We start from the raw sequence: 118,052 nt of genomic DNA, 5'->3' as shown, positions 1-118,052 counted from the left end.
TACTGGAAAAACAGAATATACAACAATGAATGATTTAGTTTTCCCCTAGAAACGCAGCATGAATGATGCAGAATATAAATTGTACTTTTCTTTCATGTGAAAAGGTCTAAAAAACAACAAATAAAGATGTAGTAAGTATGAAGGACTAGGTTCTAAATAATATTGATGGGACTATGGGATAAGTTTAAAGTGCAGGTTGTTTTCCTAAACAAAGATGGTTTGATTTGAGTTATGCATGTAGTATTGAAGCACTGTTAACTGATGAAAATGTCCAATCAGGCTTCAGCAGCGTCAGACCACATCAGTATAATTGTTCATAGTACATCTGTATATCTGCCCGTCTGTACAGCAAACTGTATTTCATTACCCATATTTATACATGTGTAATGACAATAAAGGTGAATCCTAATCCTAACACATCTGATGTGTTTTGTAAAGTTGTTAAATGTGATTTCATGATTGGGGACGATCCCCTGATTAGTTGTTTTCTCCAACAAAAGCTTAGAAACAGTGAAGGTGGTTAAAGTCACTGATGTTTATTACCAATAAAATTTGTGAAAACTAGTACTTATCTAGTTATACCAGAAAATATTGTCAAATTGAGTCATTGCCTTTTTGGAAAAGATGTCATTCCAGAAGTATTAGTGATCCCAACTATCAAAGCATTTTCATGGTCACGTAAAAGTGTCTTCTAGGACTACAATAGGACAGTGGCTGTCGGCGTTTACTACCAACTAAAGCCAAACAGCCAGCGAAAGCAGTCTGATAGTTTCTAGTCTGAGAAGTTCCACATTAAGATAATGAAGGATGGAAATGGCATCTATATGTTTTTTTCTTTAAAACGACTGACAGTATTAGTGCCTCCCTAGATACTGTGTGATACTTGGGAAAAAATAAAACAAAAAAATATTAGCAACTGCTGTACGTGATGACACCAAAAATAATGCGTCATTTTCAGGTGTAACAGAAAGCAAAAGTGTATTTTTCCCGAAAGTCCCTTTGACATACTTGAATCGAGTTGTCATGGCGACCGTGCCCTGCTGAACTGCTTGGCCTCCTCATTGCGGCTCCCAGTTATATTTCTATATAATTCTATAATTTGATCAGGGCGCATACTGAACAATATAGCAGGTAGATGTTGTACAGAACTGTACTATGTGAGCTTCTCTTGTTTTACTTCCTGTTGAACCAGTGTGGGGGTTTTGCATTTCAAACATCTAGTCATTCTCCTGATTGGTTTCAGACTGCATTTATGTAAATGTTACAAGTATAACTATAAGTTATAACTATAATGGTCATGAACATGAAGGTGTAATGATGAAAGAATGGTTTGTAATGCTGGTGTTGTCTGAGAGAAAAGAGCCAATAACTTGTGACACATGTACAAATAAGGATTTTCACTCCAGTTTGCAGCACTTTATTCAAAGAAAACGTAACAGAGCCTTTCAATAACAAAAACCTGCTCCATGTTGTTTTATAGTCTCACAGTCTATTTTTCTTTCCTCTTCAGAACACTAATAAAAGCATCTTTGGGAACTTCCACATTGCCGATACGCCTCATCTTCTTTTTACCTTCTGCCTGTTTCTTCAGTAGCTTCATTTTCCGTGTAATGTCACCTCCATACTATCGAGACCAAAAAAAGTGATTTCAAAGCATCAGTGGTATATTTGGACTTTTCTAAGAAGAAAGAAAAACAAACTTTACTTACACATTTTGCGAGAACGTTTTTTCTATACGCCTTTATTCTGGAAGAGACACGTGTGGTCATACCACATATTAAATACAGTACTTCACATCTGATTTCTACACATCATTTTAACAAAATCTTAGCTCTTGTACTTACGTTTCTCTTGCAATGACCTTACTTCCAATAGCTGCCTGTATGGCAATCTCAAACATCTGCCTTGGGATGGAGTCCTTTAGTCGCTCACACATGGCTTTCCCTGTACTGTACGCACGCTCCCTGTAATGAAAACACACTTATCAGAACAAATCATAAAACTGTTAAAGTACTGACGGGTGCCCATATATCAGCTTCACCCTGACAGGTAAAGCTGATGAAAAAGCAAATGAGAGTGGAGCAGAAAGTCCACTACCCTCACCACGTCACCTTAAAATACAGTATTGAATACTGACATGCCCGTGTGTCATTTACAATTAATCAATAAGCGTTCTGTTTGGGAGGTCAGCACAAAATCAAACCGTGGTTGAAGCCACAGGACTCACGGTACTTTGAAATTTAAACATTTGTCCTTAATCTAGAGTACTAGCTTAACAACAGACTGAAAAAAAGCAGCATTATTGGTGGTACTGTCTCCTAAACACTGAAGAATGCAAAGCCGGATTTTCACCAAAGTCAGTTTGACACTTGAAGTTTCACCAAACACTATCCACACCAATATATTTGGTGATTTAAAAATCCAGTATATGAAGCTGATATTTTTTTCTGTCACAAAACGAACTGATTTCCTGAACATTTGATATGTGTAGGTATTTATGAGTCCCTAATAAGATAATATGACAACGCAAGTTTGGTTGTTTTTATGGCTTTAGAAACATGTTGCCCACAGGGAAGTTGCAGAGTGCCCTCTGGTGTACAAACTACGCAACACCAACAGTCCTAACATGAATGAAGGGTGTTTCTCCCATCCCCTCTTCACTTTTTAACTTTGCTTTTATTGGTTGTTATAAATGCAGATACCAATTTATCAGCAAACAGCTGATATCGTCTGGGCTCTAAGCTGTTTGAAGTAGGTCTAAGTGAAGTTTTCGGTTTCAGACACACCAGTGCTGGTGCAAGGAGAGACTTCTGAATGCTTTAGCTCACATTACAGAGACAGACATCAGCTGAGCGATTGAAAGGAAACAGTTAAAAGTCATAACATTTGTCTGATTTATTTTCTCACGCAATTATCTTATTTAGAATAAGTATGTTGTGCAAACTTGTGCACAACATACTCCATATAGCTTGTGTAGCTCTGTCCAAAGTTTTAAAATTATGCTTTATATTAGTATTATATAAAAATATAATGTCTTTGAAGGTTCTCAGTCATCCAGGTCATGGTAATCTAAGCAGCTTTAAAAGAAAGGCGACTGGAGTTTCTTGAAGACATTTCATCTATCAGCCAAAGTTTCAGGTGAACCCACTGTGACACCTTCCCACCCAAACCCTTTTGAGATCCCTTCCTAGACGCCTTAACGCCCACTCGCATAAGTCACATGATAGGGTGGGGCAAGGTCTCACAATGGGTTCACCCGTATAGTGATCCACATCAGTTTTCACACCCTGGCTCAGGTGATTAGGCAGATGATCAATGGATCAACGACCCTCTTAAGGACACTCCCAGTAGGGTTTAAAAATCTGGGACTCTCCACCAATTACCCTTAGAACTGAAGAAGGTTCTCGGATGAGAGGTGAAACGTCTTCAAGAAACTTCAAGAAGTTCAGAAGCTCCTTAGATAGTAATAGTTATTGATAATATATATTTACTTGTTTATTTGTAAGATATGTTAAGCCCGTGTAAAAATGAAAAAGCTTTCAGTTTTCTCGCGATTGGATAAAAGGAACTAGCTGTAATGGGTCAGCTAGCACCATCCTCTCAAATGAAGCATGAACTTCATCACCCATCTCTTTGGGAGAAACTGGATCATACATTTTCTATACATCTGTTTTCAAACTGTAAGGTATGTTAATGACTTCTCTACTTGAAAAGGCGTAGTGAACACGCCTCCAATAAAAGACATTCTGCTCTGTGATTGGTGCGTTGGCCTTAAGGAACAGACCGAAGCTTCGCTCGAGTCGGCTCAACTCCAAGGCTTACTGTATAAATCGTCTGAGAGTAGCCATCATTGGCGAAGCGTAGCGCCCTTCAATTACCTACGTCTGTGCTGGCTCCTGTACCAGCTTTGCTAGTGAGTACATTACACACAGATCTTGCTGAGCGTCATCACTTTTCTTCTGTAAAGTTACTCCTTTGTCCTTGTCCAGTGTGTAAAGTCATGTTAACAGCAGCTGCCAAAAGGCCTTTTTTTCTTAAATGTTAACCATAGTGCTGAATACATTTCATGCTTCACAGGCAAAGAGTAATTACTATAGCAATGAAGGACTATATACTGTAACCTTGCCAGTAACAATAACAATGAAGGTAAGAATATGACCAAAAAAAATTCACAACAAGGTGCTCTTAAGTAACATCAGAGTCACATGTCCTGGCCAAACAAAGTAAATCATTCAGTGAAAATTAACACAAAAGTCTCAATTTTTTACCTCAGAGCATTATCTGAAATGTACCTGTGTACAACTGTGGTCAGCTCTTCTACTGGGCGTCCATTCAGCAGAATATCCATCTTTATCAAATCAGCAGCCTGGTAACCTGCATTCTCATAATCAAAGCTGCGCAACATAAAAATACATAAGGTGCACAGGAGAGGCTACACCATTAGAGTGCATGGAAAAAGATTTTACACCAAAATTAAAATGAACTAATAACTTAATGTGTGAAACCTATTTTTAAACTTGTAACATTGGATACTTTCCATAATCTACACTTTCCTAAAAATTATACCTTCTATAAATCTTAATACCTAAATACTGCAGATGAAACCTACAAAATCTATAAAAATCCTTTACACAGTGTATTTACATAACACTTTGATGGCTTTACCTGGCGTATCCAGATGAGAGTGATTTGAGGAGGTCATAGAAATCCACCACGATTTCATTTAAAGGGAAGAGATATTTCATCATGACACGCTGGTCATCTATGTACACCATGTTCTTCTGGACCGCCCTGCGATTCTATAAGAACACAAACCGTTAGTCTGACATGTTATTGATACACCAGCTATAACTTTATTGGTTATTTCTGAAACAGAGGAAGGCTGCATGGAGACAAAAACACCTGAAAATGTCAGTCTCATCGGAAAATACGTTCTTCATAAACACAGATGGAAATTCGTTCTCCAGGTTACAGTATTATTGGTCCTCTTTGTCATCAGACCAGTTTTTAAAGAGTTAAAAGAATTTGTTCTCCCACAATTTAGATAAGATGTTTACAAAGTAGAGCGATAATGTTAAAATAGAAAAGTAAAATAACTTGTACAGGTTAAACTGCAGACGGAGGTTTTCTTCTATATTCCATCTGCATTTTTCCCATTTCCTTCTTACCAAACACAGAGTCATAATCTTTCCAATGTAAACGTCTGGAGCGAGAATGGTCCCCAGGACCATGGGCTCCAAATACTCTGACACGACCGACCTGTCGGGGAACTGAGCAGGATTCACAATGGTTATCTCCTCACTGCCATGTTCCTGTAAGCAGAAGAAGGTTTGAACATTGTAAACCATATTTATTTCTATTTTCTGAGATTTTTTAATAATTTGTCACAAAATAATAGAAAATCATTACAATATTTACTGACAGTGGGATAAGAACGTTTCCCAGCATTACACGTTGTTTTATCTTTGAACCAACGATCTGACACATTCTTAAAGTGAATGAGTGCACTGGGCAGCTAAACAACATCAAACGCCTTGAAAGACCACAGAAGACAACTCAAGCCAATGATCACAGAATTATTTTCTTAGTAAGAAACAACTTAACAGCATCTAACAAATTCAAGAACACTGAAGCAGATAGACATAACATTATCAGGTGACGCCTTCATGAATGGACATACAGAGGATTTACAACAAGGTTTAAACGTCTGGTTTCATTCAAAAACAAGAAGGCCAGATTAGACTTTGGCAGAAAACATCTACAAGAGCAAAACAAACAAAAATAAGTGTGGAGATATAAAACCAAGACTAAATTGTAGCACTTTGTATAGAAAAGGAAAGAATATCTCATGATCTGAAACAATCAGCAGAGGCATATATGACTGCCAGTGGATCCATGTCACTAGTGTTTACTGATGATGTGACCTGATATGAAGTATCAGGATGAATTGTGAAGTGTACATGGCTGTACTCTCTGCTCAGGTTCAGCTAAATGCTGCAAAAACCAATTGTCCAGCCCTTCACAGAGCAAATGAATAACAACATATAGCAAAGAAATGGGATATTCTTCAATGGCCAAGTCAGTCACCTGATTTTAACCCAGTAGAGCTGCTCTTTAGTTAGTGAAGACTAAAATGAATGCAGAGAGACAAGCAAGCAGTAACTGAAGGTTGCTGCATTAAAGGTCTAACACAGGATCTCAAGGCGGGAAAGGATTTTCATCTGAGAAAAAAAATCATTATATTTAAAATTCTGTTAGTTTTTCCAGTTACTTTTGGGGCTCTGGAAATCAGAGACTATGCATGAATATGGCTGTGAATCCTAAAATGTTAATAAAATATCTTTGCTAAACCCCTTAAATAAAAAGCTGAAAGTCTAAACTTTAATCACACTGTGAATGTTTGATTTAAAATGATGCGGAGAGGCAATATTACAAAAAAAATAATAAAACGTTTAATGGTCCAACTATTTATAGAGCTGAGTGCACGATAAGTAACAGAGGGACTTCAGCATGCTTTGTGTTTTCCCATTAGCGTTAGAACATTCTGCACCATTTCCCATCAGGTAGCTCCTACACTATATCATTTTACAGGAAGCAAGCCAGTGACACCAGACAGCCTTCATCCATAATCAATTTCCAAGTCAGCTGAAACTTGCTTTTTGATGAAATCAGCGTGAGCCAAGCTCTGCAGCAAGGCTAGAAGATATACGAGCGTGGAATGGCTCTTACCTTGATGAGTTTGGCTGAGGAGAGCACAGCCTTGTAGGGCACGGTGGGCGCAGTCACGATAACAGAAGCATTGTATTCCTGCTCCAGCCTCTGATTGAACACCTCCATGTGGAGGAGACCCAGGAAGCCAAGTCTGCAAGGGGACAGGAAGGTCCACAGGTGCACTCGAGCTTCATAATTGATATTCAGGCTTTTAATTAGAAAGAGGCCGTTTGGAAACAGTTCAACAGTAAGTAAGACTCATTGCTATCCCAGCACAGTGTTGTACATTTAGATTGTCTAAATCACGCCCATGAACAGAATCGAATGTACATCATCTGGACTGATAATGTGACCTGAGATAATAAACAGACTCGTACTTGGCTGAGTAATCTGGCAACACCCAGTATGTCCTAAGGAAAGTTATGTTTCCCCTATTAATCATTTGTTGTTAAAGTTTGTGAACAAAATCATGACAGAATATTAAACTGGATTCAGCTCATTAATTTTCTCATCAATAAACACACAAACGTCCAAAGTGACAAAGCAGAAAACAGCTTTTGTAAACTTTTGCGATTTTTTTTTTTCAGACTTCATTTAAAAACTTTGTCAACCAGAAAGCTGGGCATTAATGGGAAATGAGGATTTTACTGTTTGGGACGGTCATGCTAACTGCCACATTCTGCCACGGCAGATGGCCCCGCCCCTCCCTAAGCCTGGTTCTGCTGGAGGTTTCTTCCTGTTAAAAGGGAGTTTTTCCTTCCCATTGTCGCCAAGTGCTTGCTCATAGGGGGTCTTCTCGTGTTGGGAGTTCTCTGCATTATTTTAGGGTCTTTACCTTACTTTTGACTTTGACTGTGATTTGATGTTATATAAATAAGATTGAATTAAACTGAACTGAACATGTTGTGTTGCTGAGCACACGTAATTCCAGATTCTTGTGCATTACAGATGATCATTTAATACACAAAAACACCAAAAAACACAACTAAATAACGCCAATCCAGAAAAAAAAAGTAAGCTGTCAAGCTATTAGCATCACAGTCTGTTTCATTGATGTATCCTGTGTCCCTCTTTTTCTCCTCATGTAGGCAAGATAGAGACCACTGAGGGAAAACAGTGCACAGAATTCTAGAGACAACTTTTTGACTAAGTACACAAACACAGTCTGTGTTTGTCCTCCATATCTAACTATGGAGGAGTGTGGTATCTTTGAGTTGATAGTGCGTGGCAGACTGACAGACAGAACTCTGTCAAGACTCAGATCAGAGGAAGATAAACAAAAATGAGATGAAGCTGCCCAAAGAGTGTGGCAGCCTCTGACCTTCTCAAAGAAAAATCTTGACACACCAACAGTCCTCGAATATCTGGCTTCCCGGCTAGTCTAAGTAATCTGAGACAAATCTTGGTTGTTGCTGTTGGTCAGTTGCTACTAGCAGATATTCCAGTCTCTGGTTACCAAGGTAACCCTATAATGCATTTACCACCCTATCGTAAGTGAATCAGTAACAGTATCTTTCACTGTAACTGGCAGACACTTCAGTCGTTCGCCCTGAGAAAAGTTTAACTTTATCAAAGTCTTCTGGTTTAAAATTGATTACTCTGCCACACTCTCACACATCTCGGTGGCATGTGTTGAGGAGACCAGCCTCTGATTGTCACCTTGTGTGCTCAGGAGGATCTCAGGCTGGGGCAAAGGTTTACATTTCAAGAAGATGATGACCCAACACAGACTGCCAAGAAAACATGAAAAACAGTCCTGGTGTGGCCCAGCTAGAGTCCAGAGTCTGGACTTAAAGTTGATAGAGAACCTCTCAAGAGACCAAAGGCTGTGCACTGACCTAACTAACCAATCTCGTTAAGCTTAAATGACTCTGCCAAGAAAAATAGAAGATATTTCCAAAACTGTAGTGTGCCAAGCTTGTAGGGGTCATTCCAAAAAAGCCGTGACGCTGTCAGTGGTGCCTGCTGCCAAAGGTGCTTTCACCCTGTACCAAGTGCCTGAACACTAACATAAATGGGAAATTTGAATTTTTTCAATACTTTTACAGTAACCTCCTTAAAATCTCATAAGTGGGAACTAAACATTTGTGTGTCCACACCTCAGTGTCTTAATTACCCAAACACTTTGTTTCCATTCACCCCTACATGACACCCAACAGCCCAATCCTTGGCTGGGTATCATTTTTAGTCTAATTCAAAAAACATTCATGCCAACCTCCATCCTGCCCCCAGGGCCAGACTGCTGTCTCTTTGCACTGCGACACTTGAGTCATTCAGGGTCAGTCTTTCAATGGCGCTGCGGAGGCCAGTGTATTCTGACTGGTCCATTGGATACATGCCTGAGGGACGGGAAAAATAGAGAGTGTACATCAGCAGGAAACAAGACTCCTGCATCACAGTGGAAACACAAAGGACTTTCATCTTTATCCAGTTCTTTCGAAGTACTCAGGACTAAGCTTCACATTATTACCATCTCACAGTGTTTATGTAGAAATGGTTACATTAGCTCAAGTTCTTAATCTTTTTTATTTTTCTCATTGAAACAGAAAGGACACTTCTTACCAGCAAAGACCATGGCTTTGGCAGGTTTGAATCCTGGGAGAGCTTCGACTGGCTGTTCCTGCAGGTAGAGTGTGTCACCGATCTGGGCCTCTTTCACATCCTTCATCCCTGCTATGATGTAACCCACCTGACCTGCAAATCTACAAAAAAACCAACCTCAGAAAGCAACACTAATTTATAACCTTCAGTCTTTATTTTGCAAAAACCTCTGCACACCTGTAAATGAAACTGATTTTTTTAACCTGTGGTTATTTTGGAAATGTTGGTCTGTATATTCAACAGTTCAAGTAACTGATAAAATAAAATAACAGTAATTATTGTCAAAGGTAGACTCTGAGAAATCAGAGAAAGCATACAAAAAATAATGATAAGGTGTGATCAAAATGTTTGCCGACTCCCACCATAAAATAATAAATAATAATTTACCCAGTTTAACCTTTTAAATTTGGTTGATATCCCATATAAGGTCATCTCATTGTAAAGTGCTGTGAGCATAACCTGTAGATAAAAGATGGACACGGCCTATATGTCATAACAGTAAAGCCAACAAGTGAGTTTTGTGTAGTGTGGTGAATTTTGTGGTTTTAAAAAGAAGTCTACTTCCAAGCTCCAAGACTTTCAGTAAACACATTCATGATGGGTTTAGAGCAGCGGTCCCCAACCCCTGGGCCATGGACCGGTACTGGTCCGTGAGTCATTTGGTACCGGGCCACGAGAGTTGAGGCTCAGGTGTGAAATTTATGGTTTTCGGGATTTTTATCGTTAACTCTGTTTCCCTGGGTCTCTTCCCGTGTTGTAGTTGTGTGTCTTATTTTGAAAGAAATATTTACGCGTTACCATAACTTTCAGTGTTGTTGGCGCATTTCAGGAGGACGATGCTAATAAAGTTACACAATTACACAGTGGATTCACATTTATTATTATGTTTACAAAATACCACAGGTTTTGTCTTAGTCGGGTCATTTTATTTTGTTGTATTTATCCGCGACACCTTAAAGGCCGGTCCATGAAAATATTCTCTGACATTAAACCGGTCTGTGGCGCAAAAAAGGTTGGGGCCCGCTGGGTTAAAGTATCAAATGTTACTGCCAAGTCATACTGAATACAACAAAATTGTCATTAATGTCCAGTAGGAGCATAAAGCAGAGTGTGCTTTACCATGCTGTTGACATGTCGTTGCCATACTGCTGTGCAGTGTCCCTCAGTTTCTGTCAGACCTGCCCATTGCTCAAAACATCAAGATGGCAACAGTGGAAATGCTCGGCTGTAGGTTTTACTAACCAATTAATGAGTAGGTCCATCTTTTATATATATTCTATGGCATAAACATTCCAGGGCTCCTGCTGTATTTTGATTGTTCTTTGGAGGTTCTGTTCTGACCATGTCCATATGCACATCTGCTGTTTCCCCATGGGCTGCAAACTCACAGAGAGGGTAAACATCAACGTCAGTGTCAAACTGACTCCATCTTCCTGCTGACAATTATCACTTTCAAAAGTGTGCACGTGAAAAATACTGAAGGCGGCACATCGAGTCAGGAATCAACCTAAAATGTTCTTTAAAGCTCACGCTCTCAAGTATAACGTCTTCACTTCCTTCCTCACCATCTTTCCTCACCTCCAGCACTAGATTGGGCTCCTTAGAGCTTCGTCGTTCTGAACCTGAGGATGACGGGTCACTGTTTTCTCACAGTGTAGGAGTTGATTCAGCACACGTCAACTGATCAAGTGAAAGCCGTCAGAACAGGATCAATCAGGAACTCTTAAAACAATCGTGAGCTACGTGATAAAAGACCACCTTTAAGGGGACAGCAGCCAAACTTAAATCAGGTAATCAGGTAAGTTTTCATCCCTTACAGTGGAAACTCTTTTTCATATAAATTTGCTGAAAGTAGTTTAGTTTTTATTTATGTAAAACGTTACGATCACTGACTGTAGCAGAGATCATGAGATGAATCCTAAAGTCAGTTTTAGTGGAAATGAAAAGAAATGGGAAAAATGAGTGGAGGATTAACAGAGCGTACAGCTTCTGCGTTGGGTGCTCATCTGGCCGGAGAAGGCCTAGCTCGTTGACCTCGTAGGCTTTTCCGAGATGTGCCGACACGATCTTGTCCCCTTTTTTGACCCGACCTCCAAACACGGCAATGTTGGCCACGACTCCTCTGTAGTGGTCAAAATTGGAGTCAAACACTAAGGCTTTAAATGGGTCTTCAGTGCTCGCTATGGGCCTGTGAAAAAGTAGTAACATTTTACGTTTGTGTTTTTGTTTTATATCAAATATTTTTCAGACAAGGAGTAAAACCAGCAGAGCCTTCTTACGGTGGAATCCTGTTTACAACAGCTTGGAGCACCTTGTCAACATTTGTTCCAAGTTTAGCTGAAATCTGAAGAACACACGGAGACATTTCTCAGAAAAGTGACTCAAAGCAAAGTGAAGAGCAGCTTTTGCAGCAAGTGCTCACCCTGATGCATTCTTCGCGTGGAATATCAAACACCTTTTCAATCTGTGACTCCACCCGCTCTGGATCAGCATTTTTCAAATCAATCTGAAGGAGACGCACCAGAATCAAACATGTGTTCGACTATAACGATAGCGTGTAACAAACCCAAACAGTGGAAGGTCAGATCGTACCTTATTGATGACGGGAATGATTGTCAGCTGAGCTTCAAATGCCAGGTAGAAGTTAGCAACAGTTTGTGCCTGAATGCCCTTCACACGACAGCAAAAAATTAAAATCGTCACACTTATGCAGCAAGCACATGACAAAGAAAGCATATTTTAGTACCTGATTGGCATCAACGATCAACAGGACACCCTGGCAAGCAGAAATCGAGCGAGACACTTCGTAGCTGAAGTCGACGTGACCCTGAGGAGAAGATTCACATGCACAGCTTGAGCAAAAACAACTTTACGGGAAAATGGCATGTTAGCCCGGGGATCACAAACTCATCTTTGGGCCACATACAGCTCATTTTGATTTTAATAAGTGCAGTTTCAACAGTATGTCTGTAACTATGTGGAAGTGCTCTTAAAGAGTTCAACATATCCTCTGCAGAAAGAATATATTTCATACATGCAAACTTTTGAGCTAACAAAGATGGAGGAAGCCATGCTCTAAAATTACAGCAGCGCAAACTGTGTGATCACATTGTTATGCGAATTTGCATGTATTCAGTTGGTGATGCAGAAAATCTATAACTGTTTTTATTCTTGGTCCCAATGCTGCAGAGGCTCTTTTACACAGATAAATTTGCAACGAATGAGCTCAGACTTGAACATTGATCAGTCTGTAAGCTATTTATCACCAAGAATACCTTTTCAAACAATAAGATAAATTTCACTTTGACCTGATGGCAAATGTCACATCGACTGTCAGGAAGCGCTAAAGTAAATATATTATACTAAATATTCTTTTTTTCCTCCACTAAGTGAAGTGGTGATTGGTTAATGACTTTTCTCAGCTTTACTCTCATCATACTTGCAGCAACAGTGTTTTATTTGAATGCTCATTATAGATCTGCTGCACCTGTTCCTCTGATAATGTCTCTGAGTGGAGAAGGGTGTAACTCTTTTGATTGTGTGGAAAAAGAGAGTGAAACGATGCATGCAACAGCTGATAACTGCCATTGTGACACCTGTCAGCTGTGAGGGGGGTTTTAGGTTCGTCGGGCTAGTTAACGCAACAAAGCCCGGTTCTATTGAATTTGCTACTTAGTATACCAACGTACACCTCTCCTTACCGGGGTGTCAATGAGGTTCAGGAGGTACCGCTGCCCCTCGTGGTTGTAAAACAAAGACGCTGTCTGGGCCTTTACGGTTATCCCCCTCTCTCGCTCCACCTGCAGCTTGTCCAGCACCTGTTTGTTCTTCTCTGTCTTCGCTATCGCACCTGTTTGTTAGTGACACCATCAGTGAAAATGACATGAATTAGTTTCAACATATGCAACACCAAAAAATGTGAACTGCTGACGGGTGTTCCCTGACGTGTGTGAGAGGTGCTATCGGGCCTCCAGCAGCAGGAGTAGGGTGACCAGGAGTCGTACTTTAGATTGCTCATACCACATCGCTCATATACTGACATAATGTCCCAGGGAAGAATATGAACTTAAGTCACAGAGTACATGTGAGTCTCAAATGAAGTGTGTGGCTGAAAAAGGGTAGCAGTGATGTATGGGCTCATCCCCAGTGAACTCCAGACTAGGCAGCAGCTGAAAACAGCTACAACACGTTGACAGTTATAGAAAGCCATCAAGTCACGCTCCCCTCAATCCTTGATCTAGTTATGCTGAAATGAAACCAAAGTCAAATACAACTGATTTGTCCTCACACATTAAATTCCAAGTTTCTCCTGTTTTTGGATGCGTTTATTTCTCAAATTTCAGACCACCTCTTAGCATCAGAAACACGTGTCACACTGCATCACACAACCCTGCTCTTTGCCTCACATTTGTTTCTTTGTTACTTTTACCCTTAAGTAGAGGACACTGTGGAGTTTCACTCGTGGAGCACTCTCGACAGGAGCAATATTACAAGTTTGTGTCATTAACTTCTACCTCCTGGACGTTTAAAAAAATAAAAATAAATTATGATTAATTTGGATTTGCTAAAAAATGAAAAGGTGAAAAGCTGACAGTGTAGAGTGTGGAGAGCAAACATACCAGTCATTTCCAGCAGTCTGTCAGCCAAGGTGCTTTTCCCGTGATCAATATGGGCGATGATGCAGAAGTTCCTGATTCTGTCCACAGGGAATTTGGACAGGTCCACAGCATCCTTAAAAGCAAAACAGCAGAAGCGTGCACTGAACAGCTGTATTATAGTACTCCACCTAAAGCCATGCTGCACACTTGGTTCAGTAACTGCAGCTTATGGTTCTCTGGGGGCGACAAACAGAGAGCTACTGGCTAATGGAGGCAACAACTTTATGACTGTGCAGCTCCTTGGCTGTACTCTCAGAGTCCTTTCCGGACTGTAACACCAGGGTACCTGGTTATAATTATTAATATTATCGTTATCAATGTTTATTGTATCTAGTTCACGCTGACAGTACCAGGTCCCAGCAGTTTATTACCTTGTCGGACTGGGTGCTTAGCCTCCTGGAGCTGCTGCATAGCACAGGCAGTGCTTTCATCCAGCGGTGTCTAAACACTGTGTAGGTCACATTAGAGTCTTGATTCTTCCTTCTGCACATTTTAAACTGCAGCACACGTCTAAACAGGGGCGTCCCACAGCACCGTTTCACCATAGAAAACGACATGTTTCGGTTCCGCTTGTAGCCTCACGCCATGAAGAAGACAGGGAGGAGAAATAATGATGATGTAATGTTCACGCGATACAATTAAATATACTAATTATATATATAAACGAAACTTTAAAAGAAAGAGCACTGTAATCATAATAACCCCGGCGCATTTGCTTTCAGAGGGCTGACATTTTGGGTGACAGGTCAGCGGCAAGGACTTCTGGGAAATGTTGTTCGTTTATCAAGAGAGGCGCAACACAACAAGAGGAAGCCTTACAATAACTTCCGTTTTCGTTTAGTCCAGCACAGAAAGCAAAAACATCTCTTTAATTCAAATGTACACTCAGCAAAGGTTAGCGCACCTCCCTTCTAATCTGCCGAGATGACACTAATGTCGATAAAGCTAGCTCGACTGCTGCTGTTCATGTGAAAGGATGTAAAAAAAAAAAGAAAAAAAAGGCTAATACGACCCCAGGTCAGGCTAGTGCTTTTCTAAATATTATACAGCAATGTCCATAGTGATTATTGCCGCAATAATATTTTTACACTCACGTTTGAAACCATCGAAAGCGTCCAGGGGTCAACTGTCACCGCATAAAAATACCTTTGGAAATAACTGACAGGTGGAAGTCCCGCCCACTCAGGCTGTCAGATGAAGGATAAAAATGGATATCAGTTGCTATGACAACGAAACTGCCTCTCGCACAAGAATAGATTATGCCTCTCTTCTTTGTGCCAGCACAGATAATAAGCCTCTGCTAGTCCCCGCTTCTGCCTGTCATGCAATCATCTTTCCCCTTTTCAAAACGTGAGACTTTTAAACTGGGCGACGCGTTTGATTGAAAGCTGTTTTGCTTTCGATAATAAATGGCAGGCTTTTAAATGTAACGTGTTGCATTCATCCGTTTCAAAGACATCGCCTCATTCATCAAAGGCGCTTCTGCCTCGTTTCTCCCGCATAATAAAAAATGATGCCGGTCATAAATCTCTCAGAAACAGGACTGTCTGTTGGTATGCAAGACATCGTGCACGTGTAATTCTTTGCAGTGTTAAAACTTTAATATACTTTAATATAGTATAAAACTAGTGTAAAACCAGGGGTGCAGTCATGGGGGAGAAACATGGGGGTCAAAGGCACCACTCCTCTGGTCACCCAACACAAACAATGTTAATGGCTATTATACACTTGTTGCATCAAATAACCTATTTTATCCCACTTTTAGAACTTTTTTTGCAGAAGCATTTGAGCAGTGCTTAACTGCAGAAATACAACTGCAGCTACTATGTTTGCTCAGTTAAACAACAGAATTGGAACATGCTAAGAGATTAAAAAGAAACTTGACATGTTTATGACCTGTAATAATGTTTTTCGTGTGTTCTTAAGGTTACATTTGAAAAAGTAGAAAACCTCTCTGGGTACTGAACCCTTAGGATTCATCAGACAAGGATTTAGGAGCCTAATTTTATAAATAAAACTGAACTTAATTGAATTATGTTATCTGGCTGGATTTTTTTCACCAGAAAAATTCCAGTGAGCTTCCTGTATTCCAAGAAGACAAAAAGGAGGACCTTCATATGCACTGATTACTTTCCACTCATATGAATCTTTCAGCCTTGTTACACCATTTTTAGTTTTTTTGTGTAAAATGGATGTCGTGAAATAAAACGTCCGTCAGCACTGATTTCTGTCAGACCACCGCTCACCCACAGTGTGGATGGAAAAATGAAACTTCAGCGAGCTTTGCATTAACAGCTCAGCGCCACAGGGCTTTTTGTGGGTTTTGCCAACACGCTCATAATGATAGTTCCTGTCAGCCGAGGAGCACTGGTTGACAACAAATCCTCTTCTACTGAGGAAGGGCCGAGTTGCATCAATTGTGGTCCCAGGAGCCTACAGAGCTGTTGTGAACTGAGCTACAGTTGAGAGCTGTTCTCAAAATACTAATATAACACATTTCAGATTCATTTCAAATACCATCGAACTTGAATGGATTCAAGAAACTGTGCTTTAAAGGATACACCTAAATGATATCTTACAACCCCTGTTATTTGTTCATATAGCAATTCCCAATGCTGACATGTTAACTAGCTTCACTGAAAAGATATAGAAAGACAGAATCCGACTTTCTACTAGGTCTGAAATATGAAATAAACACTTTGTAAAATACATTGTTTCCCTATGAAAGCATGAAAAACGGTGACCTCGGAGATGGAGCCAATGTGGCAAGAAAACTGGTTCTTTGAATGAGAACCTGAGGCTGAGTCAGTCCCATTAGACTAGATGTTAGGAAGCCCTGTAACAGCAGAAATAAACATGTTTATAACCTGCTACAGAAAACCTGGTGAGTTTTAGTCTCTGGTCTATAATTTAATTTCCTGCTTCCCTTCACTTGTTTAAATTATATTAAGCATTGAAGTGGATTATAATGCGCAGGAATGCTCTGGCTGCCAGGTGGGTTACAGGCAGCTGTCTCTTAGGTGTAACCTCAGCAAATTCACTCTGAACTGATTCAGTGAACTGGATCTTTGAACCATATTTATGGTGTCTGCCATTTAGAGCACTTTAATGCAATTATCTGACATAATTTGTTTGATTGTTGTACGGCTCATTGTACTAATAGAACATCAAGAGGTCTGTCTTCCAGTTTTGATGAGGGAAATTCTAGTGGGTTGAGTTTTTTTGGGTGATATACCACCAATAGCAGGTTTTTGTGTCTGTGTGATCCACCCATACATTCTTTGGATGCACCATGCTAACCAAGCCAGTTAATGTTAGCTAATAACTCCACCCTCATCTCCCAATCCAGTCTTTAAGTCTGACGTCATTAGCTGTTTCTGGGTCCAAACTCTGCTTCAGGTCCCAAAGTCAAACGAACACTGGCGCAACACACAGTTACAAACTGTCTAAATTCTTTCATCTTTAATAAAATGATCAGTGTGGCTGCTCTGCCTGGCGTAACAGTTAAATTTAAAATCTGGGAATCCATGAAAACAGAGTTTATTAAATTTAACAGAGTTAGAAGTTAGCAGGAAGTTAGCTCGCTAGTTTCCAACTAAACATAATATAGCATGTTCTGACTGAGAGATTTCTGAAAAGATTAAAATGTACAGCTCTGCTATCACTTCAGACATAAATGAAGACAGAAAACTAAACAGTAGTCACATTTGAAGTTTTACTTTAGTTGGGCTAGCTGGTATATAATGATGTGCTACTTTGCGGCTAGCTATGCGGCTATGGTTAACATAATATAAACATTGAAGCTGGAGGATGAACGCTAACTTAAGGGTTCCCAGTGGTTAGGGACAACCATGCTGTAAACGGACCAAACTTCAGTCAGGAGAACACCTGAGATAATCCATCCACAATACGAGGTTAGTCATTAATATACTGCTGCATGGGCTGGGCTGTAGTTACATTGTAAGGTTTTAAAAACTGAGCTTTAAAATGAACAGCAGCAATAAAAACCAACAGAGGCTGACAGTGATCACTGACTGTTTTTAGGGGCTTGTTGAGATTAAATAGAACAAGATACAAAACATTAAAACATGTTAAAAACACAACAGCCATATTAAACGCAGAGTAGTTTGGACCCGGAAGCAGGGCTCTTACGTCATCACTTAAAGACTGGATAAACATCATTACTGATCCCGAAAGATCACAACTTTAATGGCCACAATGTAAAAATAGTCTTTAAAAAGTAGCGCTTTCTATGCAGAATTTTGGCCCATTCTTTTTCTCAATGCTGCTTTAGTTCATTGAGTTTCTCTAAAGGTCCCATCACTGGGTTTCACTCAGATGATGTTGCTTGGGATCATTTGCATGTTGTATGACCTTATTTGGGCAAAGCCCCTGCTGTGAGCCAGATGGCCTCATAGTCAACTCAATATACATCAACATTTTTGCTAATTGTGGTGCTGTGCATTACAGCCAAGCATCTCCACTTTTGTCTTTCCAAAGAAGATTGTTCATTGTGCATTCAATTAGCAGCACCTGGCTGCTACTTACCATCTTAAATCCTATAGAAGGAGTATACTTAGCTTTTTGCAGTACTGAATAGAGTCCTGTGAAAACTTTAACATGACTGTGCAGGCTCAGGAATTAACTATATATGGTGGTTCGAAACTTGTGAAGGCGTTTTACAATCCACTGTTAATTTTAGCTCTTTAAATAGCAAGTTTAAAACACACCAACACAGTGATTAAAAGTACCCAGAACTTATATAACAACACAAAAATAAATTGAACATTTGTACATCAGTAGACTTAAAGGTTGGAACTTAAAGGACTAACAAAAGTAGCCATCTTCAGTGTCTTTCTTCACTAAGCTCTTTACAGTTAAAAAGAAAAATAAGCAGCTACGCAGTTCATTCTCTTCATTTATGTTCTTGTCTCCAAAGTCAGGACAAAAACCAGATATAAAGAACTGAAATAATGTTTTATTAAAAAGTGCACTGAATCAAGCATCCGCCTGGTGAACAATCCCTTTATCTGGAATGTTTAAGACTCTGTCAGGATGTTGGAGAAATATGAATTATAGCCAAGGACATAATGAAAATAAATTATAAAAATCATAGATTTTGTCTCCATGCAAAGTTTGTTTCAACAAACAAATCAAGAGAAATTAAGTTAAAATACCCATGTGAAGAAAAAGTATATCACGTCATGAAAAAACTTACACAGAGTATCATGTATGACTGCTGATATGGGGCTGAACATGACTTTTCTCACACAATATACAGTAATCATGAGCAAAACAGGTTTAACAATACATTTTTCTCATTCTTGGAGTCCAGCATCCTCTTACTGTTTACAGATCAAAGGACATTTTTGCAGGATTTTAACCACCACCAAGATACTTCCCTAACTTTAAAGACTGAGTTACATGAACATTTGTATTATACAAGAGCAATAAACCCATGAAATTATTTAGATTTTACCCCTGATTATAAATAGATGTACTAAACTAAAAGTAAAGTAATAAAGGCGTGAATAAATACTCTGGTATTAGCTGGTTGGTGTTTCTGTGAAACAGTCTCCTGCCTATAACTGACATCTCATATATATATATTTAATGGAAGGACTCAGAAGAGACTAAAATAGAACAAAAAGGTGAGTAAACATCCAACTTACATTTTAAAAAATGAATGTTCATGTTGTTTAGTTTCTGCTGGTGTGTAAATACGCAAAGTGTTTGCTAGCATTATAGATTTATACTTCTGTGTTGAATCTCTGCAGAGCCTACAACTAAAGCATGATTTAGACTTCCGCGGGAAATCGACGTCCTAACTTCCGTAGTAACCGGAAACTCCTTTTATCCCTATTCCATATACCTTCCATGCCAGTCAAGTCATTGCGTCATGCAGCAACTTGATGTGTAGTTACGTACATGGGTTGCCGTGTAGGGTTAAAACGGGGTTCCAAATATGGCGTAACTTACAATGTTACGGAGCCTCACAAGGGACATTGGGGGGGGGGGGGCAGGTGCAAATGAAGATGTACTTTTGCGACATCCCACAAAAGCTTTGCGAAATCCAGAAGAAGTTTTTGATTTACATCCATGCACTTCCAGACCAGTATGGAGTTCTTGAAAAGAACCATAGCGACGGAAGACACACGCCCACGGGAGAGATTTATAGAGTTTTATTTTGAGTTTGGGCTAAACTGTGATGTCATTAAATCAGAGCTTTATTTAAGAGAGAGACATCTGAAGAGAGTCCTTACTGTAAGGGAAAACACTCGTGGCAAGGCGTGCCCTGACCTGGTGGCCTGGGTTACATTCATTAGCAACCACCTGCAGTGTTCTGGACAGCTTCACGGGTACTAATGGAAGTACGATAAATGCAGGGAAAAGTGTTTCTCAGGATCTTGCAAAACTTTTGTGGAAACTCTGGATTTCTCCAATGTTCCTTGCGGATCTGACGCAGAAGTACAATTCACATGTTTGTCATTGCCAGCATTTGCACTTGTGGCAAGGTGCCTGCGTTACTCTGCAGTTTTGCTGCCAGAACACTAGTTGGACGTTCTTGAGCCGATTAGAGTCAAAAAGAAGGCCAAGAATAGTTGTAGCAGGCTGCATTAACACAAGGAGCAGGCTGCAGGCTTAATGCAGGCTGCATTAACGTAATAGCAGTTCTAGGTAGGTCCACATCAGGCGCAAGTTCATAAAGAGTTTGCTGTTACAACATAACAACAGCATATATTTAACACAGAAGCATAAATACCACTTAAAGCAACACTTCTGTCCGCTCTGTTTTATTTTTGTGGGGTCATCTGCGCACCCTGATGGCCAGAGAAAATAATTTTTATGGGTAATCTTGAATTCTTCTGTTCCCCTTTGGAGATCTAAAACTAATCCGTTTATCTGCTGTTGTTGTACATAAATTATTTTTTCTGGGGTATAGCTAGTTCTGAAGTTTTCCCATTTTTTGCACAAATATTACACATGCACAACCTTTGGGAAATATGTCTTTTTTTTATAGTGTATCGTTTGTTTCTTTGGCGATATTGTCCTGTAATCCCAAATGGTACATCGAGCTGGCAGAACCACACATTCTCATTTCATATCTTTTTCTTTTCACAGCCTTTCAGGATCTGGGAGTGTTTCGATAATTTTGGAGATTTTTTCTTTCTTTCTTTTTTTATTGAAGCCCCATACCTGTAGTCAAAGATAATAAAACAAGCTTTAAACTGTAACAGTACTATACAAGTGTGTTTTTGCACTGGCTTGGAAATAAAGAAAAAGAGTTGAAAGACTCTTATATGAAGAAAGAAATCAAACGATAGTCAGTCCCTTTCACTCGAGACAAAAATATATACTGTTATATCAAGAAAGTGGGCATTACAGCAGAATTCAACACACTGAGAAGTGATCCGAAATCAAACGTGATTCTTAGTGATTATGTGTTTACTCTTCATTGGATCTGTATGTACAGCAGCCACGTACTGAAACTGGAAACATACTTTGAAAGAAATATGCACTCTAATTAGAGTCATCGTACAATATATGTCACCATGAAACCATAAATATAAATATACATACACATTTACAAAAAGCCGGGCTCTTAAAAGTGCTGCAGACAGTGTAGAAAACAGGCGAAGATAGAGGGTCACACTGCAGTCCAGGGCTTCACTCTGCAAAGGTTTGTGTACATAGTTGCTGGAGGTATTTGATTCATTACTTAGACCCCAGACAAGAAGCTATCAAAACTGGTCTCTTAAACAGAGGGGACCATATTTGGTATAACGGGTTCTTTGTTTAAGTAGGTTGCCCAATAGACGAGGTTGAAGATGCCAAAGAGAACAGGAAACAAAATCCGTGACAACCTGTCAATTTTGCTGACACTGTTGAAGGTCTTCTTGCTTTCTTGGGCCTTGCCATCCGCTTTGGGCTTGTTTGGGTCCGTCGCTCCGCCTTTGGCGATGGTGGGAAGAGTACTGGAATCCTTGGTCACGTTAGGCGCGTAGTTGGCTACTGCTACAGCGTAGGCGTTATTCTTCTTGACGATGGAGGCTCTCTCTTTCTTCTGTTGAGAGACCAAAAGGATTACCTGGAAAGGCAGCTTTACTTGTCACCATCTGCCCCTGAATTTCAAAATGCATTTACATGAAGAGAGCGGAAAGACCCCGGTAATGGATCGAGCACATTTTGCAAAGTCAGAATGAAGACCACTTTTATTTTATCCAGGGATGTGCAGTTTGTGGCAGACTTATCCATGAACAGGAGGTCTAAATACTGTCTTCCATCACCCATCTTATATCCCACCTCGTGGTGAAAATTAAAACTTTATGAGGAGACAGGAAAATTACATTACAGTTGCAATTTCAAATGAATGATGAAAGATTTCTTTCACTTTTCTTCAAACCTAGCCCTCTGATAATCTGCATTCTCCCTTTCAGGTTAAAGGAAATGATGGTTCATTGCTTCATTGAGCAGCTCCAGAAAAAATTCCTTTTGTTGTCTTTTTATGCTACCCGTCATGCTATATAAGATGAGCCTGCACTTATATGAGCCAGCAACTTTAATTACCACTCCTGTGGTAATTAATTGTTTAACTAAGACAATCAAGTGCTTTTTATCTTTCTCGCTGTTTGCATGAAGGTATCATTTCTGTTGAGATTTTGTGCTTTCTCACTGACCAGAACACGTCCTCTCTGTTTTTGTTTTCTCATTACGTTGAACTGATTTTATGCAAGATTTGCTTTCATTTCCTAAAAAAAAATAAATGTCTGGATGTTTATCCAGGCATTTATTTTTAAATTTATGTTTATACCTAAATTTTATTTCTTGATTTTCCTTCTACCCCTGATATAATGTAATGTCGTACAACATGTTTGTACTCTTAGACAGATCAAGACTTTTCTGTGGTAGTTTGAGGGTTAAGCGCTCTGCTGAAGGGCAAGTCACTATGTAGTTAAATGAGACGAGTGGATTAATGGTACTTTATGTCACTGTCACCCTAGGCAGGGGTCGGCACCTCACTGTGGCTGCTGCAAAAAATAAATGAAACTTTATGAAAAAAAACCCTAATATTACATCTGGCATCTGTCTGTCCGTCCACGTGTGTGTGGCTCTTTTTCTCCTGTTTGGTAGGAGGGGCTAAAATGGCTCTTTAGATGTTGAAGATTGCCGACCCCTGCCCTAGGGAAAACAATGGTTGGAGTCAGCAGCACAAGCAAAATTACTGTGGCCATGTGCTATGATTTTGTGATCCTCTTAGCTTTGAAATAGCTATTTCAAAGATGGGGACCAGGCCCGCAACCACTCACACTCAGTTCCCATCTTAAAAGACACTTTGGCACATCAAGACAGCAATAAGATGGAGTCAGTCTGCAATTAGTTTGCGACTTTCGGGGTTCAAGTTGACAGTTACATGCAATCTGTGATAAAAAATTAACATTAACTACTTACATTCATTAGTTACTTGGACTCTTGGACTCTAAAAGCAAGTAGCTGATGTGAATTTCAGTTTAATGTGAATTTCTATATATGTAGATGGTAACAGATACAAAGAAAGGCATTGCAGATGAGTTTTGCTAATTGGTGCAGACCAACTCAGATTGATTGCAACATTTTGTCAATCTGTCTGCAATTATAAATTAGACAGCAATTACTTACAAACCTGCACCAATCTGTCTGAGAGTGACTGCAGTCAGTCTGAATCAGATGGTGATTGGCTGGAGACACATTGCCTCTCACCAGATGACCCACACAATCAAAAATGGTTGCCCAAAGGTCGAAGGTGTTGCACATTCAACCTCTGGGGAATTGTAGTGAGGACTGCCCTAATGTATGGTTTGAAGACAGTGGCACTGACAAAAAGATGGGGGCCAAAATGCAGGTGACAGAGTTGAAGATATTGAAGATCCTGGGAGCGACCAGCATGGACACGATGAGAAATGAGCACAACAGCTCAGGCTGCAAGGAAGAAGTTCATGGAGAGCAAGCAGAGGGTTGGTGTGACAGTGGCTGGACAGAGGATGTGAGGGATAGAGTGAGATGGAAGCAGATGATCCGCTGAACCCTGAAGGAAGCAGCCGAAAGAAAAAGAAAACACACAGACCCATCTTCTCATGACTAATGGAGCCTGTACTCGACAGACTGAATTTTAAAGAATCAGACACACTGCTCAGAATACTAACCAGCTATTTTTGCCTATTCCTATTATTTCTGTGGAGGTAAGCCACATTTGTCACATCCCAACATTTACAAATTTAAATCCCTTATCACTTTATGTTCTTAAAACTTTTCTGCCCCCTGTTGATATAGGGATTGTAATTTGAATGTATGGTTTTGCTCGACTAAATGCTATAAAGGGTAAAAAAAGGATTTTGTGGAATGACTGGGGGCTTCATGTTGGACCAAAGTGTACGTGAAAGGGCTCTCTGTGATTAAAGCGTGTCAAAAGAATTACACATTATCTGACCATTGATGGGATTCACCTTTCCTAGGCTGAGTTTGGCACCTATTAGCACCAGGGGGGATGAACACCTGATTGCACTTATGTTCTTTATCGATATGCTGAGCCTCAGAGTGAGTGATTTTATTATTAGTTCTCAGTAGCTGCAGCATTCTGGCTCCACTCTTGGAAGGTTAAAGAGGCCATTACTGCTGTTTCCCTTTGCTTCCAACAAATGCCTTCAAAGCTCTCTGAGCTCTCTGAGCACTGCCTCCTTCAGCATACAGTACAATGCTAATGAATTCTCTTTGAAGGCGGAGCCTGTCAGAGGATGCGCTTTCTTCTTCATTACCTTGTCAGTCACCACGCTTTTTCCATCCCAAGCCCAGCCGCGCTTTGTGAAGTAATTGACAGTAGCAAATTCAATCAAAGCGGAGAAGACGAAGGCGTAGCACACGGCGATGAACCAGTCCATGGCAGTGGCGTAGGCGACCTTAGGCAGGGAGTTCCTTGCGCTGATACTCAAAGTTGTCATTGTGAGAACAGTAGTTACACCTGGAAACACACACAAGCAGATAGCCAATAATATGAGCTCTGGCAATGTTTATTAAGGTTTTTTCTACTGTAATACACATTCTGCTACACAATACTTTAATGAAGCAGGGGAACAAAGTGAGGCATATGAAAAGAAAATCATTTTATTTTTTCTTATTTCGTATAACTTTTAATATTTCTTCTGGAGCTCAGGAGATTTGGTGTTTTTATTTCTTTCTGTGAGCTAACCAGTGATGAGTCACTAATATTACTTTCACTTGGCTTACAGTCAGGTCAAGCAGTAGCGTAGCCAACTGGATTTAAAAGCAGTGGGGCCTGTAAGAACTGCCCCCACCCCCTTCTCATTATTCCATTTTCTTTTGCACAGAATTTCCCATTAACTTCCAACAATTCCCTATATTCAGTGTTAATTTTTGACAAAACTAGGGGGAGGTCTTACTGCCATTGCAGCACATGCATAAAACCCAGCATCTACAACAGTCAGCTCAAATTACACTGGTGCTAACAATCATCATGTATGTCATATATGCTTACCAAACACAGTCCTAGCTGGCACTGATTCTCTATTCAGCCAGAAAGACACTTGGGAAAGGATGACTGTCATGATGCATGGGAGGTAAGTCTGGATAACAAAGTAGCCAATCTTCCTCTTCAGATGAAATTCAGCCGTCATCACTGTATATTCACCTGGAGACGAGAATCAGGTTTAATTACATGATGCAAAGAATTCAGCTTCTTGATTCACTCTGATTTCTTGTCATCAAACATATACTCTTACTGGCCACTTTCTAAGTACATCGTTTCAACTCCTCATTCAACTTGGTGCATTTAGGTATCTAGACTTAGTCAAGATGACTTGCTGATCATCAGAATGGGGAAGAAAGGTAAGTTAAGTGACTTTCATCTATTACTTTGGTAACTGGGTTATTATTTATAATGAAAACACTTTTCTTTCATCTATATATCTATCAGTGTAAAAATAGTAAAACTGGAGTGAGGGCCATGATGAATGAGTGTGTCAAGTGTTTTAACCCACACAAGTAGAAACAATATCTTCTTACTCCAATTTAGCTATGCAAGTGCAAACCCACGCCTTCCTGTGCCTGTATATTTATGCAATTCACATTGTTAAAATATTATATTTATATCTCAAGCTTTAAGACAACAAAGCAGTATTAAACATAGATTAACTGTCAGCAGTGCACAGTGGATATACAGTAATAATCCATCAACACATGCAAAAGTAGGCAGTAAGAGTTACCGGCCACCAAGCAAAGCCTAATAGCTGACAAGGCGGTGAAACCGTGCCAGTGCTGCAGTATCAGGCAGTCTTTTCAAACAGAAGATATCTCAAAGAGAAGCCAAGATTAGACATGGAAAGAAAAAGATGTGTTACCAATGGCAACAGAACAGAGAAACATAGCTCATTTGCTATGATTTTGAAATGAAGGCCTTGATATACGCTGCCACTTGGCAAGAGGAAAGTCTTTTTCAGCAGTGGGAAGGAGGGGGTAGAAGGGATATCAATTCCACAGAATAATCCCCAAAGATTTTTTTTTGTAATATTCCCTCTCTTTCTTTAATAGCACTGTAGATGTGCTGCTTGTATTTCTAGCAGTTACGTGAAGACTTATTCTGTCTTTGACACAGGCATACGTGCTAGCACAGGAATTTGGAGGAATCGAGTGCACTGTCAGTACTCTCTATGGAGCACTGTATCTTCTGTAATTTAATTTGCATGCCGGTCCGGTGCTTGTGTTGTGGAATGGGGGAAGGGGATGTACAAGCAAGGATATGGATGCTGATAAGTCTTCTCTGGAAAAGCTTGGGATCACTTCACTTAGAGGGAAGACAATTATAGCATGAAGATAGTAATCCTGTCATGTTCAATTCAATTTAATTTTATTTATATAGTGCCAAATCACAACAAAAGTCGCCTCAAGGTGCTTTATATTGTACAGTAGATCGCACAATAATAAATACAGAGAAAAACCCAACAATCATATGACCCCCTATGAGCAAGCACTTTGGCGACAGTGGGAAGGAAAAACTCCCTTTTAACAGGAAGAAACCTCCGGCAGAACCAGGCTCAGGGAGGGGCGGGGCCATCTGCTGCGACCAGTTGGGGTGAAAGAAGGAAAACAGGATAAAAGACATGCTGTGGAAGAGAGACAGAGATTAATAACAGATATGATTCAATGCAGAGATGTCTATTAACACATAGTGAGTGAGAAAGGTGACTGGAAAGGAAAAACTCAATGCATCATGGGAATCCCCGGCAGCCTATGTCTATTGCAGCATAACTAAGGGAGGATTCAGGGTCACCTGGTCCAGCCCTAACTATATGCTTTAGCAAAAAGGAAAGTTTTAAGCCTAATCTTGAAAGTAGAGATAGTGTCTGTCTCCCGAATCCAAACTGGAAGCTGGTTCCACAGAAGAGGGGCCTGAAAACTGAAGGCTCTCCCTCCCATTCTACTTTTAAATACTCTAGGAACAACAAGTAGGCCTGTAGAGCGAGAGTGAAGTGCTCTAATAGGGTGATATGGTACTACAAGGTCATTAAGATAAGATGGGGCCTGATTATTTAAGACCTTGTATGTGAGGAGCTGGACTTTGAATTCAATTCTGGATTTAACAGGAAGCCAATGAAGGGAAGCCAAAACAGGAGAAATATGCTCTCTCTTTCTAGTCCCAGCAGCATTTTGGATTAACTGAAGGCTTTTCAGCGAGTTTCAGCGAGTTTTTAGGACATCCTGATAATAATGAATTGCAGTCGTCCAGCCTGGAAGTAATAAATGCATGAACTAGTTTTTCAGCGTCACTCTGAGACAGGATATTTCTAATTTTAGAGATGTTGCGCAAATGGAAGAACGCAGTCTTACATATTTGTTTAATATGTGCGTTGAAGGACATGTCCTGGTCAAAAATGACTCCAAGGTTACTCACAGCGTTACTGGAGGCCAAGGTAATGCCATCCAGAGTAAGAATCTGGTTAGATACCATATTTCTAAGATTTTCAGGGCCGAGTACAATAACCTCAGTTTTATCTGAATTAAGAAGCAGAAAGTTAGCGGCCATCCAGGTCTTTATGTCCTTAAGACATTCCTGCAGTTTAACTAATTGGTGTGTGTTACCTGGCTTCATGGATAGATAGAGCTGCGTGTCATCTGCATAACAGTGAAAATTTATGCTGTCTTCTAATGATGCTGCCTAAGGGAAGCATGTATAATGTAAACAGAATTGGTCCTAGCACTGAACCCTGTGGAACACCATAATTGACCTTAGTGTGTGAAGAGGACCCTCCATTTACATGTACAAATTGGAGTCTATTAGATAGATATGATACAAACCACTGCAGCGCAGTACCTGTAATACCTACAGCATGTTCTAATCGCTCTAATAGGACATTATGGTCAACAGTATCGAATGCTGCACTAAGGTCTAGCAGGACAAGCACAGAGATGAGTCCACTGTCAGAGGCCATAAGAAGATCATTTGTAACCTTCACTAAAGCTGTTTCTGTGCTGTGATGAGCTCTGAAACCTGACTGAAACTCTTCAAATAAGCCATCCCTCTGCAGATGATCTGTTAGCTGTTTGACAACTACTCTTTCAAGGATTTTTGATATGAAAGGAAGGTTGGAGATTGGCCTATAATTAGCTAAGACTGCTGGGTCTAGAGCTGGCTTTTTGAGTAAAGGTTTAACTACAGCCACCTTGAAGGCCTGTGGTACATAGCCGATTATTAGAGATAGGTTGATCATATTTAAGATTAAAGAATTAATTAATGGCAGGACTTCTTTGAGCAGTTTTGTAGGAATGGGGTCTAAAAGACACGTTGATGGTTTGGAGGAATTAATTATTGAAGTTAACTCAGAAAGATCAATTGGAGAAAAAGAGTCTAACTTAACATCAATGGTACTAAGAGTAGCTGTAGATAATATTACATCTGTGGGATGATTATTGGTAATTTTTTCTCTAATGATAAAATTTTTATTTGTGAAGAAGTTCATGAAGTCATTACTAGTTAACGTTAAAGGGATTGTTGGCTCAAAAGAGCTCTGACTTTTTGTCAGCCTGGCTACAGTGCTGAAGAGAAACCTGGGGTTGTTCTTATTTTCTTCAATCAGTGACGAATAGTAAGATGTTCTGGCTTTACGGAGGGCTTTCTTATAAGGCAGCAAACTATTTCTCCAGGCTAAATGATGATCCTCTAAATTTGTGACACGCCATTTCCTCTCCAGCTTACGAGTTTTCTGCTTTAGGGTACATGTTTGAGAATTATACCACGGAGTCAGGTACTTCTGATTAGAGACCTTAGTTTTCACAGGAGCTACAGTATCCAGAGTTGTACATAGTGAGGAGGTAAAATTATTAACAAGATAATCGACCTCTGTTGGGGTAGCGTTCAGATAGCTGCTCCCTTCTATGTTGGTACAGGGCATTGAAGATGATAACAGTGGGTGGATTATATTCTTAAACTTAGTTACAGCGCTTTCAGAAAGACATCTACTGTAATAAAGTCTACTCTCCACTGCTGTGTAATCAATTATTGTAAATGTAAATGTTATCAGGAAATGATCAGACAGCAGAGGGTTTTCAGGAAACACTGTGAAATGTTCAGTTTCTACGCCATATGTTAAAACAAGATCTAGAGTGTGATTAAAGTGGTGGGTGGGTTCTTTTACATTTTGAGAGAAGCCAATTGAGTCTAATAACAGATTAAATGCCATGTTGAGGCTGTCATTTTTAGCATCTACATGAATGTTAAAATCATCCACAATAATTATTTTATCTGAGCTGAGCACTAAATCAGATAAAAACTGAGAAATCAGACAGAAACTCTGTGTAAGGCCAGGTAGACGATAGATGATAACAAGCAAGACTGGTTTCTGAGTTTTACAGCTGGGTTGGACAAGGCTAAGCATCAGGCTTTCAAATGAATTAAAAGTCTGTCTTGGTCTTTCGTTAATTAATAGACTGGTGTGAAAAATTGCTGCCACACCGCCCCCTCGGCCTGTGCTTCGAGGTTTCTGGTAGTTAGAATGACTCGGGGGTGTTGATTCATTTAAACTAACATACTCATCCTGCTGCAACCAGGTTTCTGTACGGCAGAGTAAATCGATTTGTTGATCAATTATTAAGTCATGTACTAACAGAGACTTGGAGGAGAGAGACCTAATATTTAATAATCCACATTTCACTGTTTTACTCTTTGGTTCAGATGTGGATACTGTATTGTTCTTTCTTTGTAATTTTTTATGTTTAAGTTGTTTATTGCTGGTTTTTAGTTTGTTTTTTGTCTTTTTGGGAGCTGACACGGTCTCAAGGGAGGTGGGTTTTTGGGGGGGTAGCAGACGTGAATTATGATCTTACTGTATTTACGTTTACCCTTAGCCAGCAGTTTTAAATTTCCTTCAATGTCGCCTGCTCTGGCCCCTGGAAGACAATTGATTATGGTTGCCGGTGTCTCTAGCTTCACATGTCTGAGAACAGAATCACCAATTACCAGAGTTTGACCCCCGGCGGGTGTGTCGCCGAGTGGGGAAAAACGGTTAGACACATGAACAGGTTGGTGGTGTACCTGGGGCTTCTGTTTAAGACTATGCTTCCTCCTCACCGTCACCCAGCCGCCCTCTTTCCCCAGCTGCTTGGGGTCTGCCGGGGAACAGCTAGCGGGGCCTACGCTATCTTCGGCTGCACCAGCTGCAGGGGCCTGGCTAGCTACGGGTGAATGAAGGGTGCGAAGCCGAGTCTCCAATTCAGTAATCCTGGCCTCCAGAGCTACAAATATGCTACATTTGTTACAGATATCATTACTGCTAAAGGAGGCCGAGGAGTAACTAAACATCTGACACAATGAGCAGGAAAGTGCAGGAGGGACAGGTGAAGTAGCCATGGTGCTAACGAGTCGGCTATGAGCTAAGCTAAGCTAGCAAAACAGTACAGAGACAGTGAGTGAATACTTTGGCTATAAATTAGGTAGTGAGTACACAGAAAGGGTGCTTCAGATGAAGCACATGAAGATTATACTATGAAAAGGAATGTATCAAAAGATTTTAATTAAATTGCTAAGCAGAAAAGCTACTCAGAAACACCACTGTGTTTGAGCAGGAACAGGAAGTGATACTCTACCACAAAGCGAGCGAACACCAAGTGACAGCGCCACTCTGGCGCTGTCACTGTTGCCCACTGAAGCACAAAACAAGTGTAGGAAACAATGTTCCCTTCTAAATGGATGAGAACACCTCAGTCTCTGGGAACGTGCTATACAAAGGAAACTGAAGGAATATGTGTTATTTGGAAATGCTATAGAAATACTATTCGAACAACTGATGCTATACATTCATCATGTTGGTCAGACTGAATGGTTTTCCAGGCAAGGATAACATTTTGATAACATTTTATAATTTGGCCCACGACTAAGGCTGTAATTCCCCTGTAACTGAATGGAATTTCAGTATTTTTTTTATTACAATATGCAATTATAGTTATCTATAATTAGATAAGTACATTAGAATAAAGGGATAGCAAATGATGTTATTACAGGAAATAAAGAAATAATTAAACTGTAGGTGCAGTGTAAATAAAAAAAAATTCAGTGTAAGAAATGAGTAATGGGAAATATTGTTTGTTTTTCTGCAAAATTACCATGAAATGACACAATGGACAGAAACCGTACATTATTGGCCAAATACTTCTGACTTGTAAGAAACTCCATTCCGGGTTTCTCTGAGGCGTGGGCTTTCATCATCAGAGTTCATCCTTTAACCTATAACAATTAAAATATTCTCACGTATGATCAACGGTTGATTACGGCACCGGCCGGGGTACCGGGAGCAGTTTGGAAGAACAAAAAGACGCGGAGACTGTTCTAAATTGTCATCCCAAACTAACTCAAAGTTTATTCTTTGTGCAGCAGATTTTATAGGCAGACAACAAGTTTCAGTTCAGACCCTGCCCACTGGGTGGGGTGGTGTCCTTCGACAGTTGGAATCCTTTGTTCAGCAAGGGCAATAAAGATGCACTCACAAGGCCTATAAATCTTATACAGAAGTCTCCTACATCCGTGAGTTCTGACACAACCCAGAAACATCTGCTGCAAGGGAGTGATAAGTAAAAGAGTGATTTGTTGGTGTTTTCCCTCCAACCTTAGTATCTACTTTCACACCATAAAATCTTCAGTTGACACAGCAAGAGGAGATGAGGTTCAAACAAAGGGCATTGCAGAAACAGGGTCCTTTGTATAATATCATCAAAAACAATACTCAGCAAATGCTACCATGGTATCAAAATATCACAACACGACTGACATACTTTTACCCAGTGAGCGTATCCTGGATATTCTCCCTTTTTTGACTCTAATAATAACCTTAAAATTAGCCTACTGTATTTGTTGGACCATAAGGCGCATTAAGCGAAACAACTTTACTCAACTCATTCTTCTTGCTTCCTCCACTTCTGTAACATTGATTCATTAATGTTGAATTCTCTGGCAGCTGCTCTATTCCCATGTAGTTGCAGTACACTAACGACTAACCTCGTATTGTGGCTGGATTATCTCAGCTGTTTTCCTGACTGAAGTTTGGTCCGTTTACAACATCCTGCCATGTGATTGCATTTGTCCCTAACCATCATGAACCCTCACGTTAACTTTTATCAAGTGGAAAAAAGTTAGCGTTCATCCTCCAGCTTCACTGTGTTTATGTTATGCTAACATAGCTGTGACGCTAGCGATCACGTAGCACATCCAGTGTTTTTACCGAGTTTTCAGACCCCCTTAGCGACTTTGTTTTTCTAAAAAGCGACTAGCGACAAATCTGGCAACTTTTTCTGGTGTTATTGGAGACTTATATATGACGACTTTTTGACGTGAACGCAAGTATCACTCCTACTGTCAACAAGCAGCGGTTGCTGCCGTGGGCACCTCGAGTGCCAAAGTGCTCACAGGCGGAGGATAGTCCTCCCCACGCTGCTATCACTGCAGAAGATGTTCACACCTGTGCGTCCAAACTGCAAATGAATCGCACATGAGCAAAGCCACTGCTCCCGCACTGACTGTAACGCAGTCAGTTCTTCTTTTACTCTTATGCTGTTTTGTGGATCACAAGGTTTAAAACTACTTAAAAACACACACAAAGTAACTCCACCAGAGTGCCTATTTCGTCCAAGCCCGGATAAAGGAGCAGGGTTGGAATTGTGACATTAAAAAAAACCAATAACTGCTAAAAGAAATTTAATTTGTAGTTCTAAATAAACTCTAAATGCATTTAGGACTCACTTCATCTCTCTTCCACGACGTTATTTCTCTCTCCAACAACGTAGGTTGCAATTACATTAGCATGACCAATTATGCAAATTAGGCGATGACATCATTTAGCGACTTCTAGCGACTTTTAGGACAGCCAATAGCGATTTTCCTTACTGAGGAGTTGGCAACACTGAGCACATCATTATATACCAGCTAGCCCAACTTCAGCAACGCTACAAACGTCACTGCTGTTTAGTTTTCTGTCTTTATTTATGTCGGAAGTGATAGCAGAGCTGTACATTTTAATTTGTTTCAGAAATCTCTCAGTCAGAATATGCTATATCATGTTTAACTCCGTTAAATTTAATAAATTCTGTTTTCACAGATACCTGGATGTTAAACTTAATTGTTACACCTGATAAAGCAGCAGTTTTTACCTCTCAGTGATGTCGCAGTGTTCGTTTGACTTTGGGACCTGACCTGAAGCTGACGGAGTTTTGGACCCAGATTACTCAGCGAGGCTCCTGACTAGGTAATATTTCCAACAATCCATCAAGCAGTGCGGCTTCGTAGCTTACCAAAGTCGTACTAAAGCATTTTTTGACAGATTTTTGAGCACCGTGTATCACATAAAATCAGTTCGAGGTCAGTGAGCACAACTAGAATTCATACATAAAGCGCACTGGATTATAAGGCACGTTGATGATTTTTGAGAAAATTAAAGGATTTTAAGTGTGCCTTATATTACAAAAAATTCCTATCAGTATGACCTGAATACAGAGACTGAACTCATGAAGTCAACGGAAAATTGATTAAAGGGGTCACCAACAAGGCCATACACTTTCATACAACTTGGAAGCTTTTTACAACAAGAGGCCTTCAGGAGGATCCCTAGCATTATTAGTGTCCCTTTGACTACCTAGCTAAGCTAGATAGCCAGCATTAGCTACTAATATGTCTGCTCTATTTTGTTCTCCAAATATGGTCACTCGCCAAAATAAAATATGCTGAGCCTCAAAACTAACACTTTTTAAAAGCCACAATTTTACTCTTATTTTTTCTTTATTCGACAGCAGCAGTTACAGATAACACAGGAGGCGTGATGAGGGAGTGGGGTAGTACAGTAAATCAAAACCCAAGCATGCCACATTAAGGTATGAGCTCCTGTACGTGGGATGCATGCTCTAACTAGTGAGTTACAAGGCGTCTCACAATGCTACTGATTTAGTAGTGTTTTTGACAGCTGTATGCCTGCAGCTGGTATCAGCAGAGAAGCCACCATAAACTACAAGTTGCCCAGCAACAAACCAACAAAATGATGAAGTTAGCAGCTTGCTAATGAATATGGTGGGGTATTTAGCAGCTAAAGAGCCAGAAGTACCCCCCAGGAGTCCCTTAAGAGCTAAGAGTATGTGATTTGCTAAATGTACAGAAACAACTCTAAATGAATGCTATTTTTAATCAGTACTGGCTGGATGTGTGGGGGAAGGGGAAAGCATTTTAGGCATTTTAACAAACAAGAAAAAACACTTTAGTTAAGCTGTCCTTTAGTAGTACAATACTTTCCACACTGTGTGTGAAGTAAAGCATCACTACATTCAGCTCTGCTCAGGCTTGGATTTTTATGAATAATGCATTCAACAAAAAGATGTTCCTGAGACAACAAACATATATTTTGAATTGTGAGATTCTTGTAACAGTGTCTTGGTATATTCTCAGGCTTATGCAAGATGTCCGTCTCTGTAAAGCCAGAGAGTGCATTAGTTCGTGCCAAATGACCTAGTTTGCAAGTACGCTACACCACACACTGACACACTAGTAATGAATGATTAATTTAAAGTCAGCCAATCAGATAATGTGGAGTGACTAGCTAAACAAGAGAAACAGCCACTGGCAGGCATTCTGCCTTCCACCAAGGCATCAAACACCATTTAACCTATATAGGAAAATTTAGTCCATGTAAGGGTATTCTTACATAATAAAACTGCAGAAGGGATTCCCTTGATGGGGGATTTCAGTCACTGGGGAAATACTGTGTACTGGTAATTGATACCTAAAGGGAACATTGGTGGAACACTCAGGGATGCAGTAGCATGCACATATTCATTCTCCGGTGTAACTTCAAACTAAAACCCAACATTGCAGCTATAATTTCAGCCTGTATTTAAATTCACTGCTGACTAATTAAAAAAAGAAAGAAAGAAAGGAAGACCTAGTCCTTTTTTATTTCTATTAAAAGCAGAACGATCACACATATTTCAGTAAATATGGTCTTAGACTTTGATACAAGAACACAGGTTTAGATCTTGTGTTTTTCCTTCAATACTTTCACCTACTCTATCCTGAAATACATCGAAGCTCCAGCATGAAAAAGTTCCAGAAATGAAAAAAGTAGAACATCTTGTGAGAAAAGGGGGACTCACTCTCCACGCTCAGGCTCATACAAAAGACATCCAACTCCACAGCAAAGCTTTGTAAACCACCCACTCTTTCCTTAAGTGTACCTTTAAAGTCTGCAGGTGATAACCCTCAGGTCAGTATCCTCCACAGGAGCAAATTTCTCAAACTCTTGCATGATCATCAAATGTAACTCATTCTTTACATTTGTGATAATCCATCCCAGGCATTATTCACATTTCCACTCTGATCTCACCTTCTTCCCTGAGAAGTTCAAAACAGTGCTTTTCCCCCTTTTTAGCTAATTTAGCCCCTGCTAGGGCTGATACATTTTCAAAGGAAGTTTCAGCGTTCTTTAAACTGATTAATCCAAACTGACAATACTTTATCTTTAAATAGCCAGAATCAATCAGTCCATGTACAAACAATACAGAATTAAAAGGTGGTGGTGGTGGTGGGACGATGTCAGCCTTCCAGCAATTACAGCCTACTTTCCCATTCTCAGCACTATAATCACCGTGACTTCTATCATCATCTTGCAAAAGCTGCAAATCCAGAAAGGTTTCTTCTGTCAGGTTTTCCTCAGAAGTAGTATTACTAAAATTAGATCAGTGCTGTCACTCAGCGACAGTGAGTATATTGGATGCTTTCAGATCTCTTATCCTCTGCAATTTACTTGACCTACACCACAGATGCTGCTCTGCTAAATGCTGTAGAAAGTACATTCAGTAATTCTAATTGGTTGGGTAAACGTATTATTTTAAAGTAGCTTTTAAGGCTAATCAATACTTTTCTATCATGCCAGTGCCATAAAGGACATGCCTCTGTAACTATGAAACATTAAATTTGACGGCAAACTTGTGGTTCCCAATGTTTCTTATAATAACCCAGTATGTTATTTCACTTCTTACATTTATGCCACTATTTTTTTTTTGTGGGGGGGGGGGGGGGGGGGGGGGGGGGGGCAACGCTGCACTTGTATTTCACTAGATTTATTATAAAGGACTACTTATTAATTATTTTGTAAATTTACATAATTCTATTAAAAATTGTAGCCACCATTATATAAATAAAATTATTACCAGATAGGACTAACTTTAAAAGTAAAATTATGTATGATTTATACAACAGTGAAAAGAAATCGGTCAGTAAGACGAGAAGTTGCTATGATAAAGCCAGTCCATCACTTCTTAAACATCTATTTTTTTTACTTTTATTATACTTTTCTCACTTTTCTTTAAACGTTGCTTGTTAAGCCCTTTGTGACTTGTGTTTGGAATAGTGCTATATAGGTACTTTTTGATAAGTTGATGCTTATGCGACCATGGCAACATCCATTGTCACCATGACAACATGCACCATAATAAACTGTGCGTCCGCTGAAGTTGGTTCATCTGTCAGGTCTGTTTTGTCATCCTCCAGGCTCTGCTTCACTCATTCTTACCCCTGACATCGTCATTATTTTTTATCATTATTGTTGTTATTATTATTACATGACTGTTGCTGTTTATTCGGTGATAAACAGCACTGCATTAACTTCTCATACCACAGTGCTCCCACTCTGCTACAACAACTAACCAACCACATCCACCCCATCACATCTCACTGCACCGATCAGGCGGCCTATTTATGCTTGTCGATGTTACTCCTGCTCCACTCCACCCAGCCTCCACCTGCTTTGGTTCTGCTCTGTTTGTACGCACCCTGGGGGGTATTTATTTCTAAATTAATAACTCTTGGGGGATTACTTGCAATGGTTCCTGCATGTTATTTATCACTATGCTGTGAATTTCATTCTGCTACACGGTATTGCTACAGCAGGCAGCTTTACCAACAGGGGGCCATTTTCCCCAAATAATTCAGATTTCCACTTTTCATTATAGTTTATGACAGAATCAAATGTAATGTTAAAAAAATAATATAATAAGGATATAAAAAGAAATATAAGGTACATTTTTCTTGTCTTTATGTGAACACAATCCTCACAAAACCAAGACAAGAACATATCATTCGTCTCACTAACTTACAGTGCATTAAATACCCTTTATGGCTGATTTGCTTATCACCAATATCACATCATCTGCCATCGCAAAGTCAGATTTCCGTCGCTTCCAGCGTTTGAAGGAAAACAGCTGCCATCATCCTCTCATCCTTTTAGAAGAAGCCTGGTAGCCTCACACTGCCTCGGTATTTAAATTCAGACTTGCGGCATGTTTAGTTACCCCATCTTACAACCAGCTTTGTGTTTCCTACATCTTGGACAGTGATGGTGTCGCTTTCATCTTCACACACACACAAGTTCAATCTTGTTTCTTGGCATCTGTGTTGGTGTATGTAGAAGTGTATTGCTTCTATTTTTAATCCTCATTATCTCTTACTTTTTTTTGTATGGATTTGTTTTTTTTTTTCTGAACTTTGTCAACGATATGCTTGTTAGAACACTTTTTTGAAATAACTTAACTTGACAACCGATTACCTTGGATAGAGCATATTTCTATTTCTGTGTGTAGCCAGCAAAGCTTCAAGACAACATGTTCGTTGCTGCCATGTTTCCTTGTGCTTTAAAAACCCAGCTCAAACTTGAAGACCTGAATGAAAACATGTATTTACTCCTTGTATTCTACATATAATCAAAGAAAAATAGAGTGTAACAAGAGAACTGTTTTCAGAATTTACAAAAACACACTTCAAGCATGTTACGTGTGTGGATGATGCATAGTTGTGTGTCCGAAAGAAGAAAAAATTGGCCAATATATCAGTTTTTTTAAATCACCAATATCAGTCTCAGTCGTGAAATTTGAATATAAGGGCTCTTTGCTCCATTTATGTTTTGATGAGCATTTTGGGGGGCAGTCAGTTGATTTGTACAGATGGGGAAGGTTTATTTCTGATTGGTCAGTGTCCACCCTAACTCACCTGAACACACACCTCTCAGACCAACTAAAAATTATTTTTTTTTACAACCTAAAACCATACAGAATGATGTAGTGTGAAATACTTCTTGTCCTTGGAAGTTTATATATAAATAGATGTTAAACAGAAGTTTACCATCTATTTAGTGATAAATGGGACCATAACCACAAAATCAGCAACATGCTTCTAAAAATAAGACCTGATATCAGCAAGTGAGTTTTTACAAGCACAGCTCTTACCCCTTTCTTGTTTTCGGAAAACTCCAGGCCTGTCTTTTAAATACAGTAGTAATGTTAAGCTAGTTAGCCGTATACCCTGTATAAATGATATAGTATGCAAGCATCATGGTAAAGCCAATAACATTAGAGCAGACAAGCATACATTAGTGAATGTATTTATAAAATAAGCAAGAACTTCATCCAAGTAGGTTCATAACTAAAACACAGAATTAGAATATATTTTATATTTTGCTTATTTTTAGTTTTAGTTTTCAAATTCAAATTCAAATTTTATTTGTCACGTACACAGTCATACACAGTACGATATGTAGTGAAATGCTTGGACAACTGCTCGTGACCTAAAGAAAACAAAAAAGGAAAAGGCTATGAATAAGATAGGAAATAAATATGAAAAATTAAAAAGGGTAAATTTAACTAGGAAGGAATAAAATATAAATTAAGGTTAAAAATGAAATAACTGTACAACACAAATTAGAATGAAGGGTAAATTTAACTGGGAGAATAAGATAAAATATATAAATTAAAGTTGAAAATAAAATAACTGTACAACAAATACACAATATAGAACTATATAAGAATGTATGAAGAAATATAAATAAATATATACACAATAACAGCAGCGTGATTTAAGTAATGAAGTGAAAACAATGTCCAGAATGTCCAGTGTGTGTAAGAACTGTATGTGTGGGTCAGTACTGTGTGGTGGTGTGATTGAGAGACCGTATCGCCTGCGGGAAGAAGCTCCTCCTCAGTCTCTCTGTGTTGGTCTTCAGGGAGCGGAATCGCTTTCCTGACCTCAACAGAGAGAACAGTCTGTTGTTGGGATGGCTGAGGTCCTTCACGATCTTCCTGGCCTTGGTCCAGCACCGCCTGCTGTAGATTGAGTGCAGGTCAGGGAGCTCGGAGCGGATGGTGCGCTCAGCTGACCGCACAACCCTCTGTAGAGCTCGTCTGTCCTGCATGGTGCTGTTCCCGAACCAGGTTAAGATGTTTCCCGCCAGGATGCTCTCTATGATGCACGAGTAAAAGTTCCTGAGCACCTTGGAGGGCAGTTGGAAGTCTCTCAAGCGTCTGAGGTGGTAGAGACGCTGTCGGGCCTTTTTCACCACGGTGTTGATGTGACAGGACCATGACAGGTCCTGCGTGATGTGAACTCCGAGGTATTTGAAGCTGTCCACTCTCTCCACTGGGCACTCGTTGATGACGGGGGTCTGGTAGTTCCTCTCCTGCTTAGTGCTGAAGTCCACTATCAGCTCCTTTGTCTTACTGACGTTTAGAAGGAGGTTGTTCCTCTGGCACCAGTTCTCCAGATTCCTAATCTCCTTCAGGTAGGCCGTCTCGTTGTTATCAGAGATCAGGCCCACCACGACGGTGTCGTCAGCAAACTTGATGATGGTGGTGGAGCTGGTAGTGGCCACACAGTCATATGTGTACAAAGAGTACAGCAGGGGGCTCAGAACACACCCCTGGGGGGCTCCAGTGCTGAGAGTGGTGGAGGCTGAGACATGTCCGCCCATCCTTACTGCCTGTGGTCTGCCAGTTAGGAAGTTGGAGATCCACTGACACATAGATGAGCTGAGTCCCAGATGCTCCAGCTTGGTGGTGAGTGTGGAGGGAATTATGGTGTTAAATGCAGAGCTGTAGTCTATGAAGAGCATTTTAACATAATTCCCCCTTCTAGTGTCCAAGTGAGTGAGTGATGTGTGGAGGAGATGAGAGATGGCATCGTCTGTGGAACGATTTGGACGGTAAGCGAACTGTAGTGGGTCCAGTGTGTCTGGTAGTGAAGAAATGATGAAGTCTCTGACCAGGCGTTCAAAGCACTTCATCACTACTGAGGTGAGGGCTACAGGGCGATAGTCATTGAGAGAAGCAGGGTGGGGTTTCTTCGGGACAGGAACAATGATGGACTCTTTGAAGCATGTGGGGATCACCGACTGAGATAAAGAGATGTTGAATATCTCAGTGAACACAGGAGCTAGCTGGTATGCGCAGTCTCTTAGGATACGACCTGGGATGCCGTCTGGTCCTGCTGCTTTCCTGGTGTTCACTCTCTTGAAGGCTCTCCTTACTTCATGCTCGGAGATGACGAGCACGTTTCCGGTGCTGGCAGTATCTTCCTGTCTGCAGCCGTTAGCGCCGCTAACACTAGCATTGTTGGAGACCTTAGCTGCAGCCTCGAAGCGAGCATAGAAAGTGTTCAGCTCGTCTGCCAGAGTCACGGCCGCGTTCGTCATACTGGTTGTTGGTGCTTTATAGTCCGTTATTGTCCTTAGTCCCCGCCACAGGCTCCTAGAGTCACTCTGTTGGAGTTGTGACTCTAGTTTCCTCCCGTAGCGCTGCTTCGCCTCTTTCACCGCCCTCCGCACGTTATATGACGCGGCTTTGTACGGGTCCATGTCCCCCGTCATGAGTCCCGTGTTGTAGGCAGCGGTGCGGGATCTCAGAGCGTCGCGGATGGTTTTATCCACCCACGGCTTCTGGTTGGGAAACGTTGTGATAGTCTTTGTCGCCACGGTATCATCCGCTAGTTTCCCGATGAATCCCACAACCGCTTCCGTAAACACGTTGACGTCATCGTCGGAGCTGTTTCTGAACATGCCCCAGTCTGCGTCATCGAGTGCGTCCTGTAACGCGGCCACCGATTGATCCGTCCAGCGCGCGACCTTCCTCTGAACCGGAACTTCCTGTTTCAGCCTTTGTTTGTATTTTGGCATGAGGAAGATGGCGGCGTGATCAGATTTGCCAAACGGGGGGCGGGATTGTGCCTTGTAGCCGTCCTTGACCGTAGTGTAGCAGTGGTCCAGTGTCCTTTCACCCCTGGTGGGGCAGGTGATGTGTTGATAAAAGTTCGGCGCTGCGCGTTTGAGGTTGGCGCTATTAAAGTCCCCCGTCACAATAAGCGCAGCGTCCCGGTGTTGTGTCTGGTGCTGTGTAAGTGCCTCATGCAGCTCGCATAAGGCGGTGACCGTGTCCGCTTGTGGTGGAATATAAACGGCACTTACAATGACCGATGTAAATTCCCGAGGTAGATAAAAAGGACGACACATGATGGACAGTAGTTTTAGATTTGGTGTGCAGGAGCGTGTGAGAGGAACAACGTTCGCACTGTTGCACCAGTTGTTGTTCACCATTAAACACACGCCGCCTCCCCTTGACTTCCCCGAGTCCCGTGTCCTGTCCATGCGGTGAACCGAGAAGAACTCGGCCGGCTGGATGGCGTGGTCCGGCACCGCTGGGTTCAGCCATGTCTCGGTGAAGCAGAGGAGATTGCAGTCCCGAATGTCTCTCTGGAACTTTATCCTGGCCCTGAGGTCATCAAGCTTGTTCTCCAGTGACTGGACGTTGGCGAGCAGGATGCTAGGCAGAGGTGTGCGGTGTGCACGAGCTCTCAGCCTGTTCCTGACGCCGGCTCGCTTCCCTCTAGGCCGCCGCCGCTTCCCTTTGTTCTCCCTCGAGATCTCACTCGGCCAGCTCGGATCCGGAGTTAAAAACTTCGAATTGTGAGTACATTGTATACCAATAGAAACAAGAGTGTCACTGTCATACCTAATGTACCCAATGGTGATGATTTTGCCGATTTAGAAACGCTGAAAACTAACTTAAAAAACAAAGACAAAGAAAAAGTGGTCGTAGCAGTCGTGACGGCAGCCGACCTCACCGGCGCCATCTTAGAATTCCTGTTGTGGACATAAGGGATGCAATCAAACCTAACAATGCAAGACATGAACTTTTATTTTAATGCAGGATCTAAATCCCCTTTTTAGAAAGAATCATTCAGTCAGGTGTGGCGACTTAAAAATTTCATCGGAAACCATCTCAAAGTACAACACAACTAAATAGATTAAAAATTAAATAGTCCACTACAGTCTACTTTGATGATGAAATTGAGCCTTCTTCTTCCATTTCCTGTGGAGGAGCCATATGTGGCGTATTCCATCTCTGCAAATCTTCAGATAGGAGATGGGAGGAAATATTGATGTTGATGAACAGCCATGTGTTTGCTACTCAGCGCTGATGTTTCAAGGATTTGTGCGAGGGATTTGTAAAATGTGACAATCTGTTGCTCTAGATCAGGGGTCCCCAATCCCAGTCCATGAGGGCCGGTGTCCCTGCAGGTTTTAGATGTGTCCTTGATCCATCACAGCTGATTTAAATGGATAAATTACTTTCTCAACATGTCTTGGAGTTCTCCAGAAGCCTGGTAATGAACTAATCATGTGATTCAGGTGTGTTGACATCTAAAACCTGCAAGGATGAGTCGTGATGAGTCAAAAGCCTCCTTATAAAACCTAGTAAGCAAGCTACTCATTTTAATGTAGATTATAGATTTTTTTTAGACTTTAATGCATCTCTCCACTCTAGTCAGACACTTCAGTTTCTGTGTGTTTTTATGCTAACATACCAAAGGACATCTGAAAGACATAAGTTGTTCTTCTCTCCAAGAGAATCTCTGTTATGTCTCTGACTGCTAAAGCAGATGCGTGTTAGTTGTTGCTTCTAGTAATGCATCAGCATGTGTTATTTTTTACTGGTAAATGCAAAAAATCCACCCAAATAAACGGCCAGTCTTTGTTCTCCAAACAAGTAAAAAGGCTCGTCACTGCAACAGCTCACCTGCCATGCAGCTTTTGGGTCTTCAAACCAGGATAAACACACAATAACAAAATATAGACCAGTGCAGTAGAAAATGCCAAACTCCCGTTTTGTCAAATGATTTCCATGCAAAAGCCAGAGCAAAGATGTCTCTGCATTTTCCAAGCCAAATAAAGTGAGTAATATAAAGACAAAACTTAGCAAAGCGTGTCACAGCGGGCTTACGGCTGCCTCCTGCAACATGTAGGAGGTGGACAATCTCAACATCCTCCCAAACAAGCACAAAATCACAGTTCAGTTTGATTTTCACACTAAAACGCACTGGAAGTGAGAAAGATATTCAGGTTGCTGACTCCACAAAGTGGATGCAGTGGAAGGCATACAACAGATTCTTACGGCTTCAGATTATTGCCATGTTTAGTCACCAAAGGGTGTAATAGAAATACTCACTGGAACCAATCTGGCAAATGTTCATTATTCTCTAGTATTTGAAAATGTCTGTGGATGAAGTCAGCGAGGAGAAGAAAAAAGGATCAAGAGGTGGATTTGATTCCCAACAGGCTTCGACAGACTCTTACCTGTACTTGATTTGATGGTTTCTTGTCCGACCGTTTGCCCAAGCAGGTCGTACTGGTTCAGCCGAGAGCTTTCCCCTTCCACTACAACAGACTCGGAAGCATTGCGAGTCCAAGCATAAGTCACCTCTGAGATTGTGTAGGCATCTAAAAAGAGGAAGAGGGTAGACTCATTGGAGGTAAACTGATACATTTTTCTAAAATCCAAATGAAAAGCCACCTTTTACAGTGTTTAAATGATACTGCTGAGAGAAACAAAGCCCCTCACTGCTTTATGATGTCACTTGTGAAACACCAACAAGATATCAATACATAGTGACATTTGCCCTTTTCAGTCAGCCACAGAATTTACTGAATATGGGATATGAGAGTGTGTCTGCTGACCTGAGAATGTCTAATGAAACGGGAACATTTTTACTTCAGTACATTCAGTAACTGAAATATTCTGTCAGTCATGCTGCACAGTAACGTGAAATGTGAAATACTGTAGATCACCACATAAAGAAGACAGGACATCAAGGCATTTCAGACATGACCCACTGAGTTAGGATAATTATTGCTTTTAAAGCAACATCTTGAAACAGCTTAAAGCAAAAAATTCCATCCAAATGTGAAGAAGCATTAGCAGAATTAAATACCCAACAAAAATATTTGGATGAGCTTAGCATTGGTTTCCCCATTTTTCCCAGGGACGTTTCCAATTAGTCCTCTATCCGTAGTGTTGTTTGTGCCACTGCCAAAAAACTGAGCCATGCATTCTAGCTTCACTTGTTCCTGAGGCTCCTCTCTCGCCAAAGGACCAGTGAGAAGAAGGAAGGAAAGAAAAAACAAAAAAAGAAACAAAGCAGCATTTTACTTTTGAGTTCCCTCAGGCACTATCATCATCAGAGTTACTCACAGCTGCCAAATTTTAGTGGACAGGAATGAGAGTCCATGGGGAAATCCTCCAGATGCATTGGGCACTCTGCATGCACAGTTAACCTGCATCCAATTCACAGAAAATGGAGGAGACTTTGCAAATGCATGAAAAGTATACAGCAGAGATAGAAAGAAAAATAAACTCACAAGCCTCATGCACTATTCAAGACACTTCCCATCTGTAATGCCTTGAAACAAAAATAATCATCTTAAATGTAATCAGCGGAGCAAAACAAACGAGGTGCTGCAGAGACCAGCAGAGATGGTGACACTGTAGGTTAGCTCTGTGCTAAGAAACCGCATACCTGTGTGCTGTTTAAGACAATATCCAACCACTGCAAAAATACTCAGTGCTTACAAATGTATCAGACCAGCAGCCAATGTAAGGTTCATGCCACAGCTGACGAAATTAACAATACTGGTAATTACAAAAAATCATTTTTTTAATGTATAACGGTTAATCCACCAGGACAGGCTGTTTAAACAAAATAATGTTTTCAGTGCTGAGCTGTAATTCTTATTGTTATCCATGAATCTTCAACTTGGCTATTTTTCAAAAAAGCAGAAAAAATAGTAAAGCACATTTTTAGTTTTTACTGAGATGCCAAATTACACATGTTTGTGTTTCTAAATAGAAAAATTACTTTTACCGTTTGAATGTCACTCCTCAGAGTCCAGTGTGCCGGCACAAATTTAGGTATAAAAACATGAATCTCCTGCAATGAACTCAGTCATTTTTGTTTTTCTGACAAGTGGTCTGAATTTGTTAAGCAATTTATTATAATTAATATTATTACAAAAATGTATGTTTCCATTGACTTTTTTGAAATAGCATTCAAGCACAGCAATGAATGCGAGAAACAGGAGGCATAAAAAATACATTTGAACAAATGGGATTCTGTGTTGCTGCTGTATTCACGCTTGCTTTAGCAAGAAAAGCGTTCCATCCACGTCATTTCTCTTTTTCTTTCTCTCTATTTTAGGAACGTTTGTGGACTCTCATGTCTCTTAGGCAAATATGAAGCTGTATCCAGCAGCCTGGCTTTGAGAGTTCCTGGGTTCATGTCTCAAACATGTAGTTATCTGTGTTTTTGTGCGGGGAGAGGAGGCGCTAACATTACCTAACCATTTAACAATGGCTCAGTTGTTGTTAGTTTCACGGTGACTGGAGTCGAGTTTCTATGGCTATGGTGAAAAATATCAACAATCCACATCTAAGTCTATTTCCATCATCATTTTTTTGACTTACTTTTCCAAATCCAACCTGAGCCAGTCTGAACTGACTCTGGAGAAGGATGGATCGACTGGAAGCAGCTCTGGCTGTTGAGCTTGTATGGCAGGGTTAAAGACGTGTATTTAAATGCAGTGCTGGGCAGCAGAGAAATGCCTCGTTTAGTCTTTCAGGTTCCAGTGATGATGTGACATTACGTGTAAACATAAGCTAACACATTGCTAGCAAGAGCTTCATGTTTGCCTTATAGATGTAATCAGTGCTGTCTAACTGAGGGTTTGCTGTCTAACCCTCAGTTAGACAGCAAACGTATATTATCCACGCGATTCTCACTGTTTCTGTCTTTTTGCTTCTGTGCCTTGAGTTACCTCATGGTGTACAGCAGAGTCCCGTCATCTTTGATCCTCAACAGTTTATTAGGCATGGTCATGTTATGTGCCACAGACTTTTTCCCGTTGTGAAAGAAGGTGTCCGGTGTCCAAATCTTACTCGCCATAAGGTTGTTCAGGGGCAAAATATTCATTGGTCCATGGAATTTCAACCTCTCGTCCTTCCAGCTTTGCCGGAAGAAAACATCTATGGTGTACTCCTGAGAAAAGATGAGATACGTTCATGAATTAATCTCACTATATTATTACTTCTCTTATGACTTAGGTTCCCCATGTATTAAAACAAGGCTCATTCCCACTCAAAAAATGCTAAACTGCACACTGATGGGCAGTTCATCACAACTAACTTCACCTGCCAGCTCTGCCTACAGAGCTGGCAGGTGAAGTTAACCTTAACCTATCCCCGTTTCCAAATAGCGAGTCTCCATGAAGGTGAGACCCACACTCGCCCTGTTCCTTCACAGCTTACTCAGTTGCTGTTTTCCTAAGCTGACTCTGAGGCCAACATGACCCCCTTAACCTGCAATACTGTGTTGTCAAAAGACACCACACAGCAAGGATTAAGGGCAGAAATCAGTGCACCGTGAAATGTGTATACGTGTGAATGTTCGTGTCCGTGTGATTCACACACAGCAAGTGAGGGTGAGAAGCAGAAAGAGATACTTTTTTTTCTTTTTACTCGTCATAGTTGCAAAGCCTGTGACATTTAGATGTCGGGACACTGAAACTGTGGATTATACGGTATAGCAGCTCGGACTCTGAGAGGGCCTGCTTTAGTATTTCAGTTCAGGTCTCATTTAGTAAAGTTTAGCAAAAAGTCATTAAAAAAAATGTCTGAACGTGAACAGTGTGGTTGTTGAAAGACGGAGCATAAATGAGGTCAGTAAGCTGTGGTTCTTACGACACATAGGTTTAGGCTAACTGTAAATGTTTTCTTTGAGCTCTCTTCTAAAACATTCTGCATCCTTCTAAATTATTAAAAACACATTCATCCACCTCAACATCAGACTGGGAAGCCTGGTCCTTCACTTTGATGTTTGTGCACACTGGTTTATTTTGGGTAACTCCTACATATACCACTGTGATGTCCTAAAGTAAGCACTATGCATTAATCCATGACAAGAATACAATGTTACTCCTTTTTGCTGGGAGCTAAAATGGAGCTGGTTTACAAAATAAGAGCTTTTTTTTGGTTGTTTTCCTTTTTAAAAACCTTTTTTGTTCATAAGATACGAAGATAATTCTTGTACCAAACATGGCTGAAGTTTAAAAACGATGAGGTCATTGTTTGTAATGCCAGCAAGGAAAAAAGCTCAGACTGATCAAAAATACTCAGTTTCATACATTTCCCCCCCTGGCTCTCAGTGACATCAGCTGAATTTCCATTTCTGGATGATGTCTCAATGGCACCCAGTATGATTTTTTTTCTTCATGTCAATTTTATTTCTACATTTCGACATGATAAAAGCCTTTAATGGTCACAGTAGGCAAGTGAACTAGGTAGTCTTACTTAGTGATCGTGGCTCAATCACACTAGAGCAAAAATAGGACAACTACCTTGCAACTATGAAACATTTGTGGTTGCCTGGTGAATTCTTTTGTTGTCAAAGCCTGATTTCAAGTAGTTGAGGCAACAGACTGGTCACTCAGAGGTTATTTGTGCAACACGTGCCTGTCTGTGACCACTTTTAATTGCAAAGTAATTGCACAGGTCTCCTGGGGAGAGACAACCTGTCTCCAAACAGTTGGAGTCCAACTCTTAGACAGTTATATATATTTATTATTCCACCTGTGATAAATAAAAAACACAATAAAATATAAATATTTTAGAAACTGTTATTTATTAGGAAAATAACAAAGTGAATTTTCAGGTTTATCACGTATCAGAAAAACCCAGTAACTAACTATTATGTGACGTCTCTGTGTTTACAATTTTTTCTGCTTTTTGACTATGAAAATGAGAATAATAGGTACACTTCAAATGCTGGGCTGGCAGCCTTATGCTATCTGACTCTATCTGTATTTCATTTTTATAATAAATATAGATTGCTCATTTTGTGACTAAGTCCCCTAAAGTAAATACTGTTCATTTTTTTCTATTTTTCATCTTATTGTTTTTCTTCCTTTCGGTGGACCTTATATAAATCTTATATGTGGCCACCTCAGCAATCGCCTGAATTTCTCTAGAGTATCTGAATAAAGCAGACAGATCAGATGAGAATATTTCATCCTGTTTCTCATTTTTTATGAGGCATATATCTCACAGCAGAGCCTGAGATAAATAATATACTTTAAACTATGTGTTTCCAAACCTGAATATAAGGGATGGTTTTAGCAGTGACTTCCTCCTTGGGTTATAAGCGAGGTCATCAGTGACGGCCTCTGCCAGTGAAACTGAAGCAAAGGAAATTTTCCTTTGAGCTGTTTGTCTGTCTGTCCATCTGTTTATGTTCAAGATGTTTTTAAAAGGAGACATCAGAAATCATTTGGCCGACAGATCACCCTCTGGGCCAATTAGCTGATGAGATGTGGGTGGTGATTTGGATCTGGGATTTTTGCCATATGATTTAAAAAATAAATAAATACATTTAAATAAATTTTAGCCTCAAAGATTTATTATTTGGTGTCTTTGTCCCACTCTCTATAAGTGCTGATTTATGTTTGGCCGAGAGGCGTGTTGTTCATATATTTTTCAGAGAACATTGCATTGAACTTAACTGCTGAATCGATGAATTAATCACTTGGAAAAATGAGCCTTTAGCAATTGAAGGGAGGCTGATGATATGATGCGAAGGTGGGTGCGTGTTTCAGAATGATAAACAGGAAAGCCCAGGATAAACAAAGCAGTGACTTGAATAACAAGAAGACTTTCAATAATTTATGAGATGAAAATTGTCAGATGAATAGACATCGTGACACAGTGAGGATTACTCGTCCTACTACAGTACTGTAGTGTTTGCATGTGTTTTTATGAGGGGAAGACATAATGAAGGTGAAAATAAAAGAATTATTGTTTCTTCTTGAAGCACGAGCAGGCTGTGAGAGAAATGACAGTAAGCAGAGTGAATAAACGTCCGTTTGCTGCACTCACCATGTCCGTGTCTGAAACTGGTCCAAAGCTGGTAACATAGATGTTTGTTTTCACCTCAGTTACTCTGTCTGGATCAGAGAAAAACTGTTAACGACATCAAGACACAAAAGAAGCGAGTTTACGCTGAACTTTCTTTCATTTTTAGTACTGTTCAAAAGTTTGCCACATATCCTCGAAGCTTGAGGTGATTTACAGAGTATTAAACAAAAGTTTTGATTTTTTTTCTTCCATTTTCAGGAATAGCTACTCAGTTTATCAGTGTATCTATAATCAGTAATTACCTCTCTATATGCAAGCGCTGGGATACGTGGAGTCATTTCTGGGCTGGAGTCATAATGCCATATGCACAAAGATCTTATACTTTATCGGAGCTTCATCAAGTAAGTGCTTTTTCAGAGCTACATGGATATTGCTGCTGCTGTAATCACATATTAAAAGCAATTACTAAGCTAAACTCGGGGTGGCTTTTAGTCGTTATTATTTCCATTTGTGTGATGTTGTTTCAGGAAGTTATTTGTCATCATTACCATACAGAAAGAACTATATTATGTGCAAGATCACCTCACCTACTGTCAAAGATTTATCTATCAGGACATAAGATCTTAAAATTCAGCAAACTCTAATGAGTATCAATCATGACATATTAAACCTTGCAACTGTTTATTTGTTCATATTAAATGTTAACATTCATGATCAGAAAATATTAAACAAGTGTGGCTTGTTTGGAAGAGCCGCTGGTAGAAAGCCTCCTCTCTCCAAAAACAAACATGGGAGCATGGATCTGAACAAACCACACGACCTCTGGAACAATCTCCTTTGAACAGATTAGACCAAAGTGGAGCTGTTTGTCCATAATGCACAGCACCATACACTGTGTTTATAAGTCGACCATAAGGAAAAATAGTCTACTGTCAAATACGGGGCCAAACTGGGTCATGCAACATGACAATCATCCCAGCACACAGCAAAGCTATAGCAGAATGGCTGAAGAAGGAAATAATCCAGATGCTGCAATGCTTTGAAATGATAAAACCTTAAAGGAGCTGTGGATGGACAAAAGTCTGCAGCCTGCAGAGCTAAAGTGAAGCAGCATTGTAAAGATCCAGGTCCAAATTCCTCCACAATGATGTGAGAGACCCATACGGTCACGTGGAAAATGATTATTTGAATCAGGTGTTCTTAGTTTTTCAGACATTGCTTCTGCATGTTGGCTTAGTTCATGTTAAATAGACAATAACATGGTTTTATTTTTGATTCAGATTGTTTTTGTTATGTCCTGATATGTAAAACCTTTAACTGTAAGAAGGTGTGCCTTCTTTATCACACAACTGTACACGTGACCTTTGAAATGCTCGCTCAACCTCTGTTAGATTACATGTATTGAATCAAAGCAACATGTAAGTTCAAATTTGACCTAAATGTTCACAGCTATGGAAAAGCAAGGCCTCGCATGTTTCCCGTTCCAGTGACAATGTGCAACTGCATCAGCGCTGCTGCATCAGCTCCATTCGCTCTCTCTACACTCCGGCTCTTTGAAATATTTACTGAAGATAAATCTCTTGTGCTTGGTCGATTCAAAAAGCTTCCATGTTTCATACTACGCTCTCTTCTACACAGCGAAAAACATCTTACATACCACCTAAAAAATACTTCACTTTAAGAAAAGTTCTCTCATGCATGGCAAGGTGAGCTGCCATCCACAATCCCTCTGAGACATATCACAGAAATGGTTGATAACAGTGTCAGTAGTTTGCAGTTTGACTGTTGACAGTCACTAAATTACATATTACCAATCAGGGTGTCACCCACATTTCATTCCCTGCAGGTATGTGTTGTCTCCAGTAGTAATACGTGTTTAAAAAGGCCAAATGTTTCTCCCTGGCTTCTAATAAACATGTTTTCTTCCACCTAAATTTGAGCATCGGTGGAAACCAGTCAGCGTTTTGATAACATTCATGCAGCTAAACTACTCTATAAATCACAGGCTTAATATAAAATATTACCACCGTTCACCTGCTTATAAGATAACGTAAATCAGAGGCTGCGGCAGGCTGAGGAGTAATAGGTTCAATCTATTTAGCTAGACATGCCACTGGGTGCATTTATTCATGTAAACCAGGCTATGGAATGTAAATAAGGCAGACTGAGATTCATCTTCTTTTTTTACTCTACCACAGAGACCTTCATTTGTTTGATTTATAATTGTAAATACATTTGTTCCTCAGTAAAAATATCCTGTATTACTTTCTCTTGTGACAAAGAATGGTGCATTTTAGCATAAGGGCTTAATGCACTGTAATATACCGAGTCTCTCAATGGCTGTGACACTATATATCCTGTTTAATCCAAGTGTGCTGGCCATGTGTTGTAATGGGTGAATGTTTCATCTCTATACCATTTACTGAGCTTGCTACGTAATATTAAAAGTATTGTACAATCAAGAATTACTAACAGGAGCCACCATGACACAAGATGAACAGAAAGACTGGGAAAATTCATGAGGGATGATTTCGCCACCTGACATTGTGATTTACTTAATCTTTTGACTGTTTAAAGAAGCTATCAGTTATCATGTTTATTAATAATTTCTGTATAGTATCAGGGCTGAGGGCTGGTTTCATTAGCTATTTATATGATGGAAAAATAATGTTGTCATTTTCTTTGTTCCTGGCTGTTTTTCCTTTAATGGAGGTTAGTGTTTGCCATGAATTTCCTTGAAGTCTCATTGCATTTCTTCACTGTTTAGTATTTTGTAGTTATTCTTTGTACTTTGTTGTAAATCCATTCTTTCTTTCTTTTTTACAGAGTCTTGTCGAGTTGTGATATTTACTATTAAAGCTGATGCTTTTGGCACACAGTACTGTGCAGAGTTCTTGTGCCATCCCTTTTTTCTCCATATTTTGGTTCTGAAGAGACTTTTTTTTTATTAGTCTTGAGCCAATGACATTGACACTGGCTGCTATTTCTATTCATTTCCAGTCCAGTCCTTGCAGCTGACTATTGTCAGGTGACAGTTTTTGTTTGTTAAGCCACTTCACATTGACCTATCAGTCACTCATTCATAAAAACCTAAGCGATGAACCTGTGTTGTGTCTGCACATAACAGAAAACTTAGCAAAGAACCAATTTCCCTAAAAATGAATGCTGTTAGCGTTAATCTCGTTAAAATGACGTTAACACCATAACCGAATTGACGCGTCAAATCTCCGTTAGTGAGTTCCTGCGCGGTGTCAACGCGTCAGCGCGGTTAGCTTGTTAACGCGTTAGCGCCATGCAGCCCTCGCACGGGGCGATCTGCGTTAACTTACTAATGGAGATTTGCCGCGTTGGTGTAGTTATGGTGTTAACGTCATTTTAACGAGGTTAACACTGACAGCACTACTAAAAATACAATTTATTTTATGTCTTTAGGCACTACCAACCTGTCACTAACACATTTTTTCCCATTTTTTGGCTGAATCTATGTAAAATGCCAAAGAAAACACAGACTGACAATACAATATTTTTTTGTTCCACCAAGGTGATTCCAAACGAGCTGTTAGCTGAAAACGTGGCATGTCCTGGTATGGGGTGCACTGTGTTTATCAAACAATTTGAGGAAACTGGACAAAAGAAGAAGTGGCAGATCTAAAACCCTTTCCACAGCTGATGAACAGTTTCTGAAAGTCATGTCATTAAGAAATCAGGGGAAAAACCCCAGCAAAGACCAGACACAGGACCTGAGAGATGGATCTGTCCCTTCGGCTGATCCATCTGCTGTTTACTGAAGCCGTACTGGAAATCTAATCTTAGAAATGAAAGGTGGCTGTAAAGAAGCCATTCATTCTTAAGAAAAGAAAACAGAAAGAAGAGGCTGGGGTATGTCAAATTACACAAGAAATGAACTGAAAATCAAGCCTAGAGAATTATTCTTGTTGCAAGTCAGCACTGTATTTATAACAGTTATAAAGCCCATACATGTTCTGTGTGGTGCAAAGGATCAAAGACATTTAAAAAGATACCAGAGGACTCAAAAGAGATAACTTTACAACAGCAAACATTGTGGTGCAAGAACTTTGCTGTAGTTTACTGTAATTCCAATTGACCACTAAAATGAAAGATCATGTATATCGGACTTCAAAATAACTGAACAAATAAGGGGCGGAGTTTCAAGATGACTGCTGAGAAGCAAGACTTCTAGATGGACTTTGATGGAGCTTACAACAGAAAGGAGACAGCCTTTGTTCTCTTTTCAAGATTTCGGGAGGCTACAGCTTTAACATTAATGATCAGGATTTGTTTTTTGAGGGTTTTATTATTATTCATTGTAATTGTGTTTTTGTATTGAGCGTACTTTGCAGAGGGTGCTTGAAAATGAGAAAAAACACCCTCTTGTCTTGTTGGTTTCATGGAGCTGGCTCTTCATTTTAAGAACATTTTATATGCAAATGCAGGCCCAATGTCATTTATCATGTCTGATTCAGAAAACTATTTAATCAAGTAAAGTAAAGGATTTTTGCTATACGACTACACACACTCATTCTCACATACACACAAAAAGAAATCACAAACCAGTATCAAAAGCCCCTCAAGAATAAACAAACACAGGTCTGTAAAAACCAAATCCATCACCAAATGGTAGCTGCACTCCATTTGCATTGTACCAGTGGGACAACTTCAAAAGCAAAACTAGCTTTTTTATTTATTCATTTTAGTAGCAAACCTAGAAAAGCACTGCCTTCAGGGGAAATACGTGCTTACTATTTAAAAATATCAAGAGTGCATTTAATGCCCGAGGACATTAGAATATTTTATTTAAGGGAGCAAGGACAATACCTAAAGTTCATTTATTCAGCAGCAGTCACAAACACGTGCTTTTCATATAATCTGAATCATTTGGTACAGATGGGCCTGCTGAACCATGTTTAATCAGTAAGACACAACCTGCCTGTGTTAGAGACTCTGTGCATTCCACTGTGAGACCATCCAAATGTCAACTTAACTCTTGCCAGTTTCAATGGAGATGAAGAGAAGCAGCAAAATGACAGACTGTTAGAGGGAACAGATTTGACTTGAATGAACAAAGCACTACATTTTTTAGGAGCAGCTCATAAATTAGCATTGTGTAAAAACTCATCCAGATTACTCCGTCACACAGGTGAGGAAGGAAGGTCAGTTAACCCTCTTCACACGTCGACGCCTGTTGCAGCTGCAGTGAATAATACTGGTGAACTATTTGGTCTGTGCAGTTATAATTTTTTTTTTTGACATTTTAGCACAAAGCAGTAGAAACCATGGCATTGGCATCATTTAAAAATGAGAGTCCAATTAGAAGACGCAAGACGTGATTATATTAATTTTTATAGCTTGATATTTTTTATTTAATTCAGATTGGATCAGTTTCAGTTTGTTTCCAGAAGAGGTTTACTCGTCTTTGTTGTTTGGAAATGTTTGGTTTCAGTTGAGTTTTTATTAGTTTTAGTCTTTCTTTACTGTGTAGCAGTATTCTTCAGAATAGGTATGACAAACTCAAAACATCTCAGGTCATAACGTCAAATTTTAAAGAAGGAATAAAACCTAGAACATTTCCTGTATATTAATTTCATTTTAGTAAGTTTGTGAATTCACAATATCCAATTCCCAATTCAAGTTGACGCGATGCCACTGATATGAATGAACTTGTTAAACTTGTTACAGTCCAATAACTCCAGCTACTTATCTTGAAAAAATGGTAAATGGCCTGTATTTATATAGCGCTTTACTAGTCCCTAAGGACCCCAAAGCGCTTTACACATCCAGTCATCCACCCATTCACACACACATTCACACACTGGTGCTGGCAAGCTACATTGTAGCCACAGCCACCCCGGGGCGCACTGACAGAGGCGAGGCTGCCGGACACTGGCGCCACCAGGTCCTCTTACCACCACCACTATCTTATTCGTATTTAATCTTGATTGCTCTTCCATCTGTTGCATTTGTGTCAACAGCTTTCTTTATCCATCACCATATCATAACAGCACAACAGTCACAAACTGAACAACAACACACCTGCCGCTAATTACGTGTCTACCTTACATACATTCACACAAACACACCTTACCGAAAAACACAAAAGTTGACCCCTAGCGGCACGCATAAGATAACAACCAAAACTTGGCTCCTGCACCTATACCTCACCCTTATCCAAAAATATTTTACATTACCAGAAAATCCCAGGTACTTACATCTTTTGCAAATAAGGATAAAAGGATAACACCTGATAACAGGGCATTAACTTTTTTTGCCCTTTTAGCTGCTTTGATTGCTCATACCAAGGCCGCTTCGCCTGTGGATGGCTCTGAGCTCTGGATAACTTTAGCTTTAGCTACTTTTAGCTTGTTTAAAGTTTCCATGATTAGGTTTATCGTTGCAAACATTTTCTTGATGATCCTTTGAGATTTAATAGTGAAAGAGCTTCCAATTTACAACATGTTGATGTTACACACACATGAAATGGACTGGTTTATAATCAAACATGTGTGGGGCTAAGCGGTTAATCACCAGTCAGGATTGACAGCGCTGGAATTCTGGTCATCTCCAGTAAAAAACACTGGTCCCAAACATCAAAAGGACTTTTTGTTGTTGCCTATGGTTACTTCCCAGTAAATGAGAAATGTTCGATTTTAGACAATAAAAACCTTTTGACATGTAACTGTCTCTGATAGGTATAGCGCTGAGCATGAAGTCATGGATAGGTGACAAATTTCTGGAGGGGGTGAAAAGCAAATTAGTGGCAGAAGTGTGAATACGAACAGAAGTGAGCTTCCTCACAGTCACACTAATGATGATGAGGAGCAACTGTGTGTTCTCTGTTCACTTTCTGCAGCCTGGCTCAACTTCAGTGAAAGTGTCTGGAAAAAAATGCTGCATTTTCAAAAGAGCACTTGAAACAGATGACAAGTATGAAAAATAAATGTCAGATTAAAACAATTTAGTCCACAGTCTAGTTACATTATCTATATCAGAGAAAATACACAGTTATGCACGTGAAAGCCTGCTTTAAGTAAATTTGTTCTAAGTAAATTCTGGAGACATTCGCAGCCTAAACCCACACAGCTATTCACTCACGGTTAAAGAAATTGTAGCTGCTTTTTTCTTCTCCCCTGAAACCCCACAAAGGGAAACGTGGGTTCCCAATCTTTATCATATAATCATTGCTACAAACTGTAAAATACCATACCTATACCTCCCTGGTTTATCAGGCTGTAGTTATTCATTGATTTGCATTGTGTCCGTGTTATGTCCACAGTTGTAACTATTCTAAGCATCTTTAATGATGGAGGATAGTGAAACATTTAAACTGCTACAGGGAGAAAATAGATTTTATACTATACTCTGCATGTGTAATTAGCCTCTACATAAATGACTGAATGTTTGATGACACTGGCATTCAAGCTGCTTTTCCCTTTTTCTCTCTTTCTTTGTGAATGCTTATGCTTAGACCATGAGAACTGTCAAAAACACTCACCCTTTGACCCTGAGTTTACTGTATGTATGAGTGAGCATGCTCGTGCAGCTGTGAGGAGGCTCTTTTTCAGTTGTTATAAATATGTCATAAGCCAAAGTCCAGTGAAGCGTTAACACGATGTGTTCCCCCAACGCACACACACAGATGAGACATACAGATCTAATGTTTCTGCCGTGTGGAAAACATCGGATGTCGTTTCTGTAGCTGTTTGTTTCCTCCGTACATTAATGGGTACAGTGTGCTACTACACTGTGAGCGTTACGAGGCTGTGCTCCTGTAGAGGAACACACTTCAAAAGTTTCTGATTTATGCTCTAATGTTTTATTTAAGTGTTTTACGTCAGATCGCTGAGTCTGTGTGTTACACAGACACTTATTCACTGCTAGCTGTTGGTCCAAAAGCATCAGGTTTTTACTGGCGCGATCCTATCAGTCTGTTTTGGTGTATCAAGCGTTTGTGAAATATCAAAAACACAAAGATACATTCTATATTTCTGCATTTTCTAGATACCTGAGCTTTCTTCATACATTGGGGCTTTTTCTGCACAGTAAATAAGCTGGCAGGACTGTTACTGTAGGGCCATTTGAATAGGCTGAGTGCTGCCAAGCTAAAGGAGGTCTGTTCCACATATGGTAGCTCCTGGGCTGGGCTGATGGCCCCAGGAATTTGAATTTCAAATGGCACCAAATCCTGAGGGAGGAGCTCAGCTTTGGGCTGAGGGGCCAGCTGGAAATGCCCAAACATGAAGGATAACGGGAGATGTGAGAATGACGAGTGGAGCGCTGCTGCGTGCGTGAGGCGATGTGGTTCTTCAAACAACAAAATCCAAACGCTGCCTTCTGCAGAAAGTGTGAAGCAAAAAATACCAAAAGCCTGTTATGCTTTTAAAAATTTAAATTTATCAAACATTTAAGGGAGCTCTCAGGAAGCTCTTTTTAATGGCCCCAGCATCAGAGCATACACCAAAAGTGTTTATATTCTGATCTAAATATTTTATTTTTAACACTTTTTAATTTACTCATCTGAGGACATCAACCATTTATACATGTAACCATACCATGTAATTCCAAGCCACCTTCCTACTGTGCAGTGCAGCTACAAAACACTAAGACAGCACAAACCAGCTACACAGTGTCATTATCCACACATACAGTGTCTTTCCTTATGTTTTACACAAATATTCTCACTTTGGTTTTTCCCTAAAAAGTCAAGCAAGAGTAAAACTCTCTGCAGGGTTAAATGTGGCCACTTTGGCTGCTGTTACTTTCCAGGAAGTGGAGGGAAGCATTATATAATCTAAATGTTTTGTGCACAGAGTGTGTTTGTCAGTTTATTCTCGAGGGGATTGCTGCCAAAGGTTATCAGTACTAGAAAAGCTGATGTTAAATGAAGTGTTCTCACTTCAAATGAGCCGTCAGCCGTTAACAAAAAAGACACACGTGCTGTTTCGTAACAGCGTTTGTTTATTTAGATTCTATAAACTGTATGTCTGCACTTCTTCTGCTTACCCCCAAGACCAGGCCGTAGACGGTTGTCATACCCATCCAGCAGGCTGTCCAGGATGCGTGTGAACAGAGTGATGTTGTTTTTAAAGGAATCAGATGTGGCATCTGCATTCACCGATCTAGTAAGCAGAGACATGAAAACAACAAGGGGACACTTCAGCAGTACTCTGATTACATTTTAGATTCAGTTCTTCTCAGCAGCTTGATTTATGAAAAGCACAGGAGTGCTTATTGTAGCTGGCAGAGACTGCATACCAACACAGATATACACGTAACCATGTTTCTCATGCACATGGATGACCCAGTTCCAGCCATCTGATCTGGGAGTCAAAACACAACTGACTATGCAAATCACAGCAGAGATTCATGGTAAATAAATTCAGTTAATGTCCCACATTAAAGCTCTACTTAATCACCACTGTCAACAGCTCTGGTATAACAGCCTCAGGTTATGGGCATATTTTACTTTAAGCAGTCGCTGGGAAAGTATAAACAATATTAATCATTTTTTCCCCCATCTTTAGCTCTTTTTCCTGTTTGAACCACAATCCTTTAATTAGCTTCACTGAAAGCATTAGATTAATGTAGCCTTCATATTTATGTTACAGGCCAAAATAGCATATAAATATTTGATTTGTTATTCTCAAGTATGTTCTAGGTTGTGTATTAAAGCCATAAGAAACACAATCATATGAGTATACCAAAATGCTGATTTTCTTTTTTGCTTTGTTGGGCGGGGAGTCATAAAAATTATAAAAAATTTAAATTAGCCTGTAGAGGAAACCTACACCAACTAACTGACCCATTAGTTTAAAAAAATTATTAAAGTGAGCAATAAACATAGATGATTGTACTCGTGCTAACATTATCTTGCTAGCAGTCTGATTAGCTTGCTAGTTTAGCTTAACTAAGTAAAAGTATCAAATTTAGCCATAAACACAGATGATTGTAGACGTGCTAACATTATCCTGCTAGCAGTTTGATTAGCTAGCTATTTTAGCTTAAACAAAGTATCAAATTTAGCCATAAACACAGATGATTGTAGATGTTGTGCTAACAACATCCTGCTAGCGTACCTATAGATACACAATCACTACTGGGCCTTACAGTGCAGTGTTTGATATTTGATACATGTTTATATTGATGTATATCGATATATATTTGATATGTAACCTGAGGACAACGGCTAACAGTACATTTCTACAATGCAGCAGCATCTCCCACTTAATGAAATGAGGTAGATAATAAAACAGCAGCAAAATGGCTACCATTACTGGTAGCAATAGTTACACTGAGAAAAATAAATGTTAAAAAAACAAACAAACAGCCGACTCAGCTAATTCAAGAACAGCAGTTTAGTATGTTTACATTTTCTTTGCTTGTTGGTGACAGCAGACATGCTTAGCATTGAATATAGTGGGAGATGTTTGTCTTTAAGGCTTTCACATAAACCTGTTTTACGAGAGATGATATACAAGGCTGCCAAGTCTGCGTGCAAAAAAAGCAGTTCAATGGCAAATCAGAACAATCCTAATAAAATTTGCTAAATAATATCACAAATGCAGGTAGATTAATTTGCTGCAAGAGTCCAGTTAAATGCAATGAATGCAACAAAGCTCTACTTATATATGTTTATGGATTATTGTGTATGGCTTTATTTGTTGCTCTCTTTCTAGAAACCAATATATTCTAAATCTGAATACTGAAAAGCACCTTTAATGTCATTAGTATTGTACACTATGTGGGGTTAGCAGTGTTGGGTAAGTTACTTTAAATTAGTAACTTAGTTACATTACTAGTTACTTCTATCAAAAGTAACTCAGTTACTTCAAGTTACTCGTTACTTTCAGAGTAACTAGTTACTAGGGAAAGTAACTTTGGTTTAACTCAGAATTCTCTTGTTAATGTGTTGCTTCCGTAACTGGATACCCAGCAAGAGTGCCAGTCTTCTAGCTTGCTTACTTGCCACAAGTGCACTGTGCCACCTACCAATACAGGGAGTGCAGAATTATTAGGCAATTTTTGAGGAATAATTTTATTATTGAACAACAACCATGTTCTCAATGAACCCAAAAAACTCATTAATATCAAAGCTGAATGTTTTTGGAAGTAGTTTTTAGTTTGTTTTTAGTTTTAGCTATTTTAGGGGGATATCTGTGTGTGCAGGTGACTATTACTGTGCAGAATTATTAGGCAACTTAACAAAAATCAAATATATACCTATTTCAATTATTTATTTTTACCAGTGAAACCAATATAACATCTCCACATTCACAAATATACATTTCTGACATTCAAAAACAAAACAACAACAAATCAGCGACCAATATAGCCACCTTTCTTTGCAAGGACACTCAAAAGCCTGCCATCCATGGATTCTGTCAGTGTTTTGATCTGTTCACCATCAACATTGCGTGCAGCAGCAACCACAGCCTCCCAGACACTGTTCAGAGAGGTGTACTGTTTTCCCTCCTTGTAAATCTCACATTTGATGATGGACCACAGGTTCTCAATGGGGTTCAGATCAGGTGAACAAGGTGGCCATGTCATTAGTTTTTCTTCTTTTATACCCTTTCTTGCCAGCCACGCTGTGGAGTACTTGGACGCGTGTGATGGAGCATTGTCCTGCATGAAAATCATGTTTTTCTTGAAGGATGCAGACTTCTTCCTGTACCACTGCTTGAAGAAGGTGTCTTCCAGAAACTGGCAGTAGGACTAGGAGTTGAGCTTGACTCCATCCTCAACCCGAAAAGGCCCCACAAGCTCATCTTTGATGATACCAGCCCAAACCAGTACTCCACCTCCACCTTGCTGGCGTCTGAGTCGGACTGGAGCTCTCTGCCCTTTACCAATCCAGCCACGGGCCCATCCATCTGGCCCATCAAGACTCACTCTCATTTCATCAGTCCATAAAACCTTAGAAAAATCTGTCTTGAGATATTTCTTGGCCCAGTCTTGACGTTTCAGCTTGTGTGTCTTGTTCAGTGGTGGTCGTCTTTCAGCCTTTCTTACCTTGGCCATGTCATGAGTATTGCACACCTTGTGCTTTTGGGCGCTCCAGTGATGTTGCAGCTCTGAAATATGGCCAAACTGGTGGCAAGTGGCATCTTGGCAGCTGCACGCTTGACTTTTCTCAGTTCATGGGCAGTTATTTTGCGCCTTGGTTTTTCCACACGCTTCTTGCGACCCTGTTGACTATTTTGAATGAAACGCTTGATTGTTCGATGATCACGCTTCAGAAGCTTTGCAATTTTGAGACTGCTGCATCCCTCTGCAAGATATCTCACTATTTTTGACTTTTCTGAGCCTGTCAAGTCCTTCTTTTGACCCATTTAGCCAAAGGAAAGGACGTTGCCTAATAATTATGCACACCTGATATAGGGTGTTGATGTCATTAGACCACACCCCTTCTCATTACAGAGATGCACATCACCTAATATGCTTAATTGGTAGTAGGCTTTCGAGCCTATACAGCTTGGAGTAAGACAACATGCATGAAGAGGATGATGTGGACAAAATACTCATTTGCCTAATAATTCTGCACTCCCTGTAGAAAGGAAAAAATAATGTGCACACTTCCACGAGAGAAATCCCACGCCTGATTCTATCCTAGCCATTCTATCCTCGCTTTTTACATCCAACACAAAAACTGCAGTCGTGGTGCTTTTGATTGTACTCAGAACTCGGAAATTCTGCCTTCTGAATAGGAAGATGTAGGTAACAACAGACTGCAGATGAGCTGCATACAGGGCTGGACTGGGACAAAAAAATCGTCCCGGGCATTTTGACTAGAGACCGGCCCACAATTATAGGAAAAACCATAAAGCCTTTGAATGAAAATAAACACTGTTGTGACAGTGATGTACACTGATCTGATGGTATATATGTATCAATCTATCAATTGTTTGTTGTAAGACTCAGATAATTATTTTTTTAAAAGTGAGACATTTTAAATGAGAATAAGAAAGTATTTCCTTGTGCCCCCCTTTCCCTTTTAATGCCCTACATGGACCCCTGGCAACACTTTGCTAGACCCGCCCCTGCACAGTTACCAGCTGTCAGCTACTTAGAAAAGGATCCTGGTGTTATTTGTCTCTCAGAAACAGTTCATAACTTCCCTTCAACTCATTCATGTCACCTTAAAGGTAAACCTGTTTCTCCATCACAGCTCTGATGATTCAGTAAGGACATCTCCTGGTTTCATCTTCATGTTTCCCTCTCACCACATAACCAAACCGATATCATGACCAGCAGATTTACAGCTGTGGCTCCAGCAAACATCAGCTGATACTAGAAATTAATATTAAATAAATTCTAACAACAGCTGATCAAGCTTAAACGTGCTGCTGTTGTTTAGCGCGACATCCGCTGGTTTCCTCTTTCTGGCGCAAAGTGGGCGATAAATAAACAAGAGAGAAAAGCCGATCAGCTGATCATCGATCAGTTTTACGATTGAAGCAGAAACAGGAGAGAAGAAGAGGCAGCTGTGCAGCAAACACACAGTAACTCCAGCTTTGTGTCTTTTTCATTGTAGCTGAAGTCCGGGACAAACTGTTCCTTTTCACCTCAATATGAAACGCGTAATATTTTCTCTGAATATGAGACGATTCTGTTTTTTACAGGACGGTTGGCAACTCTAATAATTAACCTTATGAACAAAATAAAGTTCAACATCAGTAACATAGCACCACCCAGCTGTATAGAAACTCCGTCATGCTAGCTAGCACGCAGTACGAAAAAGTCAGCACAACGAAAATAAACTCCAACTAAACTTGGTTCATATCTGACCCAGATGGACTGCAGGTCATAACTTCTTACCTGCAGTTCAGTTCACCTGACACTCTCGGACCAGGGGCCGCTTCGGGTCTCTCCTCTTGCCTCCCTTTCTCTCATCCACCTGCTGCCCTCCACCACTTGCTAATGTTATTGAATCTGTGGAAGCTCTGCGATAGCCACCACACGAAGTAACGAATAACGAGCCTATCTAAATCCCAGTAACGAGTAACGCGTTCCTGGTTTTGGCATAATAACTAGTTACCATGCTCGTTACCACAATAATAACGTAGTTACTGTAACGCGTTACTTAATAACGCGTCAGTCCCAACACTGGTTATAACACCATGTTACAGTTAAGCCTGCTGTGAGTAGTTTTTCTCTATAGTAATGCTATCATTACTAAAGCAATGCCATCCTTATAGTCTCCCTAGAGTGCAAAACAGCGAGACAAGCAGGGGCATGTCTGAGAGGAAGAGCAAAGTGTCAGCCTCACATGAGTGAAGATGAATTTATCACATAAAAAGATCTTCTTCAACAAGCTTCAACAAACATGTTTCACCACTTGAGGCAAAAACACACCAATAAGTAGAAGCAGGCTAGGAAGGAGGGGATTCGAGCAGCTGGCGATGTGCAAAAGTAAAAATATTGACTCCATCGAGATTCACTGGAGCGCACACCTGTTGCACTCCAGAGGACAGGAGTTTTTCGGTTTTATTATAAGACAACATTGTGCAGCTCCTGACAACTTCCAAGATTACATTTCTTTAGTTATTCTTAAACTAAAATGTCATGTTATGCTGTTGTTTAAAATCTCCAGGGAAAACACTTCCTAGGCTAGTTTTCTCCTTATACTTGACCTGAGATTACAGCCAGTGATGTAATGTTTTATCACTACTATAGCACTATAATGCTGCAGCTGTTGCGAGCGACACCTGGTTTTGATAGATTTCTGACAGATCTAAAACATTTAAAAGTTTAATATATATGCTTGCTTATGTCATTTTTTGCAGATTGGGTCTACACAACTTTAGCACATTTTTTCCTTTGTCAGCACATCAAACTGACAATGACAGTGCTGAAAATAAACATCAACAACAGCCTCAGATTAATATGCTCCGCAGATTTTTTTTCTTGTAGTAAGAAAAGTCCAGCTGTTACTAATCATATTAAAAATGAGTCAGTTTTAATCTTTCCAATGAGCAACCATGGTGTGACAATCAAATCACAGCACATAAATAAAATCAGGACCTTGCAACTAGAAATGAAAGTAAAATGACACAGATTAAATCGCTCAAACATCCATATTGACCTCACTGAGTGCTAAAGATGTTTACATTTACTTGTGTCACATTGGTTTTGGCTGGTTAAAATCCAAATTTTAAAAAAGAGATGAAACGATTTTAAAGAGTGTTTCACAATGAGAGATTTCCAAGTTCTCTTGGCACAAAACAACACAATAACAATAATTAGCTAAAATGTAACAACTGATGTATCCAAACAATTTGTTGTTCACCCTGTTAGTCCTACTATCTGCAGTCTGGACGTGGAAAAATGTCTTGAAAACATAAAGGCGCTGATGAGATAGATGACGAAGTCCAGTTTTCAGTATCAGTGTATCAGTGGCATCCTGAAGCCTGGAGGGGAAATCCGTGGCCTTATTTGAATCGCCCCTCCTGCTCCTGACGCTGGCTGCCTCTTTGTAAGCGCCTGACTGACCTGATCTGTCACTCGGGCAAATATCATAAACACACCTTCACACCTGAGCGCCTAATGTGAGGCGTCCTCACACAGCAGCAGGGCGCAGAGCATACAGGAGAGATTTAAAGCCATCTATTTATTTATGCATTTCAAAACATTGATGTCTATGGGAATTTGTAAATGGAAACTAATAACCACACAAACTGTGCATTGTTTAGCCCAGTCATAAGAAATAACAGAGGATTACTCAAATACAATCGAAATGATGAGCCTTTTACTTATACACCCCCCCCCCACCACCACCACCACCACCACCACCAACAAACAAACAAAAACCCATGAGATAAGCAGAGCTGGCCCCCTGAGACAAAGTGTGTGATTCTTGGCATGTCTTCACTTCAAGGGGTCTCTCATTCAAAACACTCACCTGGTTTTCCAGAGGGCTGTGAGAGCCAGCAGGCAGACGAGGAGTAAAGGAGCGCTCTCTCTGCTCCACATGGCTGCTTCCACACCTACACACAGGACAGCCGCTGCAATGAATGGAGCCTCGCATTAACAGGCTTGACATGCCAGTGGATTTACAGCCTGTATGTGTTCCATACAGTCAGATTTTATGACACTGATTTCCGGGGATTCCCTTCAGAGCGCCGTAAATCAATTAAAAATAAATAAATAATAAACACAGGGAGGGTGGATGGGCAACTGACAGTAATTAGTATTCACTGACGCGTCTCACTCCTTCACTCACTGAACATTACTGTTACCAAAAATATGAAGCACCGATTTGAGCCATTTTGATAATACAATCGATTTTTTTAAAAAAAAGCGGAAATAATCACTAAAATGTGATTAGATGAAACGTGGAAGAAGGTTAGATGGATGCATCTTCTCTCCCACGCGTTCTTCTCCGAGCCTGAATGACAGTATGAAAATAAGCGTTTGTTTTGTGCGTGAGGGCGAATGCAAGGGAACTCACCTCAAGTGCAAAAAGTACCCGCTGCAGCTGAATTCGTCGAAGATGCTCAAGAAAGTTAAAGACAATTCACCGCTCTCTTCCGTCTGAAAGAGACCCAGTGAGAGCGAGTCTGTCATGAGAGCCAAGCTGCAAGCGCCGATAAATCATAGTCCCAGCCAGCAGCAGGAATGCGCCCGAAATACTTTCAGTGTCTCAGGATTTAATACCAAAAAATATAATGGCTAAATAGAAAATAATGTCAGTGAGAGGAAAGGTCTCTAATAAACAAATAAATTAATTAATTAATTAATGAAATGAAGTGAAATGTAAACCAGCAGCAGTCAGAGCTGATCCGGGCTTCAAATCTCCTTGTTCAGCATCCTCCTTAGCTGTTAGAGCCTCGATGTGAATCGTGATAAGCAAGAAGCACATCTCAGTCTCCCTCATCTCTACAGAAAACTACAAAGGCTGCGAAGGAGACACGCTGGGTCCTAAAGGCGGTTTTGTATGCACTGAGCCTCCTTCCTGCAGCCTAGACCTTGGAATGTGAGGATGTTGTCTCCACTCACAGTCAAATACACGGCGGTGATTACGAGTGCAGCTTCGTGGAATTCTTGTTATTGAAAATGCATTTTTTCTTTTAAAAAATCTTTATCTAGTTGATCATTTTATTTGAGGTACATTTTTTTGGTGAACGTGTTATTGTGTGTGTGTGTGTGTGTGTGTGTGTGTGTGTGTGTGTGTGTGTGTGTGTGTGTGTGCTCCTGGAACCAATCTGGACTTTCCACATGTGCTCCAGTTGTTCTTTCAGCCCCTGGTACTCTGGTACTTCTCTGTTTTATCATGCTCCATCTTCCTGATGTTACCATCCACAGGCAATGTCGAATCTAGCACAATTGCTCCTTTTCAGCTACCACTATGTCTGGTTGGATGGCCAGCAGCTGCTTGTCTGTCTGGAACTTGAAGTCCCACGGGACCTTTGCACTGTTGTTCTCAGCCACCTTTGATGGTGTCTCCCATCGGGACTTGAGGACTTCTAGTCCACATATGGCACAGATGTATCTGTGTACTGTCTCAGTCACTTGGTTGTAGGGATGGGTACACTGTAAAAAATCAAACTTGCAGTTGTTGAGCTTACAGTCATTTCTTTCACAATTCAACAATAAAAGTTCAGTTGGCCCATAAACTCAAATACATTAAGGGTTTCAACTAATCATTTAACGTTTTGGAGCAAAAGTTGGTCTCAGATGAAATTTATTGCTGGCAAAATGAATGAATTCAAGTTTTACATGAGTTGAAGCTGTTGGCGCCTTTCTGTGCCTGAGTACGCATGCGCATCTCATATTTTTGGATGCTACGGGGTCTACTTTGCGCTTTTGCAAGGACTGAAAGCCACCTGCCCGTCTGCCTTAATGAGAACGTGAGGCTAGGAGCTGGATAGATCGTTCATCTCAAGTTTCTAAAGGCAAGTAATGTTTCTTTTATTATATCAGACAGTATATGTTTGAACAGTCTCAATTTGTCTGTTAGAAATATCACAACTGAAGTTCTTCGTATTTTTCCGAAACTTAGCATAGCATTACTTTCTTGGCTAAGAAGCCTTGTGGCTTATGGGTATGTGTTTACTATATCATTTAAGATTCCATGTCACAAACTACGTGCCATGTCACAAAACAATGAAAATCCGACAAACTTCGCTACTAAAGAGGCGCGCTCATATCTGACAAGCCTCCGCGACACCCCCTATGCGTATTTCATGAAGTGCAGTCTGTGGCCGCCATACCACCGAACGAAACAAAATAGGCTGGCTCACTCATGACCAACGGCAGCAACCCCCCACCGCTATTTAAATAAAATAAAATAAAATAAAGTTCGGGGGCGCCTGCTGCCATGTCGTTTAATTTGTTCGAATCACATCTAGCCAATAAAATGTGTGCTTTAGTTTCTGTGTGAACGGGGTGGTGGAGTCCTCATGGCCAGCGAGCTCCACTAAATGAACTAAATGAAATATGAGATGTGACAATATAGTTTATATCGATATAGTCTATGTTACATTATAATTATACTCGTGGAGCCGCAAGTTTGCCTCTCTTTCGTCCACTTTTGTCTCTACGCTGTGTTACTCCGCCTCTCTCCTTCACTGAACACAACTCCCCCTCCCCCATCGCTTCACCTGCAGGCAACGACAAGATGGACACGGCAGCTATCAAAGAGGAGCTGGTCGGTAAAAAGAAAACATTTGAAGATTACTATTTTAGTACTGTCAGCGTAAAGTTAATGCCATAACTGCATTAACGGGGCAAATCTCCGTTAACTAGTTACCGCGGATCACCCCGTGCGTGGGGCTGGGTGGCGTTAGTGAGCTAACCGGGCTAACGCGTTGACGCACGGCCTAAAATCCTTTCATCTCAAAAATCGACAGTCTGCCTTATGTATGAATTCTGGTTGTGCTTACTGACCTCGAACCAATTTTATGTGGTACACAGCTTAAAAAAATATGTCAAAAAATGTTTTGGTACGACTTTGGTAAGCTATGAAGCTGCACTGCTTGATGGATTGTTGGAGCATTACGGCTACCGAGGAGCCTCGCAGAGTGATACGTACTCTGCTTCAACGTAATATTACCATATTATGCGTGTAAGGACCATAAATGGCGCCTGTAAGAGACACGGTTACAAAGAGGATTTCAAACTCCAGGCTGTCAGTTGCGCAGTAGAACTTGGAAACAGAGCAGCTGCGAAATCTGTCTTTGTTATTATGCTCAGCATCTTTTATTTTACATTTTGACTGCACAATTGTGAGCTTTTTGTTATGCACAAAACAACATTGTTTTGGTTTATTTATGGAGCACCATTAATAAATGCACTGATAATTTAAACAGATGCTTCAGGAGTTTTATCCCACTCATACTCTCAATCCAATGTTTGTCATTCTAAGTTGTAAAACCAATCACACAAAATTATCCTTGGCTTACATAATACATCCCAGTATACTGTTGGTGCATTCCATGTAGAATACAATTTGTTAATAATAAATTAAATAAATTAAACATTTGATGTAATGTATGTTTTGTAAATTATTTGTTTTACTGTGTTTCACATGGCATTTTACAAGGCAGAATCAGCTCACTTTAGTGAGCCAAAAAAATTAGGACAGGAGAAAAAAATTCTTAAGTAATGTCAGGAAGCTGGTATTTTATTTTAAAACTAATTGCTATTTTTATTTATTTAGAGAATTAAAAGCCAACTCCAGACCACTGCTTGTCCTGATTTATGAGGGACTGATGAGGAGTTGGTAAGGAGAGGAATCAGAACAGGAGTGCCTGCCCCCCGCCCCAAACACATTATCAGGTAATGTAACTTTGGTAATTTGAGATTAATTCAGGTTTCTTTTGAATTGTTGACACTGTCCTCTCCTCTCTTCTCATTATAGCTTTTGTATGCAGTGCCAGTTCTGCTCTTTTGTCTGTTCAAGCCAAGAAGTACTCTTAAGACATCACCAGCTACGACATAGAAGAGGATTTCATTTGCCCTGTGTTTACAGTGACTGCGTCTGTTCGTTCAGGACACGAGGGGCATTGAAGTCTCACCTCAGCAGATCACACAACAGGGCTAAGAAAAGGCAGGAGATCTCAACATTTTTTTGTGATTTTTGTGAATTTAAGGAAAACTGCTCACAGCATACATTTATTTCACATATTTTAAGGCACTTAAAAAAATCAGACTGTATCCTGTCCTTTCCAAAAATGTGACTATGCTACCAACAATTTAACAACCTTTACGTCACACACAAGCAGAAAGCACAAAAACTCAAAAGATATAAAAAACTGTATTAGACTGATTTCTCATGCAAATGCATGTCCTAGTGAAAGTAGCTCCCCTGATAAATCCTTAAATACCTCTCAGGAGCCAGAGACATTACCAAGTGGTTCAGGTGTAGCATCAAGTGATAAAGAGGACAATGAGTTTGTAGATTACCAATGTCTTGAACATAAAATAGCTAGACTTTTTCTATGCATGCAAACATTGTTACATGTTTCTAAAAGTGCTTTGCAGAGAATTATTGAGGAAATTAGTGACATTTTAAAATTTTCTCAGGTTCATTCATTTCAAAGAATCAAACAGGTGCTTGCTTAACAGAACATTGAGGCAGATGATGATGTAATTAAAAATATAAATGATGCACTTTTCAAAACCAACCCATTAATTATCTCAACAGAACCAAAAGGTGAAGAAGACGGATAAGAACATGGCACTCATCACCCAAAAGATGGACATCACATTCTCTCTCAGGAGGAAAGAAGTTGTGGAGATGCAGCCCTTGGTCAAGGAAATGCAGCTCAGATGGCCAGCTCTCTTCTTGAAAGAACAGGTAAGATAATCTCTTAAATATTTAAAGGAAAACTTCCGTTTTTTTCTTCTTCCCTTTTTCCCCAGTGTGGTCTTATTTCTAAAATTGAAAACGTTCATTTATTCACCCAGAAAAATTTCAAGGCATTTGGAGTTGTTAGAAAGAAATTTTAATCCCAATGTTACGAGTCAGTCGTTTTGCAAGAGAGAGCTGAGCCACGGTTATGGGGAAAGGATTCACTGAGACAACTAAGAAATGCCTGAATTAAGCCAAAAACCACTCTGGAGGGATTTTAATCTAAGGAAATAACATTAAAATGTGTTTAAAAGCTCCAAAAAGTTGATTTTACATGATATAGGACCTTTACAATTCCTTCTGAACAACTCCAAATGCCTCGAAACTTGTCTGGGTGAGTAAATGAACGTGAGCTCCATTTCTTGTGCCCTTGAGAAGCATCTGTTTGTATCACTCCAATATCTTGTAGAAAAGGTTGAAGGCTACCGTTGAGCTAACAATGCTAGTGGTAAAATATAAAAAAATACTTGGCTCTAAAAATATGAACTCTATTGAAGTGAAATCTATTTACTTGTCAACTTGCTGTGTATAATAACAGATTGCTTTTATTTCGCTCTTCTCTGGGCACCCAAAGCGCTTTATAATTCCACTACTCACTCACTCACTCTCACATTCACACATCGGTGCAGGGAAACCACAGTTGTAGCCACAGCTGCCCTGGGGTAGACTGACAGAAGTGACGCTGCCATATCGCGCCACTGGGCCCTCTGGCCAACACCAGTAAGCGGTGGGGTAAAGGGTCTTGCCCAAGGACACAACGACCAGGACAGAGAGAGCTGGGGATAGAACCAGCATCCTTCCGGTTACAGATGAGCTTCCCAACCCCCTGAACCACGGTCGCCGCAATGACTTGTCTTCACTGGGCATCTAGAATCTTTTGGTGCTGACCCTTAGCGGGCAACAGCCATGAAACTCACAGAACAGGATTGAGAAAGTCACTTACGTGTTATGAAAGTATACAAATTTGACCACAGGATGTTATTCTTACTTCATTTCTACATAACTATAAAATTAATGGAATTTTTTCAATGAATTTAAAATACAATTTATTGATTTATTTCTTTTCTGCAATACATCCTGTAACAATTGAAACCATTATTTTGTCTTATCAACATTTGATTAGGTATTCTATAGACTTACTGTAAAATCTGCCGATCAGATTTTTCTTGTTTTGTTTTTTGTTTTTTTTAATACGTCAGTTATAATTTGTACCACCACTACCACTAAAAGAAAAAAAATCCAATCAAGGCCTGACCAATAGATCAACCGAGACTAACTAAATGTTTTGAAATTAAGCTCTTTTAACCAAATTTGAAAACAATGTGATTTTTATATAATGTACCTTTAAAAGTTTTCTTCTATATTTTTTTTGTTGCTTTGTAGATTTGTGCGGAATTCTCACGCATTACCACCAAGGATCTCATGGGGACCTTCATGACTGCCCTCGACACTTACTCACTTCGGCTGATTAAGCTGTATCGAATTAGAAAAGCTGCTTTCCGCAATGACATGGATTCCCTGTTGCAGAAGTTTGATGAACAGGTAATATATAAAAATGTATTTGTGTCTGGTTTATGAGGAACCTGAAGTTCCCACTGTAACGAAAGATACTTTATTAAATATTTACTAAATTGATGTAAAAATTGTTAGTTTTCAAAAAGTGTGTCCTGAATGGGATTATAAGCTAACAAGCAGCGCTGTGTTTGGCAGATTGCAGGTAATGACAGACAGTTCAACTCTCATCCCACTCATGGCACTTTTTGTTATAAATGTTGTAATAAGTGTGCTACATTTGTTGCACATCAAAATTACTTAAAAAATAAATAAATAAAAAAAACTGACAAAAACATGACCAATTATCTGTAATAACTCATTTCAACATCTTATTTCTTAAGGCTGTACTTTGAGCAACAACACTTAATGTGTTTTAAAAACAAAATGGTAGGTTTATAAATGAGACTGAGTCTTATTTGATTTCCTTGTTTTAGGTCTCAAACATAGTCCAGCATCGACGAACCATCAGTTTGGAAGGGTTACCGATATTTGTTCGCGACGACGAGACCAAACTCTTCTTAACATGTCTGGTGAGTATGCAAATCTACTCAATCTTCAGTTTTGGTTTTCAGAGACTTATATGTACTGTTGTTTTTTATTTTGCATAGGATACAGATCCAGTTGAGAGGGCAACCCGAGGTGTTACGGTGGGCATCCTCACTGTTCTGGAGGACTACGTGGGACCCAACTCGCAGTCCACAGTGGTCAACACTGCCATTGTTTTGGAAGAGGACATTATTCTTGATGATCTGCCAGACCTTCCCACTGCCTTTGCCTACTTGTTTGGCCTACTTTATGGGCTCAACATGGAGTTTCCCAAAGAACTCAAGTACACATTTGAAGCTGTGCAACACATTTTTATGGAGTTGACATCTACCTGTTCCCAGAGGATAAGAAGCTTCAAAACCAAGCTCTTAACCAAAGTCTAACCTATTTGACAACATGTTCAACTCAAATGCAACTTGTGTAAAACAGAATGGCAATTTGTTTTGATTTACTGTTTTTGGGTTTCGTGGCAAGTTGCTCTGAAAAAAGTTAATTTCTGTCTTTAAGAAAACGGTAAGGTGCAGAAAGTTCTGAATCAATGTCTTCTGTTCTAACTTTACTTAATGTAGCTTGCATGGCTGATTGCAGATTTCATGTATAACATGTTATTATAAAATGTTGAAAGGTTTTATTCTAACTTGAGCTGTTTTAAACAATTTTTATAATCTGGTTTTAGGTACATTTGTATTAGTTTTATAACAAATGTGGCGCGATACTGAACTTCACAGGAAATTGGAGTGTTGATACCATTACTATTAAAAGACAAGTGGTGGAAAAATTTGTTTGAAAGTTGTTAGCTGTATGGAAACCAGGAAGTTGTTCACATCCTGCCATCTGATGTTTTGAATCTGTTTGTTAGTGACTATCTATCAAGATAGGTTTGATATTCTGTCTGACAACACCACCTTTAAAATTGGATGAGTAACATTTGTTACAAAAATTTGACTTTTTTTGTGTTTTTGGAAGGACTTTATTTGTGGCTGAATGTTGTCAGTATGTTAAAAATGGCTGATCTCAAAAGTCAACATTGTCAGTGGTGCAGTTGTGTTTGAACACAAAGTTATTTGAAAATCAACTGTAAACATTCATTGGTACAACAGGGAGCACCTCATGAAAACTATGAAAGATACTTTTTCTAAACTTTAGGAAATTGATTGGCAAAACAAAAAAAATATGTTGTGTAAACTTTAGGAAATACGTTGCCAAAACGAAAACTAATACCTTGTGTAAACTTTAGGAAATACGTTGCCAAAACGAAAACTAATACCTTGTGTAAACTTTAGGAAATACGTTGCCAAAACTAAAACTAATACCTTGTGTAAACTTTAGGAAATACGTTGCCAAAACTAAAACTAATACCTTGTGTAAACTTTAGGAAATACGTTGCAAAAACAATAAAATATGAGTTGAGAAAAAGGACAATTATTAATTTTGTCAACACAAAAACATTAGCTAAAGCAACTTATCACCTAAACTTGAAATTATAAGTTATCCATCAGAACCTAAAAACGTAAATGCAGTCGGTTGCCTTGAGTTTTTAAGTTTTAGCAACGTTTTTTTTTTTACAGTGTACCGGTAGATCTGACATAAACGGTAGTAACCAGACCGAAAAGCAGCGCACATTTCGGTGCTTTATTTCGGTGCTTTTTTTTTCCTGAGCTGTGATACACTTTAGATTCTAGACAATCATTTTACGTTTCCGAGGATAGTAGGCGGGTCCAGGTACGTACGTTCTTTTAGAGCAGAGCTACAGATTAAAAATGCCCAAGGCAAAGTGGTCAAAAGTCTGGTTGTACTTCACAGCAAAATATACAAACTCAGCAGCAACAAGTGCTTTAAGCTGATCCTGTGATACTGTGCAAAGGAGGTAACACCTCGAATCCGATGAAACACGTGGCAACGCATAACGTTTTTTTTAAAAGCCCAGAAATGCGCCGTATTTGATAGCTTGCTGCCAGACCTCACACCGTGCACATCTACTGCGGGTGTGGTGCCTGTTATTGGACCCGGAGTTAGCAACATCCCCCAAAGAGTCCTGGCCCCTAGCCCTGCTAGTGTAGCAGAAATGATGACAGATGATGATGGCAGCAGCAGCCGTTCTTCTCTGCGTGAGTAGTGTGAGGCTAACCACGTTATTACATTAATGCATGTAAGGTGAACTAGCAAACATCATCATAGCTACATGCGGCTGTCTTCTTGTTTGATGGCAGATACTCCCTTCACCCTGGCCAAAAAGGCTAAAATGACCAAAGAAAAAGTGGAAAACAGTTAAACATGAGAGGTTTTTGGACAAAGTTTGTGTTTTTTCCATTGTTTAAGCACTGCTTCCAGCCAAGAGTGATGCCATATATGCCCCATAGCTGCAGAAAAGGCTAACATTGTTATCTAAAACAGCTGAACATGAGAGTTTTTTGGACAAAGCCTGTGTTCTGCATTCTTTAAGCACCGGTTCGAGCACCGTTTAAGCACCGTTTCAAAAGAACCAGTTTGGCACCGGTATCGGATAAAACCTAAACGATACCCATCCCTACTTGGTTGTGTCTCTCAGTGCACGCAGTTCCAGCTCAAAACTTACAGCCTGCTACTATGTGTTGGATAGTCTTGGGGGCACCTTTGTACGGTTTGCAGCTTTGGCCCAATCAGCTGTAGACTCCTGCCTTTACAGATATGGTACTTACAACCTTTTGAAGATAGACACCGTCTGCCTCAGGTATTATGGAGCAGCTCATCTCAGGTGGACACCTGCTTGATGTAATATAGCAGCTGGGTGATATCGGCCCACATCAGGTGTTGAGGAAACAAGATGAGAAATGGAGCAAAGCACATAAAAAGGACTGGGAAAAGAAAAAAATCCCTTATTTTAAGACATATGTAGAAAGATAAGACCTATTTTATTTATGTTTTATCTGGGTAATTATTTTATCACAGCAGTTGAAATGATGTTGTAATAAATAAATGAATAAAAATGATTACATAAATTCTTATTGTCAGACAGATGACATTCTGCCAGGCAGATGTATTGTATTATAGAGAGTGATAGCATATGGTATCAAAGCTATATCTGCCTATATCTTTACTCTACCTATTATGGAGCTCAATCATTGTATCTTGATACAGTGGGTGCTCATTTTAACCTGGCCAGTGACATCCTTGAGAGCCAAAATCTCAGACTTCAGGCTGCTTTAAACACCCACTTTCAGATTTTTTCCCTACTCCTAGCTCTCTTTTATGTCACTCAGAGCAGTTATCCTTAGTGAGCCCTGGCTGTGAGATGCCCCACCCACCTGCTGTTTAAACTTTTTGTTTAGGAGGGGCAACCAATGTTGGCTTAAGAGGCAAGTTGTGGATTGGAAAAATGAAGCCAACACAAGAGTGTGTCAGTGAGTTTTGTGTTTTGTGACCTAAAAAAATTGCCAGAATTTTCATCAATCATTCAATTTTTCTCAAGCATACTTGAAGTGAGACGCTCACTAACCAAGCACATGAAGATAAAAACCACCACTAAATCTCGCACTTTTGCAACATCCTTTACAACCATCAGCCTTTGGGAGCTGTTCTTTCAGTACCACACATGCTGCAGCGAAAGCGGCAGGCATTTTCTCACTACACTCTTTTTCTTTTGCATAACTACCTCTAAATGCAAGAAGCCTGTGAAAAAAAAGAAATCACACAAAAAACTACCTGAAAATATGATAATTTAACGTGACCAACAGAAGAAGCAACCAAGTAACCAAGAGGGGAAATGTCACAACTGAGAAGGTAATTATAGGCTTTACTGTATTATCTGTGTAAGTGATGAACTAAAAGGTTAATCCAGCTATGAATCCTTTGCACTCAGATTGTCTGTAAATTCCTAATAAGAAGCATTTTAAGAGGCAGAGAAGCTCAGAGTTTGTGTTTTTGCAGCGTAAACAATTTGTGTGAACTAGGTATTAGTTACACATGCTTAGACAGGTTGGAAAAAAAGGGCCATTAACAAGAGCTGGTGAGTGATAACCCAGCACATACTCTCATTTAAGAAGCAGCACACACACACACACACTGAGTCCTCAGGGGTCTGACCATTATCAAGCAGACTCCCTCTGCTATACTTCAAACTAGAAGGATGTCCCATTGATCTCCCCTTTAATTAATTCTTGTCATGTGATCGATGAGGTGGGTCATCTCAGTAACGGTGACCCCTGGGCCCTTAGTCAAGTCCAACTTAAGTGAGAGGGAAGGAAACGGGAAGCGAGGACAATCGAGGGCGTCGAGGACAAAATAAACAAATTCTTGTCTTTTATTCTAATCAAATCTGCGTGCATGCCTGTGCGTATGTTCCTTTTTTTTCCTCTGAACTTGGGTTTTGCTTGCGCTGCTAGCCGCTGGGTTACATACTCTTACAGCACAATGTTTATTGCAAGATGTTGCATCACCCAGCCCACTGCCGGTCCTGAGCGTGTCCCAATTGGACTCGGTGTGACAATGCATATTGATCGAGCCCACGTGGAGGAAGGTAATAATCGCAGGTTAAAAAGTAGCAGCAAAGGTTTAAATAAAACAATTATTTAACCTGTTGCACGGGGTTTTGTTGGCACTTGCGTGTGAACATTGAAATTCGCCTCATGATGTTAAAAGCCAGTTTTGTGCTGGTAATACTGTGATGGGAGAAAGACTAGATATGCAAAGTATTTCATCATTAGCATGATTAATGGAGGGGTGAGTAACTCCAATCTGTTCTTTCGCTGGCACCACAGACTTGCCTATTAACCCTTTGTGTTAGAAGCTACTTGCTTCCAGTACGCTGATTACATGAAAACAGCACAAATGCCAAGGGAGCAATGCAAATGCAGTTTGAGACAAGCAAAGGAATTGACTCATGTGGTTTCAGTCAGCGGGGAAATAGCTCAATGATGATCTGGTCAATAAGAAAACACACACACACGCAGGTGACAAAAAAGTGCTTCTGCTGCTTAACATTTTAACAAGAGGGCCCCCTCCCACCGGTCAGAGCAGCTATGAGATGCTTATAGATGCATCTCCCCTCAGAATTTTAAGTCTTTGATATTAGCTCTCTGCCAACCAAAAGTAAAATGCATTCGAATAAATTGTAAAAGCTATATGAGGAGATATGAGTCACATGTATAGATATAAACCCACACACACACACACACGCACACACACGCACACACACACTCTGCTGGAGACATCCAGGAACTCACACCTGAGAAAGTGACTGGAGCAGCTTGCAAACATGTCTCCATCACCTGGATCGAATTTTACGCTTTACCCTGTCAGAGCATCGCACGCAGCTCGGTTTTGCTTGCGTTTGTGATCACACACACAGCAGCTGAACGTGATATCAGACCGCGCAGCTTTTCATATGATTCCTACATGAGAGCGAACCACAGCACAGCAGGTGGCTGTTGACTCCAGTGACATTTTGGGAAGAAAATACCTGAGCCTGTCGTCGACTGTGCCGTTGTCAGTTTCATGTCAGCACGAGTCGATTCACTAGGCAATGCTGGAAATGCTAAACCATTCTTGGGCCTGTTACCTCGGCAACAAGCCATGCATGGCAGAAGAAAGATGTTGTGAGAGAAAAAAGATGAGGAGTCCATGGAGGAGCTCTGACACTCTTAAAGTGATAGGTCACCCTTGGAAATCCTTTGTCACACACATGCTGCTCATGAAAATACCAAACCGGCTGACACACAGCTCTCATGTTCATTGTCGTTCATTGTGTGTAAATTAAGGCTCAGTCGAATTAAATTACAATCCACGGCTTGCTGCTGGTGACCTAGATTCAACGTGTCAACTAAAACTGTAATATTTATAGTGTAATGTTATTGTATCTGCTTATAAAATGCTAAGAGAGGTGCAAACAACAAACCGAGTGGGAAATATAGGTGGAACTAATAACTGTGGCTTTGTTATTCATTCATGTGCAAATGATGGATGCACTAAAACAAAACGGATCGCCCATTCCAAGATGACAGCTCTTTCATTTAAATTGCTCACTGGCTGAAAAAAGGTTCACAGGCCTTTTTCGGTTTTGGGTTCATGGAGCTGCCAAGCTGCCTGAAATTATTCCAGACCTCCTCTGATTTCCTTGTGCTCCCCACAATTACACAAATAGCATAAATTTATTTTTATTAGCTGACTCTTAGAGGGTTTTCAGATGTGATTGGAATAAACAGATGCAAAGATATGTATTGGGTGTGGATAAAAGCCTTTTTAAAGCTTTTTAAATCACACGATACTGCAACACCAATAACAGGTATTATCCTATAATTACAGAGGTGCTTGGGAGTTTTTGAACCCTTTTAAATTAATGGTGAAGAATGATCTTAAACATCATCCAACTTTTATCATTTTACCTGTTAAGGGCAAAAGTATCTGAACCTTTACTTTGAATGTCTGGTGTGATGTCACTGCGCAGCAATAACTGCAGCTATAGGTAACTTCCTCAGTACTCATGTTTTTGCATGAATTGCATTCTTCGGGCCATTCCACCACTTTAAGGCCAAGCCTTTACCTTTATCCTCCTATAACCATTCCTTGGTAGAGGAGCTTGTATGGTTTGAGGTGTTGCCCTTATACCCACCGTCTCTTGGGATTCAGATCAAGGACAAATGTCCAAATGTTTTCATATCAAAATTCCTCATATCAATTAGAAATAACGGTTCCATTAATGATAGCAAGTTGTCATTGTAGAGAATCAGCAGCTCAGACCCAAACCATGATTCTACCACCACCATGTTTCACAGATGGGATAAGGTTGTTATACCTGAAGTAGGGTTTTTGTTTTTAGCCAAACAGAACACTGGACATCTACACCAAAACACTTTACTTTGGCCTCATCAACTAAAACTATTTCTGACCTGATCTTTTACAAGCTGCACTGGCTTCATCTTTGTAACCATTGTTTCTCAGGATCGTCCTGATTGGCGCTCAGGAACAGTAATAACAGCCACTCTGAGACAAGCCTTTAACTCTGGTTTCATCTGTTACAACTCAGATACACACCACTCACTTACTCGCCGCTATACTCACCACATCGGTCGTGTTGTGCGCAGACAGTGACGTCACCACAACACTCTACTAAAGCTGAGGCACAAGTACTCACTGCAGTATGCTCCTGATACATCAGCACTGGTACAGGAGGACAAGAAGCATGGAGATCATGGAGCTTTCTTCTTTGTTTTTCTTTGTTTTTACCACAAAGTCTCATCTTTTCAAACTGTGTTAACACTTTACTTTGTATGATCTATGAATCTCTGAGCTTCTTTACTAATGCATCATTAAACTGGTGGTAAAAACTAAAACTATATTATATACACACTTGTGTCTTAAACCCAACAGCACCGACCACAGTCAGAGCCATTAGGCCTATTTTGGGCGATTGGCCACTCCTGAGGAGCTTAGCAGTGATGTAAAGCATAATCTGTCCGTCTGTGGATTGATGAGTTTTGATTGAGTTTTGCAGCATTTTCCATCTTGGTGACCATCAACAACTTTCTTTAAATCCACTTAAATCTACTTCATTCACTCATGACTTCCACAAATATGTGTTGTGAAAGTCTTTAGTGTCCCCAGTGATTCTTTGACTTTCCCTGTATGTATTTGTTCTTTCTTGTTTCCACTTCCTGTTTATTTGGTTCTTTATTCTTCCTTCTATGTCTCCTGTGCCTTGATTTTCTGTCTTTGTCTTACTTCCTATTCTGTCTCTTATTTTTTTGCCTGTATGGGTTCCTTTCTTTGTGATTGTCTGCTCGGCCTTTATTGTCTCCACCTTTGTCTTGTTCTACTTTCTGCCCTCCGTGTCCACAGTCTTTCTCTTTGTCACATTGTTACCTTTTTGTTTGCTTCTAGGGGTTAGCATATTTTTCGATTTTGTAACAGGCAGAATAAATGCACAGATGTTGTTTCATCTGCTGCATTTCAGTCCTTTTGGCTTCCAACAGGGTCGTTGCAATAATACACCGAAATGGGATGTAGGCATTGGCGATTTTATTTGTTACAAGTGTGGGTGACAAGTCAGTATCTTTACTGTTGGAATGGCATATTAAAAGATCTCTAAAGGAGAACAAATCACCAGGTTTAGGAATGGTTATGATTAATCAAAAATAGTAATAATTGCACTTGCAGACTCCACAAGACTGAAAGGAAAGTCAGAATGAATGGACAGAGGAGCAGGAGCAGGGATGTAATGGCCTCAACACACTTTGGTGTTTGACTGACATGTGCGGTGCAGAAACAACTCAGCAACACACTCCAGACAACCAGAGATGGAGACAAATAAAAGTTCAGCTTGAGTTCATGCTGTATCAGTGGGTCTGATTTTTTCCCTTCTCTATTATATAATTCAGCATCTGAATCACAGGCATGCTTAACTTATAAAAATTAAAAGGCCAGCTTCATGACCTTGACAGTGTTATTTATGTGGCACAAGTTTTCTGCTCACACTGCTGCTAATTTCCCTGAGGTTACCAGGGAAACTAAACTGAGTGCAATTCAACGGCCCTCTGTGTTTTGCTGGTCATATTGCATCTTCAGCTCCAGAGTTGCTGTAATTGTCTTTTTTTAACCGTGGCTAAATTTAACCACTGAGCTGGTGTACAAACAGCAACGAGATAAAGCGTGGGCTCTCGCACCTGCTTTCTACTGTCACACGCCGAAGAACATCCCAGCGTCACGGTGCAGTGGAGAAACAGACACAAAAAGGAACGTTTTTACATGTGGGACCTGTAGGTGGATAGATTTATACTGAGGTATTAAAATAGTATGAAGTTAAAAGAAATGAAGGAGTATATTTGGTGTGACTAGCTGAAAAGATACGAGTGCTGGTAAGTGGACAGTACGTGTTGATATGATATTTTGGGCAGGTCAGTGATAAGCGTCCAAAACTGTGGGAGGATTGCCAGGGAGGATAAGACCAGCTCAGCAGAAACAGGTAAGTTGAACTGAGAAGGCACTTGAAGCGCTGTAAAGCCGGGAAACAATAAGTTTAGCAGAAAGAATATGCAAAACCACAGGACAGCCACAGAGGAGTCTGGTTAACAATCTGGAGAGGCAGGCAGTCTGGCAGAGACTGGTTGTTGATGAGCAGCAGGTCAGCAAGCCCACCCAGAGGTGGACCTTTATAAACCCAACCCAAGCTATACTCAAGACACTTGAGTAAAACCAGGCAGACAGACTAGAATCCTATGAGCTTAAAAACAGATGGCTTGTACACATAAAATACCCCATGCACCAAGAGATCTGGGTCAGAGTGCAGGAAGGCACAAGAAAGGAAAGAAGATGAGAGCCTGAACACCGCTACTGCTGGAGCATCTGACAGCGAGTGGGTGGAAGAACAGGTCTGGATAAAAAGACTGTGGTTAATTGTGGCAGCCAAGGATCTAGGAGGAAATGGTGGCAGCCCCATCAGGAGTCCCCACAAACAGAGAAAGATGCCTTCATGAGACCCATGTATATGTCTGTTTCTGTTGCCGTACCACTCCATCTGTACTGAGGTGTACTGCATTGGCTCTCAGCTTGCTGCTACAGTCCAGACATTATCCAGGTGAACCCGTTAAACCTCCAATATTCCATCTACATCCCATCATAATTGCAAAATCAGTAATTAAAGAGAAAAATCTAAACCAAAGTTTCTCCCCAGACTTCCTTTGTGGCCATTTCTTAAAACAAATGAAAATGCTTCTTTAGGACTTGCTTAGCTGTGCTGTAAAAAGGCTGTTTCATGTCAACAAGAGGTTTTTTTTGCTACTTAAGGCAACAGAGATCAAGCTGGAGACAGAACACTGAAACATTTTCATCTTAAAACGTTGACTTTGTTTCAGATTTACATATCCAATATACACTGGGCAACACCATTTGTTTGAAGCCCATTTAATCATGATGCTGGGATTTTGTACTATTTAGTTTCTGGTAAGAGTTTCTGAGTTTGGGTCTCTGCTGGGGTTTAATTTTTGTATTCCTGCTCATTTTCACGTGATTTGTTAGGCTGCTGGATTTCTTAGTCTCGTTTCATGTACTGGTTTCAGAGTAACCGGATCCTGTTGTCGTGTTTGAGTTCAACTATGTCTTACCGGTGGCTGCAGACACTCACTGTTGTACCGCTCTCCTGGCCTCCTCTGTACATATTGTTGGCAATTTGAGCCAAAAATATCAAATTTGGATTCAACACCCAATAAGAGCTGTTTTGACTCCAGCTCTTGTGTAATTTGGCATACCTCAGACCATTTCTGATGGGGCTTCAGAAAACAGGAAATGGATCAACTGAGGGCCAGATGCATCTCTCAAATCCTGCGCCAGCTCTTTGCTGGACTGTTAGATCATGTTCAACTATCTGTAATTATAGATAGGTTTTATGTTTTTTTGTTTTGTTTTTGGGGGGTTTCTGCATTCAGAGTACATTTACAGTTTCTTTTATGCCTCAGATCTAACAATTACCATTATTTATCTGACAGGAGAATGATAATAAAGTTAGTAAGTGTTCTCATTATGCAGTTTCTCTTGGTGTCTTGTCAACAGTAGTCATCGGCTTTGCATATCAAGGGCTGTGACATGAAACTTGCAAAGCAACTCACCAGCTGCTGCTGTCCCAGCATGGACACATGGAAGGATTTGTCTTTTTATCTCTGCATCTTATGGTGACATTTTTCAAATCTATTTTCAGTTTTGTTCTTTATCTTAATGCATAAGGGATTTTGTGTGTTGCTTCCACCTGACACAAAGGCAACAGATGTGTGGATTACTGGACATGTGGCAACTCATGTAGGTTTAGGCATCTTTGATGTTGGACTTTTATCAAATACAAGCCTGTGAGAAATATCAGGTAATCCGCACTCACATTTCTATGAGCTGTTACTTTTTTCAATAAGGAAAAAATACTTGTTGACAATGCTGCCGGAGCTCAATAAATTAAACCTCATAGTATTTCACCATTAACAGACTCGTTTAAGAAACTGAAGTTGTCTGTAAATGAAGTTAACAGCTACTTAACAAAGCAGAGAAAGGCCATAGAATTAGTGGCTTTTTTCATGCTAATGCTAATCAAAAAGATGCATTTCCAGCCTTAGTTAAAACCTACAATTACATAAAAGCTTATCACTTTATCCCTCTATCTAGCATGCATGTTTTTAGCTAAATGCAGCTAGCTTATCTATAATGTAGTCTAGCTCAGAAAACACTCTGAATGGTCAGTCAGTCAGTGTTTTGTTATTTAACAGAGAAAAAGAACATGGTACTTATACACTGGTTAGTGTGTACATTACACCTTCCAACAATAGTCCAACAAAGTGATGCATTCTCATAAACTTAAAATTAATCCATTAAAAATACATAAAAGCAGTTTGTGGAAGCCTTCATGTTGCCCTGCAGTCTTGGATACAGTTGCCAAGATGGACATCGCCATTTAACCTAATCACATTTTATGTAGTTAGAGATGCTACCATTGACCACATACATAGCATGGCGAGGAGAGGAAAAGCAACCTGTCAGATTTTAGGTGCCTGGGAGGCAAATTTTAATTTGTACCTGCTCATGATGTTTTTCCACGTGCAGCAGAAGGCTGTTTTCACACTACAGCTCAACTGATGTATCTGTGGGCCGATGTTATTGGCCTGTATTATGTATTTTCTGATATATAACAGCCAATAAATGAAAATAACAAAGAATAACAAGAAGAAATACACTCTAACCATGTTTCAAGTGTTGATGCTAAGTAGTGTGTCCAGCAGAGGGCACGGCAACTTCCTGGTTGTCAGCATGTCAGTTAGGAACACCACAAAAAACAACTATCTGCTCCAAGGAGAGTCGGGCGGGTTATGGAAACCTGTTTATGTTTTGTGTGTTGGAAAGAAAAAATAATCAACAAATATCAGTATCAGTCTTAAATATCGGTTAGGTTCTATTTCAAGTCCTGACAAACATAACAGAGTTTTTCCTGACTGAATTATTCTCTCCTTTTAATTCATTCACTGATCGTAATTCCCCGTGAATCACTAAGAAACTGGAGAAAACATAGACCTGAGAGCCAGATGTTTCCCTCGGGAGCTGGAGGAGACCAGACAGAGGTAAAAGACAGTCAGGTTATTAGTATGTGATGCACCCTGTAATAGTCTACCAGTACAAAGACTTACACTTTTTATGGTCTTTGTCTCCTTTTTGCATCACACACGCGACACGCTTTCATCGCCAGTTCCTCAAATAAAGCTGCCACATGCAGTGAGTATTTCTCTAACATGTTTAATCGTGTTTGACCTAAACAGTGCATTGCATAAGGACTGGTAAATGAAACGTTAGTTCAAAAAATATTTTATCAGCATATTGACTGTAACAACCTGACAGGATGACAAACACTTCAAGTTGGAGTACAGTAATGTACAGTACCGCAGTACGTTGTTACCATTTAGATAAACTCACGGTGGCTTCACTATTACACAATACACACAGTTTCACAAGCCTGTTTCACTCATCTCATCCAGTGCGACTGAAATTTTGATCAAATATAAACACAATACGGGTCCGTTAGTCTTAATTATGAGCTTGACTGATTAAAGTGCTAAATTCTTACACAATGGGAGGGCGTTGTAGAAAATTACGAGTCCTTTGGTGCAGCAGGAAGCCGTGTTAAGGTAGTGTATAGAATATATGCCTTGTTCTATGCATTATTGCTTTTGTTTGTGGCTTATATAACGGTCTAAATATTGCTGTAATTGGTACTTCTGTTATTGAGTATTACCATAAATAATATTTAGAAATCATTGTTCCACATCACTGAGACCTGTGGGTGCATACAGCACCAGCAGATTAGAGGTGGATTTTTTAGGCTTTTTCATTTTCTGTGTTGTGACACACCAAACAGTTGGAATCATGCTGTCCTTCTCCACCGGGAAGATTAATATCCGCCCAAATGACTCGCACGGGTGCTAGAAAGTATAATACAAATGAGAATGTATTATCCTATTAACTACCAAGGGCCTACATGTTAATTATCTTGGCCTGTGGTAGTCCAGAAACTGGGTTAAGTGAGACCTTATTACGAATGAAACACAGGCTGCATGAGCAGCGTGCTCAAAGGAATATGAAAAAAGATTATGATGAATAATCTTCACACCCAACAAAACAACGCACATTTCTATCAGTGCACAATCTGTAGTTGAAATCCATCCAACGAATGGAGATACTGATGTTGTGACGTACTTGTGGCATTATTTTTGGGTTGACCCAATAACCTGAGACATATACCCAAATTCAGGACTTAACAAGTCAGTCAGTTGTTTTCCGGTTGCAAAGGTATTCTATTTACATCAAACAACCCGAGATGCCCACCCTGAATCGCTGCCTCCCCTTGACTGCAGGATTTGAAGGATTCTCATCTACGACGACAGATGAGTGATAAGAATAATAACACGGAGGGCAGACCTTCATTGTTATTATGCAAATCTCTAGAGAGTGGCTCATGAAATGAAATAAATGATTAGGCTGGTGGAATCAAACCACTCTCAGAGTGTGGCTTCTGCTGAGCACAGTGAAATGCTATCAGTACATCTCTCCCATTAGAATCACAGAAATTAGACACTAAAGCAAAACCAAATCACCCTCTTTGTCCAGGCTGCACCTCGGCCCATCTAAAAGTACCATCTGTGTTCTGAAGTGAAGAAAATCATGGCACGCTGCTCCCTCTAGTGGATCATGTCAGGAATTAGACACAACCTATTACATGTCCAGGTCTCTTACTTTAATGTGTGAGTGCACGGTCCTTCATGAACTCGTTCAAATGAACCCAAAAGACTGTAAAACTTTTATACAATAATATTTCATGTTGATGCAAATAAGACAGAGATTCAACATGAAAAAAGGACGCTTTTTGACGTGCGCTTTAATTCCCAGGTTACTGCATTAAAGAGGACTCACAATAAACAGCCTTAAAGGTGAGCTGCAGACATGTTCATTTCCATATGATTGGAATATGTGAGGAGGAATTAAAGGTTCTTACAAGTTTCCACTTTCTGCTACCTTTTATCAAATGAATATTGTGATTTTCACTTCACTACAGTTATTTATTAGGGGGTGTTACAGTACAGCACAGTTACTAATGACTCAAACCCTTTCATTCTGAGCCCTTTCACGTTTCAAGGTTATATTATCGGCAAATCTTAATTCCTATCACGTGGCTCTGTTTAATTTAAATCAATACCTGAGAGGTCAGTCAAAAAGTTACAGATAAGAGAAATCTTTAAAAGTGCAAGAAAATAAGTGAAACCAGCTACAATAACAGTGCATCAATGTCAACCTAATAACATCATACAGTCTATGTTATTACATACCACACATGTGACCTTTGAACTATTGCATTTTTTTGTTAAATACATTTATAGTTTTATTCTGTAGAATATCAGTAAAGGATGCAAGTAGTACATTTATTTTGAAAATGATCTGCAACAGTCAAAAAAATTGGAAACGTATGGGGACAGAGCCAATCTTTCATTTGATTTCTGCGAGGAGTTAAAGTGTCCACATTCGTGAAAAGCGTCTCATCACTCTGCTCATTACTGTAACTTACTAACTCAGTAAGCACAGAGCTGCCTCATGCTCTGTGAGTTTGTGTAGGAAATAAAAGTGGGTTCAGTTGAGCCACTAGAGGGAGCGTGACGCCATGTTTTACCTCAAAAGTGCTCTGAAGTGACAATAAATATACTTTTTTGCCCAGTTAAACTGCACTGTGTGGTTTTTCAGGAAGCCTGATGATGATCATTTGGGAGTGCTCACACTTTCCACAAACACTACGAGTAAACTCTGAAAGGGGCAAAGCGAGCTTGTTCGACTGTTGTCTAGCACTGCTCGTTTATGGGAAAAAAGATAAACCAACAACAACAGAAAATCCACAACCTGGCATCGGCTGCTCCATCAATAATGCACACATTTAGAAGCGCAGAGATACAGCATATTTACACTGACCATCAATCTGTTGCTGACTGGCTCCTCGTTGGTACATGGATGGTCTGTGGGGGTTCTTATTGTTGTTTTTTTATGAGGAGATGCATTTTGTAGCCTGTTGTGGCAAACAGAGAGGAATGGGGAGAGCATGAGAGCAGAGACCAACGGGGAGGTAATGACGGCAAAATCAATTTCACACTTGACTGCATTTAGGAGAGGTGAGTGGCGCCGGGCATCTTGATCTGTCCATCAGCCCGCGTGATTCTCGTTGCAGTGGCAGCATCATAACTCCTGTTAGACTAACCGAGGGCCAACAACCATGACTACATGGATGATATGGCTGTTAGAGCAAGAAACTAGGCACCTACTACATCACGACCCCCCCCCCCCCCACACACACACACACACACACACACACGCACACACACACACACACGCACACGCACACACTCACACACACCCTGTACATATGACATCTTTATCTGCAGGAGTGACGCTGAGCTCATCCGCCAACTGTTTAACCTCCAGTTTCTCCAACAAGAAGAAAAATAGGCCAAAAAGAACCATACATATATCTATCACGTGAGATTTTTCTGCTTCTTTTATGGAAATATAAAATGAGATCTTGTACATTATAATTATAGACTCTTCAAGATGAGTCAGTTCTGTTCCTTCCTATTATGACGCTAACCTACACATTATTTATTTGCAAAAAGAATCTGCTAAAGCGCTTAATTATGGACGATAACTGTAATTTTCTGATATTTTCTAGACTTCTTCTGTGCACTTTTTAGCAACGTCATCGCCGAATGTCAGTTTTGTCCAGACGAGGCGTTCAATGACAAAACATCCCCTGCTTCACCTCTATCAGCCAGTTAGGGAACAGCAACAGCCGACAGCAGGGAGGACAATCTTCTGCTGTGGTGCTGTGTGTTATCAAGATAATGGTGTCCTTTGTCTATTCAAGGATTCAATTACCGGCAGATTCATCACCTCTAAAGGTCAGCAGAGGCTGAAACTGCACCAAGGTCCTGATCACACTGGAAGCACACTGGATTTCCTCTGTTCCTTTAACATGTTTGAAAGTTGCTTTCATGCATTAGAATGAAAATTCACTATGTGGGGAAAAAGTGTCAGACTGTTAGTGACTGAAATCAGACACTTCTATGCCAAACATGAATGTCCTCCCAGAGGGGCCACTTGATTTTGGTTAAAACAGCTGTGCAGTGGTGTATAGTGAATTTTCTCGAAGCTCAACCATTTGAAGACTGAGAAGATTTAAAGTTAAGAGAACAGCGTTTTTCATAGACTATGCAGGTGTAAGCCTGCAGCCAGTTAGTGACTGTTAGGCTTCATCTTTGATAATCCAAGTCACTAAACTGCACATCGACACTTTTTGATGGAATTTTATGACACATAATATAACTTGCTGTGTGGTCCAGACCATCCAGTAAGTTTCAGGTTTATTTTGTAATTTTTTTTTATATTATCATTTATATTATCTGTTTCTTGGGACTATCCATACTTTCTGCCACGTATCTGGATCTGCGGCTCCCTGCCCACTCCCCCAGTCGTGCTGTGCAACACTGCAAGTTTTGGTACTGATCCAATTACAAGTAATTAAAAAAAATATTTATTTAACACAAATCAGTGGACTGAACTTAGAGGATAGAAACAAATTATCGATCCTATTGAACTAGTATCAGTTCAATACCAGCAATAGTATCGATACTATTGATATTTGGATTGATAGTCCACCTCTATCCCTCTTCTCTTCTGAGGGTCACCAAGACTTTCCAAATCCAGCCGAGAGATGTAATCTCTTAAGCTTGTTGTGAATCTGCTCCATGGTCTTACGCTGCTGTGACAAAACCTCACCTAGGAGCTGCACAGTAGGCATCCTGGTCAGATGTTGAAGCACCTCAGCTGGCTCCTTTAGATTAGGAGCTCTACTCTGACCTCTTTCCAAATGACCAAGCTTCTCTTTATCAGCATGCTTGGATTAATTGTAGCTGACAACTTAGACCTCAATTCCTCCAAATATGATTATTACTTGTACAAAAACAGTACAAAAATGTGTCAGCACTAATACTAATATTGAGGGTTCAAAATGTCTAAAAAGAAAAAATTAGCACATATATATCATGTGTAGAAGCTAATAGCTGAGTTTAAACATTTCTGACTTGTGGAAATAAAGTTTTTTCATCACTTACCAAAGAGTTGAAAGTGATTATAGACACATAAAGTGTAAATATGAAGACGCTGCCAGCAGTTGATTAGCCTAGCACAATAACCAGACAGAGCTGGAAGCAGCTAGCCTGGCTAACGGACCTCCTAGCTTCTGTTTAGAGTAATTTAAAGAGTAGGTGCGAGGAAGTAGCAGCGTTTGGTTACCTTTTGGGGCCTTTCTACACATACTGTTGGGATTTATGTTTATATGTACGGCTAATATCTCATAAGTAGCGTCACTTATTTGTGTGTTGTCTTTGACGGCCCACAGTGTAACATAGTAAGACCCCCTTCACAAGAACAAGGTCATAAATCTGCTCTTATGGAACGCACCCTAGCTCCGTCTTTATGCAGGTCTGACCGGAGGATAAGAGGTGGTTGTCATGGTAACGGTAGTGTTGCTAGCAGAAGGCTGAAGTGCACAGAAAGCTGCAGAAGAAGAAACGTAAGTACTGGATCTCAGTCACACAAGGAGAATTTTTGACCTTTCACCTTAGTGTCCTGTTTATCACACATAATAAAAAGCATTCACTGTCTGGGTGTGGGGTCTTTGTTCGTTTGGGTCTCCTGAGCGAGCAGAGAGACACTGCAGCCATTTTTTTAAAACTTGAACCCTTAATTGCTAAATAAATTTAAGAAAATGCACTTTGAGCATATTTGTCTTCTCTCTCTCTCAAAATGAACCCAACACAGTTGTTTTGATAACTAGCCTTTTCTGTCCATTTTGGCCTTTTGTCCACATTTTATGTCACTGAAAACAGAGTTTTCTGAAACTTGGTGTTTGCCTTTTATTAACTCTTACATCAGACTGTGTGCTGTGTTGCTTGCATGACAAAATATTATTGCTTTATCTTTTTATGCACGTTTAGATGCTAACACATGCAAAGGACTCACGCTCCTGTGTTTTTAGAAAGACAGAGATTTCTACATTCCACATTCAGTTAAAACATTTCTGTTATGCCCATCTTTGTTCACCTAATAAAGTTGTTCCATTAAAGATTCTGATTGGCCAGTATTTGTTATTGTTTTCAGCATTTTCATGTAGATGGACAATATTTTCAAATCAATGCTTGTATGCACAGATTTTTTTAAATGAAAGCAGAAAATCTCTATTTTAAAAAACAATACTTAAGCAAGTGTTGAAGTAGCCAGCGTGTAGATTAAGATGAGCTCAAGTTCTGAGTTAAGGCCATTACGCCTCGAGCGCGTTGCAAAGAAGCAAGTTTGGATCAGAAAACAGAATTTTTCTGATCCAAACTTGTCGTGTTACACAGATACACACCAAAAGCATTTTTGCAGAAAATGAATTTTTTTAAAAACTTGAAGATGACATCATCAAGCCGTTGCATGTTTTAAACTACGAGCACGCTTGTTGTTTATTTGGATCTGAAAAATTTAGCTCGGTTTAAAAAAAAGCCCCAAATTTGTCATGCAAAATCGGTCAGTGCGAATGGCTGCATTAAAAATAGATGAGCCCGAAAAATATTTTCAAGGCACGAAATATTAGCTTGAATTTTACATGTCCAGTGTGTAAAGGGCTTCACTCCTCGCTATTATGACCACTGTTTTCAAAGTGTTTATTTGTCAGCACATCTAATTCTGAATTTATAAATGAATCCCAACAGCCTCTGCTGACTTGAAGCATCTTTGACTTTTTGATACTGCAGTGTTTTTACAGGATCACTTCAAAACATCTGGTTTCAGGATATGAGATGAAGCGACTAAAATAAATTTCAGCCTGAGTACATGGGGGCTCTACACGAAGATGCCAGCATCTCAAAGCATTTAAGACCTGAACTGAAATAAAAACCGAGTAGAGGCCAATATTACTCATGAAAATAATCTTAAGTAAGATTCTTTACACATTTTCCCATTAATTCAGAACGACAGGAGAATGTATTAAGACCCTCCCCATACAATGTGAAAACTGCTCTAAAACCCACTCTTCTCTATGGCTCGCACACACCACAGCACAAGCGCACCTATGTGAAAAGGCCTTTACACTTCCAAAGATATGCACTCTGATTTTCAGTACAATCGTTTTCTGGTTGGTAATAAACTGCAGCTGAAGTAAATTAGGTGCAAACTGATTACCCCCTATGGAAAATGACTCGTCATTATCTTTAAACATTAACTGATCTGACACAACAGATAAATATCAACCACATCCATAACTTAATGTGGTTGTAGCAATTGTAGCAATTATCAGTGCAAACACTAATAAATTCCATAACCTACTAATAGCTGTCAACTTAGTGACCAACAGCCCTGCGTCAGCTGACACTGGGGTTACCAAACAGGAGAGAAAAAGTTATTTCAACCTTCAAAATGTGCTCAACGTGTTGTGTATCTGCTGTAGTTTTGATAGCAAGTGAGTGTGCTCCATAGACACACACGAGAGATCTTTCCCATGAAGAGTAATTAAATAATGTTTTATGCCCAAAATCAAAGTGCACGGAAACACATTTAAGAATGTGGATGACAGCAGTTAGATGTTGTGTTTCTCCCCTGGAGCTGCTGTTGAGTCACATTCTTTTGTTGAGCACGCCGAAATGTCTCGAAACAAACAACCAGCTCATTATTTTATTGCCACAGTGGTCTACGAGCAAATGGCTTTGTGTTCTGCTCCCTGTGTTTGTTCATGCTATGGCTCTTTTTTAATCACTTACACAATCTTTGTCTGCTATTCGCAATCTGTTACGGCTGGAAAGAAGCTTAAAGCCTACTGTTACATGAATTCATAACTTGTCTTTACTATTTTCTGCCCGACTTATCCACAAATTTCATATTCGCTATTTCAGATTAGTTAATCCTTCTTGTATGTGAAAGATGCTTTGCAGTAGGTACTATACAAGAGAAGCTTTTCATGGTTGATCAGGTCCTGGCCAAAGCTCCACTCAGCCTGGTTTGAGGACTTTCATTCTGGCCAAATCCATTTTACTTTCAAACCCTTTTGGCCAACATTCAACAATTTTCCATTCTGAAATCCCTCGTTTTAATTTTGCAACCTCTAACCTGCTGGCACCAAAAGCAACACGTCTTAATTATTCAAAAGGAAGTAAACTGTATTCATTAAATATAAATCTGTTTATCCTAATAAATTTATATATTTACAGTGTTGGTGCAGTTGAGTTCAGAACAATGGCACACACGTCCACGCATCTTGCCAGGTGCAGGGTACAAAAATAGGAAAATGAATAAAATCCATGCTTTATCTTGACTGCAGGCCAGAAGAGATCAGTTGAAGCTGATGAGGACCTTTTCAGTCAAATGAAGCATGATGTAATAGAAAGAGGACAGTAGCATACTCCAGTGTGCAGGTGTTCCTTCTTATGTTGAGTCAGGTTTTTCTAATTTTGCTCGCTTGTTCCCATGCTTGCAGTTTCAGGACTCAGGAAGAAAAAAATAAATATATTCTTAAGTGCTTTATGGGCACATTTTGTTCATCTGTTTGGCAAAAACAACACGTTCTACATAATGTTCACAAACTCCAGTAATCCCATGTGTTAAAAGACACGTCTAGCCACCTTTAGCCACCATCATGTCCTTTGATAAGTAAACCACCCAGTAGACCATGTTAAATGCGCCAAACGACACGGGGAAGAGGATCCGTGCATACTTGTCAATTTTACTGGTTCCGCCCATACCAGCAGTGGTGGGCTGGGAGCACGGCGTCTGCTTCGGCTCCAGTTTGTTCCCCATCATCTGGATGCGCTCCAGCTTCGGGCCCAGCAGATGCTGCAGAGAGGAAGTGCTGGCGTTCTGCTTGCACGGTGTCCCCGCCATTACGTCTGGCGTAGAAGCTGCACCCTGAGGCGTACTCTTCACCAGCTGTGCTGAGGAAGACGCAACGCTGAGCAGGCTCTCAGACTTTGGGCTGGAGCGGGAGAGGGTGGAGGAGCTGCCATTGGTTCCACCGGCTAAAGGTCGCAGCGGCCTTCCTCGCCCTACTCCTGCAATGTTGGTGGTGGACTGGGCTCTCTGTTGACTGCTCGACTCTTGGTGGGAGATATAATTCATGCGCTTCCTCAGATTACCGTTCGTATCAGGATTTTGCTGCGAGAGAGGAGAATAACCATATTTGAGTCAGGCTGATAAGAAAGTGAAACTGACACTGACATTTAAATTTGTTCCTCGTGTTTTAGTTCAGTTTAACAGCTTGAAATACATTTCATTGTGACATTACCAATAAGTTTGATGTGTCACATGGCCCTCTTCCTATTGAAAAAACAAAAGTTGTATCCAGGATGGCCGACTTCTAAATGGCCACCATGGTCACCACCCATCTTGCCCACTCACATATACTAATGTGCCACAAACAGGACTTTAATATCACCAACCATTCCCATTTTATTATGGTGTATCCATATAAATGGCCCACTCAGTATACAAATCTATCGCCAACTGCTGCACCTGTAAGAAAAAACGAACATACAACACCTGGAACACAAAAATTTGAAAATGCGCAGGTACATAAATCAACAATCTTCTTGTGGGGGGGTGGTGAGAGAGAGAGAAAGAACCGTGCCATCCGCAGCCCTCAAGAGTTCTGAAGACCTAAGTCCACACATCTCTGCAATATCTGCACGCTCATTCCAGCAGGAGAATGAGGAAGGCCCTAGATGGGGTCCGCATGGCCAAGGGGTGGGAGTCCCAAAGGACCAGTGGCGACGGGCAGCCGACCCCACTGGAGCTGCCCACCCTAGTGTGAGTCGAGATCAAGGCTCCAGGTGCCCAAGAACCGCTTGGTACCTTTGCCTGGGAAGTTCTTGGCACCACGGAAGAAGTCCAAGCGACAGAAGGAGTTCCAAGACCACCGAGTGAGTGGGTCAGTGACGACACCAGAACATCCAGCCACAGTCCCCGGAACCAACAAAAACCTGCATCCCAGCGGGGAGTGATGGGGATGGTGAACTCCTCCCTCCGTGCCCATGTCCAACAGAGGCCAAGGCTTATTTGTTGTGTATTATTGTAAATAATGTTCCCAGTCCTTTCTAGAATAAATTGTTTTTTTCTGTATTTAGCTTGAAGTGGTTAGCAAGGAATTTTCCAGATTTATCACCATGTTCAAAGTTTTCCAAATGCAGCCCCCAAAGCCCTCTGCACAACAGGCCAGATTTAATAATACAATGATGCACTACTTTATTCTATGCACTTTAAGCATTTTATCCACCTCTACCTTTATATTTAGAATTACCATTTATCCTACGATATGTCTTTACTGAGGAAACCCAACCAGTTTGAACCAAAAGCCATCTGACAGACAATAGTTTTAACCCCTGTAACACCATGCCACCACTTATTGATAACACTGGACAAATCCAACTGGAATTCTTGATTGAGTTTGTTATTGAAACCAGCTCTCAGTTTGGATTCGGGAGATTATTTCTCTGTATTACTGTAGAAGCTTAATCTTAAAATATAAACCATTGAATTGATGTTAGCAAAAAAAAGGAGTGTTAAAAAAAATAAACATATTTTGTGCAAAGAATTTTTTCGTCTCTCCTTTCTTCTTCCTGTTTGAAGGAGTTTGCAGGATAGGTGAAGTTTACTTCCTCCCCACAAACTTTGTCATATTGATCTGATCACAGTCCCCTGACACAGATGGCCTTGATTTGTGAAGGCAGACGCCAGACTGTGCGTAATACAGGTGTCACTTACCATGGCTTTCACTCACTTCACACAAGCTTAAGCCAGAAAGTAGGTAGCACCGCATCGGGGTAATGCACTGTAGCGTCAAAGGAGCTTATCCTTTGAAAGTTGATGTTTTCAAGCAGAGTGTGATGCTGGTACTAAGGCATTCGCAGGAATAATCCACCAACACCACCCCCACCCCTTGAATTAGAAAGGATCCAATGTTATTGTGTCCCGTGTGCAGCAGAGGAGGAGTGTGTGCGTGTGCGTGGAGTTTGTGTCTCAACATGGAGGAGGTAAAATGCTGAGGAGTTGGAACCATCAACACACTGTGACCCATGTGCCAAGCCCTCTGGTAACAGGACCTGCTCCTGAGGAAGAGAGTATTAATTTCCCCCCCTGTTGCCAGAGCTATCCTGAAACCTATACAGATGTATTCGGACTGCGTTGCCATGGCAACCCCCTAATCCACTGAAGCGCTGTTGTCACTATACTGCATTCAGGCATGATTACGCCACACTGGGATTTAGGCAGAAGGGAACAACTTAAAGTAGTTACTGTAAAACGGGCATATCCGCTGGTGGGTTACGTCAACTTCAATGATCGGTTAACAGATGACCTATGATTTCCACTCTTCAGAAGATTATGCAGGCTGAGACAAATACATCGCACGTGTTTATCTGGCGCCATGAACACATTCCTACAGTTACATAAACAGCACTGCAACACATTCATCATATCTGACTTACAGCTTTAAAATAGCTTCATGGTATATTCATGAATCCTCGTTGAATCCATGTAACTTGCCATGGTGTCGATGCAATTTGCTTAAACTTCGTCACACAGAAATAGACGCTTATGTCAGTTCATGCACGTATAATTTCAAAAGAAAGGTTGCACACCTCGTGACTACTCCCAAACATCTGTGCTGTGAAGCTGTTTTCAGACCCGTCTTATTTTCTCTCTCACACACATTTTTTTCTGTCTTTTAACAAGCAGTTGTTTTTAATTTGACAAGCAAGATTTCATTTGTAAAGTTCTGGGACCAGGTTTCGCTAGCTTTCCTTAACACCCTGTAAGCAGGAGCTCAGCTGACTACTCTCACATGCAGGAACCACTTCTGATGATTCAAACGTGTAGGCTAAAGGCAGTAAGCACATAATAAGGGACATGCTCTGTGAGTGCTCCTTGAAATAAAGTGTGATCAGATTATTGAGCCACTTTGAGAGAAACAGAAGTCACCTGCAGCACTTCCTCTGCGTCCTTGACCTTGACAGGCGTGGATTGGGGCACCGGGGGACATTTGGCCGGCTTCTTTTTGGCGCGCTCAATCTGTGCATTGGTGAAGTAGTTGACAGCGGCAAACTCAATGAGGGCGGAGAAGACAAAGGCGAAGCAGACGGCGATGAACCAGTCCATCGCAGTAGCGTACGAGACCTTGGGGAGGGAATGGCGAGCACTGATACTGAGCGTTGTCATGGTCAGGACGGTGGTGATGCCTTGGTTTGTGGGAAAATAAAAACAAAAGAACACATGAGCCTGTGTCAAAGAGGGAGTTGACATAAATTCTTTCATATTTGATCAAAGCACATAATTAGTCTGAATTTGACTCAATTTGAATGTAAGTAGAGTTGCAAAAATATCCATCTCACTGGGAAAACTGAGGCTTCACCACAGACCGGTATGAATTTTAACACTGCAGATCGGAATAGAAAACCAGATGTGTTCAATAACCCATATATTATGTTCTTCTCATCAGGAGATTTCATTAACTGAAGGCAGAAGGATAATGAACCATATACAGTATAGCTTTGCAATAGAAACATGTACAATAGAACCACAAAAAGCATTTGTCCACTTGAGCTACTCTGAGAGTTTCACTCGACTCTGTACTCTGAGGACTGATGTTGCCTGTCTGCACCAGCACAGTGGATTTTCAATCAAACAATCAAGGTGTGATTGAATGCAGACTTTCAGCTTTAAACAAACAAACATTACAAACATTTTTATACATAGAAACAAATTTTCAGAGGCTCAGCAGTAATTGGACAAGCCAGCATAACTTTAACATAAGGTTTGTGGTTAATACTTAGGTGAATATCCTTTGTAATCAATGACTGTCTGAAGTCTACCATTCATGAATATCACCGACTACTGTTTCCTCCCTCGAGCTGCTCTGCTACGCCTTTATTGCAGCTGCTTTCAGTTGCTCCACTCTCGAGTTTGTCTTCAGTATCTGTAAAGCTGCTCTATTTTGTTGAGATCTGGTAACTAATCTGAACATTTCTTTGCCTTGAAAAACTCTTGGGCTTCTTTTGTACTTTCTTTGGGTCATTTGGACTGTGGAGCGCTGTATGATCAGTTTCTTGATTGTAACCAGTGGTTGTTGCTGTAAACCTTCTTTGTTGTCACTCACTCTACCTCCTCAACGATGTTTTTGACTCGGCTAGATGTTGTGAAATTTTTTTCGTAACCTAGGAAAGAACAGTTTTTATCCATTGTCTTCTGTGGAGTTTCTTCTTTGATGTCGCTGATGTACCTTTATTTTGATTTTTCAGCCTCCTCTTCTTGCATCTGGGCATCTCTGTGGACCTCAGATTAAGAGCTCCAGCTAAAAGCTGCCAAATACAAGTTCAATACTTGGAATCAACTCTAGATCTTTTAACTTCTTAATCAGTCTGTCTGGAAAAACAAAGGAACAGGCCTCATCTGATCGTGAAACTGCTTGTCAGTCAATTGTCCAATTACTTTTGAGGCCCTGAAAAACACTGCTGCCTTCTGGCAAAAGGTACTAGAGCATTCGGGCCGTCACTGCCAGACTGTGAAACAGCTTCTTCCCCCAAGCCGTCAGACTCCTGAACACTCAGTGACTCGACTCATTCACCCGCTTAAAGACCCATTTTTACTCTTTGGCTTTTAGTTCTGTATGAGTCTGTCATTATTTTATTCTTATTATTTTCTTACCTTTTATTTTACTTTCCTTTTAAATTTTATCTGATTATTTTATTGTACAGTAATATGGTCAAAAAATTTTGTTTTTAAAAGTGCTATATAAATAAAATTGATTGATTGATTGATTGATTGATTGATTGACAAAGTTACTTTACAGTGCTCAACGCACTGAGCTGAACCGGTGCCCATACGGCTCAGTCTTCTGCACATTTCTATTGCACTGCTGTGTCTGTATCGTTCTTTCTGTCTGGTGTTGTTGTCTTTGTCTTCAGGGAGGGTTGCAATTTTTGCAAATTGCACTTTATGTAGTCCTGTGTTGATTGTCTGTTATATGCCATATGCAGCACCACGGTCTTGGAGGAACATTGTCTTGTTTCACTATGTATGTACCACTGCACATGGTTGGAATGACAATAAAGCCACTTAACTTAACTTGAATTGACTTGACTTGAAAATGGGGGACTGTGTATAAAAGTATGTGTAATGGCCAACCACTTGTGGTACGATCGTGGCTCAAGAGTTGGCAGTTCATCTCGTAATTGGAAGGTTGCTGGTTCGAGCCCCGGCTCGGACAGTCTCAGTCGTTGTGTCCTTGGGCAAGACACTTTACCTACCGTCTACTGGTGTTGGCCAGAAGGGCCGATGGCAGCCTCTGTCACGGACCCGGTGCCGGGGACTCGGGGTTCGTGAACAGTGTGGACCTTTATTGTTATTAGTGTATTGGATGTATGTTTGCTGCACTGTGCTCTTGTGTTCCATGCTGGTGTGTGTGTGTGTGTGAGGCTGGAGGATGAAGGACAGCCACCTGCAGGCCTGATGGGTGTGGCCCTGCCAGCTGCTGGTCACGCCTAGCTTACCACACACCTGATCAGGATCGTCGGGGGAGCTACTTAACAGAGCGATGGAGCTTCCTCCGGCGCAGGATCGTTGAGTTAGACTCCATGTCAGTGTTTCTAGTGTTGTTAAAGTGTATGCCTGCCGGAGTTGGTGCCATAACGGCTGTGTCTGTGTTTTTCCCCAGGAGGACAGTGGAACACAGGACTGCAAGACACACGGGGTGTGTGAAGGCACAGGGGCAGAGAGCACGGGATACCAGCACTTGGGAGAAGACACGTCACGGGAGTCGAGGGAGCACTTTTGGAGATTTAATGTGTGGTGTACAATTACCTCACTGTAAATAAACCCACTGTTCATTCCATTAAGTCTGCGTTTTGGGTCCTTTCTCCTACATCCCCCACGGCCTGCCCTCCAGACCGTGACAGCCTCGCTTCTGTCAGTCTGCCCCAGGGCAGCTGTGGCTACAACTGTAGCTTGCCTCCACCAGTGTGTGAATGTGAGAGTGAATGAATAGTGGAATTGTAAAGTGCTATATAAATGCAATTCATTATTATTATTATTGCTTGCACAATTAAAAAGTAAGTAAAAGTAAAAATTGTACTAAGTGACAAATTAAACCTAAAACGTCACATCTTGACCGTCTGATTTAGAATCCATAAGATGATGTAAAGACTAAATTAAGTCTAAATTATAAACATTTTGTCACTGTCTATAAACTTGTCAACCTAACTGTATATGCCCCTTCCTGTGAATTGTCTGTCAGCACTACAGGGAGTGCAGAATTATTAGGCAAGTTGTATTTTTGAGGAATAATTTTATTATTGAACAACAACCATGTTCTCAATGAACCCAAAAAACTCATTAATATCAAAGCTGAATGTTTTTGGAAGTAGTTTTTAGTTTGTTTTTAGTTTTAGCTATTTTAGGGGGATATCTGTGTGTGCAGGTGACTATTACTGTGCATAATTATTAGGCAACTTAACAAAAAACAAATATTTACCCATTTCAATTATTTATTTTTACCAGTGAAACCAATATAACATCTCCACATTCACAAATATACATTTCTGACATTCAAAAACAAAACAAAAACAAATCAGCGACCAATATAGCCACCTTTCTTTGCAAGGACACTCAAAAGCCTGCCATCCATGGATTCTGTCAGTGTTTTGATCTGTTCACCATCAACATTGCGTGCAGCAGCAACCACAGCCTCCCAGACACTGTTCAGAGAGGTGTACTGTTTTCCCTCCTTGTAAATCTCACATTTGATGATGGACCACAGGTTCTCAATGGGGTTCAGATCAGGTGAACAAGGAGGCCATGTCATTAGTTTTTCTTCTTTTATACCCTTTCTTGCCAGCCACGCTGTGGAGTACTTGGACGCGTGTGATGGAGCATTGTCCTGCATGAAAATCATGTTTTTCTTGAAGGATGCAGACTTCTTCCTGTACCACTGCTTGAAGAAGGTGTCTTCCAGAAACTGGCAGTAGGACTGGGAGTTGAGCTTGACTCCATCCTCAACCCGAAAAGGCCCCACAAGCTCATCTTTGATGATACCAGCCCAAACCAGTACTCCACCTCCACCTTGCTGGCGTCTGAGTCGGACTGGAGCTCTCTGCCCTTTACCAATCCAGCCACGGGCCCATCCATCTGGCCCATCAAGACTCACTCTCATTTCATCGGTCCATAAAACCTTAGAAAAACCAGTCTTGAGATATTTCTTGGCCCAGTCTTGACGTTTCAGCTTGTGTGTCTTGTTCAGTGGTGGTCGTCTTTCAGCCTTTCTTACCTTGGCCATGTCTCTGAGTATTGCACACCTTGTGCTCTTGGGCACTCCAGTGATGTTGCAGCTCTGAAATATGGCCAAACTGGTGGCAAGTGGCATCTTGGCAGCTGCACGCTTGACTTTTCTCAGTTCATGGGCAGGTATTTTGCGCCTTGGTTTTTCCACACGCTTCTTGCGACCCTGTTGACTATTTTGAATGAAACGCTTGATTGTTCGATGATCACGCTTCAGAAGCTTTGCAATTTTGAGACTGCTGCATCCCTCTGCAAGATATCTCACTATTTTTGACTTTTCTGAGCCTGTCAAGTCCTTCTTTTGACCCATTTTGCCAAAGGAAAGGACGTTGCCTAATAATTATGCACACCTGATATAGGGTGTTGATGTCATTAGACCACACCCCTTCTCATTACAGAGATGCACATCACCTAATATGCTTAATTGGTAGTAGGCTTTCGAGCCTATACAGCTTGGAGTAAGACAACATGCATGAAGAGGATGATGTGGACAAAATACTCATTTGCCTAATAATTCTGCACTCCCTGTATTCTCCAGTCTCATTGGCAATCACTTCCATCAATAATTTGGTACCAACCCACTTAATTTCTTATATCATAGTCCTGCTAAAGATAGTCAAGGTCTTTATACAGCAGATGAATTAAGACATCTAAGCAATGGTCAGCATGCTCTACCTCCAAATACTGTTTATATAACTAAGCATTAACTTATATTATGCCACTGTGAGCTTGCAGTTTCCTAACTACAGGGTGGGCCATTTATATGGATACATTGTAATAAAATGGAATTGTATCCATATAAATGGCCCACCCTGTATATCACATTAACACTGGTAACTCTCAAATTGTGGAAATAATTCAAATAAAGAAAGGTTATACATCACAGAGCTAGAGGACACATTGACTGAGGTTCATGCAGACACCGGGACTGAATGTCATGTGTTCTCATTTATTTGTCGCTGCACTACCCAGCGAGGGACCATAAAAATAAAACAAGACACCTGTCTGACCAGCACCCAAGGTTATGCGGGGCTTCTACAATAACAGAAGGTCACCGTATAAGCCTGACGCTCGTCACTCGCCCTTGGTACTATTAACCAATAGCAATAATGTGATTTGGAGAAAATCCCCTTTATGCCAAAGATCTGGAACAATCTGTGCGTCACAGCCCTTACCCAACATAAACGCATGTCTCCTTTGCCCGGACGTGACCGCCATATAATTACCTGTCAGTCAAAAGCAGCTGGATGACATTGATAGGTGAACTGCAGCTCAAGGCCACAGACTGAGGACGTTACCCTCTAATAGAGAGCTTTTCTTAACATAGCCAAAAGAATGAAACAGTGGGTGTTTTCTATTAAAATTAAAATTAAAGCTTTCGTGGAAACATTTCACTGACTCTGGAACTGATTATGTATATAATGCAAAGTATGGTGTGGGTCGCTGAAATCAGAGAAATTATCCGGAAGCCATTCTTTCACCATAATTATGCTTGGTTTGGATACTTGATTGTTCCAAGCGCTGCATAGAGAGATGTTTTTTTCATGTTGGTACTTCAGGAACATAAAGCTTTGAGGTTATTAGCTTATAGCAGGAAGCAGAAAGAGTGAAAGCAGCTGTGCAACAACAAGTGCAGCATATATCTGAATATACTGTATAGACTGTTACTTATGTAGCTAAATAAGAAGATACAGTAAATTGCATGAATTAGTATGCTTCATAGGATAGTCGGGCAAGGTGTTGTGATTGCTAATGTTTGCTTTTCCCTCATTTTGGACATGTGACCATGTAGGGTCGAATTAATAAGCCTTCAGTTACATAGTCCTACTATTTGACAACCATTGCTCACTGGGAAAAAATGCGACAGGGCTTTTACTTTGAAGGTGAATGGTCTGCATTTCCAGATTATGTTGAACTTGTTGTTACTGCTGCTTGACTACTATTTGGTGAGAGTTTGCAGAGAAGTTGGTATGTTCTATGCAAAATACAAAAGACCGCAGCAATCTGTGTTTGGGTTCTTTTCTAGTCTGTCATGTGCTTTAGGTCTGTTAAGCTTGTGTTGTCATGTCTAGTCTCCATGTTTCCTGTTTTACTTTTACCTTGTGTTTCTTGTTACTACATGTTTAGTCTTACTCGCCCTTTGTCATTATGTCTCATTCTAGTCAGCTGTGTCCTCATGTGTCTCCTCATCACCTCATGTGTGTAGTTAAGTCCTCCGTCTTCCTGTGTTCAGCGTCGCGTTGTTTGTGTTACCTTCCCTACCCCTTCTCACAGTTTCCCAGTCAAGTCATAGTCATAGTTTCCCAGTTTATGTTCAGGTTTTCCCGCAGTTTAGCCTTGCTGTATTTTCGTGAGTTTCAGCCCTAAATAAAGGCTCGCTTTTCGTTAAGTCCACTTTTGTCTCCTCGCCTCTGTCTGCACTTGGGTCTTCTACTCTTGCAATCAACACAATCACAGGGTAGTTTTTGGTGTAGCACCTTCTTTGCAATTAGTTTCTCCCAGAAGCAGCCACCAACCTCATGGCACGACTCTCCAACTCGTCGAGGAACGCATAGTTTTCTCTCGTGACCAGTTATTGTGTCTAAGGAAACATGCGCCTGATGTCACAAGAGTAACCTCTTAATCGAAACTCATGGTCCTTTGTCTTCACTTTCACAGAGAAGATGTACTGTAGGATCATAAATGTGTGCCTCTTCATAGACCAAAGGACAATTACACTTTGGGACTTCCAGAACGATTACTGGCCATAAACTCTGATTTGAGACAATCACTGGAGTTGTTAAATGTCAAAAGTCTAGAAAGTTATAATTTGAGGCTTTAAGAAACACTCGTTTTACTTTAAGTGTACTTTTTATCTTGACTCTATTTGAAACCATGAAGCTTGAGCTCTAATCCTCACTCCACTCCTGTTTGTCTTCTTGACAAACCGCTTCTTTTAGGCTTAAAACAGGTCACTGCAGTGGAGTCATAGAGGCAGGAAGTCAAAACAGAGGCTGTAGGGAAGAAGAGGAGAAATCCAAACACAGACCACCTTCCAAGCCAAACAGTCACACACGCGCCGGCTGAAAAGCAGCGGATAACAGCAGAACTCCACTGTCTCAAAGGCTCGACTCATGCGTCAATAGTCGGGCTGCTGTGATGCCTCTGTCATGCCGGACAGTTTGGGGCGGGGGAGGCAGGGGTAGAGCAGCAGGACTGTCAGATACATTGTCCGCTGAAAAAGAGCAGCAGTGATTCGCTCGTGCTATATTACACTGAGCGACACTCAGAGAGAGAGAGCCACACAGCATCATTTTTCACTAAGCAACTCAACAGCTGACGGCAAAAGCATTCACTATACCAAATGAATGCTTAGAGGTGATGTTGCAGTGTGCGTGACACCTTTATTAAAACCAAATGGTGGGGTGGGTTGTTGGTTGTGTTGGTGTCTGAGTATGTTATGATGATTTGACAGAGTGCTAGCTAACAAAATGCCAGTCAATAGAGGAGATGTGTGGATTTCATACATGGGGTCAGTACTACTGTATAAACCCACGTGTGGTTTTATGCAGACGTCTGTGCAGCATCATGAACGGTCAGCATATTAAATCAGAATCATTAATCACCACTGACACTTGTTTGGTTTTCTCTTAGTTAGCTTGTCATTAGTCATGGTGATGAGTTAATGCTAATTCTCTTGAAAGCAATGCAGGAATACTTTCAAACAGCGGCAAGCATCAGTGCCACTATCATTCAATAGACAACATGTCTATTGTCACACACTAATTAGTCTATTCTAGGGCAAACCCAAACAGTGTAGCAAGGGAGTATGGATAGCACGCAACTGGGTTACAGGCTAAAAACTGAAAGCAGGTTTTGCAGCACATCTATGAGCAGCCAGCATGCAGGGAGGCTATTGTTTGTAATGTTCATCTCGCCCACTTCGCTTTTAGGAAGACAGATGGATTTTGTGCTAATTTCATCCAACTTTCCCTTCCATTGGGTCTGGCTTTTGATCAATGCACCTTCATTTTAGCAAGAACTGTAGCAGTTCTGTGAAGTCTGACGAACATCTGCTCATTTTTACTGTTACAGCAAGATATTAGTATGGGTAGCAAACTAATTATTTATAATTTACTCAAACATATACTATATACACTATATATTTGGGTGTAATCTCAATTCATATTCATAAATCAAATATAGTGATCAATAAAGTAACTGGTTTGCTTGATGGCTGACCTGTGACTACCTTACTGTAACCAACAAAAAGCTCTATGATCACATTGATTCTGTTTGTTTTAACCAGTGCAGTTTTGCATATTACAGGGGAGGGGGGGGGGGGGGGGGGGGGGGCGGAGTAACAGATACAAAAGATGCACTCACTGACTGAAAATATAACTTGTTAAAGACTTTTTTCTTCAACACTTTGGAGCAGGGGTGCCCAATCCCAGCCCTCGAGAGCTACCGTCCTGCAGCTTTTAGATGCATCCTTGTTCCAACAAACCTGAATCAAATGAATGGCTTGTTATCAGGCCTTTGCCAAACTTGATGGCATGCTGAAGAGGTAATCAAACCATTTGATTCAGCTGTGTTGGAGTAGGGATGCATCTAAAAGCTGCAGGACGGTAGCTCTCGAGGGCTGGGATTGGGCACCCCTGCTTTAGAGCACTTTAATGATAGAGTAGCTCTGGTGTGAAAATGCAATATTTTAATGACTGTACTACAGGCAGAACGTGATCTGGGATTGTCCATCCATTTTCTTCTGCTTATCTGAGTTCAGGTCGCGGGGGCAGCAGTCAAAGCAGACTCGCCATGGCCACCTCTTCCAACTCATCTGGGGGACACAGAGTCGTTCTCAACCCATCCAAGTTTTAGTGAGGGAGAAACGTATTTAATCCCCTTTTGACCAGCAAGAATTTGGATCAAGTATATTATCGAACGAAAGTTTCATTGGCAAGTATTTAAGGATTAGGACTGCACAATTAATCAGAGTTTAATCTCAATCACGATTTTGGCTTCCCACAGTTACTGAGCGATACTGAAAATGGAAAGCAAAAGTAAATCGAGTGCTCCCTACATCAGCGCCTCACCTCAAGTCTGCATGTGCCAATCACAGCTGTTCCCTGCACTGCACTGCTTGTTTTCTGTCTGGAGGAGTACCACTGTATTCAAAGACAGATTATGCAACAAAATTCAAATGTCTGCCACAAAAGAAGGCAAAGAGCTGGACCCTAGAAGGCTTCAGAAAAATGGTCAACATACTGGAAAAAGATGTTATTCCCTCCCCAACTAAGTGACAAAACATGTGCAGTACACAAAGCAGGGGTAGATAGGTCAGGTACTTTACTTTGAGTTTTATTTACATCAACAATGAATTTAGTATGGCCTTTATTTTATTTGTTTGCTTTTAGATGTACTTAGGCCAATTGAAGAAATGCAGTGTCGCCTGCAAAGACGTTTTAATTAACAGAAATGCAGCACACTGCAAAACTGAAAGCACTCCCCTGTCAATTTCATTTTGTGTTACGTTTTGGTACAATTCTTTTTATTTATGTTTCTTATTTTCCTTCTAAGGGATGCACTGAATTTAGGAGACTGAGGAGAAGTAATTTTTTTTTGTCAGGGGGATTTTGGGTTATGTTTGAATTGTTGATTTCTTATGTTAATATCATGTGCTATTGTCAAGTTAAGGGTTGTATTATTTAGGAGATAACACTAAGTCCTAGTATTATTATTAGTTTGTATTAGTTAGTTATCCATGTCCCCTGGTTTATGTGTCATGTTCACTGTTGGGAAGGTTACTTTTCAAATGTATTCCACTACAGATTACAGATTACATGCCCCAAAATGTATTTTGTAACGTATACAGGTAAGTTACTCAATGAGAGTAACGTATTCTGAATACTTTGGATTACTTAATATATTATCATGCTTTTTACAACTACATGAATGTCCTATTGCTGTGTGATTTATTACCATTATTGAAGGTTACTCTTCATACCAATACCGACTAGATTTTTAAATCTTAATATAAAATGAGTAACAGTCGGATGGACATTAGGTAAGGCTGCACTTTATTTTATTTTTATTTTTTTTAATCAAATTTAAATAATAGACTGTTCACTTCTTTACAAACCGTTTAAATTATGAATTCAGAAGGAGTTTCTTATTTTGCTGACTGTAAGCAAATAAAATTAGCTATAAATTAAGTTACAGAACAAATGAAAAGATAACAGAAGTTTGTTGATCATGTCGAGTTTGACAGTGGAGGTTTTTAACGTGACCGCTAACAGGGCCGGTAGTCTTAGCGCTGACTGTGAAATTCATCAACAAGCCATATGACCTTAGACAACACAGAACAAATACAAACAAACAAACAAATGGCCGACCCATGACTCACAATAGGAAATCAGATTAAAGCTCACAGCACTGAAAAAGAGAGCTTAAGACAAGAAAAGCTCATTGGAAATCCCACAGAGTGTAAAGGACTTAGTCACACTAGAGACAAAACTGGACGGCATCTAGGAAAAATTCATGGTTACCCGGTGACTGCATGGCATTTTTTGCAAGTAGTACACTCAATCTGTGGAAGACCACTTTTGGTCACAATGTGATTGCACGGGTAGTTGTTGGAAGGCAACCTGTCTCCACAAAATTAAAGTCCCCCTTGGACTCAAACATTTGCAAATAATTTCTGTCCAACGCATAAACGCAGATTGACAACTTTTTCAGTCAGTCTAAGTCGGTCTGTGTCCATCAGTCCATCAACTCAGCTGGTTGTATTTTGGTTATGTTCCTATATAAAAGCAAGGTTGCTGTGTGTAATTCTGCAGTTAAATCTGCATTTTGCAGCAACTACGTCACTATTTGTGGAGGACTTTCTGTTTCAGATCTATGAGCATCTTAGTCAATGTGAATTTCAGTCGATGCAGAAAGCAACAGATTTGTTATTTGGGCTAATTTGTGAACGTTAATTGCTGTATCGCCACAAACAGACTGCACGTAGCTGCCAACTTGACTCCATTCAAACTGATAGCACACTAACACCACCTAATTATCACCATCTTGATGCACCAAATTGTGGACCTGGTCTTTAAATAAACCATTTCAAAGGCAAAAACATCATAAGTTTGTTCCATACTGGTGCAGTAATTTTGTGACTTAGTGTGACTGTAGCTGTCCTGGTCCGGGATCGGTGACCCAGGGTTTTGTGTTTTGTTGTTGATTTCATCATGATTTATCATTGCTAGTCTCGTTTTCAACACGTTCTCGGCGAATCCGTACTTGCCGAGAACGCGAGTACGTACTCGCGTACTTGAGAATTGAGAAAGGGCCTCAGATTAGCCCCAGCTGTGCTTTCTTCCTGTTTTCCATTCCCTCGTTACTCCCTGGTGTGTTTTCCTCTGTGTTTTCAGCCATTTCCTAGTTACTGGTCCTGGTTTGTTTCCAGTTTAGTTTTGTATTTGAAGTAAGTTATTTATGGCCAAAATAAAGCTTGTCATTAGCAATAAGGAGGACATCTTTCCCCATCTGATTAAAAATGTTTATTTCAACCACACGTGCAGTATTACTGCTTGTAAATGCTTTTTGAGCCAAACATATTTTAGAGAATTACTGTAAGAGGTGAAAATAAAATAGAATGGGAAACTTTTTGTTTCCCGTAATCACCGCGTGCTGAAGCATCGCCTTGTTGTGTTGACTGAATAGATACTCCAGCTCTGATTGCTCCATTGGCATGCAGGCACCAAATAAACAGAGAGAGAGAGGAGCAGAAAGGCAGTGCAGCATGAATGCTGTGTGAAGTCTACATACCGAAAACTGTGCGCGCTGGGACTGATTCTTTATTTATCCAGAAGGACACTTGGGAGAGGATTACTGTCATTATGCAGGGGATATACGTCTGAATCATGAAGTAGCCCATTTTACGTTTCAAGTGGAAGTAGACCGTCATGACCACATATTCACCTGGGGGATCAACAGAAATGAATTAGTTTCATTAACAAAGAATTTGAAGTTGCAGGCTGACAGATTTCATTAATGCAGCTCCAGACAGATGTCACATTTGATCTGGTTTTCTCCCCTCACTTCTACATTGTGTCCATTTGCACTCTGCTGTAGCTTTCTGCTGCTAAAATCTTTTTTTTTTTGGTGTGGTGTGTGGGGCTTTCAGTATTTTTGCGAGCCAACTGGCTCTGAAATGTCTCAACGCATGATGTTTGAGGGTTTCATTTCACAAGACTGTGTGCTAGCCATGGTCCAGTAGACCCACTGTCATGTCTGTGCAAGTGTCAAAACTCTATATCCCCCCAATATGCGACGCCCAAATCTGTCTTGTGGAAACACAGTGTAGACTTGGCAAATCTTCCAAGTATGATTCAATATAATGCGCTCAGACAGATGTGGATCTTTTCTTTTCATAAAAAAGCAGACTCTTTTGTAAAAGTGATAAATGAACAGCAGTGTCCCATTATTCCTCGAGCGTTCACTGTAACTCGGTTGATAAAGCAGGACGGTGAAAGGATGAGCAAATCTCACCTGTGATGGATTTAATCATTTCACTGGAGACCGTCTGGCCAATGAGATCATACTGAACGAGGCTGGAGGACTCTGGAGGGACCTCCACTGAATGCTCAGGCCCTTTGGTCCAAGTATAGATCATCTCCGTTTTAGGATAGGCATCTGTGGGCAGACAGCAAAGCCACACCGACATGAGTCACTGACTGTAAGCTGTGAGCAGTGCAGCAGAAAAACAAGATGCTCAGAAGAAAGCAGCTCTTTGTATACTGTAAACTGTCCATATGTGTGCAGGATTTTACTTTGATATAATTGAAACATTATCATCACTGTAGATTTCTTCTTGTCACCAACCAGCTGTTAATAGCACCTTTTCCCCTTTACCACTTTTCTCCTGTTTTCCTTTGGATTGCCATTCTTCACACTGTTTGTATATGTGATAAATGCTACATCCTCTAGCACTTCTGCTTTTGCTTCTCAGATAATGGGGTTGCTATTCCTGGAACAAATTCTGCATATTGTTATGTAAAAGTGCATTAAACCAGAAACCATTAGGAACGAGCTACACATTAGTTATTTTGTCTGTTGTCAACTGTTGTGGAAATTGCTGCTAAACTTCTGCATTTATTGGGCCGGTGCAACAACACAAGTTTTCATTTACTAGCCAGCTTTTACCCGGACTTCATTTTCCTGGTGACGTGGCTGCTTACGGTTAGGTTCATACGTTTTTGGAGGGATTATGTATAAAAATGGCCATCATTCCAAAGTAATGAATCCAGTTATTTTGTTTGAACTTGAACTCAAAAATCCAAGATGAATTTGTTGCAGACTTTCAGCTTTTAATTCCACTGTGTTGATGTACAGAGGCAAAATTATCCACAAACCTGTGGATCTAACTGTATGTAGCACTTTTTTACTCAGAGCGTTTTTATTCCAAGCCTTTTATTCTGAAAGATGCTTGGGCAGGTTGGGAGTTTGTTATCTTGCTCAAAAGCACATCAGTATGCTTACTGGAAGAACTGGGAAGTGAACCAACCTTCCCATTAAAAGACAAGCTCTACTTCCTTGGTGGGTTGGTGTAGTGAAACTAAGTTGAATTAATATATTTTATATGCAGCATGTATTATATTGCCTTTATTTTATTGCCTAAATTTAAAGAAAAGACAACTAACTCAAATTGATAATAACCTTTATCTCTACAGTTGTTGCTTTGTCTGTTGATAAAGGTTCAACGGTAACTTTATTGTCCCCAATGGGAAATTGATTTGCATGTCCACCCATGAAGCAACACAAAAAGCAAACAAACACACACACAAAAAAAGATCAACGTTAATGTTAATGCTTAAATATATTATAATAAACTAATAATTGATTAATATAATAATTTTTTTTTTGCTTTAAGTAGGATATGTTATAGATAATTCAATTAATTAAGTCGTGTCCAATATTCCTACATTTGAGGTCTTTAAAGGTTCCTGTTAATAAAGTTGATATTCTTATTATTAGATTCTACTAGAGTAGCTTTGCATGACTCATAATTAAAATCAATCCCTATTTGTCTTACACTGGGCCTTAGTGCTGCCCCTCAGTTCATCCTGTGTCTGAAATGAAAATTTGGAGGAACTGATTGGCTGATTGGTTGCCCCTCTCAAAACAGAAAAGAGCAGTTGGGTGGGGCCTCAAATGTCCCTGTTACACTCAAAATATGTTTCTTCACCCTTAATAAACATGAGACAATCATTTTGAGTAAAATGCAACTAAAATATGCAGAGTATTAGATCACCATCCTGTGTGAGGTTTATGCCTCATCTGCGCTACAGTAACAGTAGTAAATTGGTAATTACCAAAGTAAATTTTTATGTTTTGTATGTACTGTTTTACAAAAAAGCAGAAAAATGTATTTTTGCAATTATTTGCTTGTATTTCTGAACAGAAAAACATTTTAGTGGCTGAATGTTATGCTCGATTTATTTAGTCTCAGAGAAGTTCAGTGTGCCAGCTCAAATTTACATATGAAAATGTAAAGTTTGTCAAAAACATATCTTTTTGTTTCAAACAGGTTTTATAGGTGTAAAAATGTAGACAGTCCCCTCTAAGTGAATCACAACAAAAACAGACAAGAAGTCTCCACCAAAAACTTTTCACGAATAATTTTTTTATTGGTTCTACCAGATTGATTCATCATCTCACCTCCACTCAAGCATGAATAATTCACTAATCTGCATAAAGAAAATGATTCCAGTGCAGGTTTTACAATCTATTTTGGTAATTGTGGACCACACCATGACATCAGAACAAATGAAAGTAAAAATATATGATAACAGTAAAACTGTCCAATTAGTACAGACTCAAGCTGCCACTTTGTGTCTAATTAAAGTTGTAACAGTCACACATTATATTACAAGTTTGTTTATTCCCCGTTGTTGCTTCCTCTCTGTTTTATTTTGTTTTTTGTGCGTTTTTTTTTCTGTATTCTGTATTCTCACTGGCGAGGTTGACCAGAGTGCGAATGCAAAACAAAATGCCAGTTGTCTTGGCCTGCCACTCCCTATGGGACTCCGTATCGGCAGGATACCAACTGTGCTGCCAAAATGAAATGACTCTGGTGTGTCATGGAGTGGAACGCAGTGCCTGTGCACACAAGTCCAGATGGAGAAACAGAAAAAGGAGACGGTGAGAGGAGAGAGAGGGGGAGAGATGGAGGAAAAATGAAGGCAGGGCAGACAGCGAGAAAATTAGCACGCAGGCACACATCGACACATGCACCGGCTATGGAAAATAGCTGCATAGGTCTGCGCTATCCTGAGGCAGAGGAAGGGATTCTGACCTTTCCCTCGCTTCAGGCCACATCAGATCCATGGTTGCTTCCTCCTGACTGGAGGCTAGCAGCAGCAGCACAGGATGGTGAAAGGACGGGAGGAGGGGGGATGACAATAACCGAGGAATGTGAATTTGTCCTCCGCAATGTCACCAGATTGGGTAATTGACAGCGGGTGTAGAGGCAAACTCGTTGTCTTTTTTCCTCTCCTTTCTCTTGCAGATGTAATCTTCAAATCGCTGCTGCTCTCTGATAAGACGCAGCTGCTCGTTTTTTGAGAAGCTCCTTTATTTGAAATAAGTCATTTCTGCTGACCAGTGGGCCCACTGTGAACACTGGTGCTGAGTTGGGCGTTTATTGTTCACGATGAAGAATGAAACGTTTCATTATTAACTATAGCATTTAGTCGCTTTCTGCTCAGCTCTTTAGCGCTCCTTTTCAGCACAGCATCCATTTCAGTACCAAGAGGAGGAAAGTGGCTTCATGAACTGAGCTAGGACAATATTTTCTTTGTCTTAGCCTTCCACTGGTGTTTTCTCTTTTTTTACCCACTCTGCTTAGTTTAGATTCAGATTCAGTCTAAACGCTCTTATTTGGTTGTTTATAAAGTGGTCACGCTATCCTAACCGACTGCTACACAGCAGCTGTCCGGCCGAGGAAGCATGGCGTCCTGAAATAGAATCACACTATTCATCTTAGAATCCAGCTTTTTTTGTCCTTTCAATAAAGTCACTTCAATTGTGTAAGAGTGGAATACAACTGATTTACAAAATAATCATCCAGGTAACTCACATCAGATCTTTGCGTATTACACGCTCATTACACTGCCACCTGTTTTAATGTGCAAGTTTATCTGAGTTACAAGAAGTAAAGAACCAGAAGTGGGTTATTTGCTTACACTTCTACTGTACTCTTGTATGTTTAGCTCAAAAATTAATTTAACTGAATTGACTTACTCCAGTATTTTACATTGCTGTGACATTTTCTTCCTTTTTGAGGTGATGAAACTGATTATTTTTTAATTAACTGGAAGTATTTTGATGGTTCACTTTCCATTTAGAAATGATCATTTCAGAGTGCTTTTTCTTTTGTGTACATCTGCCATAGTGTGCAGCTGTTCTTTGGTATTGCAAAGTCCAAAGTGGGAGTGCTGGTGAAATTCCAGGATTTCAGCTTTAGATTAAAAATCTTAACTAAGATTTTCTACACTCTCTGTCACACTGAGTTACTCTGTGTCGAGTTGCTCAGGCAGCGTTTTGTTTATTTTTATGTTAGACTCTCAAACATGCAACAGAGTGAGAATACACAATGACTGGATATTGATTGTGTTTACAAATCACTAATTGTTGTATTTAATTTTAAAAATTATACTTACATTACTCGCGTCTTCCCAAACTAACAGACTTACAATGCTACAATGCTGTTATGTTATGTTATTACTCAGGTACAAATTTTCACTGTGATAATGACTTATTAATAAAATCATTTGACAAAACATTGAGGACGAACAGAATTCACATTCTGATAAAATGATAGATTTTTTAAAACTTTGAGTCCTTTTCCTCATTCAAAGGCACTGCAGGAATATTAGAGGTTAACAGTAATCTTACATGCATGTTTGGATCACTTTGTCCTGTCAGACCTAATCAGCAGCCTCTTCCTGTTTTCTCTCTTGTAGCACAGCCAGAACATTGAAAGGAGGCTCACTAAAATGGTACCGTTTATTTCCTGTCATGATGTAGCTATATAAAAAGAAAATAAATCATCATGTCTTTCTCCTCATCTCAGCTTCTGTCCATTTAGTTTATATTTAAATAATACCATTAATATTAATAATAAATCCTATTGGATGGATGGATAAAATACTGACTTTGTACATATACCGAATTTCCCGGAGGAACCCACCCGAGGGATTAATAAAGTTTCATCTAATCTATCTACATTAGTACTCTACACTAAACTCCTGGTGTTGTAAGTGTTGTTCATCTGTTTGCATATTTTTGCATGTTTTCAATAAGTTTATGTTTGAAAAATGCTTTTTTTATATGTCATATTGTTACTATTACTTCCACTTAATTTCCCCCTTTTATAAACTATATATGTTGCAGTTGTAACAAAGCAACTGTGCAAACTGTGTGTCAATAAAGTTTTCTGATGCTGATGTCACCAACTCACACATAAAGAACTTACAGCTGCCAAACTTGAGGGGGCATGCATGTGCATCCATGGGGAAGTCCACGAGCTTCATGGGACACTCGGCGCTAATCGTCAGCCTGTTGCAGAACAGAGGAGAAGCGTTTGACTTAGAACCAATAACAAGGCAATAAGGGCTTTCTTTTAAAGGTACACCAAAAACTACTGCCTACATGGTTCTATTTGTTCAGGTATTTTAAAACAAACAAAGGTGGTTTTTCAATTGTTGCTATGCAATCATTGATTCTGCTTATCTTTATATAAAAAAGGCCAATTACTATCAAACAATCAACTGCTCTCCTGAATGAATGTGAAAGTTTGGCATGTGCACTGCCTCCACACAGCTCTCTACTGTGTACACAGCGAGAGCGGGTTTTTGATTTCACAGGAAATCTCTTTCATTGCTTTATAACAAACAAAGTCTGTCATCCCTCCTATCCCATTTTAATGAGCAAAAAACACTAAAAAGAGAAAACAAATACATGAAGTGTAACTAACACAAGCAGGCTTTTTAGATGGATGCAAAATTAGAGCTGGCTGCAATCTGTAGATTGGCATATTATTCGAGTTAATATATAAGTACCTCATGGTGTAGAGGATGGTGCCGTTCTTCATGATGCGGAACAGCCTGTTGGGCGCCGTCATGTTGTGAGCGACGGACCTCTTGCCGTTCCTGAAGAAGGTGTCCGGTGTCCACACCTTTGTTACCATCAGGTTGTTCAGCCTGAGAATCTCTATCGGGCCCTCGTACATCAACCTCCGGTCTACCCACATCTGGCGAAAAAATACGTCCATTGTGTATTCCTACGTTGGGAAAAAAGGACCAAAAATAAGACCAGCTGGAAGAAATTGCTTCGGTTTTTCATCCAAACATAAAGCAGGCTTGGTTGAGTGGCTCTTGGTTGAGCAAGATAGTCATTATCTTCAAGTATTGATCTCTGTGTCTTCTGTAGTTTGACACTCAATTTAGAATAAACAAAAAGAAAGTCATAAACAAACATGAGATAGGATAGGTACCATTTCAACGTCTGAGACAGGCCCAAAACTTGTCACATAAATGTCAGTCTTGACCTCAGTCACAGGACCTGTTGAGATAATGAAACAGACAAGTGTCACGTTTAATGACCGTTTACTGGTGTAAATCCTTCAGTGTCGCGGTCATAAAAAGACAGGAGTCCTATTCATACTTGTTTAGCCAATCTAAAAGCCTTGCAGTAACTTATCTCTTCCAGAGCTGTAGCACCTTTGTTGCTGTTTCCATTCTGTTCACTTTAAAGCGAAGCTGGTACGCCTGCATGTCTGAACATCTCTGCTGACAGGCTGCTTTACAACCAGCAGTGAGGCATCTCTTTGAGAAATATGGCCGTAGAAACCCAGAACTGTACTTTTAGAACTTGAACTGTGCATTAGGACGTTTGTGTGCTGACATACACACAATTATGTAACCACACTCACTCAAACGTGCCAGCTCAGAGGCCCATCTTCAGTGGGCACAACTACCAGGCTTGTGCACAACTCAGCAGCGCTCGTGTTGTGATACACTAAACCACAAAGCAGTATGTTGCGTATGCAAATCACATAAAACATTGTAGAGAAAAAGGTCATTAAAATGTTGCCATAATGTTCCCATGAAAACATGTCATGCATGTCGTTGGCTTTCTACTTCCCCCATGCTGTTAAAGAGTTTCACTAAGGCGTTCATGCTCATTTCACAGTCTTAACCCTGCAATGCCAAGTGCATCATATTTGACAGATGAGTTTTAGAAACCTGTCATTTTTCCCCCCCAAAAAACCTAAAACAGCTGCATAGAAATGGCAGTCTGATGCAAATCTGATGCAAATTACTGGGCTGAGCTGTCTACTAAGGTTGGTGGGTCAACCCCTGGCTTCTTCACTCTTGGGCAGTTTCTTCATGGGCAAGAAACTGAACCTCAAGTTGCTCTCTGAGTGTTAACTGGTAAATGGTTACTGGACTAGTTCTTGTATAGCACTTTTCTACTCTACCTGAGCACTTAGAGCACTTTATACAACTTGCCTCACCCATTCATACCCAAGCACATGCGAGCACTGTTTTTTCTTTGGTTAAGTGCTTTTTGTCTAACATTCATAGACAGACTCTATTGGATCCATCAAAGAGCAACTTGGGGTTAGCATCTTTCCCATGAAGACCGGAGCAGCCAGGGATCAAACCACCAACCTTCCTATTATTAGATTACCTCATTAGAGTGTGAATGTGTATGGATGTTAAAAAGAAAACACTTTGCCATAGAAAAAGAAAGGTGTTGGCATGAATGGGTATGAATGGATTAATAAGGCATGTTGTGTAAAGTGCTGAGTGCTCAAGTAGCCGTCCATTTAACATAAAATTTCTCAGCTTCAATAAAAACCAGTTTCAAAAACTTGGAATTTTCTGGCAATTATTTCATGGTTCAGGCTGTAGACTGTTAGGCTGTGCAAATAAAAGTGCACTTTTTTTTAAATTATGGCATATTTGATGGTCATTTTATGTTTTTTTCTTAGAAACGTGTTCTTCCTCCCCACCATCACCAAGTGCTTGTTCACAGATCAATGACATTCTCTCTCCACCCCTGCAGGAGCTTTACTTTACAGTATCAAGTGCCTTGAGATGACTGCAGCTGTGAGCTATATAAATAGAATACACCAAAATTGAAATCTTTAGCCTCCCTCAGCAAGTGGATTGTTCCCTCTGCTCATTTAGAGCGCTTCAGGGGTGTAGTATGATTACTATGGGTGGAACTGACTTGATTTAAACCACACTAATGGGGTGTTTTGTTGCTCAGCAGTGAGTTTGCAGCTATCTTTAGAGTACATTTTACGTTCTCTTACATTAAAAAGTCCAATAACAAGCGAAGCTCCCTTTTTAGTGGTTTAAAGATGTCACCGGATGCTTTTATTACTCGATAATGTGGTTAGAGCTACGAGGTATGGCTTTTAAAAATAAATTTTTAAAAAGTAGCATAAATTACAGAAGAAATAAAATTTCACCTGGTGGTTTGAAGATTCTGGATATTTCCGAGTGGTTACATAGCTGATATGACTACTTTTATTGCAGAACACTCTCAATAGTGCGCAAAAATAGTGCGCATTTTTCTAAAATACCTCCGAATCCAGGTCGCAGCCTGTTGTCATAGCCGTCCAGAAGTCGGTCCAAAATGCGAGTGAAATTCTCCGGATAGATCCTTTCATCCTTTTTTGTCTGCGCAGAGATTTTCTTCATACTATGAAGAAGAAGAAGAAGAAAATCGGGATACTTGTAAGTTGAGGGCTGAAAACACAGCTCGGCGGCAGGTTTCAGCACCGCGGACAGAGACTCACCAAGTCAGCAAACAGAAAAAGTAGAAGAGGGTCCGAGTAAACGCGGGGCGCATCGCTGTCACCATCTCCTTCTTCTTGGCAGAAACCATCCTTGCATGCCATACTTCAAGCCTCTTCACATCTCACCACCACCACCAGCAGCAGCAGCAGCACCACTACCAGCGGCAGCAGCTGCCTGTGTCCCGGAGTAAAAAAAAGGGAAAGAGGAGCAGTAGGCAGGGAGCGACACAGGGCAGAGCGGCGCAGAGAGGAAGAGGGAAGTTGAGAGCCCTTTTCCTCCCGATCCTGCAGTCTCTCTGCCAGGCGCGCAACACAA

At 40.3% G+C, this 118,052-nt stretch overlaps 4 protein-coding genes across 15 annotated transcripts; 1 reads left to right on the top strand and 3 right to left on the bottom strand.

The window, feature by feature from the left end:
* Positions 1-1,388: 1,388 nt before the first annotated feature.
* On the bottom strand, positions 1,389-16,083 carry guf1 (GTP binding elongation factor GUF1). Of its 4 annotated transcripts, XM_082506516.1 has the most exons (18): positions 15,065-16,083; positions 14,342-14,547; positions 13,932-14,043; positions 13,014-13,162; positions 12,059-12,139; positions 11,905-11,982; positions 11,735-11,818; positions 11,592-11,656; positions 11,297-11,500; positions 9,274-9,413; positions 8,927-9,050; positions 6,730-6,862; positions 5,169-5,312; positions 4,666-4,799; positions 4,293-4,394; positions 1,845-1,964; positions 1,710-1,746; positions 1,389-1,624 (listed from the first exon to the last, which is right to left on the bottom strand). In XM_082506516.1, the coding sequence occupies exons 2-18, from the start codon at positions 14,525-14,527 to the stop codon at positions 1,490-1,492; spliced, it is 2,028 nt and encodes a 675-aa protein (XP_082362642.1). In that variant the 5' UTR covers positions 14,528-14,547; positions 15,065-16,083; the 3' UTR covers positions 1,389-1,489. The 4 variants fall into 4 exon arrangements, with proteins under 4 accessions (XP_082362642.1, XP_082362641.1, XP_082362644.1 ...); XM_082506515.1 differs by lacking the exon at positions 15,065-16,083 and having other exon boundaries at positions 14,342-15,024; XM_082506518.1 differs by lacking the exons at positions 11,297-11,500; positions 11,592-11,656; positions 11,735-11,818; ... (4 more) ...; positions 14,342-14,547; positions 15,065-16,083 and adding an exon at positions 10,555-11,168.
* Positions 16,084-18,362: 2,279 nt separating this feature from the next.
* gabra2b (gamma-aminobutyric acid type A receptor subunit alpha2b) lies at positions 18,363-89,763 on the bottom strand. 7 transcript variants are annotated; one of them, XM_082506570.1, is made up of 12 exons: positions 89,652-89,763; positions 75,189-75,344; positions 66,007-66,089; positions 65,458-65,560; positions 58,560-58,675; positions 49,563-49,630; positions 46,451-46,671; positions 44,832-44,914; positions 43,937-44,080; positions 25,498-25,650; positions 24,761-24,963; positions 18,363-22,035 (listed from the first exon to the last, which is right to left on the bottom strand). In XM_082506570.1, exons 4-12 carry the CDS (start codon positions 65,526-65,528, stop codon positions 21,727-21,729), a joined length of 1,368 nt encoding a protein of 455 aa, XP_082362696.1. In that variant the 5' UTR covers positions 65,529-65,560; positions 66,007-66,089; positions 75,189-75,344; positions 89,652-89,763; the 3' UTR covers positions 18,363-21,726. The 7 variants fall into 7 exon arrangements, with proteins under 7 accessions (XP_082362696.1, XP_082362693.1, XP_082362697.1 ...); XM_082506567.1 differs by lacking the exons at positions 66,007-66,089; positions 75,189-75,344 and adding an exon at positions 87,460-87,553 and having other exon boundaries at positions 89,652-89,761; XM_082506571.1 differs by lacking the exons at positions 75,189-75,344; positions 89,652-89,763 and adding an exon at positions 66,318-66,950.
* LOC309715636 (uncharacterized protein) lies at positions 67,092-74,089 on the top strand. Of its 3 annotated transcripts, none has more exons than XM_082548892.1 (7): positions 67,092-67,450; positions 69,217-69,335; positions 69,418-69,606; positions 70,204-70,356; positions 71,794-71,952; positions 72,399-72,494; positions 72,573-74,089. In XM_082548892.1, exons 4-7 carry the CDS (start codon positions 70,234-70,236, stop codon positions 72,891-72,893), a joined length of 699 nt encoding a protein of 232 aa, XP_082405018.1. In that variant the 5' UTR covers positions 67,092-67,450; positions 69,217-69,335; positions 69,418-69,606; positions 70,204-70,233; the 3' UTR covers positions 72,894-74,089. The 3 variants fall into 3 exon arrangements, 2 of the variants coding, with proteins under 2 accessions (XP_082405018.1, XP_082405019.1); XM_082548893.1 differs by lacking the exon at positions 67,092-67,450 and adding an exon at positions 67,459-68,205; XR_014279252.1 differs by lacking the exons at positions 70,204-70,356; positions 71,794-71,952; positions 72,399-72,494; positions 72,573-74,089 and having other exon boundaries at positions 67,116-67,450; positions 69,418-70,196.
* A 3,114-nt stretch (positions 89,764-92,877) lies between the features above and the next one.
* gabra4 (gamma-aminobutyric acid type A receptor subunit alpha4) lies at positions 92,878-117,850 on the bottom strand. Its single transcript, XM_082506559.1, has 9 exons — positions 117,737-117,850; positions 117,521-117,639; positions 115,418-115,485; positions 114,984-115,204; positions 114,398-114,480; positions 109,411-109,554; positions 108,688-108,840; positions 96,544-96,800; positions 92,878-93,723 (listed from the first exon to the last, which is right to left on the bottom strand). The coding sequence occupies exons 1-9, from the start codon at positions 117,823-117,825 to the stop codon at positions 93,187-93,189; spliced, it is 1,671 nt and encodes a 556-aa protein (XP_082362685.1). The 5' UTR covers positions 117,826-117,850; the 3' UTR covers positions 92,878-93,186.
* Positions 117,851-118,052: the final 202 nt, after the last annotated feature.

The sequence above is a fragment of the Aulonocara stuartgranti genome, assembly GCF_965226115.1.
Source record: "Aulonocara stuartgranti genome assembly, chromosome: 2".
In the NCBI taxonomy this organism is placed as follows: Eukaryota; Metazoa; Chordata; class Actinopteri; order Cichliformes; family Cichlidae; genus Aulonocara; species Aulonocara stuartgranti.
This window is presented reverse-complemented; position numbering and strand designations above follow the sequence as displayed.

What these genes read in the sequence shown, in the direction of transcription:
- guf1 (XM_082506516.1), bottom strand. Translation starts at nt 14,527, where the DNA reads ATGTCGTTTTCTATGGTGAAACGGTGCTGTGGGACGCCCCTGTTTAGA. An exon ending in TCATTCCCGTCATCAATAAG is followed by an intron (nt 11,819 to 11,904) that starts GTACGATCTGAC and finishes CGTCTCCTTCAG; the next exon opens with ATTGATTTGAAAAATGCTGA. An exon ending in GCCCTGGGGGCAGGATGGAG is followed by an intron (nt 6,863 to 8,926) that starts GTTGGCATGAAT and finishes GTCCCCTTGCAG; the next exon opens with ACTTGGCTTCCTGGGTCTCC.
- gabra4 (XM_082506559.1), bottom strand. Translation starts at nt 117,825, where the DNA reads ATGGTTTCTGCCAAGAAGAAGGAGATGGTGACAGCGATGCGCCCCGCG. An exon ending in CTGTCTCAGACGTTGAAATG is followed by an intron (nt 115,205 to 115,417) that starts GTACCTATCCTA and finishes TTCCCAACGTAG; the next exon opens with GAATACACAATGGACGTATT. An exon ending in CCCCCTCAAGTTTGGCAGCT is followed by an intron (nt 109,555 to 114,397) that starts GTAAGTTCTTTA and finishes GTCTGCCCACAG; the next exon opens with ATGCCTATCCTAAAACGGAG.
- gabra2b (XM_082506567.1), bottom strand. Translation starts at nt 87,496, where the DNA reads ATGTACCAACGAGGAGCCAGTCAGCAACAGATTGATG. An exon ending in ACAGCCCTCTGGAAAACCAG is followed by an intron (nt 58,676 to 65,457) that starts GTGAGTGTTTTG and finishes TCTGCTTACTAG; the next exon opens with ATCGGTGAATGCAGATGCCA. An exon ending in CAGTTTCAGACACGGACATG is followed by an intron (nt 46,672 to 49,562) that starts GTGAGTGCAGCA and finishes ATCTTTTCTCAG; the next exon opens with GAGTACACCATAGATGTTTT.
- LOC309715636 (XM_082548892.1), top strand. Translation starts at nt 70,234, where the DNA reads ATGGCACTCATCACCCAAAAGATGGACATCACATTCTCTCTCAGGAGG. An exon ending in TGCAGAAGTTTGATGAACAG is followed by an intron (nt 71,953 to 72,398) that starts GTAATATATAAA and finishes TCCTTGTTTTAG; the next exon opens with GTCTCAAACATAGTCCAGCA. An exon ending in AACTCTTCTTAACATGTCTG is followed by an intron (nt 72,495 to 72,572) that starts GTGAGTATGCAA and finishes TATTTTGCATAG; the next exon opens with GATACAGATCCAGTTGAGAG.